Genomic DNA, 144,179 nt, shown 5'->3' with positions numbered 1-144,179 from the left:
GCTGAACAATGCCTCGCATTCAATGGCTGTAATTTATGATCAAAAGGATCACAAAATACCACAAATTCAATCAATAAAGATAATTTTCGAGAGGTCGATTGGCCAATCCAAATTTAACTGCTTAGCACCAGATACACAGTCTTTTTTTTTTTTTTTTTTGCAAATGGGTCACGAAGAGTCGGACACGACTGAACGCCTGAACTGAACTGAACACACTGCGGACGTCTCTTTAGGCCATCTTATACTGCACACGTAAATCGCTTAGTGCTTCTTTGCAATAATATGTTTTACTTGTTTTTTATTTCACGAAAAGCAGAAACGGCATCACAAAGAATACAAAGTTCTCCACATAGTGTTCAAAGCATTAAAATGTTCCTGAATTAGTGCGGTTTGCGAAAGAGTTGTTTGTCCGTCCTGTGTGCGTTTGACTGGTTGGAAATAATCCACGAGTTGAGAAAGCAGTGCGAGACGCAGATAATTCGAGTGTGAAGTGATAATAAATTTTTAAGGAGAGATATTTTCCGCGTTGAGAAAATTTCTCTTGAATGTGGGCCGGGTTTTCCGTCCTGCGATTCTGCGATGACATAAGCATATGTGCAGTAAATAAAAAGCAGGAGATGGTTTCACGTACGTTCCGTGTCATATGCTAGATAACAAGGTTGCTAATCCAAACGACAGAAGTCTTTAATGCTCACCAGTATAGTGATAATAGTTTGTGCTTTAAAAAACTAAATATAAAAGCACCGTATTTCCCAGCGTTATCTAAGAGACACCAATTTTTTTTTTTTTTGTTAGGGAAATGGTACATGAACATACATGCTTGCGCGACAATCGCGGAATGCTCCATGTCTTTGAGGAAGCTTGTTACCGAAATTATTAGAAACAGACAATTTTCTCGCTCAAATATACTGTCGCCCTGACATGAAATTCTAAATCTTTGGACGCGCTATGAACAACGTAATCAAATATCTGGCAGCAACGCGGCTGAAACATCCTCTTCGCCCTCAGATTCACTGCACTGACGTCGTCCTTCTCGGACACTGGAAGCACGCGGCGTAGTACACGCTGGAAATGGAAAACAGTCATGCAGCAGCGGCTAAACAATGTTGCAATTGGCAACTGGAAAACCGAGTAGTCTTGTCGTGACTTGTCTTGGCAGTGTAGATGCGCGAGGAGAGTGGATATCGCAGACCTTTGGGCCTATGTTCAACTAATCCTTAACGCCTGTGAGACGACCATGGTCTTAGTAATCACAGAAGTCGCTACCGCCACCGTTTCACAATAACGGTCACCTTCTAGTGTCGTGCAAAACTAAAAGAAATAATCGGATATCAGAACAACCGTTGTACAGGGCGCACTGGCCAATTTTAAAAACAAAACCGCGCCCTTTACACCGGGAAACAAAGTAATACGATACTTTTTAGTGACGAACCTTTGCTATAACAGCTGCAGAAATAGCTTTGCGAAGCCAGTAAAATTCTACCAATACAACCAGAGTTTCCTTGTGATTTCACTTTCTAACTTTACACACGCCTTTGGTTTGCATTTGCACCCTTGACTTTCGGCATTGAACATGACATTTTAGAGGCACCCGGCTCGGGAATCTTAGCTGCCAGCGCGACTACCTTGATTGCAGTCGCTGCTTGGAAGTGGTTTCCTCGAATAATAAATGCAAGCTGGCCCCTTAACTAGTGCTGAGTACGCGTAGGTTGTAGATAGCGATGAAGCATGCGTTCATTTATAAAGGCGTACTCACGACGCTCTTTAATAACATCTATTCAATGCTACATTTGCAACGTTTCCTGCTGGCATGCAACCCATTTCCTACTCCCCGTCGCCTTTCTGTGTAATGTCTATGTTGTGTGACCACTCTCCGAACATGTATCTAATACCTGCTGCCACGCGCGACTAGTATTCATAAAGAGAACTGTGGACATGAATTTAAACCAGCCTATTGTCTGAGGCAAATTTTAGGTATGTCCGAAATTTGGGGAGATAATACACGACAATAATAATTTGATATTTTAGAGCAGTATAGGTATGCATGGGGGGCTGATAAGGTAGCACACGCAGCACTGCGGGAATGATCTTGCCTAGGCATCGCTATCGGAAATGAAGGGTGGTGCGCACGTGTCTAAAAGAAAGATAATGTCCCACCACGGTACCTGTGACAAGTACCGCCTGTCAGGCTCCAGTGGCGCGCCGACGTAAGAGTTCACGTAGTACGGAACATGCAAATACATGCAAAATCGCTGTAAGGTTCGAAAAGGATTCACATCATAGCACAGCAAATTATGTATTACTTTGTGATTACGAGTTATTATTCTCCCTTTCGTAAGCGGTATTATATCACCGCTGTCTTCTCCACGACTATGGGAAACACGCTTTACAGAGTAGTACCAGCGCCTACATTCTTTCGATTCACATGCATAGCGAAGACGATTCAGGTAAGTTCAATTCGGCGAACTTACGCACTGAATGAAACAAATGGAGCGACTAGTAGCCCTAGCAGCTCCTGTTTGCCTCAGCGTTTATTCCCGTGACCATTAGGCGACAGAGCGGCTGATGGCATATTGTATTTAGAGATGCTTATAAAAAATAGCTCCTTGTCTTCGCGGAACCTCTACTGACATTATAACCGGCAGACCTCAGCAGTAAAATCGAAGACTTAGTGTCTCACATGGTGCTGTCATTAACCACTTCAACAATCGCCAAAGATGGTCAAAGTAAGCACACCCGTAGACCCCGGCTCCTGTTCTTCGCCTATTTTTTGCGCTAAACCTACGGCATCAAAATGGCAAATTGATGTTGGTGTTAGAGAGGCGAATAAGATAATTGAAGGGGCTCGCGCTGACTCGTTATCTCTACGTGACACTGGTTGTTCCGGGACCATAATATCGTCTCATCAGTGGTAAGGTCCCACAACTTCTTTCTCCTCAATGGTTGCCTCTCAGTGAGTTAAACGGCGATTGTTACCGAGAGGTGTCCATGAACGCTACCTAAAGGTAACACACTTTCACAGAAGGCAGGAATTGATTACAGTGAAGGTAATTGAATAGTGTTACCGTTGTCATGCCGTCACTTCGAGATTCTGTTCACGGGTGGTTTTGCGGCTATTAAGAAATAAAAACATCACATAATGCAACCGAAAGGAGACACCCGCCAGGAAAGATCTTGGTAGTCTATTTTAACATTGCGATTAAAAATATATAATAAATATTTTGCACTTACAGGCATTGAACAGATGTATTTGTTCAGTGCTCAAGTAAGTAGTGTCAATCTATTGCGCCACTGAAGCATGGAGTACGGGAGGCTTTTAATGCGCTCTTATTCATTTTTACAATATTTACGCCATTGTTTGCCAGGTGCCGCTGTTCAGAGGACGCTACCGTTTAGAGAAATGAATCACGCGCATCGGGAAAAAGGGGGGGGGGGGGGGGGGAAGGGCACCCAGGTGCAAAGTACTAGGGTCAGAGACAAGGAGGAAAAGTAAAAATAAAAAGATCCCCATCTGCAAGGGTAAGCATTAGTTCTGTAGAACTTGACGCGCTTTAGAGAGAAGAGACCAAGTGTAGGCACAGCGCTGAATAAGTTTCAGCGCCGTAACATCTGTTAAAGACGGTACACTGCCTATGGAGTTCTAACAAACAAAAATTCTTTAATTTCAGCAATTTTATTATTTCATTAGTGCAACAACATTTCAATTTTAACAATCGCATGATGCTATTTGCCTTTAATTTGTTATAGTGAGCACAGGAAAATAAACAGAAAACTAAATGTGAGACATCACTGCTTTTATTTAGTTTTGAGATATCTGCAGACATTTTACAAGCTTATATAGGTGTTTCTCAAGCCTCTAGCATCCACCTCACATTGTACATGCTACAATAACGCTAATAGAACCCTGGCTAAGAGAATATCCGCCGAACGTCACGTCGAGTTTCCTACGGTCCCACTTGGAGAATACTGATGGTACAAACAGTGTTTCTACTGTTTCTTTTTTAAGTAACTGCCAGCTGTCTGAATTCTTTAGCAAAAACGTGGTAGATGTAGTAGCAGCGATGTTCTTCTACACAAACGTTACCTTGATTGAAAGCCCGAGGACACCTATGTCAGGCTGTTTGATACAATAACGACGCAGAAGCAGACAAGACATGACAGGGCGCTGAATTTCAACAGATATATTCGGGTAAAGTACGAATTGCACATGAAAGGACAACAATTAAAGAAAGAAGGGCAGACGTGAGACAACTCTATTTCTTACATACCAAAAACAGCAATATCCTTTTTAATAACTACTAAAGGATAGTAGCACATTCACTCCCACACCACCCGACGCCATAAGATTCAACGAACTTCAGCGCAAGTTTGTCAGATCCGCATAAAATACTTGTGCAATGGAGCCTTGCATTGCGCATTTGTTTTTATTTTTACAATTACTTTATCAGCAATAATATGTGCCGGCAGGTGTAAATTAGTAACGTTCGTCGGAAACACATTGTAATCTCGCAGACGCTGATTAATACAATGGCCTGAATTCACAATATACATCTTCCCAACTAAGAAATGAATTTTATTTACTAGCCTATATCAAGCTTCAGAAAAGATTTCAGATGTTTCATTTGGTTTGGGTTGGGGGAGGTTTAACACCCCGAACCAACTCTACCTAAGAGAGATGCCGATGTTTAATTGTGCAGTCTAAGTTGTTGCCATTATCGCACGAAACCAATAGAATAATATAACTATAGAGTTCCTTTGGGGCTGGAAAGCTAAAGGCGCATTTTTTTTTTTTTTTTTTTTTTTTTTTTGCTGCGGCCTAAACCTTTGTGCAAAATTATGCCCATAGGGGAGGACTACTGGCTTTAATTTTTGTTTAGTTTCTCAGACTACCGTGTCCTACCGTTTTTTTTTTTTTCCTGTTTCCGCTTCCGCTGGTAAAGATTCTGCAACGAAACAAATCGTCAATTTCGAAGAGCGCGTTTTTAGGTCCGTGATCTGCTCACCAAAGCTTTCTTTTATAACTTTATGACAGCAAATTGTTATCTGGGCAGTCTGAAGTCACATAAAAGCAATTGTAAGTTCTACGGTTCGTTTAGTGCTCGAGAGAAGACAGATCTTAAGATGTTGCCCCCCGCACTTATACACGAGCGCTCAAAACAACAGCTGAAGTGATCAGCAAAAACTTGGCATAGATCTTGATGTTTAAAACAGGCACCATCATTTGTCTTTATCAAAGGAGCGCTAACCGTATCATTCCTTTGCTTGCGCACAAAATTCCAAGAAAAGTTTGGTTCCTCCTTAAACTCATGTTCTAGATGTTTTTTCTACTCGGCTTCACTAGAGGCAGCCATCTTTTTAACAGTTTTTCACAATATCTTTGGTACCAGTATTCGCTTTCCGATTTCACGTAGAGTTTGTCATTCTGCTGTTTTTTCTTCAAATATTGTTCCAAATCACCCGAAAACCAGCAAGAAAATCTAGGCTTCTTCGATTTATGGCGTGGTATACAGGTATAAATTTTTTTATTTTCCCCTGTACAGCTGATGTCAGTAACTTAACGCCCATGTTTAAATCCCCGATCTCAAAACTTGTCACCAGTCCTAGGTCTGAAGCTCATTGTACAGCCTAATGCAATCGCCATATGCGTATCTAAATGTTTCTTGCATCCTCTCAGGAGTGATTTTTGTCCAACAGAAAAAGAGGATCGCGCACCGGGCGTACGCCAGAAAGACGCACATTAGATAGAATTAGATGTAAAATGTTTCCAGCGCAGTTCTTCATTGTATTATGTTGACGTAAACCATAAAAATGACTAAAACCAATTAAATAATAGGCTTTTTCCGGAATTGCTGTGGAGTCACTAGTGACCAATCCGCTTGAAGTGAAGATCGAAGTCTCCGTAAATGAAACTTTGTACTTCGAGGAATCGAGTTTTTCCCAATAAGCGAAGAAAGGTCCATAAAAACGTTAGGGTCAGTATTTGGCGGAAATGAGTAACAGACAATGACACAGTGCACTTTTTCACATGTTGTAATCCATACTTCATCGTACGTCTTCAGGTGTGGTCCTCTAAATGTCCTTAGCATAGAACGGCAGGCTACCGAAACCCCACCCCTTGTATTTGATGTTGTCCGAATACACTCTATCGGCTCTAAAGAGAGCATACTCATCCGAGAGAATACCCACTTGAACAAGACGAGTTTATTCGCGTTTCCATCGGGCATATAATGTCACAGTCACATTGGTATGCATTCGCGAAGAGCGCTTTCCTTTTTTTTTTTCGGATCCTTCGTGTTTTGAACTAATTTCCTGCGCCATTTCTGATGTAAACGGCGTAACGTTAAAACACGCCTCGGAAAAACGCTGTATCTCATATGCTCGTTAAAACATTTTTTCATAGTTAGTCTAAGCTTTGGAACGGCTATGGAACGAAAAATGGTCGGGATAACATTAAGAGATAGAAAACGTGCTAAGTGGGTCAGAAAAATAACTCAAGTTACCGACATTCTAGTGGAAATTAGGAAGAAGAAATGGACATGGGCAGGACATGTAGCTCGAAGAGAGGATAACCGATGGTCGCTGAGGGTAACAAACTGGATTCCAAGGGAAGGAAAGCGTAGCAGGGGACGGCAGAAAGTTAGGTGGGCGGATGAGATTAAGAAGTTTGCAGGGGTCAAGTGGATGCAGCTAGCACAGAACCGGGTTAAGTGGAGAAATATGGGAGAGGCCTTCGCCCTGCAGTCGGTATAATCAGACTGCTGCTGCTGCTGCTGCTGCTGCTGCTGCTGCTGCTGCTGCTGCTGCTGCTGCTGCTGCTGCTGCTGCTGCTGCTGCTGCTGCTGCTGCTGCTGCTGCTGCTGCTGCTGCTGCTGCTGCTGCTGCTGCTGCTGCTGCTGCTGCTGCTGCTGCTGCTGCTGCTGCTGCTGCTGCTGCTGCTGCTGCTGCTGCTGCTGCTGCTGCTGCTGCTGCTGCTGCTGCTGCTGCTGCTGCTGCTGCTGCTGCTGCTGCTGCTGCTGCTGCTGCTGCTGCTGCTGCTGCTGCTGCTGCTGCTGCTGCTGCTGCTGCTGCTGCTGCTGCTGCTGCTGCTGCTGCTGCTGCTGCTGCTGCTGCTGCTGCTGCTGCTGCTGCTGCTGCTGCTGCTGCTGCTGCTGCTGCTGCTGCTGCTGCTGCTGCTGCTGCTGCTGCTGCTGCTGCTGCTGCTGCTGCTGCTGCTGCTGCTGCTGCTGCTGCTGCTGCTGCTGCTGCTGCTGCTGCTGCTGCTGCTGCTGCTGCTGCTGCTGCTGCTGCTGCTGCTGCTGCTGCTGCTGCTGCTGCTGCTGCTGCTGCTGCTGCTGCTGCTGCTGCTGCTGCTGCTGCTGCTGCTGCTGCTGCTGCTGCTGCTGCTGCTGCTGCTGCTGCTGCTGCTGCTGCTGCTGCTGCTGCTGCTGCTGCTGCTGCTGCTGCTGCTGCTGCTGCTGCTGCTGCTGCTGCTGCTGCTGCTGCTGCTGCTGCTGCTGCTGCTGCTGCTGCTGCTGCTGCTGCTGCTGCTGCTGCTGCTGCTGCTGCTGCTGCTGCTGCTGCTGCTGCTGCTGCTGCTGCTGCTGCTGCTGCTGCTGCTGCTGCTGCTGCTGCTGCTGCTGCTGCTGCTGCTGCTGCTGCTGCTGCTGCTGCTGCTGCTGCTGCTGCTGCTGCTGCTGCTGCTGCTGCTGCTGCTGCTGCTGCTGCTGCTGCTGCTGCTGCTGCTGCTGCTGCTGCTGCTGCTGCTGCTGCTGCTGCTGCTGCTGCTGCTGCTGCTGCTGCTGCTGCTGCTGCTGCTGCTGCTGCTGCTGCTGCTGCTGCTGCTGCTGCTGCTGCTGCTGCTGCTGCTGCTGCTGCTGCTGCTGCTGCTGCTGCTGCTGCTGCTGCTGCTGCTGCTGCTGCTGCTGCTGCTGCTGCTGCTGCTGCTGCTGCTGCTGCTGCTGCTGCTGCTGCTGCTGCTGCTGCTGCTGCTGCTGCTGCTGCTGCTGCTGCTGCTGCTGCTGCTGCTGCTGCTGCTGCTGCTGCTGCTGCTGCTGCTGCTGCTGCTGCTGCTGCTGCTGCTGCTGCTGCTGCTGCTGCTGCTGCTGCTGCTGCTGCTGCTGCTGCTGCTGCTGCTGCTGCTGCTGCTGCTGCTGCTGCTGCTGCTGCTGCTGCTGCTGCTGCTGCTGCTGCTGCTGCTGCTGCTGCTGCTGCTGCTGCTGCTGCTGCTGCTGCTGCTGCTGCTGCTGCTGCTGCTGCTGCTGCTGCTGCTGCTGCTGCTGCTGCTGCTGCTGCTGCTGCTGCTGCTGCTGCTGCTGCTGCTGCTGCTGCTGCTGCTGCTGCTGCTGCTGCTGCTGCTGCTGCTGCTGCTGCTGCTGCTGCTGCTGCTGCTGCTGCTGCTGCTGCTGCTGCTGCTGCTGCTGCTGCTGCTGCTGCTGCTGCTGCTGCTGCTGCTGCTGCTGCTGCTGCTGCTGCTGCTGCTGCTGCTGCTGCTGCTGCTGCTGCTGCTGCTGCTGCTGCTGCTGCTGCTGCTGCTGCTGCTGCTGCTGCTGCTGCTGCTGCTGCTGCTGCTGCTGCTGCTGCTGCTGCTGCTGCTGCTGCTGCTGCTGCTGCTGCTGCTGCTGCTGCTGCTGCTGCTGCTGCTGCTGCTGCTGCTGCTGCTGCTGCTGCTGCTGCTGCTGCTGCTGCTGCTGCTGCTGCTGCTGCTGCTGCTGCTGCTGCTGCTGCTGATGATGATGATGATGATGATGATGATGATGATGATGATGATGATGATGATGAGTCTAAGCTTTTAATAATAAGGTAAGCTTAAAAATGCATTCTGAATTGAGCGTTAAATGTGTACATATTTTAGGCGTGGTTACCCACCTGCCTACACTGCGAACCGCTAGGCGTGAAACAGGCGTTGATTTTCTAAGACGTAAAGCAGAGCTTCTTTGGCTTAGATAAGATTCCTTTGAGGCCTGACAACAACCGAATGCAAAGTACGCCGTGCGCCCTGTGTTTCAAATGGCGGAAGTAGACAACGGAGCATTAAAAAATGACGGGTGCCGTAGTGAACAGTTGCGCCGTTATTTAAAGTAGAAAAGACTAGTTTTAAAAGTGCGTTGAGATTTGCTGATAAGATAACATCTATTGGAAACGGGCCTCTATCAGGAAACACAAAAAGCAAAATTTTTGGCAGTAAAACGCTCAATATTTCAGCCAATAGGACCGAACAGTAAAAACAAACGGCTGTTACTGCAATTATCGAACGAAAGCCATTTGTTTTAGTTGTTATTTAACACCTAATTTCTTCGGTCTGCTTGGCCTACGAAAGTTTGGTACTTTATTCGTTTCACTCGTATAGTTCCAGGTAATACCAATTTTCAAAACATTTGGTATCTGTAACTTCGATGCAGTTAACTAGGTGTGTCACCGAATCCGTAAATAAACTAATTTTTATTCATTCAAATGAAGTCACCGTTTCTTATTACATGCTCCGTATGTGACCTATTGCAACTGGTGTGCTTAACAAAGTCAGTAAGCCATTTTCCGGTTCTCACGTTAATACTTATGCCGGACTTGCTGAAAATATATGGGAAATTTCTGCACGCACCTGGAACTGGTTCTGGTCGCTGAAGTTTTGAGCGCTTGGTCTTAAGACTATGCGCAGTCGATCCAGGGCTGACTATCAGGTAAGTAACTACAGAATGTCTCACTACGCATTCACATTTGCGAGGGGGCTTGGAAGAGTAAGAAATCTAGACAGCTTTGTAATTGTTTAGAAAACGTTTATACCTCTGTACTCGCAGGTAATAGTGTGTAAGTATTGCCTAGCAACAATGGCGCCATATTTTTGTAGCTGATTGGGAATGCATTCTGGTGATTTAGCGCTGTTCTTTTTAAAGACAATATGAATCAGCGCTATGCTTTGCGTCAAGTGTGCTACGTCGATCACACCGTCGACTCATACACCAGGAATGCAGCCGTTATAGGCTATGAGATCCTTGCAAACAAGGGAAGACCATTCTGCAGCGATTATTTTCGCTGAAGCAACTCATACGGCAAAGGCGGCAGCTGAATGAGGAAGGTATTTCGTCTTTTGGGGCTGTCTAGATTGCAAACTTTAAGCATCAACGCGCACCTTACGAATCAGCTGGCGTTGGTAAAATATAAGGCGAACACCGCTGAACAGCAGCAACCTAATTTTCGGAAGCGTCCTCCAATAATTACCCGGCGGCGTTATCAGCTACATCGACATATTGATGACCATGCACGTGTTCGCTTGGCACGGCACATCTCGTAGCCAGCGATACGCTAAGGTGACGCTTATGCTTCACTATAATCCAGGCATTTTGCCGTCCCTTGCGAGGCTTTTACAAAAGCGCAATAATCTGCGCGTTTGTTTTGGCGATGTTCCGCAGCAAAATCATTCATTCAAATAAGACACCATTTTGTGCTCTCCGTGGTGTAGGCTCCCACAAAGAGCCTAATGTGTATGCGTTTTTACTATGATGTATGAAATTAACAATAGGTCAAAACAAAAAAATGCAAATGTAGGTCTATTATAATGCCGTTTTAAATGTTGTAATACCGGACAACAACTTCGAAACACGTGCTCCACTGGTCTGATGTACACGCACATCACCTTCGATCACCCTCTGAGGCTCGAATTGTCTATCTTGGAACATATCCAGGATATTAAGCGCCCATCGTGTGTGCTATGTATATACATAGGATGATGGCCTTTGCGTAGAATCAATGAACCAAGTTGTCAAAAATATCATCACTGAGCGCGCGGTAGAAGTAGGCGGTAGGATAGTCAGAAATTATATCCGTAAACTAGCTAAGGAGACGAGAGATTTGATTAAGAAAATCCAAGTCTGAAAACTTTCAAGCCAACAGACAAGCTAGAATTATCAAAGAACAAGAACAGAATCGAGATGAAAGCTAATAAATAAGTACAAAGTGACCGGAATAAGGAACTATACCATGGGGAAAATTTAGCATTCTCTAAAGAACGGGGGAAGCCTTTAAGCGGTAACTAGAAAATTGGGTACAGGAAAAAATCAGGTGTATGCCATGAGAGAAGAGGCGGCAGCTTCATGACGAATACGGACAGGGTATTAAAAGTAGCCGAGGAATTCTATACCAGCCAAAGTAGTACAGTAATGAGATAGGCAGTAGTCAAAAGCAGCCAGACGTTCCATCACTGACGAAGAGCTAGGTTAAGATACCATTAGAAACTACGTAAAGGGGGAAAGCAGCTAGGGAAGATCAAGTAACTGCAGATTTATTGAACGATGGTGGGAAGGGGATCGTGCTAGAAAAACTGGCCACCCTGTATACCCAATAGTTGATATCATCGATGATACCGGGTTCTTAGAAGAACGCTAATAATATCTTAATTCATGTGGGGACGCTAAAGACTAGACAAATTACATACCAATAAGCTTGCTATCTTTTACATATAACATGTTTATTAAGAAATTGGATAAAACAGTTAGGGCAATCTTAGACTTCAGTCAATAAAAAAATCAAGCAGATTTCTAGAAAAAGTACTCTACTATCGATCATACCCATACTATAACCAGATGATAGAAAAGTGTTCGGAATATAACCAGCCCTTGTACATAGCATTCATGGATTACGAAAAGTCATTGTACTTAGTATAAACCCCGACAGTCATACAGGCTTTGCGAAATCGGGGTATACACCAGCCGTATCGGAAAGTGCTGAAAGATATATGTAGTAGCTGCACTGCATAGTTCTGCCCAAAAGAGCAAAATTCGCATAAAAACTTCCCATAGAAGTGTTAGGAAGGGAGACACAATATCCCCAGTTTTATTCACTGCTTGCTTAGAGAAAGCATTCAGAGACTAGGAATGGGAGCAGTTAGGGATAAGGGTAGATGGAGAATACCTCAGTAATCTGCGATTCGCTGATGACACTGCGTTGGTAAGTAACTCAGGGGATTAACTGCAAATTATGATTGATAACTTAGACAGTAATAACAGATAGTCTTGATAATTGATATGCAGAAGACTAAGGCAATGTTCAACAGGCTCGGAAGGAACAGCAGTTCACATGAGGTATCGAAGCACTGGAAGTGGTAGGTGAATATGTCTACTTAGCACAGGTACCAACCGCAGATCCAGACCACGAAAAGGAAATAACAAGAATAATAAGATCGGGATAGAGCGGATTTGGTAAGTATTCACATACTATGACTTGCAGCTTACTGGCATAGACCAAGAATAGACCAACACCAATCTGTAACGTAAGCACGATACGGTGGCGCTTCTGTCGCTAGGCTGAGTCGACTTGGGGTGAAAAGCAGGTTTAGCGCTCAGAGGAATATACGGAACCAAGAGATGTTAAAGCGGTTGTCTCATTTCATGGGACACCTATGATGTCGTTATTCAGTACAGAGCAACCATGGGCTTTATACAACGAATCGTTAAAGTATGAGATCTAATTACCGAGGCGAAGCATTTTTAAAACATTGCGCTATCTATGGGGGTGAGAGTTGGAAGGGTGACCCTTAGAAACGTATGTCAACATAACTTACCGCAACATTGTTCTCGCTTCGCAGAGCATCAGCAGAAGTGGTCGGTCATTAAACGTTATCGTGCGTTTTGCAGAAATGTATGCCAAAGTATGCTGCGTCAATGCGGAGGAAATCTACTTTTAAAACCCCTCGTCTAAAATCCGGGTAGAAATGCATTGCGGTAGCGCGGCCTGAACAAAATATACGTTAAGAACGGTTTGCAAAGAAGCTGACACTGCGCTTACGAAAGCAGTTGTATGTTAAGAGCTGTACTCTTTTAAGACCATGAATATACGTAGGTAAAACTATTCGCATCTGACATCTCTGTAAAGCATATTTACAAAAGTATGTGCGGCGCGTTTCCAGACGAACACCATCATCTAAGAGGCGACCCGCCCAAGCGGCATTTCTTTCTTTCTATTTGGTGAACGTCTTGTACAAAGCTCCGGAATCATGTTCCATGGCGAAATTAAAAAAAAAATAAGAAAGAGAGAACTTTATCAGTGCTGGCGACGCGCATGAGCCGCGTAAAGCAGTAATTGATGCCGTCGAGATGGTTCATTGTGCAAATTGAGAGCAATAAAGCACAAAATAGCAGCCGCCACGTCATTCCGCTCTAAAAGCATCGATCGTGGCTAAGTTGAGGCGGTGAGTAATAAAATGCATGCATAAGCAGTTGAGGCGTAATGCATGCATGTGGTGAGCAAGTCTTAAGCATACATTTTAACAGGCTTTATATTCCGACGTTCGTGCACGCGCTGCATGGTCTGCGCTCTAGGGTAAAAAAATAAGGAAGCCGAGGAAACCACACAGAAGGCACAGAGCGATATATCAGAACCTTAGCGATGCCCACGGGGAAAAATAAAGGCACTTAGTCGGAAGGAGGCAGTCATCATAAGGCAAATGCAAACTTGGTCACTCCTCGACCGGGCAGTGCTAAAAGTCCTCCATCCAGACATCTACACGAGTGATATGTGCAGTGTATATCAAGTGGGTCCGGCGGACCAATGGCATATTATGTGGGACTGTGCCAGGTCCCCGACCGAAGCTGTATCCAGGACATATGCGCCAGAACTTGAAAGTGCTATGCAAAATACAGACAAGGACATTCAACTATGGGCTGTCTAGCAGGCCCTGGGTGCGCTCGAAAAGCACAAGCCTCACAACCCACCACAAACAGGCCAAATGAGGTAGTGCAGAGTAGGGCATAACCCCGGATCGACGCTTGGCCAGCGTCACGACGCTTTAACCCGTCGTTTTCCGGCTACTTAATAAAGTTATACATACTTAAGCGACATCGTATTCATATGGATCAAAACTTCCATATGGATCAAAAAAAAAAAAAACTTCCATATGGATCAGCCCATTCAAAGACTATAAAAAGAGGGATAGCTTCCCTTTGTTTGGAGTCGGCCTTGTTATAATCATGTGTACATATGGCAGAGGAAAGCTTTAATAATCCTGTGATGATGGTGATTGTGGCGAGTGTGCGGGTGGCTCGAAAAGAAGTGAAGTGTGGCCGCGTGCGGGGTGTGCCAGTGCGCGTGAGTTTGTTCCGACAAGCGAACGGGTCGGACGTTCCTGGGCGTCGCTGGCGGCGGAGTTCATCGTCCTGGGCCTGGCGTACAAGGCCGGCTCGCCAGCACCTGCCGGGCACCTGGTCCGGGTCTGGTACTGCCCAGTTCCATCGTGCCTGGCCGCCACACTTGTGCTGCCGCACTGGTGCCGCACTTTGCAGTACCCGGGCGTGACGCGGTACCCCGCGGTACACCGCAGTACCCCGGACTGTGAAGCAGACGCCGGACACAGACGCCGGAGCGTGGCCTGTCGCGCTACCGAGTCCTCGGGCGACTGGCGTGAACGGAGCACCGGCGGACTCGCCTGCACCGGCATCTAGTCCACGAGCGGAAAACCAGAAGTAGGACGGTTTTGTGTTGGGACATATCCTATTAGGATAAGCTAGGCTGTATGCATGTCTGTTGCCAGTTACGTTAATTGGTCAAGAAAAGAAAAGCGTCCGTGTGTCTGTGAACCTGCTCTGCTACCTGCCCAGAGCTCCTGAACGGACCTGGGCCCATATATAACATCACAATTTGGCGAGCCTGCCAGGATCCTAGAAATTAGTAGATTCAAGGAACTAATCATTCAGAGAGAGGGCAGAGAGTCGAGGACGGGTTCACACGCATCGCGACGTTTGAGCAAAGATGGAGCTCGAGGCGTTGGTGCTGATGAGTGAGCACCTAGGTATGACGCTTGAAGAATTCCTCGGCTGGTACGAAGAACAGCTTAGCATTGACAAAGAGGAATTAGAAGCAGACTGGGCAGAAACGCGAATGGATGGGCGGCTTACGCCTAATGCCGAACCCAAGCATTTGCATGAGGTTACAGAACTCCGTGAAAGAGAACAGTGGTTGAAGGCGACCGAAAAAACACTATTAGAGCTTCGAAAACGCGTGACAGCGGAGGAGAAAAACGCCTCGTTTCATGGTGTTGGACGTTACATAGATAGAGCTACTGGGTTGGATCAGAGCAGCCCTGACAAAGTGACCCTACTGTTTAATGAAGCACATGGGGCATTACAGGCCGCAGCACCTGCTAGTAGTGTAAGATCACATCTAGAGCATGAGTACAAAGCTGTGAAAGACCTTACGAAGCCTTCAGCGCTACATGTGCTCTGTTTTGACATAGATACAGTTGGACACCGTCCTAATATGTTCACCTCTGTTCTTAACTAAGTTAAGAGCTCCATAAGGACATATGTCTGCATGGAAAGGTGCCTTACTGACTGTCACAGTAATACTGAAAACGTAAGCACCTTGATAAAGGATCACAGGGAAGGACTATGCATCCATGAGAAGGTTGAGAATAAAGTCGTTGTGAGCAGAAATGTGAGCATGCGTGAAGATGAGAAAATGCATAACGAGAGTTTAAGAGTCAAGACTGTGGCTGGCCTAGGTTATATAAGGCTGCTACGAAATGTTGAGCGTGAGAAGCTCGCAAATGGACTGTTGAGCAGCACTGGAAATTCTCCGGAACGTCGAGATGGCTATCTTACTTTAGATACAGCTGCAGCGACTCACACGCCTGGTGAGGATCGCCGCCGGAAAGGTGGGCGACCGAGGCATACCAAGAAAAGTACATATTCTGATGTTTCTAGACTATCTGGAGAACAGGCGGAGGCGAAAGACTGGCCGCAGATCTTCCATGTTCCCAAAGCCGTAAAATCAGTGATGGTTCATCTCAAGAAGAATGTTGGTGGCCGGAAAGAACACCCCCTACGAGAAGCAAGCTGTGCGAGAAAGTGCAGAAGTGCGCGAAGAACCTCGACGTGCAAAGCTCATTTCCGCAAGCACATTCGGTTTAAGCCAAGGACGGAAATGAAACCACATGCCATAAAACAGTGGCATCGTACTCACTGCCGGAAAAAAGCAGCTTGTGAAATAACGGAGGATGTTGCGTCTTAGAATTATCGAGAAGTCGAAATCTCTCTACCATGCGCCAATTGTGTTTGTTAAGATGTCAGACAACGCATACGATTGTACAGTAACTTCCGGGAGTTCAATAACGTCCAGAAGTCTGACTGTGGGTTCATTCCGCGCATTGATGCCGTCTTCATCCTTGCAGGACAGAAAACGTTTTTCTCCAAGTTCAATTTTACGAAGGGTACGTCATTGGAAGGTCACTATGGTTGCTGGAAGCAGGAAAAAAAAAAAACGGATTTTTCCAGTATTTCTGGACTGTACCACTTTCGATATATGCCTTTTGGCATCAAAACACCACCACCACCTAGAAAGGGCTCGCACAAAACAAGACATACTACGGCCGCAAGAGTCGGCCGGGGAAGCTACAGCCTGGAGAGAAAGTGCTCATCTTCCTGCTGGCCTATTCAAACAAACTATTCATGTAATGGCGAGGTCCATTTGAAGTTGTGGGCGTGAGAAACGAGGTTAACTACCTCACTGACTTGGGAGGTGCAAAGGAACAATTCCACATCAACATGCTGAAAAAATATGAGAAACTGCGTACCAGTTTCCCCACCGTGACTGTCGCCGCTGTAGAAGGAAACATGTCAAACACACATCCCATCTGTCGCAAGAAATGTGACTACAGTGACTGTATCCCGCTATTAAGTTTGTGCCACGCAAGGACTACCATTGATGCTTAGGTGTCGCAAACTATGGGAACTCGCTTCCATATGAAGTGCGAAAGAGTATGTCAAGGAAACTGACAATGTGGGCGCTGACTACGTAAGCCGTGTGTGAACTTGAGCCTGCATTCTGCAGCCTTGTATTTCTTGTGTTAGTGTTTAAGTCCTGTGTCTATGTTACATGAGCAGCGTGTGAAAGGTGTGGGAGTGTGTTTCTGGTGTCCGAACAAAAATTTAAAAAAAACGAACTCGTGTGTTGCATTGTGAAGTTTTGTGTGCTTCTGATTTGGGTTTATTATTGTTGTAGTTTGTTCTCTCCCCGCCACGTTTTCCCCCTCCCCGGCGCCAGAACAGTTGCAAGAAACTGTCTTGAAACGGGGGGAGGTTGTGATGATGGTGATTGTGGCGAGTGTGCGGGTGGCTCGAAAGGAAGTGAAGTGTGGCCGCGTGCGGGGCGTGCCAGTGCGCGTGAGTTTGTTCCGACAAGCGAACGGGTCGGACGTTCCTGGGCGTCGCTGGCGGCGGAGTTCATCGTCCTGGGCCTGGCGTACAAGGCCGGCTCGCCAGCACCTGCCGGGCACCTGGTCCGGGTCTGGTACTGCCCAGCTCCATCGTGCCTGGCCGCCACACTTGTGCTGCCGCACTGGTGCCGCACTTTGCAGTACCGGGGCGTGACGCGGTACCCCGCGGTACACCGCAGTACCCCGGACTGTGAAGCAGACGCCGGACACAGACGCCGGAGCGTGGCCTGTCGCGCTACCGAGTCCTCGGGCGACTGGCGTGAACGGAGCACCGGCGGACTCGCCTGCACCGGCATCTAGTCCACGAGCGGAAAACCAGAAGTAGGACGGTTTTGTGTTGGGACATATCCTATTAGGATAAGCTAGGCTGTATGCATGTCTGTTGCCAGTTACGTTAATTGGTCAAGAAAAGAAAAGCGTCCGTGTGTCTGTGAACCTGCTCTGCTACCTGCCCAGAGCTCCTGAACGGACCTGGGCCCATATATAACATCACAAATCCATTACAAAGACTTGATGCGGCTGGTTTCCCGGGTATGATTATATGTGGGGTGGCAGAGTCTTTGCTTCAAAAAATGAAAGGGCAAAAAAGATCGCCAGATATGTTGAGGAATAAACGACCACAAGTGATCCCCTATATACTTAAGTGACAAAATAGTTGACTGGCATATTTGCCCGTTCACGACTTTGCGCTCACCCACCTGATTCAAAATAAGTGTATGCCTCCAGGGACTCGTATGCCTGGACGGTCTCTGCACGGAAGCGACTTGGAGAAAAAAAATCAACGAAACTACAATGCTTGCATTGCAAATGTTGCAAGAGCGCCCGCGCCAGTCCGGAGGACTTTCAAATGTGTTTCAGATTTTGCAAATGGGTCCGGGTGCACAATGCAGTCGATATACAGCATTTCATTGTCGCATTGTTTATCCGATTGCGACGAGATTTTCACTTAGTTCTGCATTGCTGCAGCGCACAGTACACTGTCTTGCAAGTACTGCAAGTCTTACGATTCAAGGGACTATTCACAGCAAATAACGTTGGTTCATAACACGATATACTGACCGCGCTGCAATGCGCCATTTCCTTTCAGTTCATATTGTCGCATGACGTTTGGCAATTTGACAACTGCTTTTTAATTTTATGTTTGTCTAGAATTTATCTCTTCAGCGACAGTATTATCTATCTAATTTATCCCATGCGGCAGCATATCAGAATGTTGGCAAATCTGCGCGATTTGCTACACTAAGTGAGCCTTTTTGGGGTGTCCGGGCCACAACACAGATTATTATTGGAGTTTAAAAAGTAGATTGCCTCCGCAATGAGTCAGCATACTTTGTCATACATTTCTGCAAAGCTGTCTATAACGTTTAGCGACCGACCACTTCTGCTGATGCTCTGCGAAACGAGAAAAATGTTACGGCAAGTTGCGTTTACATGCGTTTCTAAGGGTCGCCCTCCCAACTCTCACCCCCATAGGTTTCGCTGTTTCAAAAATACTTCACCTCGGTAAGGGGATTTCACATTTTCATGATCTGTTCAAGGGAAGGAAAGCGTAGCAATTAAAGGCTGAAGAATGTTAGGTGGGCGGATGAGGTTAAGAAGTTCGCAGGGGTCAAGTGGATGCAGCTAGCCCAGAACCGGGTTAAGTGTAGAAATACGGGAGAGGCTTTCGACCTGCAGAGCGCATAGTCAGGCTGATGATGATGATGCTGATGATCTGTTCTACGATATTCATAGTTGCTTTGTACCGAATAACCACATCATAGGTTTGGCGCAAAATGAGAAAAGTGCTTTTGAATATTTCGGTTCCATGTATTGCTATGAGGCGCTAACAATTCTATTCACCCCAATCGGCTGTGGCACAGCGAGCGCCCTCTTTGTTTGTAAACACGGTGTTGGTCTATACAACAGTCGCATCTTACCTGTACTCGCCTATGGGGCTGAAACGTGGAGTCGAAAGAAAATGGTTCTGCCTAAGTTGAGGACAACGCAGAAGGCTATGAAATGAAAATGGTAGGTGTAACGTTAAGAGGTAGTTCATCGAATACTAGTGGAAATCAGAAAGACGAAGTGGTTTGGTTGGGTTTGTGGATTTTAACCTTCCCAAGCAACTCAGGCTATGACAGATGCCGTAGTGGAGGACTCTGGAAATTTCGACATCCTGGGGTTCTTTAACGTGCACTGACATCGCACAGCACACAGCGCCTTGCATTTCGCCTCCATTGAAAAGCGGCCGCCGAGGCCGGGATTCGATCCCGCGTCCTTGGGAACAGTAGTAGAGCGGGCATGGGCAGAGCATGTAATGTTTAGATAGGGCAACCGATGGTCGCTTAGCGTAACAAATTAGATTTCATGGGAAGGAGAGTGTAGGGTGTGGCGGCAGAAAGTGATATGAACGGATGAGATTAAGAGGTTTTCTGGGGTCAAGTGGATGCAGCTAGCACTAGTCTGGGTTAATTGGAGGAGCATTGGAGAGGCCTTCGCTTCTCAATATATATATATATATATATATGGTTTGGTTTGGTTGGTGGGGTTTAACGTCCCAAAGCGACTCAGGCTATGAGAGACGCCGTAGTGAAGGACTCCGGAAATTTCGACCACCTGGGGTTCTTTAACGTGCACTGACATCGCACAGCACACGGACACCTTGCTTTTCGCCTCCATCGAAAAGCGGCCGCCGGGGCCGGGATTCGATCCCGCGTCCTTAGGAACAGTAGTCGAGCGCCGTAACCACTGCGCCACCCCGGATATATATATATATAAGTTGCGAGAACATAACGTACTAGACTGCTAAATAAGTATATAGCGAAGTATACGCTTCATTAAAGGAAACATTTTTTATTTTTCATTTCACTCGACGTGTCGATCGGAGACCGATCTTTTTCAAGAGATCGGTCTCCGATCGAAACGTCGAGTGAAATGAAAAATAAAAAATGTTTTCTTTAATGAAGCGTATACTTCGCTATATATATATATATATATATATATATATATATATATATATATATATATATATATATATATATATATATATATATATATATATAGGTAATTATTAAGGAACACTACGGATTGTCCTGAATAGAACAGCGTTAAACTTTCTACAGAAGTAAATAAATGCCTACATGTCACTCATTTGAGACAATTTGGCATTAAATTTATATGACAATAAACAAATTTCGTACAGCTTACAATCCAGTTTACTTTTAAGTTGCATGGTACAATGCGTGCTTTTTTTTGCGGTTTACTGCCAGCAAAAGTATATTTTAACATTGCTTAAGAACGCAAACAAGGCATTTTTAAGGAGACAAAATCTGTCACATAGCGTTAAAAACGTATTTAGCTGACAATATTCGGTAGTTTTGCAATGATATTCAATTACGCCATTTTGCATGGTAAGATCATGCTAAGTTTTTTGACATTCCATACCCGGAAAAGTGGTACTAGACTGAGATAAGGAAACATAAGGACAATTAGTAGGAAGGAAGGAAGGCATATGTTAACCAGTAACCTTGTTTTACTGGCTACATGAGATTGGAAGGAAGAATGAGGAGGTGGAAACTGTAAAGAAGAAAGGGCTGATAAGGAAGCGGAGGAGGAAGATGAGGAGGAAATGCAGGGAGTGCAACCGTAAAATTTGCTGCCCCGCTCTGGGGGAAAGGGGTGAGTTGAATACAAGTTGTTGGTAAGAGGATGATCAAGGTATCCCCCGAGCCAATCTGCTTCAGGTAGCTAAACATTGTTTTATGAATCTTGGCGGCAGTCGCTTCTTATAGGTTCGCAGGACAACTCTAAAGACTGTCCAGAGCACAACGCAGGGTATATTTGCCATGTAGCGATTTTAATGATAAAATATATTATGCAGAAAGAAAGGCCAATTTACCGCGCTGTGAGAGTGTAAATATATCAGAGCGTGTCTTTCGGTCTCCGTGTTACGTATTATATTATTTTTATGAAAAAAAAATCTATAGTGATTTTAAACAGTCTGTGCAATGTATGGCTTATTATTGGCATATTAATGGCTACGATTTGAGATAACAGAGGCTATGTAATGGGTCAATGCTTTGCTCGTTTTGTAATACGTATTGACACATTCAATTCTTCTGGACAATGAGCAGAATGGGCCACTGAATATAAATTTAAACCTACACTCGTCCAGCCGCCAATCTCGTACTCGTCCAGCAATTCAGTCGGCATTCGGGCTTCTGTTACATATCTAACCTCACTTTTTTTCACATTGAAGACAAAATTATTCGCAAACCCTACCTTAGACATTTGGTCTACCTTGTCTTCGCCCTTGTTTGCATTCGGCCACCAACTTCCACCTAGAATAACGCCTTACGACAGTGCGGGCTTTTTTAGTAGGTGATTTCTTCTTACCACACATCTTTTGAAAGCTTAATGAACAGGCAACTAATTAAATTTCAAACCTGTTCTCTACCACGTGTGGAGCAGAATAAAAATAGCAGTGTGCACAAAGTTACCTCGATGCACCCAGTGACTTCGCATTATGACTAGATTTGCTTTTTCCGCTCTCAATTTGTAAAAGGGTCGCATTTGGTTCAGGAATAATTGGCCCGCAGGAAAGAAACAGCAGTATCTGTCACACTTGTTCTGTGGACACCTGACCCGCACCGTAATGGAAGGAAGGAAGGTGGGAGTGAAAGCCGAAGAAAAGGGGATGCTGTAGCGGAGGATTCCGGACTAATTTCAACCACCTGGGCGTCATTAACTTGCATTGACATCGCACAGCACAGGGACGCCTCTTCGTTTTGCCTCCATCGAAACATAGCCGCCGGCGGTCGGGATGGGTCGTGTAAAGGACAGACATTACGGGCAGACGGTAGATTTGAACTCGCTGGTTGAGGCTTGACTGGATTTTATGGATGTATAATCTTTTACGGCAGAATAACAGGCTAAGATTATGTTGGCACGATTTACAAGCTTGGAGTGTGCGCTTCCAAATGGCAGTGAATTATTTTTGGTTCTTGGATTACTCGACCAGCAAATTTATTGAGACATTCCGCTTCGCAACGCTTCCGCTCCACAGGTTATCCAAGCCGTATGATTACGGCAGCATTTGAATGCTTGTTGCAGATGCTAAAAGGGTGCAAAAGAATGAGAATAATAATGAAAAACCGTTGCAGGGGATGCCTCACATTCGCCGTGTTTTTCACATATAAAAAAAAGTAGCGAACCGGTTTGGTGCCGGAAATGCCCTCTCGGCAGTGATTAAGTTGAGTAGACTATGCCTTTTGGCGTCTACATAAAAGCGAACCAAGTCTCAGTGTATGAACCAGGAAATAAAGTTCGCCAAATGTGCTCAGGTCTTGTGAAAAGAAATTTCTCCCACATGCGGCAGATTTTACATCCGGCAGACTGGTGGATGTTTCAACGAACGGGCCCGCGAACATAACTTGGCATTAAAGCTCAGCGCTGGAGGACATCAAGCATCCCGTTGTAAGAACTGTGAAGCCAAGGGCAAAGGAAAGAACAAAGTATCTTGCGCTCGAATTTGGCGCAAAACCACTTTTTGTTTAAATCAAGCGAAGACACAAAGGGAGGGGTTCAAGCTCTTCACATTTTAAAAAGAGGATAGATATGAGTCAGGACTCTGTCTATTTTGCTTTCCTCGAATGAAAGCGCATTTTTTGAAGGCAATTTGTGAATTTTCTGCTGTCTTCCATGCCCCAATCTTAGTTGTGAACTCTTTCTCAGGTTTGGAAATGCTGTTTGTTACACGGTTTTATGTTGATTTTTACAACTGTTCCTTGTTATTTCTATCCGTTCGTTGTTTTATATGCGTTTTCGTAATTTTAACTTTCACCTCGATAAATATTACTTGTTTCTCGATGTTTTCCATTGTTGTCTTACATTAAATGTTTCTTGTCTGCTGTTAATGTTCTCAGCTCCGTTAATACCGTCACACCAGGATTGTTTTTTCACACAGCTACACGATGTTTTAAAGCCTTAGCATTGTATTTGACACTTTGTCAAGAAATCGGCGAACATTTTTATCAAGTCGTCGCGGCGCGAGGGCCGTGCGGCGCCGAATGGTTTGTTCCACAAAGTTCGAGAAAAAGCCTCCTCCCCCGCGCGAGAGAGCGCGTAGCTTTGTAGGCGTCGCCGTCGCCCTCTTTCTCATCACCTGGCGATGAAGCTGACTCATCAGTCTGGAATATGCCAGAAAACTCCAGCGCATTCTATGGGAGCTAGCCAATGACGACGCGCGGCTCGACGGGAGGAGAAGGGAGCGCTCTAACCAGGGAAGCTAAGTGTGTGTGCGCGCTAGCCTTAGCGCGCCTTAACAGACACACGGGGCGCGCCCTATTTATTGAGGCCGCGCCGCTTGTGTAGTCAGTCAGTCAGTCAGTCAGTCAGTGTTTGCAACGTTTCCGCTGGTGCTTCGACTGGACTCCCGGGGATCACCCGCTGCTGGCAAGCCCTCGGACCTACGAGGGAGCGGCGCTCGTCTTGCATGGCGGCCACATCGTGACTCTCGAGGCGTCGGGCTGCAACAGTTCCCGGTGAACAATTTGGTGTTTGTTTTTGTGACTCTCTCGTGGTTTGATCTGTTGTAAAAAAAACCAGCGTCTCCAGTGCGAAACCAGTAAGATTTTCGCGCTGGTTTTGCACTGGATCTGCTGGGCACGCTGGAGGTCTGCGATATTCACTGGAACAGTAACGGGAAGACACTGGCTGCACTGGCGCGATGGGAAAAAAACGCTAAAATTAGACTTTTGACGCTGGGTGTGTCGCTGGCATCAGCGGTGCACTGGGAGAAGCGCAGTATGTGCGCTGGGGCCGCACTGGTCCCAGTGCCCCAGTATAGCCGGTGCGGCCTGCGGCGTTAGCCGGAGTAGCATCCCTCAGGGGCCAACAGGGCAACAGCGTACTTTTAATCGACCATCGGGGGGCATATGAAAAATATGGTTCAAGCAAGCGCTTTTTGCTGCGAAGTCGTTGCGCATTTGTAAGAAAACAAAGGAGGTATCTTTTTTCCTAGTGTTTCCATGTTTCGATAGGTCGTTCGAGCGTTTTGAGAGAGACAACGACCGCCGCGCCTCGATCTCATGACACACTGACGATTAACGCACAACTAAAGCTGGAATTGAATAATGTGGGCTACCATGCATAACCAACTTGACAGCTGATCTTAAGGGCACTTTAACACAATGATTACTGCCAAAATGTTCAATGCGGGCTCAATCGCAGGCGAGCGTAGCCTGCACCACGGCCCAGTATAAACAGCACAAAGAAGAACTAAAACCAGGAAGAGAGTAGTTTACCGAGCGATGGGCCCATGAGAGAAAAAGCAACAACATACAGCGCTTGTAATACATAATATTTGGCGTGTTTCTCAAGCTTTCGCGCTCCTTCTTACTCTACGTATCAAGCAGCCGAGCCCTCGGCCATCGCAATGCTTCCCGCAATGTTTACATACAAATAAGGTTTAGATACACGCATTTAGGGTCATCGCTGCGGCGCTTGCCGGTATTGAAGCTCGATTGCACTTTTTTCTTTGAAGGCTTCTACTAAAGCTCCGTGTTCAGCGAAAATTACGCCCACGGTAGCAGAGCACCACCCAAGAGCCGGCGTTGGTAAATTTGCCAGCGATGTTAAACTTCACACGTCAAAATGATTCCAATGCACGAAATAGCGCGCATAGGCACCCAGAACATTAGTTGCAAGTCGTGAGAGCAGACAGCAAGCTAAAATGATCAAGAAGTTGCAATTGTTAGAGCGGTAGTAATGGCCTGGAGACTGCGAAACATGGTCCCAACCTTGTAAATGCGGATCATGACATAAAATGCACAAATATTTCAAGGAAATCCAGTTCTCGGCGTGGCCGCGTGGTTATCGTGCTGAGCTTGAGATTAATATGTGCTAGGGACTTCGCTCGAGGCGCGGTTGGTGCACTCATTTTTTTTGTTTGTTTTTTTTTACTTTTCTTTGGTCTTTTTAAGTACCTAGCTTCTTTCGTTACTTTTTAATTTTCATCCCACGCCTTTTTTTCTCCGTGCGAACAGTGCCGCCAGCGCGGAGCGTCCCGGTATGCCGCATCCCAGTGCGCCGTTTCCAGTGTCATACTGGGACCTTAATCAGGTATGGTGCCGGGGAGCTGGCACCCAGTGGCACTGGTTTTTGCAATAGGGGTTGTGTTATTTATTACCTCTCTTGCTGTATGTTTCGCTATTGCTTTTCTGTGAACATCTCGTCTGTGCAATTTTAGTGTTTTAGTATTCCTCTGTATCGTCTCTTGCTGCCCTATTGCAAAAACCAGTGCCACTGGGAGCCAGCGCCCCAGCGCCATACCTGATTATGGTCCCAGTATGACGCTGGACACTGGGCGCACTGGGACGCGGCATACTGGGACGTTCCGCGCTGGCGGCACTGTTCGCCCGGAAAAAAAAGGCGTGGGATAAAAATTAAACAAGTAAAAAGGAACGAAACAAGTTAGGTACATAAAAAAACCTAAAAAAAAAAGAAAAAAAATTAATGCACCAAGCGTGCCTCGAACTAAGTCCCTAGGTACATACCAATCACTAGCTCAGCACGCTGACCACTCGGCCACGCTGAGAACTGGATTTTCTATAAATATTTTTGCATTTTTTGTCATGACCCGCATTTAAAAGGTTGGGACTTCATGTTTCGCAGTCTACAGACCATTGCTACCGCTCTAACAATTGCAACTTCTTGATCATTTTAGCTTGCTGTCTGCTCTCACGACTTGCAACTAATGTTCTGGGTGCCTATGCGCGCTATTTCGTGCATTGGAATCATTTTGACGTGTGAAGTTTAACATCGCTGGCAAATTTACCAACGCCGCCTCTTGGGTTGTGCTCTGCTACCGTGGGCGTAATTTTCGCTGAACACGGAGCTTTAGTAGAAGCCTTCAAGGAAAAACGTGCGACCAAGCTTCAATACCGGCAAGCGCCGCAGCGATGACCCTAATTGCGTGTAACTAAACCTTATTTGTATGCAAACATTGCGGGAAGCGTTGCGATGACCGAGGGCTCGGCTGCTTGATACGCAGAGTAAGAAGGAGCGCAAAAGCTTGAGAAACACGCCAAATATTATGTATTACAAGCGCTGTATGTTGTTGCTTTTTCTCTCATGGACCCATCGCTCGGTAAACTACTCACTTCCTCGTTTTAGTTTTTCTTTCCGCTGTTTATACTGGGCCGTGGTGCAGGCTACGCTCGCCTGCGATTGAGCCCGCATTGAACATTTTGGCAGTAATCATTGTGTTAGAGTGTCCTTAAGATCAGCTGTGAAGTTGGTTATGCATGGTAGCCCACATTATTCAATTCCAGCTTTAGTAGTGCGTTAATCGTCAGTCTGTCATGAGATCGGGGCGCGGCGATCGTTGTCGCTCTCGAAACGCTCGAAACGACCTATCGAAACATGGAAACTGTAGAAAAAAGATACTGCCTTTGTTTTCTTACAAATGCGCAACGACTAGCAGTAAAAAGCGCTTGCTTGAACCATATTTTTCATATCCCCCTGATAGTCGATTGAAAGTACGCTGTTGCCCTGTCGGCCCCTAAGGGATGCTACTCCGGCTGACGCCGCAGGACGCACCGGCTATACTGGGGCACTGGGACCAGTGCGGCCCCAGCGCACATACAGCGCTTCTCCCAGTGCATCGCGGATGCCAGCGACACACCCAGCGTCAAAAGTCTAATCCCAGCGTTTCTCTCCCATCGCACCAGTGCAGCCAGTGTCTTCCCGTTACTGCTCCAGTGAATATCGCAGACCTCCAGCGTGCCCAGCAGATCCAGTGCAAAATAGCGCGAAAATCTTACTGGTTTCGCACTGGAGACGCTGGTTTTTGCAATAGGGTGTGTATAAAGTTTGTTTTGTTTGTTACTTCTGACTCCGAACCTTACTCTGGCTTGAACCGGCGACAGCTGGGCACCAAACGCGCACCCCTTTCTGTCACTACAAGACAGTTGAATTCCGGCTGTGCTTGCCACGCAGGTCGAGGGCATCTCCTTTGCGACCGGAACAGCTACCCCCCCCCCCCTCACTCTAAGGGTGTCTGGGAGTGTGCGCACCGCTAAGGGTGTATCGTTAACATTACCTTCTAATTATTAATGGGTGACACACTTTCATCTGCATTCTCTCTGATCAATACTCTGTCTGATTGTAGTCATTTTTTATTTCACTTGAAGCTTCTTGGTACTTTATGTTTGAGTGCTCTGCTTTCCTTCTGGCCTTAGGTAAGGTTGAGATGTTCACCCATAAAGTTAAAGAAATTTGCGATAGCATTTTTTTCTATATCGTTTATCACTTTTTGTGTAAATGATAGCAATGGTGGCGCACCTCGTTTCCTCACATATATAGCATATGCTTTCGGTCATGGTTAAACGTTTGGTAGTCTGCGACTGTCTTGTCGTTTTTTCTTCCTACCTCTCTTGTCCTGTTTTATTCTGCAATAAACCAGCTAGCTGGTAAATATATTGTAATATATATTGTAGGCAAGTATGAAAAAACTGATGCTCCAGAAACCGAGCTGCGACGGTGCATTGCGCTGTCCGGCCGCCTTGAGTTGCAGTGAGGGCGAGTGAAATATGTTGCGGCATGGTGGTCTCAATGTGTCATGATGCACGTGTGGTCGGAAATTCGACAGCAGCTACGGTCGGAGAGCCTCATCGAGTTTACAAGATGCGAGGACCGCTACAGCTCATGAAGAAGTGGAAAATAATATTCAGAGTGGCTTGACGCAAAATGGGAGCAGAAGGTGTCATTGCTCCTCATAAGTACCGATGACCTCTCACGTTCACATTAGTGCCAGTTCAATGCAAGGAGTAAAACGCCTATGGACAGTTTTGTAAACAGAAGGAATCGACATATTTACTAAGTGCCTCCAACACTGGCGGCAGCATGGGCTCATGTCCTAGGACAATGCTTGAAGTCTCAATGTATCAACTAATTTTAGCTTCTGGCTGTACTGCCAACCTTTTTCGAATAGCCGCGTTATGACCACCTATCGTTATGACCACGTCAGCTTATGTTTCTACCATTTTGTGCAGGCTTGAGTTGTCTGTAGCGCGAAAAGCAGCGCTGTGTGTGTGTGTGTGTGTGTGTGTGTGTGTGTGTGTGTGTGTGTGTGTGTGTGTGTGTGTGTGTGTGTGTGTGTGTGTGTGTGTGTGTGTGTGTGTGTGTGTGTGTGTGTGTGTGTGTGTGTGTGTGTGTGTGTGTGTGTGTGTGTGTGTGTGTGTGTGTGTGTGTGTGTGTGTCTACGTGCGTGCCGCGTGTATGCTTATGTGTGCTATTATATATGTGACATCTACGCACACACATCTCGGATACCTTTAGCGTTTCTCACGGCATAAACTTAGGTGACGCCGCTTGAGCGTATCCCTTAGTGTTGAAACACTACAATGCTGAGCAATAAAGGGGATCATTTTTGGCCGTAATAAAAGCTGATTAATGCACAGGTGATTCAACGTTATATGATTACAGCGTATCGTCATAACCTGCTCTGGAGTGCTTATATTTGTTTTCTGAAAAAAAAAAAAGCAAATTGAGAGTCTGCATGCTTACCTGAGCAAACGTTTACATGAAACAGATCTCATGTGCTATCCAAATAAGGCATAGTTAACTTCATTTAAAAAGCTGCCACTTATTTTAATTGCTTTTTATATCATAGGAAGGCTCATTTCATTAAATTTGAAGTGAATTCACAGTGCTAGAGAAATACACTGTGTTTAGGGCCGACGTTTAAGGTAGTCAATGGTGAACCTTCGCTGTTGCTCGCACAGCCACTTCATATGCATCGCTCTCCTGAACACCTTCTCTTCGAGCAGATGAGCCTCTTGCGTTATCAGACCGCCACTGCTGCGCTGCGAAACAACGGCATGAGTCGATGATTTTTCTATGAGGGCAGAACTATTGCAACGGGAGGACAGCTCGTTCTCTCGTGCAGCTGTAAATTTGCGTCATGCTTATTAATGCTGTAAAAGGCTACGTAATTAAAAAGTACATTTATAACGTCGTTCTAGATCTTTCTGCAATTAAAACAAGATGTCTCCGCGTACTAGAATACCCAAAGTAATTGGCTACCAAAATGCAGGGATATAACAGCTGACTACACTCCCCATCAAATACGCCATGATTTTATGCGCTCGCCTCAACCTGGTCCCAAACATGGCGCAAAACGTCTTCCATTTACGGAAATAGGCAACACATTCTTAACCGAAAAGCAGCGCATCCTTTACGTCACGAAACATATTTGTGATATCATTGTATTACGTGTATGCATGACGCATCTCATACTATACAACGCCAGCCAATCAGATTTCAGGAAGTGTCTCTTGACGGCCAAAAAAGTACACTCCTTCCTATTGTTAATACCAGCATAAGTGCATTCCTCCCAACCACCAATGCCTTCTTTTTACCGACACAATTAGTTATATCCAGGCGGTAACAATAGCTCTGTTAAACATCCCTTTTCAAGGTCACATCATTTTGACGTCATCTCATAAAGCGACGTCGAGAGCTCAAAAATTCGTGCCACAAATTTGAAATACGGGGTTATTCTGGGAACTAATAGGAGAAACAATGTGGCGCTGAACAGCGGCCATGCGCGTCGAGAATAGGGCCCCAGATCTCAAGTAGCTGACGTCGCGATGATGCCGTCAAAAAAAATTTTCCAAAAGAATATCCTCAAGCTTCGCGTAATAAGTTCTAGCAAACTTTTTAATGCTGTAGCAGAGAAGCTACGAACAACGCAGAGGGGCCAATAACTCAATATCATCAAAACGCGCATGTCCGCGCATGCGTGACCAGAGGTATCGGAAGGGAATTTATGGACAATAATAAGAAGGGTGAAAAGGTTTAAGCCGGCCCCCTAATTTCATAAAAGTCGCCCTGGGCGTTTATACTCGAACTTAGAGATATTTAAAATGTGCTTGAAAACGAATTCAACGCTATATTCGAAACAGGTATGAAACTTACGAAATTGAAAATTTGAACTGTTAGTCCATTTCAGGAAAGCGGAGGGGAAATGATCGCAAATACCGGGCCGACCGCGATATTACCTAAGGTTGCACACATAATGGAGAAGTAAAGCACCTTTGTAATGCAAACATTTTGCATAAAATATTCTTCGAATAACAGGACGTATTACGTGCTCACAAAAAAATGAAGCCAAATTTACTAACATAGTTCTCTGTTTATACAATCAAATAAATAGCAAACATTATTGCAGTCTTAGCTCTATCGTTAGAAATAAAAAAGACATTTGACATGGTATACAATGGGGTTTATTAGTAAAGAACTATACTATGTTTGAGATGCTGTTCTTGCCATTTATTTCTGAATTTTTTTATGACCGACGGCAGTTCGATAAACTATACAATAGGTACAGCGAAATTCAGATAATAAATTATGGCGTACCAGAAGGAAGCCCGCTAGAATAATACCTTAAAACATATGTATTCCTATCTTGGCCTGCTGCAGCTGAAATCTAAAATTGTTCAGTACTCAGACCCCACTGCATCTGCAGTTCTAATTCAGTACTTTCACATGGAAATGCATAAGCTTGCGAGAGAGCGTACCAGTGGTTGTAGATTCGTTCAATCACAATTCAGTTTTCATAAATTTTCAAACAACGATACTAAGTGCTTCAGGAACCCTCATGAGAAGCCTTCGTTAAAAAGGAACTTATATCTTCAGACCTCCAATTGTAAGAACAACGTAACGGACGTTTGCCGAAAGCTGAGGACTGTCGTGGCCATTATCCGAGTAAAACATCCCGTGAACAATCGAAGAGTTTGTTATATAAAAAGCGCTAGTGGAATTGATAAGTTTATAAGCGCTAGCTGCATCCCGTTACACGGTACACGTTCTGACGATAAGAACAAACTATGTTATCCGCGTATTTAAAGAATATTGTAAACAGCTTATAAGCGATGGAACAGAATGTGATCAAGGAGACACATAGGAAAATACGGCATTCTAGAGATACTTCCAGCGCACGAGGTGACCCGTTGTTACTATTCAAGCGTTTTTAATTAATTGGTAAGAAATGCGTCGTTAAAGAAACTGGGAAAGATGCTGAACCGGTAGTCTTTACTAAATATAAAAATGAAGCCAGAAGTTTCTCCGTGTAATGAACTGGCTCTTCAACTGTATGGTTTAAACTCACAAACTAAAATTCTGGAAGATGTAAGGAAATGGCGTTTAACCTTGTTTTTTTTTTTTAGATGAGTTTTTATGTGTGGGGGGCGGGCATTTTTGTTTGTTTGCTAATAGGAAAACTTGATGTGTCTTATGTTTTCCCGCTTTCTGATAACGTATATATGATATATAAATTTTTTGATGATTTAATTCCTCTAAAAGATGTAACACAGGCTACCTGCTCTTCTAACATCCCCTGGGAGCTGAGATCACAATTTTCTGTATTTTTGTCTGGAAGTAAATAGGGGTCGATTCATAGGGCAATTCATTTATGAATCGCGTAGAGGAGCGGGTCAGAAATGGGTACTTTAATATGACCTTTGGTTTTAGATATCCAGTTCATTAATGTATTAGGGTCTTGCAAAAGTTGGTTTCCGTTTTTAAAGCTCCAATTACTTTTAAAGAAATTAAATGGGCACTGCAGCTCTACGTTTAGGCGCATACAAGGTAGGGTTATGGCAGCTGTCAGCTAGCCCCCATGGGAGATCCTTGTTTACCGTCATGAAATTCGCTATGCTCCTTATTCTCTTTATTTATGACTCCGCAACGTACTGCGAAAGAAATTAAGGGGTCACTTAATGTCAGCCTTTAGGGCACTGCAAGGAAGCGTTAATTCCTGCTGTCGGCTGCCTCCCCTTACGATTGCTGCTTTGAATTCACGCCATTTTCTACTCATTTATTTATTAACCTCCTGATTTGTGACTTCATAGCTCCACTTACTGTTAAAGAAACAAGAGTGCACTTAAGGAGGATCTTTAGAGTATTACAACGTAGGGCTAATGAATATTGTCGGCTGCCTCAACATGCGGGTCTTCCTCTTCATTCGCGCAATTCGCTACTCATTTACACAATAATTTCCTTACTTCTGGCTCTGTCAGTCTTTTTGTGGTTAACGAAATTAAGGGGACACTTAACGTCTGGTTTTAAACGTATTGCATGGCAGCGTTATTGGTTGCTAGCTCCTCTTGCGGATGTTTGCCTGGGCGTAACTGATACTGAATAAATCTGCAATATCTTGATTGATGACTGCATTATCGCACACCTACCTATTAGCATGCATTTCTGTAAGTAGACCTCCCATTGTAAGCACCAATCGTCATCGATTTAGAGTTCGGCTTTGGCCAAGACGGGCCAACGTGACTGCCTGGTCCCGGAGTAGCTTGTCCCACTCGTGGGATCCAACGGTGCCCTGGGGGTATGACTGCATTTGCGTGGTGGTAGCGTTCCTTTCTCCCTCATCTTTCTTCCCCTCCCCCTTCTCCAACTATCTGCACCTCGGCAGTGGCGGTGTCGACACCATTGGCAGTCAACCGGCCAGTGCACTCCCCCTTCATCTTCATACCAACCACTACCACCACCATCCAAGGGTGGCGATGTGTTCAATTCCAAACTTAACCTGGCCCCTCCGAAGATAAGCTCGAGTTCGAAAAGAATGCCAGATCGGCAATGGCACGCGGTCTCGCGATGTCAGAAAAGCCGTTGATAAAGCAGTGTCAGAATAACAAAGGGAGTTTGTAGATGAGTGTGCAACATGAAGTGCGGGTTCCGTTTTGCTTACAGTTGCCAGTGTGCGCTGTTATGTGTTTCTCTCTGCGTGTTTGTCCACACTGTGCCTCCGTTCTGGGTAAAGTTGTGTCAGGCCATGTCACCTGTTAACTACCGCCTGCCGGTAGCATGGTCAGGAATTTAACTCACGGCACCGACACCGGATTTTCAGCACGACGAGGCAAGTAATGTTGGTTCGCGAAGGAAATTCAGTCAAGAACAACACCACGTGAACACAACGCAGTACTTTCTCGCCAAGTATAAGTCGCCACTGAGAGAACTGTTCATATTTCCTTTTTATGGCACAAGCTGATGTTAAAATTCTAGACTCTTTATGGGTTGGCCATTTAAAAGGCGAGACGCTGATACGTTTGTAGTCGCGGTCCGACTTCCATCATTTCCTTTGTAAATAAACCCCCCTGTGCGTACTAAGCACGTAATAATGTTACTTGAACTTGACACTAATTTTATACTTAGCTGAAGCTCCTCACATATGCGTCTGAAGCTCATGAAGCCTGGCATCTTAACATGGACGTTCAGTAGACTGCATCGGCGTGTAACAATAGCTGTTTTGTTTCCACCAAGAATAACGAAACGGCTGACTTTTGGATCCGCGTCTGGAATCCCCCAGGGCATCATTCCAACTCTGTTGCGCAGTCGGCATAAAATATTCTGCTCTCGGTAACGTGCCAACTGTATTACATCAAGGTCGAGGACGAAGCGGCTATTATGTGGATGCTATCGAGCAGCGCGTTGCTCCTACGAGCAGAGGCTATCACGCGTCACGACGATCAAGACGACGAGCGAGAGCGCACGCCACCCCTTCCTCGACAGCATTCACGAGGGCGTACCGAGAGGAGGTTGCGTGTCTGGTTCTTTCCCCGACAGCGCCGTATTTGTTGCTTTTACGTTCGTCTTCACGCGCGTACGCTTATTATCTGATGCTGAGCACGTCTGCTTTTTGTTTTATGCGTCAGCAACTGAACTGCTTTCTATCTTCAGGGTCACGCTTGCTCTTTTTTGAACCGGTACAAAGATGTCTGTTTCTATCGCCGATTTTACTTGACTGGCATTTAACGGGTTGAGTTTCTTTTTCCCGCGTCTCACGGTATTAGAACATGATCAACGTTACTTTTCAGAAGACGCTTAGATATTGCGCGGTAGGGGGTATATTTGTTGAAACTTAGCCTCACTTGAGGCTGTACAAATGAGATTTCCATACACAAAGAATAAATTTCCTTACTGAAATAGAGGGTTGCGCATTGTTTACAAAAAGCGTTGATTGTGTCCTCAGTGGAGAATCCGCCAGCTCCTTAAGTGTTTAAACGTGGAAACAACTCTAGGGCATTTGAGGTATTCTTCATATTAGCCCTCAATTCTAACCGCTCCAAAACTAGAACCGTTAAAAGCTTCTATAAGCATGGAATAGCACTGAAAATACCGTGCCTCTTTGTACACTCATACTTTTGGAATTGTTATCGTATGTCTTTATGAATCATATTTTTTCTGACCACCTGTGTAACCACTATAAGTATCTTCCGAGATATTCACATGTGGGTGATTCACGCCCTGATTCTGCAATGCCTTCATGACCGCTGTTGTTTCGACGGTGTAAAATGCTTCCTCGCAATCTGTGATTAAGGATTGGTTATGTAGAAGACCAGTCCGTGCGCTTCTTTTGTATGTACTAAGTAGTCAATAGAAGTTCAGATGTGATATTCATTGTGCGTATGACCTTAATGGAACGCAGAAAGCCGCGCTGTGAGTTCTAATTCACGTGCAGTAATGCTCGTACATATGTTCGCAGAGAAAAGGACACAAATGCAGTTCCGAAAGTAACTGCGGTTACCTCGAGCGATAACTCCAGCGCAGTACTGCCGAAGCAGGCTCGGACTTGTAAAGTACCTTTTCTCTGGTTGTACTTTCGCAAGTTTCTACGAGTGGTTCTTCATCATCCGTCCTATAAAGCGAGTAAACATCGTTAGGATCCCGGCAAAGTCACGAAGCGTTATCTCTCAGGTTATTAAATTATGGTTTGATGGTCATTAGGAACCTGATGAACCAACTAAATATCCAAGCACAACCTAGGTCTGATAGAGCGAGACATTTATCTATGGTATATATATATGCATGGTATATGACCTTTATTGTACCGTAATACAATCGGCTATGAGGGGTGCAAAATAAGAATAGGACGACACACATATGAATTAAACATTCCCAAGTTTATTTAAAAAACAAAGCAGAATACGTAATCTTCGCTGCAAGGGATCGTGGAGAATGTTGCATTTGCGCCCATTCACTTCTCCTATAAAAAAAAAGGCGAATGAAATACGAACATTATCACGGGCCTTCGTGTATATACTAACCTGTGAATGACCTTCACGCGATAAACAGGATACGACGAGTTGCCAGCGCACTGAGCGAATGTTACAAAATACTAAATGATTGAGTTTTTATTAGTTCAAATTGCGTAACTTAAGTTGCCTGTACAGTGAGCTAGAAATATTCCAGTAATATTGCTCTTTATAGTGAAAGTGCTTGGAGCAGAAGAAATCCCACGAAAAGAGTTGTCATATGAAAAACACACTTGCAGTCATTCATATCGTCGTCCTCCTTGCACGCTCTAGCGATAGGCCTGGGAGTTGAACAGCGAGTATTAGATTTTGTTTTACATTACGCTTACTTGCTTTCGCTTAACTTAATCAGTCATTAGAGTCGTCCATCGTAGACGTTCGCTATTAAGTCTACCGAGAAGGAAGCCAATGCAGCTCTTCGCCAGGTAATTCCAGCAGTAATCGGCTGAACAAGTTCTGAACTACTCTCCAAGAATAATACAAATTATTTCTACAAACAAGCGAAGTTTGCGCTTCAGTATATTCGCACCCGTGAACTGGTTTCGAAGGCAGCATCGCGTGGCACAGTGTAGGCACTCTACGTATTTGCCTGCACCCCATGTCTCTTCCAATCGCAGCGCCCCTATTGTTTACAACTATGACGCTTGTGTATAGTATACGTTTTGTGGCGCAATGCCAAAATGTGGCCTTCGCTTCTATTTTGGCGTTGTAGATGGCTGTTTTTCTCAAGTGAAACCTAAGAGGCGGAGCCTCAGGTGTCACCTAAAAGCAAGGAGTGGCGAAATTCTCGTCGTGCTGTGGGCACCATGTCCGCAAAACATTGATATTGAGACAACTTCCAGCAGAAGCCAGAACCCGGCTGGGTGCAGATTCTGCAGAAGGTAGTCCGATGTGTCACATCTTTTTGTTGCGTTGCCATCCACCTGCAGCACGGAGACCAAAAATGAAACCGATGAACATTGTTAACACAAAGAAGCGTTTTAGAGAGTCAAAAGAAAATAGCATGCTCCTTAGTACCCTTGAAGGGGAAAGCATTCTTTCGAAGCAATATGGTAGATGTTCACTGATAATTATACGAAATCTTGCATTTCGGCAAAATAATCATATTTTCTCCCTAATTCACATTTATACTATGCATATTAGCAAACAAAGCCACTTTTAATCACAGATTCACACGTTTTATTGTCAGCAATGAAGCGACATGGAAACCTAGGTTATAATTTTCGTATTTGCTAGACTTTCGCATATTTTTTAACGAAATCCGGCTTCCGTTGCCGACCATAGGTAGTCCGGATTTCTAGCACTGAACCCCCCCCCCCCCCCCCCCATTTCGCCCATCGCTTCACAAAACATGCCCCGACTCCAACAGGGAGTGCTGCAGAGGACGTAATAATCTCTTTTTAATAGGAATATATAGGAATATATGTACACGTATACATATTCGTGTTTAGAGCACGTAACAGCCATCATAAGGTAATGGAAGTGTTTTGAATGCAGTAGCATTGCTACTATTTCATACTACTAGCTACTACCTTCCTATAAAAAGCCGATGTACACTGTAGTGTGAAGCCGAGTGTGACCCTGCCCTTTGGCATAGAAAAAACAAAATTTAAAAATTCTCCCTGCGTTAGAATACTGTACTTTCTTTTATCTAGTGTCTTACCATGTGAAACTGTAAGCATTTACTGCTACCTTTGATATATTGCCGTCGTCTCCACCTTGATCTCTGATGAAGTTACTGGAACGGGTGTATTCTCGTTGAATATGTGGCTACATTTAAACACTAAGTTCCACAAGAAGACGACGACGTCAGTTTCACACATTGGAGTTTACTCTGAGAATGCCCGGTTTTCCAACTCAATGATCCCATTCTTTGACGAACCGGCATTATAGAGCATGCCAACATGTGCCTAAACAGGTTGCGCGTATTGCCTATGGTTAGCAGTCGTCGCGTTAACAGGCCAGAATAAAAAAATAAAAGGGTTGAGGGAAAAGAGAAGACGAAGACAAAGCTAAGGATAATAACTGAATAATAGTAGTTGATTGTCGGGAAAGGGAAGCCACTGCCTCCGTCACATTTTTCTGTGGAGGCCAGAACCGAACCTTAAGGGAAGGTAGGAAAATGGAAACGAAAGCGGAAATGTAGAAAGAGGTGCATTGTAGAAGGCTACCGAGAAGTTTCGGCCACATGAGTATCTTTACCTTGCACTGACGTCGCACACGGGCGCCTCTTCGTTTGGCCATGGTCAAAACGCAGCTGCTGGCGGTAGGATTGAAACCTGGGTACTCTAGCAGTAGTCGGGCACCTTAACCATTGAGCCACCACGGCAAGGCGCGACAAGGCTGCCGTGTTTAAACTGAAAGTTAAAAAAAGAAGAAATATTCGTCGACGTGGCAAGTGGTGTTTGATGGATAAGAGAAGAAGGTGAAGACAAGGACAAGGACTCGAGCTCAGCTGGTGGCGAGGCTGGGCTGAGCTGCCGTTCTAATCTCAGGTCATATCGGCTAAGTATTGGGTTACTGGTCCTGGTTGTGGTTTTCCAAATTGCGTCTCTGCGTCTTTTGTTTTGTGTGGCTAACGCACGCAGTGAAATTGAAAATTCAAGGTAATGTCTGCGCTCTCTCCCGATCAAGGAAGCTCCCCTTTGTCAACTTCCCTTTGTCAACTTCCCTTTGTCTGATTATCTGCCTCTAGGATTTTCAAAGCTCCGGAGCAAGCAGCATGCCTATGCAACTGTTCCTTAGGATGTGGGTACCATAAAAGTGAGCAACCCAGAGTCTGTTGAGCTTCTCTTCAGGACGCCACTTCATTTTACGAAGAAATTAAGGAGGTACGCCCCTTTGATCGCTGCGGAATTCTGTGCCATTCACCTAACCTGGCCTGTGTTACGGAACTACTAAGTTGCTCTTCGTTTGCATCCCATTCCGTAAGAAACTTCATACATTCCCACCTGGCCTGCACAAAATCTCTTGTCCGAAGCGTAGATTTTTTCTTGAATCCAGCAGAAATCATTGACCTTCTGTCCGCTGCAGGCGTTATTGTAGATTGCTGCAGCCGGGATGTAAACAATGTGCGGGTGCCAACAAAATCGGTGATCGCTACTTCTTCAGGTACTGTCTGTCAATCAGAGATAAAAGCATGGCCTTTGGTCTTTAGTGAAGATCCCCTTCCATCTAAGCCACTGCAATGCAACAATTGCTGTCGCTACGGTACTACTGGCTGTTGTCAATCATCATTGCGATGTTGCAAATATGGTAATTGCCATAAATCAAATTTCTGCATAGAACAAAAACTCAAATGCTCTCTTTGCGGCGGCAATTCATTCCGCAAATGTTTTAGATCATCCCTCTAGGGCTCATTGAGTGCAAATTGTAGAAATCATCATCGACCAAAAACGCTGTTCGCGACGTGAGGCAAAACCGGAAAACAAGAAGAAATCCCACGGCTATGCAGGTGTATCACCCGTTCGAAAGCCACAGTAGATTCCTCGTTATCTAAGACTATATTGGCCGGCGTAGAAGCACCTATGGCTAAAATGGTTGACAGGATTATAACCGCCGTCACAGACTGCATATCCAGCCTTCTGGCAGCATAGATCAATCAGGCTGTGTAAACTGCAAACCGCCTCTCCCACAACACCCGTGCCTTCGTTAACACCGCAACATTCATTAGCTCCAATGTCTCGCCCGCAAGAATCTCTTTCCGCTTCTCCTTATAAAAAGACTGACCATTTAGGCGAGGCTCATGATGCAGAGATGGTAGATTCAGACTCATGAATTTTCAAAAGCAGTGCATCCTCCATATATCACCCGTCTTGACCACGTCATCAGCCAAAATAAAAAAGCAACATCTTGGCTCTAAGCCAAGGGAAAATGCTCTGGGGCAGAATGTTGTTACTGTCGCCAGGATTTCACAACCACGGGGGCTTTAAGAGTTCTTCAGTAGAGCTGTAGATCACGTTTTTCAGCTACATCAGATTTAGTTTCGACATCATCACCATCATCATCATCAGCCTGACTATACCCACTGCAGGGCGAAGGCCTCTCCCATATTTCTCCACTTAACCCGGTTCTGTGCTAGCTGCATCCACTTGACCTCTGCGAACTTCTTAATCTCATCCGCCCACCTAACTTTCTGCCGCACCCTGCTATGCTTTCCTTGCCTTGGAATCCAGTTTGTTACCCTCAGCGACCATCGGTTATTCTCTCTTCGCACTACATGTCCTGCCCATGTCCATTTATTCTTCCTAATTTCCGTTAGAATGTCTGTAACTTAAGTTATTTCTCTGACCCACTGTGCACGCTTCCTATCTCTTATTGTTACCCCTACCATTTTTCGTTCCATAGCCCTCTGGGTTGTTCTCAACTTAAGCAGAACTCTCTTGGTTAGCCTCCACGTTTCAGACCCATAGGTGAGTACAGGCAAAATGCAACTGTTGTATACTTTCCTCTTGAGCGATACCGGTAAGCTGCTAGCCATAATCTGCGAGTGCTTGCCAAATGCGCTCCATGCCAATCTTATTCTTCTTGTTATTTCCTTTTCATGGTCCGGATCTGCGGTTACTACCTGTCTTAAGTAGACATATTCGCCTGCTACTTCCAGTACTTCGCTACTTATTGTAAACTGCTGTTCCTTCCCGATTTAGTTTACCTTTATTTAAAACATAATCCTGAAATAATTATTTTGGAAGCAACGGACAACTGAACAACATTTGCATTTGAAACAATATCGGTCATTCCGAGAAGATCAGTAATCGAGATGTGGAAGGGGACTATTAATAGTTGTTTTTTTTTTCTTCAAACTCTTGCCACAGGCCTAAGACTTGGTTTGAATATTCTACTTTATATTCTGAGTTACTGGCTTTTGACTTTAAATTCTAAGGTTCTGTATGTTTACATTAGTCAACACTTCTTTCTCTTGTGGCGTTTAGGACACCAGACCGCTAAATCTCTTGCTAGTTCATTGTCAAAAATTTAGTCCTTTGGCTGGACAGCAATTCTCATCATGTTTCGTGGGGTTACAAGATAGATCTCCGCCACCAGCGCCTGTGCTACTGGATTACAGATAATAACATTTCTTGCATGATTTCTGATTCGCCAAATTTGGTACGCCCCCAAAGTCAATCTGTGATTGATTTAACTTTATCCAGCCATAGGTTTCTCTACTGAATTAGTCGACAGTTGATGGTGGTACCTGAAACGACCATATGCCTATCGCTTTTGACGTTTATCACCGCTTAACTCCGATGACTTCTCAGTTCAGGTCATAGGCTAATTTTAACCAAATCAGTAATTCTTGAGGTTTACTCTTGTGTCATTGGTTAAAACAGTTTAATATCGCGAAAGGAGATGCCAGCCGCAGAAAATTTACCATCGTGTGTTTCGACTCCCCCCCCCCCCCTTTCGAAAGAAGCTATCAAAAAACAGAAACAATTGCGATAGGACTAGAGACGCGCTTTTTATCAGCAGTTTTTTTAACCTCTTTGTTTGTAGCGCAACTAAATTATGTTAAGTATGGATCCCAAATTACACTTTAGGAGCTTTCTCTGATAGAGATGAGGTTGCCAGTGGCTGTTCCTGGCCCTTGATAGAGTAACATAAAAAAATCATATAACTATTCTTTTACGTGCCTCCTAACTCGTAAATAGAGCTCGTAGGTTACTAAAGAATCCTTGGATACCTCGTGAATGGACACAAGTCAAAGCAATACCTTTACTGAAACATAATAGTGGCTGCTATACTTTGACCAATATTTAGAACATTTTTTGGACTAGTATCATTAACATCCAATTTTATATTCACAATTGAAAGGGTTGTACTACTATGTGCTAAAGCGTTCATGGACCAAGAACATATTCTTAGTACCTGTCAAATAGCTTTTTTACTGAATGTTTCTATGACGTGAGCACACCGATCTTGAGAGTCGAGTTCTTTTTGCGCGACGCCAAAAGTTGCATGCTGCTTTGGTGACAATGGATAGATGAAAGGCTTATGACAGTGCAGAGCACAGTATCTTATTGAATCGTCTACAGGCTCTGCGTTACCACATAGTGTAGTTGCGTGGAAATGAACATTTGCCAAAGGAAACAGTTTTATTGTCATTGTGTTCGTTCTGACAGATATCAACAAACCAGAGGTGTTCCTCCAAAGCCAGTTCTCTCATGCGCGCTCTTTAACACTCTTTTGAGCTAGTTTTCGACTCATCAAGTTCGCATGTATGTCTCTGCGGCTGGCATTGAGTTTTCTGTGGCTGCAGCTGACATTCAGTTCATCAATGCGCGCCTGCCATCCTACCTGAGCTCCCTTCAGAATTCGTCGTGTGACTTACAATTCACATGAAATGTAATAGTGATCTCTCTTTGTTTTTCAAATTAAGTATCCTGAAAATATTTCTCTAACATGTCAGCAAGACATTATTCCCCAAATTTAGTCTTTGAATAATCTGGGTGGCATTTGTGATAATAATATGGCATAGAGGAAATACATTGACCATGTTGAAGTGAAAGGGGCTCGTGCTGTGAGTATACCGCGCAGCTGAAACAATCATCGGTCTGGAATGTGGAGAGGTGCGCTTTTAGTTATCTACGTTATAAATGTTCGGCCAGTTTTAGACTTAAGATCTGTGTTGTTTTCTGGTTCGCCTGCTAACAAAATTCCCCCACTCGTTCTTTTGGAACGGAAAGCGCTTGTAGACTGTGCCTAGGACTCAGCGAATAAGCGGTTACCAATGTACTTTACCTAGAAGCCCGGATTGCACTGTTGTTAGATAGATTACAATTTTCGACTGTCCAGACGTATTTAAAGATATAGAAATCACATTTGCATCGCTCTCTGACAAGGTTTTGTTCTCAGCCCTCTTTTTTTTGTGTGTCAACTGGCTACGTTTCACACCCCGCAGATAAAACTAGGAAAAAATTTGCTAGAACCTTTAAATGTACTCTTCTGTAACTACCTGTCCACAACAATCAGCGGATCTTCGGTTCACAGTGTCTACGATGACATTTTCCCCAATAATGCAAAACAAATATTACCTCGCATTTTAAATGGATAAATAAAAGATCCTTTAAAAAGTCTTCTAATTAGCACAAGGATAGTAACTGATGTCTCTCAATGTCATGAAAAGGCAGCGTTGAAATATAGTGTTCGCTTCTTGACTGGTTTCTGTTCGACTTCCAGATTTCACCACGATTTTTCAGGCGCCGTTTCTTCCAGTGGTGCTTGCTCCGTGCGAACTAGACCGGCTGTACTCAGCAGTGACATTAATTACAGACTCTTATTCCTTGTGCTCGTCACTTTCTTAGAATATGAACTCGCTAGTTCTAAACACTTTTCTTTCAATGCTCCCTTCACATTTGATCCTCATACATATGGTGTGGGTACGAGGTCGCAGCAATGCGACAGTAAAGGAGGTTGCTAATAGCCGGGCTGAGGGGTTTTTCATTGGCTCCGAGTTGCATATCTTTCCGTCTACAGTGTTCATAAAAGCAGCGCGGTTTCGTAGGCGCACCTTGTTAAGCTCACAGTGTGGATCTCTTTTACCATCTGACGACTGCAGGCATCTCAGGTATTCGTGGAGCAGAAAACCGTGCCATTCACGGCAGATTGAGGTCTCTCCAATAAGGCTGTGTTGCCGTATCCCGCCCCTAAATTTCTATATGAGCAGGCCTGGTTTGGCACCTGCTCCCGTATGCGCATTTTGAGGGGAATCAGAATCAATAAAAAATTTCTTGCTGGTTTGCCCCGTTTCACCATGAGAAAGATGATATTTGAAGGAGCCGTTGCAACACCTTGGACATAATTTGAGCAGCCAGGTTTCATTGTCGATTGGTTCCCCTATAATTGGGTACAACCGCAGGTTGATTTTTAACGCCATTCAAAACTTCCTATTACAATGTGAACGTCTGCCTATCCAATATGCTTTCAATTTTTTAATTAGCTACAAATCTCACAGTGTTTATCTCCTGCTCGCCTTATAATTTATTTTTATTTGGGAGTTTTAGTTTTTACTTTCTTCTTTCTTCCCAAGCAATCATTTTATTTTGGCGATGTAAATATGCATCTCAAAAACAAATATCTCTTCATCCCAATTCTTGGCTGATCGCCCTGTGGGAGTATGTACCACCAATTTAGAAGAGATTGATAACAAAAAGTGAGCGGGATGACAAAACAGGGAGTGGAATGAGAAGCCGATGCTCCGAGGAAGTGAAGGTTGCCTCGGCTGGGAGAGAGCAACGCCGGCTGCCGCTCCGGTGGTCTCATTTTATACGGCACTGCACCGTAGACTCCCTGCTGTTCCTGAGCCTAGCTTGGTGATCCAGCGAACTACGCGGTTACTACCTGCCATATGCACCGCCCTTGTGTGCCGCCTCAACGCTACCGTCTACTCAACATCGTGGCTGCCAGTGCTCAATCCCGAGGTCAGCTTCTTCAGCGCCAAACACCACCTCCACTTCAACGCCTTGGCCTGGAGCCACGCACCGAGTCATCGGCACTAAACTGTGAGCATCGACTCCGAACGCTTATAGCTGTTATTGCTGCAGTGCCACGTGTACAATTAAGTCTTGCGTTTTAGTGCTACCACTTGAAAATTATATTTTTGGGAGCTAGCGTCTGTGTGGTGCAAGGTGTATTAAATGAGCGTCCGTGTTATACATTTGGCGTCTGGTCCATTCTTCCGCCCCGAACATTATCCTGAGATCAGTGACAGCACGGCATTCTAGCGAGCAATCCGGCCTCACCCTGCATGACGCAGAGTACCGGCTCGCTTGATGACAAGAAGTGCAGCGGGAAAGAAAACAGTGACAGTGGGAGTGAGTAGATCGTAATAGTGTCCATCGCATTAAACAGTGCGAAGAAACACGGGGGCAGAAGAATGGATGGCGCAGGGCAAACGCTGACTGTCAGCTAGCTTTATTCGCCATTGTGTACTATACTTATACGCACGAGTGAAATAAATCCCAGACGAGAAAAGAAAGGTTTATGAACACGCGAAAAAGAAACACCTTTTCTGTGATTTTTCTGGTCCAGCATGGTAAATAGTGCACCATGGTGAATAAAGCTGCTTGACAGTCAGCGTTTGTCTTGTGTTGTCCTTCCTTCTGTCCCCATGTTTTCGCGCGCTGCTCGATGCGATGGATTGTTACCAACTTGCCCAAATCGCTCAACTTTTATTTCAGAGCATGGTTGAGCAGACCAAGGGAATGTAAAAGCTGGACATCTATAGTACTGTACTTTATTCCGAGGTAAGGTATGGAAACCATCTTTTTTGTTAATTAGAAAAAAATACAAACATAAATTCTTCATGGTGTTCCCACATGCCGTGAAGATTCCGCAATGTTCCAAAATAAATTTCCCCTGAAGCGAGTTATGGCCATTAATTGAGTGAGTTACATTCAATCGTGAGATTCTGAAATCGTGGCTGGTTTGGGCGTGTGTGGAGCACATGATTGACAAGCCGTTCTGCAGATTGTGTTGATGTGAATATCAGTACATCAACATCAATTGGAGGGAATTTGACAGTACATCAATTGGAGGGTCAAATTGTAAAGTTAAAGCTCAGCTACTTTAGTCACCTGATGAGAAGAGAGGAGTCGCTGGAGAAAGATTTGATGTTGGGAAAGGTTGAGGGTTGCCGGAGAAGGGGTAGGCAGCGAACGCGATGGATAGATGGCATCCTCGAGGCACTGCAGATGAAGTTATGTGATGTTAGAAAGATAGTGAGAGACCGGAAAGCGTGGCGTGACATGGTCAATAGGGTCACGAAAAGTCGGACACGACTGAACGACTGAACTGAACTGAACTGAATGTCTGTTAAGGTTAGTTAATTTAGTTTAATTTGATCTATACACAGGAGTTATTGTTAGCGAAAGATTTTGTTTCGCCATCTTGTGTGCCTTTTTTTGGACCGGCGACAACTTGCTTGATCTACAAAACTTTCTTAGCGACAGCAACCTTTGCATTAGGGAGGCAAAACGATCCGCTGTACAACAAAAAGCATGAAGTCCACATTAGTGGGGAATATTTTCCACAGAGTGCTACATGAACGATGCCTGTGCCTAAGAGAAGCTTTTGGACTCATTCTAGCTGAATTTTAAATGGGGCTCGGACGAAAAATCTGGACCAAAATTTCTCGAGTACAACCTCCTATCCAAGCAGCTCGTTGATAGAGGTATGGTATTCAAGAGGATGAGAGCTGCGGTAAACTGGAAAAAAGCTCATATATATCTCAATTTATTGGGTAGTGGTAATATGGCAAAAATGCACCACAGAAGGTTGTAATTTTGTTTTCCGATAGAAGCTGCGCGGTCATATTGCTGTATGGTAACGTGACAAGACAAAAGAAAAAACAGCACCTTACCGCGGAATCTCTGCACGGCATATCCATGGTCCGAATTTCGGTCTTTGCAGGGCTTATATTGAGATTTGTTACCATACTTGCTCCTGAGTGGAGTATGAATGTTTTGATCCACTCAGCCTGTTGCCCCATGTGCCCAAACATCGGTTGTAGTCACATTAGTGATATGCAAATCTTGAAAGTTTGTCTGTGGAATCTGGTATTTATCGATGCCTAGGTCCGTTTAAACTGTGTCGTATTTGGCATTGTACTAGCATGCGTGATGTCTTATATCACGTACTGCTGGTTTTGACTTTCTACCATATGTATCTACACAGCTAATAAAGTAAGCTGCAAGAAATGCAGACCTCGTGAAAAAAATATTAGAAGCGAGCAGTTGCAGCTACAAGCGAGGAGAAATTGCAATTTTGTTTTGATAGTCGTATAAGAACTACGTGCGGATAAAATATTAGTAGTACGGACTTCTCGACATTTACCAGGCCGTCCCTATCTTTAAGATAACGCGGTCGACTAAGCGATTCCGCTCATGGGGGTGCGATACTGATTAGTCGATTATAAGAGCGGCCCCTTTTAAACGGGGTGGCGGCAGTTTCCATCATGGTCGGCTTTTTTTTTCTTATATCTTGAATGGTGTCATAAACCCAACAACTTTTTCTCCATTTTCATTATTATTTTTGTTTTTCTACACTTTAGTAATTTTGCTGTTTTCAGCTACTAATCTTCTAATTGTTTTTTGCTAACTTGCACCGGAGATTCACTCACCCGACCACTGGTCTCTGTTAACCCTAAAGCCTTAGGAAGCGTGACTGCGCCTGCATCGAGGTCCAAATGAGTACCTTAGCTTTCAAGAAGATTTTCAGTTGTTTCCGCGAATTTAACAGACACTACATATGTGTCATCGTCTCGGTTAAATTTCTATTTGCAGCTGCGTGTTCTAAGGCACCCATATGCAGCCTCAAAAGGTGGGGCACTGGCTATTGAGTTGTCAAAGTGTCGTGTTTGCGCGTCGTCGATGTAGAAGAGACGTACGCGCTACTGTTAAACTGGTAACTTCGTTTACTCGCTAGATAAGAGGGTGCGACCAGCGTCGGCCGAGGCGTAGGCCGAACTGCCGGGCGAATAACGGAGGGAACCGAGGCCGGAGATGGGGATGGGGCTTGTTTCCCAGAACTAGAGGAGAGTGAGGGAGCCCGCCGTGGGGGGCGTCCCGCTGAGCGCAGGCAGGCGGCGGGTCCTGCCGCACTGCACTGCTCCTGTCACAACAGAACGGACGAGCACAGCACTTGGAACACAACACTTCCTTCCCCCTTAAAAAGTTGCCTGATAGCGTGAAGGGGGTCGGCGAGGACGCATGGAGACGCACTGGCTCTGAACGTGCTGTAGGCACGCTGCATGCTCTTCCGTGGAAGCGCCGCTGATTATGACATCGTCTAGGTAGACACAAACTACTGGGATTCCTTGAAGTACTGTCTCCATGAGCTTCTGAAATATGGCCGGGGCTGCAGCTACGCCAAAGGGCAATCTCTTGAATTGTACAGGCCTTTCAGTGTGTTGATTGTCAGTAATTCTGACATCGGTTCGCTCACCTTCTGTTGTTGATAGGCCTGGGTGAGGTGTAGAGTGCTGAAGACTCTTGCGCCGCGTAGTACACTGAACACTTCTCCAGGTGTCGGCAGAAGGTAAGACGACGCTTTAGTCGCAAGATTTACGGTGCTCCGGTAGCCTCCGCAGAGGCGTATGGTTCCGTTCTTCTTGCGAACTACAACCAGTGGTGTGGCCCATTGCGAATGTTGTGTCGGCTCGATGACACCTTGCTGCTTCAGTTTGTCCAACTCCCTTTCAACGGAAGCTCTGAGAGCAAAGGTACCGGCCTGGCCTTCAAAAACTTCGGTTGCGCGCCGCTTAACAACTCCAGTGTGACTGGTGGCCCTTCATTTCGGGGAATCTCTTCAGAGAATACTCTTTCGCATTTCTGCTGCAATTGCTCAATGACGTTGTGGCTCGGCGTTTGGTGTATTCCGCATATCGTCACCCCTAATGGAGAAAACCAGTTTCTCCCTAGAAGGCTTGATCCTGAGCCCTTCACAACAAGTAGAGGTAGCGTATGGGTCTGGCCGTTGTAACAAATCCGCACCTTGGCAGAGCCCAATAGTGGCAAGTTTTGTCCTGACCACGTTCGCAGGTGCGTGTCGTCTTGTTGCAAGTGTGGTGCGTCTGATGGCCACGAAGTTCGGAATGTGGCCTCACTGATCAGAGTACAGGCTGCGCCTGAGTCCACCTCGAACTTAATCAGTTTGTGGTGTACTGTAACTTCGGTAAAAATCTTCGGACGCGTGCCGAGATCCACGGTGTTCAGGTCGTACAACACTGATGATACTGCTGATGTTGCTCCGTGGGCATCAGATGGCGGCCTATTCTCTCAGGCGTCTACGCTGTGGTTAGGCTGAGAAGGCGACTTTATCTTGGCAAGCTTCCGCTTCGTAATGCATGCTTTCTGAATATGCCCTTGCTTGTGGCAAAAATTTCACGTGGCTGACTGGAATCGGCATCTCTGGGCGTTGTGTTGGCCGTCACACCGCCAGCAGCATTGTACATTTTTGACCAATTTTGCAACAACAGAAGGTTTGCGTACCTGGTTGCTTGTTTGATGTACCGGCTCGGTGTTCCGGCGCATCTCTCTCTGCTGGTGACCGGCGCTCTCCGCTCGCACGGCGATGTCGTAAGCTTTGTTAAACATAAGGTCCCTCTCAGCGAACAGGCGCTGCTGTAGTGACTCGTTACTCAGTCCGCACACAAATCTGTCACTTAGCATGACGTCCAATGGAAGCATGGTGGTGTTAGCAGATGCTGTGTCTTCATGCTGCCCGGTAGCTGTCCTGGCTGTGGTCAGTGTCCCAAAATTGCAGTCAGCTGCAAGCTTCTCGAGCGCTGCTACGTAGGCGCTCACAGTTTCGCCTTCCAGCTGATCTCGTCGCTGGAAACGGGCTCGGCTTTAAACTTCAGATGGCCTCGGGTCGTAGTGCATTTGAAGTGCTGCAACGACTTCTTCGTCAGGCACTTCCGCTGGTGTGCTTGGCTGAATAAGGGCGCTGACAGTGTCGTAAGTCTGCTCCCCGCACAGCGTTAGCAGGTTGGCCCTCTTCAAGGCTGGGTCTGTGATGCTGTTAGCCTCGAAGTAGAACTGGAGGCGTCCAACCCACGATGACCAAGATGAGCCGTTGAATTCTGGTATTAACCCTCGCGTAGCCATGGCTTGTCAATAGCGTTGCGTAGCGCGGGTCAAATCCACTTCCTCGTCGCCACTGTCGTGTTTGCGCGTCGTCGATGTAGAAAAGACGTACGCGCTACTGTTAAACTGTTAACTTCGTTTATTCGCTAGATAAGAGGGCGCGACCAACGTCGGCGGAGGCGTAGGCCGAACTGCCGGGCGAAGAACGGAGGGAACGCAGGCCGGAGATGGGGATGGGGCTTGTTTCCCAGAACTAGAGGAGAGTGAGGGAGCCGGCCATGGGGGGCGTCCCGCTGAGCGCAGGCAGGCGGCGAGTCCTCCCGGCGAGGCGCGGAGAGGGGTGCGGCCTGTTTATTAGCGCGCACTGCTCCTGTCACAAAAGAACGGACGAGCAGAGCAGTTGGAACACAACACAAAGCAAGAATTATTCGTGATTTACCTTCTGCAGTTTTGATTATTTATACCCTCTGCTTCATTATCATAGAATGTATGCAATTTTTCCTGTCTCTTTCATTTACGTTAACGTTTTCTATTTCTTAGCTCTTGTGGCCTGTATGTTTACTGGCTAGTCTCCTGGTTCTTTTCCTCTATTTTGCATTAAACGTTTATAAGTACACGTATTTAAATACCCTAGCTGCCCGCCTGTTGTCCACCTTCCTGCGCCGTTACTCACAGATTATTTTGCTTTGATCTTCCCACGCTTCAAACGATGGCCAGCCCATATCATCTTGCAAACCATCGTTTGTGGTTTTGCCATGGGCACCTAGTGCTAATTTGGCAACAGCTCTCTTATTTATTTGTAATCTCGACTGGTACCTCTGCCTTTAGGACTAAAACCGCATTCGCGAAAGTAAGCCCTGACACTGTAATTCAATTATTATTACCCGTCCGCCCCTCACACCTGTCGTGTCCCTATAATGCCTTATGTTTTATTACTGTAGCATCTCTGCGCTTTTTGTGATAATATAATATCCGTGCGTTTCCGTGTATGTCAGTCCTCAGTTAATTCATATCCCGAGACAATAATATTCTGCCACTGTGGGTAATGAATAGCCTTACATTTTAGCATCTGATCTATCGAATCATTGAAAATCATCGGACCACACTTGACTGTCATAAACCTGAAGCCTAGAATGTCCCCTTTGTCCCCATAAGAATTAACTAGAGCTTTAAAGTTTTCCTGGCCGTCTGCTAATAGTACAAAATCGTCCGCATGCACTAAACCCGGGAGTCGCTTCTCTACGACTTTTGCGCCTTATCTATACTATAGATTGAAACTCAGATTACTCTTGTAACCTTCTCTCCATGTTTATTATGTAAAGCATGAACAGTAATTGTGATCCCTTCCTTTGCATCTCTCATCAGTTCCACTCTTCGCATTCTTTCCAATGTTACTTCTGCTTTATTATCACGGAATATTTCCTGTAGGAAATAGGTTACCGCATTACCCATACCTTCATCGTTTAGTATATTCCGGAGGTGTTCTTTATTTGTGTAGTCCTATGCCCCGTTTATGTCCGGAAAGGCTAATGCAAAGGTCTGTTTTCTTTCGTTAAAAGCTAGCCGGAAAGTGTTGAAGGATTCATTTGTGGAAAAGATAACACGATGGAAAGCTTCTTTCTACTTTTTCACACATGCTCGCAGAAGCGAACATAACGGCGAATGGTAGTTCTCACATCTGAGGCACTGGCGCAGCTTCAAAAACACAATACTTCTCCGTTTGTGTCACAGTTTTGAATCTTTGTCCCTTACAACTTTAAAAATGTCCTCCAGGTTTTTTTTTTTTTTTGTGAATGTTTAATGAGCTACTCAAAAATAGAAGCTCTTGGGAGAAATTTACAATAGAAGTTTTAAAAATTAGCCGAGTTGCTCTTTTCCTGCGACGTCATGCTCTCTTGACAGTTGCAGAAATACGCCACATTTGTCAGCACAGGATGACAATACAACTTTGTCGAAAGCTCATCAATATCTCGCTCACATTTTCTCTGGTGGTTGTCCCCATACTGCTGACAAATTTGCTGGTGCTGCTTGTTATTAGAGTGCAAGTTCTATCATTATGATACAGCCATCTTTGAATTCTACATTTGTCTGAGTCGAACCGCTTTCATCCCGTTTTGAAAGAAAATCTGGTATTCATTGGATAGCCAGTATTTGCAAACAGTAGTTTCGTAAAACAATCAGGCATTATGCTACTTGAAGTTTTAGTAGAGCTGCTCAACGAGACACGACTGACCTGAAATATTGATGCGAATGGCTATTTATATATATATATTACAAGATGGTTGAGCACGCATAGCCTTAAATTCACTCCTAGCACAGCAGCCACCTGAAATGCACTTCTAAATCACGTGCATGTGTCGTTGCATGATTGTCAAACGTCAAGGAATAATTTGCAAAGGAGGCTGAACGAAGTTTAAATCAAGTAGAGCGACGAATTGCTGGCGTGAGCTGGTTACTTGAACCAAGTAATGACATAGCAAAATCAATTAGTTTGATACATGAAGCAGACATTATGTAAAAGCTTTTGGAAAGCGCAAAAGGGGGCTCAAACTTTGCAGACCACAAACTATCAGTTGAGTAGGTCCCTGCCTTAAGGGATAACGGTACGCCAATCTACTGCACCGAGTACAAAGAGGTTCGACGCCTCAACAATAGGTTGGAGATATCTGCGAATGAAATCGTGGTTTCCTTATAAGAATAAACTGAATATCCTTCAAGCAGTTTTGTTAACCACTCCACCATCAAGCAGCTGTGGTAGGCTTTTCTTCCAGAAAAGAATTGTGCCTGAACAAAACGAAAGAGGATAATAAATTTATGAAATGAACTGATAAAAAAAGAAACGAAAACGGGGAAAATGGATTGCAGTGCCTTCTTGTGAAAACAACTTTATTTGCGCACTATAGAACGAAGTTTTCCAGGTGTGCCGAAACAACATATGCTGAGCGGACAATAGCTGAGATTTGCGCGACAGCAAAGCTGTTCACGTTTTTTTAAACTGTTTCACGGCGCTACCCGTGGACAAGGCATTTTAGACAAACAACTGCTGTGTATAACCTAAAGCTGAAATTCCCAGAACCTATAGAGAAGCTTAGATATAAAGTATTTCGCCTATATTGAATATTCGACGTAGAGTACGACTGTGGTAACAAAGGGTTACGGCTAATCTTTGAGCTAGTTCCTGCCCTTGTTAGCTGAATGCCGTTCTTGTGCGAACCGTTGAGAAGAAAACTCTGCTTTGCCCTTTGCGAATGTGGCATCGGAAACGAGAGATAGTATGTCGTGTTCAACCAGGACCACAAATTCTGGACGACGAACAAAAACTACTGCAGCGCGAGGTTTCCAACATCTGTTTTATTTTCAAAATACTCAAACTGAGCGTCTTGAAGGAATCCTTACACGGCTTTTACGTCACGAATTCGGAGCTGAAATGAGTCTTAGGTTTTTGACAAATACTGCAGTTCTCATTGTGTGTAACGCTGAGGTAAACACCATATTACTAAAAACGGATGTCCGAAAAGTCTCGAAGGTTACGGCAGTGGAGGTTTCCGCTGCGGGACTAATTTGTATTAAATACTGGTCCGTGTCAAATACAGCGCAGGTTCTCAATGCGATGGGCGCGGCGTGAGCATTATCCAGATCTCCCTGCTTATCAGGGAAATTGTTTTATTACAAGCGCACAAAAGGCTGTTTATAGGATAGCGCGTGCCGTTGCGCGCCGAAGCGGGTAATTTAGCCCCTTAAAGGATAATTTGTGCGAACGTCTAGTCCAGACTACGCCGCAAGCCGGACCCACAGGGCGCAGCTGATTACACGCGGGGTGGTGTAAACACCTGGACACTGACTCATGACTTCCCAGTCTCGATTTCGCCTGTGTTCGACCTTTTACAATTTCAGGTGTGATTACCATCCGTATATGCTCTGAATATTATTCTATAATATTCTGAAAGGGGGCGCCGTGTCACAAAATTGGCAGCATCTATATATTCATAATATGGCAGTTCCCCATATGTAGTGTTCTAGAAGAGTTTATTGATATATTTCAGCGTATTCTGCCTTGTCGGTAATGTCAAGAGCACGCGTACGTGCGCGTTCTCTTCGCGGGGTAGTTTCCGCGCAGTTAGAGAACCCCCTCGCAGTGTGCGAGCTGGGGTGTCCTTCCAGCTTGTTTTGCAAAGTGACCCCTAGCAGGACCGAAGTTGGCGTACGTGCATCCTCGTTTGGTTATTTTGGTTGTGACTTGCTTTTTCTCACCCGCAACATGGCGGCCATGTAGTGTGGAAGTTTCGGGGCCTACGTGCCGCTTCCTGTGTGTGCACTTGTGCGTGTTTGTTTCTACGGACCCTGACTTGGGGAGGGAACTATTGGGTGGGCGTGTCTTGTGCATTGTCAACCGACGGCTAGAAAAGAAGCCGAGTCGGACCCAAAGGCAGTGCGCCTCTCGCCTCCAAGCAGTCCGGGCTCCCCGAACCGCCGCCGCATCGCACCACGAAGACGTCGCCCTAGGGCTCCGGAAGGACCATTGACTTCGAGAGCTCGCCATCTGCGTCGTCTTTGTGAGTGGAGTGCCGCCGCGCTCGTCGGGCAATATGCCCGTTTTCTGTTTTCTTCTGAACTTTTTCTACACTCGTCTTATCTTGTTTTAAACGTCTGTGTTCAATTTGCATATAGCTTGATAGTGAGAATTTTGACTGATGTATTTGTAATTGGTAGCTTTTTTTATGTACGCTACCTTAACTGTGTTCTTTTAAATGTCTGTAAATGCTTGCGTCGTATAATCCTGTGTATAATACTGAGAATATATAGTTGTTTTTGCATCATTGACTTCGTGGCTCTGTTCACATTCACAACGCTGAACATAACCGGCTAACGCTGGGTGTCAGGGTTGCAACTATCCTTGCCTCGGTTCGAGAAGGTGTCTCGCACCCCTTCCGGAGCCGTGGCAATCTGACTAGGTGTTTGTATATCTCCGTCGGTGGACATCCGGTGGCTCGGATCGCTCGCCGACCTCGCAAGCGCCCCCAACAAGCCCCCCCCCCCCCCCCCCCCCCGCCGTAATCCCAGAGCGTCGCTTCCGGCGCATTTACCAACCCTCGTCGCCCCGCCAATCACATACCGCCTCCGAGATTGACAACTCGGTCATGTGCTATTGCGTTGCACGCGCATGAGCCAAAACGAATGGAAAATAGCACGCGTAATTTGAAACAATAGGAGGAACAGCGAGGGCCCCACGGGCCGCACCTGAAACGCCCGTTTATCATTGTACTGTGGTAAAAATTCAAAGCCGTTTAAAATAAATTTGGCATGCTTGAGTAACTCATACTCTATCCCAATGATACATCGGGTATACGCGCTTTGTACTCCACCGTTGTGTACTGCTAGAAAGCATATTTTTTAACATAACAAGAAATTCTGTGAGGCTGTGCATCCAACTTTTCACGCACGACTCGTCATTAATGTGAAAATTTCTTGCATGAGAATAATGTATGGTGACGAATAACAAGCACCAATTTGTTTCGCGATCAGAAACATCCTCTGTGCTTCACCAGCATTCAGACAATTTCGTGCATAGGACCTTAGTTTTTCAACAATGATATCAAGTTTAGGGGCATGGCCAATCCGCCATTTTCAAACTATTGTGGTGTATGGTGATCCTGCGCAGCATATCAGTAACAAAGATAATGTTGAAGGGGGAATAAAGCAAGTAATTTTTTGCATGTTGTCTAGCTGTCTTTCAAAAAGGCAAATATATAGAGACTTGCATTTCATATGAGGGAAGAGCAGTCCCTGGTCAAATATATATATATATATATATATATATATATATATATATATATATATATATATATATATATACTGAAAGAAGGGTTTTACTGTGTTTTAGCACGGATAATAGCCCTCTCGCAGTTGCACGGCGAACCACGCAAGAGCACAGCCAGTCTATGCCTCCACAAGCGAGCTAGAGAAACGCAGCGGCACTTCGTCCTTCTTAACCTCGTCTTCGTGATATTCTCGCCTAGTTCATCCTCGTCTTCGTAATATCCTCGCATAGTTCACTACAATTTTCCTCGGAGCAAAGAGGAGCCATCCTGGTGACCTATGGTGAGGGCAAAGGGAAGCGGATCGTAGTATGTTTTGAGGCGGCTCACGTGCAGTTTCGCGGCCGCGATGGCGCATGTCCGAAGAGGGACTGAGTGGCTCAACGATGCAATTTACAGTGGAGGTTTGGCGGATAATGCGGTAGGGGTCATGGTACTCGGTTCGAAATTTTTCTAACAATCCCGGTGGGGTGCCAGGAACCCAGAGCCAAACAAGGGATCCTGCAGGAAAAACGTGTGGCGTCTGATCTTTGTCGTGGTGATGCTTTTGGCGGCCTTGAGATTCCGATATAAAACTCCGAGCCAACTGGCGACATTCCTCCGCATATTTGGCAACGTCTGAAAGGAGAGTCCACTCGGAGGAGTCGGGATGATATGTTAAAATAGTATCCAGCGTGGACTACGCCTCACGCCCATAGAGGAGGAAGAAAGGGCTAAATCCAGTGTTTGACTGCGTGGCGGTATTGTATGCGTACGTCACGAAAGGAAGAACAGCGTCCCAGTTAGTCTGATCGGCGGCCCCCAAAGTACATCGTCAGCTTATTTCCGAGCGTATGATTGAAGCGCTCAATCAGCCCGTTTTTTGTTTTTTGTTTTTTTGAGGGTGATAGGCTGTGTGGTTCCATGTATGAGGCGACATTCGGCCAGTACAGCTTCAACGACGTTGGAAAGGAAGACGCGTCCTCGGTCACTCAGCAGCTCTCGCGGCGCGCCGTGGCGAAGAACAAAATGATGTAGTAAGAACAGGGCAACTTCACTGGCAGTAGCGGAAGGTTGGGCGGCGGTCTCCGCATATCGGGTGAGGTGGTCGATGCCGACGATAATCCACCGGTTCCCCGAAATCGTGCAGGGAAGTGGCCCGTAAAGGTCAACGCCAATGCGGTCAAAAGGGCGGGCATGGCCTGGAAGTGGTTGTAAGGGGCCAGAAGCGCGAGGTGTGGATGACTTCAGGCGCTGACAGGCGACGCGGGAGCGGACGTATTTGCAAGTATAACCGTACATGCCGCGCCAGTAGTAGCGTTGGGAAATTTTTTGAAACGTCTTTCGAAACGGTTTGAAACCAGGATGGGCACACTGAGGGTCGACATGGAAAGAGGTGCAAATTTCATGTCGTAAATGACGGGGAATGACGAGAAGCGACCGTCGAACATCAGGCATATAGTTGCGGTGGTAGAGAGGATCGTCTCGTGGGCCAAAGTGTGGTGCTTGACGGCGTAAAGTTCGAGTAGGCGCAGCAGCGTTCGGAGAAGTGGACACGATGTCGATAAGAGATGCGAGCCACGGGTATTTGCGCTGCTCCGTAGGCATGTCAGCGATGGTTAGAGATGAGAGGACGTGGTGAGCCAGCGTGGAGCAAGCAGGTTCGTTGGAGAGGGGAGAACGAGACAGAGCGTCGGCGTCCATGTGTTTACGGCCAGAGGGGTATATAAGGTGGATGTCAAATTTCTGAAGGCGGAGAGCCCATCGTGCGAGGCGGCCGGACGGGTCTTTAATAGAGGACAGCCAACATAACGCGTGGTGATTCGTGACGACGTCAAACTGATGGACCGTAAAGGTACGGTCGGAATTTCGTTAATGCCCACACAATTGCCAAACACTCCTTTTCCGTAACTGAGTAGTTGCATTCAGCTTTAGAGATATATATATATATATCTCAGAGTGATCCAATTGTCTCCGAAATATTAAAGGTTGAGGCCAGCGTTTGAAGGCCATGGCTTGAAGTAAATAATGTTCGTGAAGCATGGTATAAAATGTAGAATTAAAATCATAGAGTATTAAAAACGCACGTTTATTTTGGGTTAACAGAAGAGCTAGTAACTATGAACCAACCAAAGCAGCTGGAACCTAGAAAATCAATGAATGCAACTCTTCGTTTTAATAAAAAGGTAAAACGGCGTACATCGCAATAAACTGCCTTTCGTTAATGAAACGACGGAAGGGAGGGGAGGGTGCTGAAATGACAGGGCTGCCGTAGAAGCAGCCGCTCGCGCAGGGTACGCCATCGGTCTCCGTTTCGACGCTTGCCGCCGACATGCCTTCGCGAACAAGTTGAGCTAGGATGGTGCTTCCTTAAGTGGGGTTTGTGAATAAATCGGGACTTGCAACAGACTGCGGCTAGAACGATAGCCGCTGGCAGCATGACCGCTCGTTCAGCAGTACTCTCCCATACCTCTCCCCAGTAATGAGGCTGCTTGCCGGTCGCTTATCAAACCCATCCGTCGTCATGGCGTGCGCAGTATACGGTCCCCACAGAGAAACAAACAAGACCGGTACGTGAGCTTCTATCCCTGCAGCGGACGCCAAGACAGCGGATGGGCGATAAAGGGTCCGCAAATGAAATGAATTTGGGTGCCTGCGTTTGGAAAATGGAGCGAGGAAATACCATGTGGCTTGATCATATCGGCGCGTGCAGATTTATGTGCTGAAATTTCATCGCCCATTCGCAGTTGTGACGCAGGCTGATCGGTCGCCTGGCCTTGTGAAGACGTCAGCGGCGATGATCCACTGGCGGAGTCGGCGCAGTCACGTCACGCCTGTGTGCAATTGTACTCGCGTGAAGTAGCGCGTGTGTTAGCCCACGAACCGCAGAGAGCCTTGTGCTCTAAGGCGCTAGTGGCCTCGATGCCACAGCTGCATACATTCTCAAGGGATTAATATCTGGCTTCCTCATAAGGCACTTTAATTTCGGCGGTGCGTATACAGGGGCACATTCATGTCCGTTCATTACTGTCTTCCTTTTTAGTGTTACAGAGACTGCTAGATGGAACATGGCCGTTGTAGCAAAAAGTGCTGAGCCTGCTATTAGGAGCTCTTTTCTCCTAGCGTGTTCCATCTAGAAACTGAAGATATGTTTTGGTGGCAGTCTCCGTGTGGTCTCAAAGCTTCTCATAAGCACCGTCAAGAAAGTCAAGGACTTCGAAAGCAATCAAAAGAAATCGTTTTTTCGAATAGGGTGGAATCCCGGCATTGCTTTCAAATACAGAAACGACGTAAGGAATAATTGAGGTCACGTGTCATTGAAAATAATTCCTGAACTACTCACGGTGACCTGATGTTATCGTTGCATTCATTCGTCACTGATATTTTAGTTGTGGCTGAACTTTCATTAAGGTGTTTCATTAGTATTGCACATTTTAATCAGCAGCGTTTAGGCGCCCGTCTGGCAAGGAATGTGGTAATTGTTACAGCGAGCAAGTTAGCGAGTAGAATATATGTCAATTAGTTGTAATCGCCCGACGTCCAACATAGAGTAAGGGAATGCCAAAGTGATAAAACACAACACATCATACATTCGATTACAACGTCGCAATATAACTTAAACAATATTACGACATATAAGCATCAGAAAAATTTTCGTTTCACTACAAACAAACCTGCCGTCAATTAAGTAAATTTCGCCTAGTAGCCATGGAACGTTTGTCGGACACGCTACCCTGAGGGCTCGCTTGCACTTTCGAACACCCTTAAAAACCGGATAATTAAATTACTGTCACGTGGTATTTTATATAGCGTGGTAGCATACGACTGTGTGCTAATTAGTGCATATGAGATTATAAAGCGACAAGTTTAAGGGATTATAGATTCAGCGAACAACACAGTAGATCTGGACAGGAGGTGAGCGTACGCGATAACGCAAGAGGAGCGGCTGATCCATGGCAGCCATTAGCGGTGTCGCGTCATAGCGTTCAAGGCTGAGCTTGAGATTCTCACATTATTTCACTTTAAATTCAACATGCTGCAGCATACGCTAAGTCTCAGAAATTTATCTCTGATATAGCTTCTAATTATCATTCTTATCGAAACATTAGAGGCAGGTGACGACATACTTTTCATAAATGACTACTTGAAGAGGTACGGATCGTTTAGCAGAGTTAGATGTACCCGTGCCGCAATGCGTCCTAACTTAATCCACCTTTGCTCTCGAACACGGTGGTGGCCATGTGCACATTGGCATCGTGAAATATAGGTGGCAGGTACTAATCGCAGATATGTCTCCGAAGTGTTAGATGAGAATATTAAAGTGAAGAAAATGCGCGCCCAAGCTTCAGTCGATTTAACAAACCTAATGAAGACATTTGATCAGCTCTTAATAAATGACATCGAAAGTCTTACGCTATACTTAATGACTCCAAAACGAAACTAACAAATCATAAAGACCCTCACTCGAGTAGATGCAATTATTCCATTATTAGACCCTTAATTTGCTCGCCTGTAACATCACACATACCTTTCAGCTTACAATCTAAGCTACAACATTATGCGAAAGACGACAAAAATAAATGTAAAGCCCTGCTTTAACCACCACGGCAAAACGTCCCAGCGTAGCCTAGAGTAGAGTGGTGGAACTCGACATCCAGGTGCCCCGGGAGTTTGATCCCCGACATGATCTCATCTGATATGAGCAGCCCAAGTTGGCTACTCGTGTCGAGGCGGCCATATCATGTGCTTTTATGACGTCATCAAACCTTCCGACCAGCAGGTCAAGTAATTTCGGGCCCGTTCTAGCTATGAAGCAACTGCGGGGTAGTATAAGATACTGCTGTGCACATGTTCATGGTAATTCTCGCCGCTTGCAATGTGTGCTACATTTCGCTTTTAAGAATGAGGACAAGGGTTAACGTTCGACCTCAGAGTAAACGCGACGGTGCCTTTAAGATCGCCTTTTCATTCCGCCAGGAATAGCAAGGAAGTGGTATACGGAAGTTATCCACGCTGTCCGACAATACACTTCAATTTTTTAAAGAAAGGACAAAGCGCTAACGGCACATTCACAAGAAAGAAGACACGCTCAAGCGCTCACTGACAACTGATCTGTTATTGAAGGGAAACACACATTATATAGGCACACCGTGGCGGCGCTAATCAGAGGCAGCAAAAGTCAAAAGGTGAAAGGACCATAAAAGCGATAAAAGACAACAGGCATAAAAGTGATAAAAAACAGTTATCGATGGTTCGGAAACAACAAACTGATCTATGACACGTGGTGTATAGGGCCCGATGTGACATGAAGACAATAATAAAAATTGATCAAAAAACTGACAATCACAACAAAAAATGTTTTCAGACAAACAACTAAAGGGAAAATACTTCAAGCGCTCTAGCATAATAAAGATATTAGTTATTCAATTCATCAGGCATGCGCATCTTAATGCGACTCTAAAATTCATGCGCGAAAATCAACCACGCCCTTCTAAAAAAGGGAACTCACTCTGATACAGCACTTTTGACGGTCCGCTAACGCAATCTAGACCTTTCCTTATTATGAAGAAGGCTTCTTTCAGCTCACGAGCTACATTGTCTCGACTTATATCCAGTACAGAAGTTTCTTTTAGGATAGGCACGCATCTGCACTTCTTGCAATGAATCGGCAGATTAGACTCAGTGCCTTTCTCAAGCGATCGCTCGTGCTCTCTCAAACGCTCCTTCAAACATCTCCCAGTCTGGCCGATTCATTGCAATGAATCGGCAGATTAAACTCAGTGCCTTTCTCAAGCGATCGGTCGTGCTCTCTCAAACGCTCGTTCAAACATCTCCCAGTCTGGCCGATTCATTGCAAGAAGTGCAAATGCGTGCCTATCCTAAAAGAAACTTCTGTACTGTATAAAAGTCAAGACAATGTAGCTCGTGAGCTGAAAGAAGCCTTCTTCATAATAAGGAAAGGTCTAGATTGCGTTAGCGAACCGGCAAAAGTGCTGTATCAGAGTGGTTCTCTTTTTTAGAAGGGCGTGGTTGATTTTCGCGCGTGAATTTTAGAGTCGCATTAAGATGCGCATGCCTGATGAATTTAATAATTAATATCTTTATTATGCTAGAGCACTTGAAGTATTTTTCTTTTAGTCGCTTGTCTGAAAAGATTTTTTGTTGTGATTGTCAGTTTTTTGATCAATTTTTATGATTGTCTTTATTTGTTACATCGGGCCCTATACACCACGTGTCATAGATCAGTTTGTTGTTTCCGAACCATCGATAACTGTTTTTTATCACTTTTATGCCTGTTGTCTTTTATCACTTTTATGGTCCTTTCACCTTTTGACGTTTTCTGCCTCTGATTAGCGCCGCCACGGTGTGCCTATATAATGCGTGTTTCTCTTCAATAAAAGATTAGTTGTCAGTGAGAGCTTGTCCGTGTCTTCTTTCATGTGAATGTGTTGTTAGCGCTTCGTCCATTTTTGAAAAATCCTGTACCAACTAGCCCAACAAAAAGTCCTTCTTGAATACACTTGAAGGCGGAGCTGAAGACTCAATCCTATTTCAAAACGCGCACTATTTTTCTCGTTGAAGAAGCGTTTAAGCGGGTGGCGGCCACTCGGGTACCTCATTTGTATGCGCTCGAAGTCAGCTGTTAGATCTCGCATTGAAAAAGGGAAAAACGTAATTTTAGGCAACTTTCAAATATTATTGTACATCACGAAATGCTGATGGAAATGATGTAATGAGGGAGTAACTACTGATTGACATCCACCCAAGCGCAGCCGTACGGCTTCGAAGGAAAGTTATACAGCTTCGTAGTTAAATAAAAAATTATTCTGTATCTGCTGATCGGACCCTGGACCACCGCATTTCCGGGGCAGTCGGTCAACCAACTGAGCTAACCAAGTTTTTTTTTTCTTTGTGTGCTTTTTTTGTTGTTGTTTTATTTCTTGTGCTGTTACGTCTTAAATTATTGTGTATTGCTGTTTTAATCCATTTATAGATGTGCGATAAACAAAACTTCGGGAATAAAATTTTGTTTATGTAAGTGTGGTATTAACTTGTACAGTGACCTTATGTTGTCCTTTGATATAATGGGGTCATGCTGCTGGATGGATGGATGGATGGATAGAATATAGGAGCGTCCCCTTTGAAACGGGGTGGTAGCAGTAGCTATCATGCTCATTTTTCTCCATATAACTTAAATATTTATTTAGAATGATTAACTAAACCATCATTCTATTTATTAAATTTTGCTCCTACATTATTAACATTATGTCACTTCTCTGCTTTTAAGCCACCAATCTTCCAGCCGTTTTTTGCTAGTTTCCACCGCCGGTTTATTCACCCGGCCACTGTTATCTCCAAACCCCAGAGCTTCAGGAACAGTGATTGCGCCTGCATCAACTTCCGGATGGATACCATTGCATTCGAGTATAATATGGTCAATTGTTTCACTGGAGTTTCCACATACAGCACATGCGTCATCTCCATTGTTAAACTTCTTTTTGTAGCTGCGTGTTCTAAGGCACCCTGATCTAGCTTCAAAAAGTAGGGCACTGCCTCTTGAGTTATCAAAGAAATCTTCCTTCCTGATCTGCATTTTCCACTTTCGGTATAATTCTACACTCTGTTTTTTTTTTTTTCCATCGAATTTATCCAATTTTTACCTTTTGTGTTTTTCACCTGTTGCTTAATGCTCTTTATTTCTCCGTCCTTGTTACTAGCATACTTAGCTGCTATCGACGTTAACTCCCGCCCTCTACCGGCCAAAAAGTGACTAACAGTATTAATAAGTACATAAATAAAAATAGGAAGAGAGTCCGGGGAAGCTTCGAAAGCTGTTTAGGGTGCGTGGAGTGTCGATGCCTCGTGCTGCAGCGATCTTTTGCGGATCCGGCCTGATACTATCCTTGCTGACGAGGAAGCTAAGAACTAGAGTTTGTCGTTCTCCAAAATAGCACCTCATTGAGTACAAAATAAGTACCGCTTTTCCAATGCACCGAAGAACAATACCGAGCCGCTCATTGTGCTCTTCAAAGGTCCTGCTGAAATTGAAGACATCATCCAAGTACCACATGCATATTTTTCATTCTACACCTCGGAGTATAGTGTCCTTAAATTACTCGAACGTCGTGAAAGCATTGCCAAATCACAACTGCATCACGTTAAATTCGTACGAACTATCTGTTGTTAGGAAAGCATTCCTTTCACGATAGAATGGATGCAGAGAAATTTGCCAATAGCCAGATCGCAAATCAACGGACGGAAAATATGACGTCGATTGAAAACAGTCGACTGCGTCATCAATGTCAGGTAAAAGGTATACGTCTTTCTTTGTTACCAGATTTAAATGGTGGTAGTCTACGTAGAATCGACAAGAATTGTCTTTTTTTTTTCGCACTATGATCTCAGGTGCGGCACATGGACAGGAAGACTCTCATACGATTAATTTCTCTGGCATTTTGTCTAATCGTTCTTGAATTTTTTTGCGCTCCGCCGGGAAGACTCTGTAAGGTTTTTGGAGAATAGGGACGCGTTTCTTGTGTCAATTTTACGCTGCAGTCCAGAGGCTGGAAAATCGCTACTCGATTCATTTTTAAAGACAGATAAAAAAAGCGAACAAGACAAGGCTGGGCTAACAACTGAATATTTATTGATGGAAAGAAGACAACGAAAACTCGCAGTGAGATGCGCCCGCACAAACCCAAACCAGTGAAATGGCAGAAAAATTCAGTCATGGCCTAACTACTGATTTCTCTAACAGAGCGAATTCTTTACTATGAAGGTTAAACGATGCCTTAGCCACACACGTGTCCTTAGTCTTAGCAAAGCAAAATGTCTCAACTATCTCCCGACAGATCGTTTTCATTCCTGTGAATGACACCCCTGTTGCTGATATCAGGCATGCAAAGAGACGGGTCATCCTCCGATTTACACTACCGAGATTTCAGAAACACGGTTTTAGTTTACGGGAATGAAAAACAAAACTGTCGGGAGATAGTTGAGGCAGTTTACATTACTAAGGCTAAGGACACATTTGCGCTAAGGCTTCGGTTAACCTTCATGATAAAGAATTCGCTCTGTTAGACAAATCAATAGTTAGGCAATCGCTGAATTTTTCTACCATTTCACTGGCTTGGGCTTGTGCGCGCGCATCTCAGTGCGAGTTTTTATTGTCTTCTTTTCTTCAATCAATATTCAGTTGTTAGTCGAGCCTTGTCTTGTTCGCTTCTTTTCTCTGTCTGTCTTTTGGCTGGTTCAGAAATTGATCATTACCAACTCGCCCAGTCGTCAACCTTGCTACCCGATCCGTTAGAAGCAAAGTCGAGCACTTCGGCATGAACCATCAATTGTCTTGCAACGTACGGTGGTTACTGGAAAGGAACGATTTGCTGATCGAGGGTGTTTAAGCTCAGCATAACATTCCGACTTCCATTTCGCGGCTCCTCTGCAATCAGAAATTGTTCGAGCGGTTTAAGTCACATCGTTCTCAAATCTCGCGATTGCTAAGGCGAACAGACTATGCGGACATGTTCACATTCTAGATATAAGCGCGACCATCGACTGCGGCCATCCACTGCATCCAAGACCGCGCGTGGCACCAAAATATCGTTTTTTTTTCGCTCTGTTCGGGACGTCTGGCTAGAATGACAATTGATTGTTTGCCCACGAAATGTTCGGATAATTTCACAGGCACACATTTTGCCCTCATCGCAGGCAGCAGTGCATCTTTCTTCAGAGGAGAACCCCTTCATGACACTGGGACATGTTCGCCACTAATATAGGGATAATATTTGGCTTGAAACAAATTTCACCGACACTGAGATCTAAAGTTGCACCACACTCGCGCAAAATGTCAACACACAAGATCAAGTCAAACGTGGCACGTGTCAATACAATGAATTTTGTTCTGTAGCCCTTGTCGCCAAGCACAACTGGAGCCGAGCACAGACCAACCGGAACCAATGTTGCACCCTCAACGCCACAAAACGGCCTATTTTTTTTCCGACACGAACATAGCTTACTGTCGAATTCGGCTCTTAAATGAAAGGCTCATAAGTGAAATAATATGTATAGCCTAATTAAGTTCTGTGTCACAAGAGAGAAAAGAAGGCTACATAGTACGAAAGGGCACTGAACGAGGGTAGAGGGGGAGCCTCACTTCTCAAGCCGAGCCAACGTTTCGACAAGTGGACTTGTCTTCGTTTGAGCAGCGTTATCATCCCCGGCAGGGGTTTATAAGCGGGGAGGGGGGAGGAGGAGGGAAGGGGGAAAAAGAGGTAGGGCAAGGAGTGAAAAAAAGGTTCCTACGATATATATCTCTGATCCGGGAACCGGTGATCCCGTGTACTGAAAAAGAGAACATAAAGAGACACCTGCAAGAAAAACTACAATGCTGGGTGGATGAATAGTCAGCACTAAAGCAGGTTCGATGCTGACACGCCTTTCTTGAAAGGAGACTTGGGTAGAACGAGAGAAAGATGATGGTTTCAATGTTATGAAAACGCACTGAGAATGGGTAGAGGGGGAGCCTATGTTTGCAAGCAGAGCCAACGTTTCGACAAGTAGACTTGTCGAAACATTGTATACATTGTATCGGTTTGCGAACTGAGGCACCCCTCTACCCTTGTTAAGTGCCGTTTCATATTGAAAGGGGACATGCGTTCCAAAGGTTCCTGATAAAGAATACATTTGCAGGGGAACAAATTTCAAAGCTTTCCGCAAGGAAGGGAGAAGTACAAAGAAACAGAATACCAACAGATAAATTGAACCACATCTACCTGGTTTTGAGTAAAAAAGTTCAAGTGTCAATCAAAGTACGAAGTGATCGCTGGACTTCCTACCCTTGTTCAATCCTCTTTCATATTTTAGTTTTATTAGACAATATGTGAAAGAATTACATACAGAAGCTCACTGCGAGAAATTGTCTGATGTTTCTGGTCATGCGAGTGCCTTGACTCGTTGCCTGACATTTAGCACATACCAAAGTATTGCCTCTGATTTTTCGCTCACAACGCGAGCACTGACAAAGCAGACGCAGGAACGTCTACAAGGTTGGACGCTTACCGCTGTAAATTTGATAGCGTAGTGGGTTTACAATGCGTGTGGCTGAACGCGTTAGACCATCAATACGTTTCTGTTGATTATATTTACTGAGGTTGCGACGTATCGAATTGTGTGGTATATGTATGCACTTCAGGTTCTCAAACTGTAATTGAACGACGAAATCACTTTAGTCGCAGTAAATTTGTGGAGAAAAATAATATTTTTTTTTTACTCTGCGCAATTGTTTACTGGCCATCTTGAAAGATCAACTGAATTTGTTGGCGACTTGAGGCTTTTCTTCGCAATAAAGGCCACTTTTAAGCCGAAGCGAATGTGGGTGCTATATCTACAGCAACTGCGAGTTAGTGTGTGGTACGGGCACCTTTCTTTGATAAAAAATGATGTTTATTGAATGTTTAACTGAATATATTGAATATTTTTCTCTAATACAGCACCTCTGGATCTAGGACTATTGGGATTGATCTCGGACTTCTATATCACTTGACTGCAAGGCGCAAAGTTAAACCAACAGTTTTGCCGAATTTACCAAACGTTTTACTAAGTTTTACTAAATCGTTACGAAAGTTGTAACAAAATTACTGCGTCAGTAAAATCGACGCGAGGAGCACGCGTGAACCTGAACGCTTTAGAGCATAATTCCAAAGAATAAAGCGGAAATACGTACAATCGAAAGGGACGCGAGTGCGAGCTGGAAAAGAAAGAATATATTTTGTAAGCTAGAAATGCTCAGAACCAGGCAAAGACAAAAATAGCTCAACATTTTGCTATTTTTGTTTATTAGGACGCACCAAATGGACTTTAGAGCTTGGACAGCCCCAATATAACTCAGTAAACACTGTGCAGCTGATGATAGCCCCATCTCCAACCTAAAATAGCGCTCTAAAAGATACGCTTTGGTAATACTGCCCCCTTATACTTTTGAATGTATTGATCGTGCGGCAGTTTCGAGCACTTTTGAATACGCTCATGTGTCTCCACCGGTATGTGTCTTTTTGAACTCGTGACATCTGCTACGGGGTTGAAGCGGAAAGTAACAGCTGCCAAAGAACTTTTTCATGACTGCTGTTAATCGTTAACATCGGCTGTTAACATCGGCTTCAATGCTTTAGCGTGTCTTAATCAAATCATTCTTTCCGTCAGATAGCTTAACGATATCCTGTCTTGGAACCCAAGCTCTATTTGCTTTTTGCAGTATGTAAAAACATTTTGGATTATTATTCACTGCTTGAACGCTGAAACTGTTGAAATTGAATACTTTTATTGCAAAACAACTACGAAAGGATGTTAACAGAACACATAGACACGAAAACCCGCTACTTTTCAATAAATTTTATTAGCAGAGCAAACAGTCATTTTCAATACCAATTCCAATTAAAGTAACTGCGAATATTCCAAACACTGTGTACATGCGCACAAGCAAAGATGCTGTCATTCACAACCTCTTCAGATAAGCTTATCGAAAACTTGTACTCCTTAGAGTACAGTTTCTCCAAAGAGCTGCTGACACAACAGACCCCGTCTTTCTGATGTGGAACGCCTCCGCCAACACCCGCGGTGACTCGTCATTGTCTTTTCGATTACTCGTGTCTGTTTTAGCAATGACGCGCATGTTCTAAGCCGATGATATGCCTTACAACGAACAATCATATTCTCTCCGGTCTTCTTATCAAGGCATCTTTTGAGAGTAGCGCTCTTTTGTGCCTCTGTTGTGTCCTCGTCATTCCCCAGTTGTTTAGCTCTAACGGTTTTCCATTTCCACTATCAACCAACTCGTCAAGCAGAAATTCTTCCTGAACTAAAATTCTCTGCCTAGATGATATCAAAATCTGCTCTGCAGAAACATCTTGAATACATCTACAGTCAAAACTCGATTTAACGAAACCCGATTTAACGAAAATCTCGATTTAACGAAGGTATCCTAATTCCCCCTCAGACGCCCATAGGGTTCAATGCTTTGACTAACCCGAAATAACGAAACCGATTCCGTGATCTGTCCCGATTTAACGAACCTTTTTTCGAGAAATAAAGGTGAAAAAGTGTTAATTTTTGGTCTATTTTGTAGACAGCACCACAAAATTTACAAAGTTCACCGACTTTGGCAGAAAATAAATTTGTAGTCCCCTCGGGCCTTTCTTGTCGAGTAAGAATTTTTGTTGTTTCTTTTCATACGCGCTAGCGGCGCCGGTCGTGGTGTTGGCGCTACCCACTCGAAAGTAGCGCGGGGGGTTATGACGATGACCATACGGACCCCCAAAGATTGCGCTAGTTGTATGATTACCAACTTTGGCGCCAATTTGTCATTAGCTGTGTGGCTTGCCGTCCCGTCGGCGGTATTTAGGGAAGATTGTTGCGCCGCTAGCCGAACCGTCCTTTGGGTCGGTGCTACCGGCGTGAATTCGTCACGCGCAAGTGCGACGAAAAGTGAAAATGGTACGTGCTAACCGATACGACCGCGATAAGCTGGTACGGTTTATGCGGATGCAAAATGCATTATGTTCAATGGGTGCTCAGTCGCGGACTTGACTTTAACACTTTTAAAACTAAAGTACTGTTTAAGCGGGTACGTTTTAACGAGGTTTTACTGTAATCGAATGTACTGAATTATGTGCCCAAGAAATGCCTCATTCAATTTAACGAAGTTCTCGATTTAACGAAATAATTCACGGCTCCCCTCAACTTCGTTAAATCGAGTTTTAACTGTACTCCCCTTTTCTAGTAAAGGGTTGATAGTCCTCTTTCTTACTGTTTTCCTTGTTCGATGCATCCAGAAGTGGATGCGTAATCTCATTGTTTCTATATACGGCACCGCCTAATATTGGCAGATCGCGCAACTTTATTTTCGTCTCACCAATATCCGATTCCAAATACATTTATTTATTTATTTGAAATACTGCGGACAATGCATGGTCCTAGCAGGAGGGTATATTCAAGAGATGACAAGCATATGCATAGAGAAAAAAATAAGTCAGACAATTAATCAGTATTGAAGATATAGACAGGCATCGCAACACAAACCAAAACAAAACCAAAACTCACGGAATAAGGAGATGACGTTCAAATTCTGTTGCAAAACTGCTGGACAGAAAAATATTAAAAGATAAAGCATTCCATTCAAATGCAGTTCTAGGGAAGTAACTATTTTTAAATGTGTTTTGTGCGGGTGAAAATTGGCGCCAGTGAGTGTTCCTGCTTCTGTCTGGCTCTCCTCGTACGATGAGCTTCGACGCATTTAGGCAACTTCATTTTTATTTTTTCTTGTAGGCAGTGATGAAGCAAGGTGGGGCGACTAACCTTCCTTCGGAAATCTAGGGTGTGTGTGTTGTGTTGTTTCATAAGCGTAGATGGTGAATCATGTCTTCTATACTTGGCAAATCATTCCCCCGTTTGCAATTGATAGTCTTCCTGGTCACCGAAAAACTTAGTTCTGGAAACTCCGCAGTAACTACGCCTACTATTTCTATAGCCCCTGTGCAAGAGTTTGCCATTTTCATTGACTGCCTTAATGGCCTCATTCTTCACATCTTAACATTGAAGCCATCAAGTATTAGTATAGTGCGGTCTTTATTTACTTAAATATTCGTATGGTTTCATGTCCTGGTATAAACGTTCGACTGGTTCGTCACCATGAGTAGATATAGTAGCAGCAGAATGGCGAAATCATGCAGAGTATGGCCGACCGTTTTCTCCGCGTACAAGACGGCAGCGTTTCCAAGTGCATTCCCGGAGGGCTTCCGTACTTCCGGCCAGCTTTTTGCGATAACTTACAGTGCAGATGGATCAAATAGCCGAGAACAGCTAGATTAGAGAAACGCGCTATTTCAAAGAGCGGAATGTCGTAATCATTGTATGCCTCAATATTAAAAATGTGCATACTAATCACAACACGGCCTCAATTCCTAAGCAGGTGCGGGACAACTTACCAAAGCGGTGGTAAAAACTGTCACAGTAGACGCTGTTAAGCATCTCTGGCTCTATATAGATCGGCATTCATACTCAAGGTGGGCACCCCAAAAGCTTCAACGTTGTGGTTTGAGGCGGTCCTAGCTCGATTCTTTGGAGAAATTGCAGATCCCGTTTCTCATTGAAGTTAGGATGACAGAGGGAGCATGTGCATGGTTAGGTGGGCGCGTGCAGTATAAATTGGGCTTAGCGGACAGACGGCAGGCACGGGACTTTTATAAGATTATAGCTGGCAACACAGCGGTGAGTTTAGCAGTTGTTAGAATAAGGCCTAATGGGAGGCATTGGATGAGAGGTATATATCGTAATCCAAGAAAGGATATTTCAATAAGCCACACACTTTCTCTGGTATACGTAGAGCATGCTCACATTATCATGTTGCCATCACTTGCCGTACTCAGGCAGGTGATGCGCACGAATGCTTATTGATGTCGAACGTGAGGCATCTCCCTATAGCATCTTTCATCTGTAATACATTTCGAACAGTCCAATACGAGGCAATATAATGAGAAATATTTTTGTTCTGTAAACAATCTCATTAGGCTCCGCTCTCCAATTGTAACGTCCCAAACGACCCGCATTCGTTGGCATGCAAAAAATATATATATATAAACAGCACGTAACACTATTTGAAAACCATTCACATATGGCTGAAAATGCGCTGTCTTAAAAACACTTCAATTTTTAATATTGACAAGAAAAAATTGATAGCTTGTATTCATTTCAAACAATGAACTCGCTTCCTACCGGGAGGATTCCGCTGCCTAAAAACGAGGATATACGGAGCGTTTTTAGCGCTTGAAGGCTGTGACTTTTGACCGACGGCGCGCACTAGATGGCCGGATAATACGCAGATATTTGACGTGCCGTGTTCCGGCGACCAGTGGAGCCGGAAGCGGCCGCGGAGGCCCGCCAATAAGGCGAATATTTAACTGCATCATCTGCACTTATTTTTGTAAGTATGAGTTTTGACGGTCGCAGTCAACATGACTGCCATGGCCGACGGACTGATGCTATCGTGGGTAGCAGAGTAGACAATTGACCGCAGAAATGAAATTATCGAAAAAAATAAGCGCCTTAGTATGAATAGAACGTCGCGTTTTCATCAGTAAACGACATACCCTCAGACCGAACTGTGTCTGTGTCCTACTTGAAACCAAATGTGTCGACGAAAAACTGCCTCGCTGGTATTCTCGGCCGAGCGGAAATTATGAGGTGCGCGTTTTCATTCATTCAAGCATGCACGCTAATCCTTGCGTGATAATGTGCGCTTACTACAATTTGCACAATGGCGTCGCAATAAGCACTTTCGTGCTTCTAACAGAAACAGCGTCGCTGCTCAAACGGACCTAGCTTTGAGGTTATTGCCACTCGCTGATCATATTTGCTTTCGCACAAAGAGATACGCGGCGTCGCTGACCGCTTCTTCGCTCAATGTATTTCCATCTGGGTGTCGTGCCGGCACGGCGATTTTCGACTCGCGAACATCGCGGAAAAAAAAGAAGAAAAAAGTAGCTTGTGCCCCAGTCTTAAGAGTTTTGAGTTTGCCGCTATATTTGTGTTCCATATGCTGAGTGTTCTGACGTTTACTTGCTCTTAAGGTTTTGGTGCCTGGGACGCATGCAGAACAACAACCGCAGCAGAAGCTGCAGGCAGTCAACAACATTCAGGAGGAAAGCGTTGTGATGTGGTCAGCGCTTTACTTTCTGGTCGGCCGCACAAAGAAGTTGGTTCCTTAAAAGAGCGCAATTCAGGCATGCCGTTAAGGACGCAGGTGTTAAATGTTGAAATATTAGGCGCATATGTATTGCGCTTCAATATGGTCTTCTACTACTACTACTATGGCATTCTTTAACCAGCACATCATTTTGTAGTGGCTTCTAGCAAGAGTAAATCCGCGCTTAGTAATGCCGCCTAGGCCATGCAACATTATTACGCATAAATTTGTAACAGAGAACTTTTGCTAAACAAACTTCCGAATGGTTCCTCCTGCAGACCGCATTGTCGCACTATCTCTGACGTAATCGAAGTGGTAGAGTAGGCAATAGCGCTGAATATTTTTTATCAATCAAACATATGTCCTATGAGAGCATCGACTTAAAATATAACTCGATTTTCACTTCAGCCAGAAAGGAGTCAGCAATAATTTTCACTGACTGTTTGGAAAGCTCATTTTCTATTAAGATGACGTACGGGATCGCTCACATGGCGACAGTAAGTAAGGATAATTAATTGAGCTGCTAAAAAGAGGCTAGCTGATTTCGTGTTAACGTCTTTCTGCATCAGGGCGCAAGGTCTATTGTCCTGAAAGAGAAGCATATTCGTTTCCATGAGAAACAAGGTGCAAGCTTTTTTTTTTTTTTTTTACATAACACAAAAGTTGACGCAAACGGCACGCTGGAGGTATAAATTATTGGTGCAGACAATAGAAAGAAGCCATCCTTTTTACATGCGTTGCACACGCCGCAGAATACGCAAAAACGGCTTCCCTTTGTTCGACACGTGCTAGCAAGAAAACTAAGCGGAATATCACCAAAGCATAGCTTCTTCAGTGTTCTCGTTCCATATTTCGTTTCCACATAAAAATGCAACCTGCTAAACCTATATAGCCGCCGGATTTCACTTTTTTTACTTTTGATGAAAAAGCTTCAGTCAAATTATGGTCAAGTCCTTCCCTTTGTTCATGGACTCACTTGGTGTTTAGTAGCTCTGCAGCGTATAAAAGCCACTGTAGCGGTGGTTTGCTTTCACTCATCAATGTTCCGGTGCTAGTTCTAGAGAACAAGACTTAAGCATACATGGATCGGTATTTTGAATTTTGCCTATTTGTTAGCATTATAAGCTTAGTCATCGGTGCCTACGAGTAAGTTGCTTTTTTAACTTGCAACCTAAAGTAATACTCGAATTAAGGCGGTTTGCTGTTGAAACGTCGTGCTGTCCCTGAGTATCTTAACCATACATGTATAAACACACTTTGATATGAAAGCCACACTCAAAGCGGAATTAGCTGAAAACGCTTCCATCATTACTGTCGATAATGACTTATGCCGGTCGTCGGCCATTTATTGGGGTGTTTTAAAGGCCAGGTTTTTTAGTGCAAGAAAACATGACAAGTTTCTCATGTTTTGACAAACTTGATTCATCTGTACATATTTACTGGTGTTTTATGTTCCTTGCAAAGTTGACAGAAATAGCATAACTGTAATTGTTTAGTTTGTTCACTTGCTCCGGGAAGCGCAGTGTAATTTTGAAATCTTGCATTAAAATATGTACCCTTCTTGTACTTCCCAGCCACAAGGAAGCTCACAGAGAATATGGTCTTCATAGTCATTGCTTAGCCAGGGTAAGTAATTTCCCCATTGTGGCCTGCGATTTCTTCTCTTATTTTCGAAAGCTGCTTGTGCGGAGATTTATATACAGAAGGGACCGGGTACAATGTTTTCTTCCAAACCAAGGACCTACCTATGTAAAGTAGCAATAATATGGATTAATATTCTTAAAATGTTCATAGTTCTTTGCTTAAATTCTATGATGCCCATCTTAGTACCGAGCATGCCCTTCCAATTATCCAGAATATTTATAAAAATGACCCCCCCCCCCCTCGCCACCGACCCATCTCCGTCTGCCTTGTAAGACAGAACTTCGCTGATTTTATGTTTTAAATTGCTTTAAAAAACGATCACTTTTCTGGTTTATTTCTGAAGTTGAGACAAATACAGAGCTGCAAAAATCTCCCCACAATCTCGTAACTCGACATTCATAATATTAGGGCCTGAAGGAAACAGGTTGAAACACGGTACTTCCAAGCGCGTGCTCGGCTAATTGCGTTAAAATTGTTGTAGAAAGCTGGCAAACAGGAATAGGTACTAGCTTAGATTAATTCCGCTAATGTTAATTTTGCACGGAAGCTTCTCCAGGACTACAGGAGAATTGTTACACACCAGGTCAGACAAGCGTCGAGATGCATTAAAACGCCGACGCTCTAGGTAATAAGGCTAGTAAATCTGGCATTCGACTTACATCGTACTGTCCACTGCAGCCCAACGCATCTTCTTGCAAGCTTTCTCTATGCTAAATTTTGTACCTCTGCAATCGTGACCGCATTTTTTATGAGATAACGTACAGCCATCTAGTAGATATCATTGTGCTGAATTGAATGCCTAATACCTCTCTGTGGTTGGGCTGACTTAAAACATTCCACGGGTGACTTTTTTCGTGCATTAGATTCCACTTGAAACAAAGCATCCCTCCGTGGAAGTGGCACGGTTAGGTAGCCGCTCAGCTTCTGTGCCCACGGATGCGGAATAGAATCCCGGCTGCGGAGGTCGATTTTTGAAGGAGTCAGAAAGAAAGGTTTCATAAATAAGGTTTTGGGAAGAATCAGAAAACTATGACGATTGCATGATGTCAAACAATATTGACAACTCCGCTACTAGGTGCTGGAAACTGGGTTAAAATAATAAATTCTAACCGATCTCTGGGTTTATTGTTGGTGTAACGAACCTTCCTAAAGAACATAGCCTGGGTCTTTCAGCACGTATTCTGCTGTGTTTTTGGTATTTTTGTTGTTATTTCCAGATACTGTGAATGTAAAGAGTGAAAGTTTCATCTTTGTTTCTTAAGTCTTGAAGAAACGACAGGACACAGGCTGACCCAGCGAATATTGCACAAAATATTCCAGAATTGCTCCTTTCTGTACCGTATAGTAACGATGGGTCTAATTCCTGCTGAACTACTTGTATATTGAAATAACGTCAAGACTTTTCATCTCGTGTTGTTGCGTTTTCAGTGCCAGTGGATACCGGGTCGAACAACGGGCTGTGGACCAAGCTGTACTTGCACTCCCAATGGAGGCGTGTTCAGTTTTGGCATTTGCACCGATCCTAATCACCCATTTCCTAGCCACATAGCCCATTCACATTACGGTTTCCCCGAACCATAAAAGGCTGCGTTTCACTTCCATTATTTTGTTATATCAATAAAGAACCGAATGTTTGTGCCCGCTACCCGAAGGAAGGAGTGGGCAGTTCTGGCACATGCACCGCCCTTGGTAACTGAGCTCCCAAATATACCGCGTATGCTTACAACTTCGTGCAGCAGGTAAACATTGATGTTACACGCATCTTTTCTGCTATGTGAATAAATGCCACAACGTTCGTGGTCACTTGCATTGGCTATGATATCCAATACCACTATGCTTCATTCGTTCTACTTGCTTTCTCCTACCAATTTTTATTGATTTTATATCGACATCTACTTGACGAGACTATCCCAGGCAGCACAAGAGCCCGGGCCAATATTGTCAATGAGTTGGCAGAGATCAGCCCTATGTAGGCCCAGCGCTGCCATCTTATGGCTGGTATTGGTTGTGCCATTCTATAACACGTCCAACACTGGCCCTGAGAATTCCATTGGTAACCAATATTGTTCGTACCTATTTATATTGATAACAACATTGGCCCGTCATATCTGATGCCCTGACAATATCGGTGGTACCCTTATACGAGGATGGCAATGATGGGCCTGGATATCCGGCGTATCACCGGTGTTGGCGCTGCCACGAGATAAGGATGGCTATAAAGGACAGCATTAGCCATCAGTCCACTGATGTTGGCCAATATTTGACATATGCTGGACAATAATGTCAGCTCCGTTACAATGGCCCGCCAATGTCCGATATACACTGGCATACCTTACATATCAACAGTATTGGCATTGCCCTTTCATAAGGATGGCTATATCGAACAGCGTTAGCCATTACTCCACTGACGTTGGCTAATATATGGCATATGCTGGACAATACTGTCAGTTCTGTTACCATGTCCCGCCAAATGCATTAGCACACACTTCAGTCAACATTTTCTTGTCTATTTCACCTATTGGTCACTACTAGATGCAAATTAGCATGTGGTGGAAATATTCCGTGGAAACCGCATTAGCATGCTTTTGCGGTTGGCAGGCTCGTTTAATACCTGGAGTCGTTAACTGTGCTGTTATAATCGATGTTTTCAAGTTACCTTTGCAATTTTAAATACTTCGGAAATCTTGTGTCTAAATAGTCTTGTGAAGTTCCGCGGTGCTGGTTTCAGTCGCGTTTGCTTTAATCCCACCTAGCTGTTGTTGATGTTGCTCGGGATTACACCATGTTCTTTTACACTAGATCTTCATTGACTTAAGCTGGCACTGTAATCGATCCACATGTATACTGTGACGAATTTGGATGAGACCGACAATCGGTCAACGGCGTCAAATATCAATAAGTTCACCCCCGTTTGCTGGTCCGTCAGGGCGGCGGCGGCGATAAATAGCTCCACGCCGACCGGTAGATTAGAAAGAATCAAAACGACATGTCATATATCGTGCGTGGGCAATGGTTGCTATTTTTTGTATTCTCTTCGGCAATGGTCTAGGTTCTTTCATAGCTGCTCCCGTGGCGATTCCTGCTGCTCTGGGTGAAGAGAATTCCAAAAGTTATAGCAAATTTCTTTGCCCCCGAGTGTATTAGGTTTAACAACAGTGGCTTCAAACAGACGATTACCGCAGGACACGCATGCAGTGCGATGCAAAAAATGTGCGATAAGCATCGGCATATTAAGGCTCGTACGTGACTCAGATCGACTATGGCGAGCGCGCTTCCATCGAAATAAACTTTAAAAATACACTAGTCCGTTTAAGCTATAGGAATACGAAGCATCGCAGCACATACTTTCGCTTAAACGATTTAACAATGGTGTTCTAAATTAAAGCTGGGTTATTGAGCGGTAAATTAAACGTCGGTCCGCACATGCATGGACGTTCCCACATATGGCAAATCGTATCGACGCTTCCTGCTTCGTTGTCGCTCTAAGAAGGGAAGTATTAGAAAAAAAAATGGAGAGAAAACACTGCAGGTACAATCTCAGTATGAATAATATTAAGGTTATGCTGAAACAAATAACTGGGTTACAGTTTCACTTTTCTTCATCGCACTCGTTCGCACATTTGTTTTTTCTCAAGCGTCCGCCCTTGTTGACGACACACCGCGCACTTTTGTTCCAGTCCACTGATGGCACTCACTCGCGCCGAAATATGAACGCTCTGTTCGCTGCTTGCTAGGTGCATTGAAAACATCACAAACAAAGGAAGAAAAATATGGAGGCACTGGTTGCTTGGCGGGCTGGTTGGTTCATATCTAACTTGTATTACAACGCGAACCACAAGAAGGGACGACGACAGACAGACTGAAAAGAAAGGCACGGCGCCAGCAACAGCGGCGCCGACTTGCCCGAGAGGATGCGCTCTGCAGGTGGGGTTGTCGGGTTACACGCTGCGCGATGCAATCCAAGACGCTGGCCCTGACGCTCCACGTGTGGTTCAAGGTGCACACGGCCGCCGCCCGGGCGGGAATTTACGACGCAATGCGTCAGCCGCTATACTTTAAGGCTCTATTTCTTTCATATACCTATTTGACATACGTAGAGCTAGCGTAACTTACGTCTTAAGCTTTGCGAGAGTAGACCATTCCATACGTGTATAATCAAAAATACAACTGCAATGGCCATGGCGCAATAATCAATAATGGAATATCGCACACATACGGTACTGGTAAATGCTCTATGATTATCTTGAAACACTCATTCGGCAAACGAGTACGCCAGTTATTTGCTAAACAAGCCGCGAAAATTCAAATCACTGCAGTGGCAAAAATGATCGCAGAGCCAGCTAGAGTCGCCCGCGGCACGGCGACGGGCCGGCTTCCACATTTCACAAGAACTTGAAACGCGAAATATATCCGCGTGGGGCTTTGTCACACTGAATTTTATAGGAAATCAAAATAGCTTCGTGTAGCAGCCAGTATACAAGAACGGCAGCTCAGCAGAACACCATTTGATTGGACGCCATGCAAGTGCATTGAAAGCATAATTTTTGAATTTCTGGATTATTTTTTTTGCACAAGTGCGAAAAAAAGAAGTCTGTAAGGTTTCTCCGCTTTTATTCACACCCCCAATTTCGCGATACCGTCGTCGTTCACTGCATTACAATGCTTGCGCTACAAATGGCAAGAAGGAATAACTGTAGAGTTCAAAAACTAAATAAAGCAGTCGTTGTTTTACAATTAAGCTTAATTCGGTATCAAAGCTTATTATTCTCTAACTACCTTCGTGGTGGGACAGTTACAGGCGTGCGCGGGGAAGGGAGTTTTTTTTTTTTTTTACAAATATTGTGTATCTAGAGAAGATTACCCACATGTAAACTGACTTGTTCGCATTAGAACGAAAAAAAAAATGTGAAAGAAAAGACTGGAAACACAAATAAAATACGAAAAGGTACAATGGGTATATTAACAACTGGATTAAAATGACACATCTTTGTTTCGCACACGCTCGTTCGCACAGTTTTCCACCGCCTGCTCTCCGTGCTGACGCACCGCTCAATCCCGTCCTCGCGCACTTCGCACTCCTGTCGTTCCCCGGATCGCACTCTCTCACCGCATGCGATGCGAGCAAGGTCCGAGGTTGCATGCGCGCGTCGAAATCCGCGCAGGTGCGCCAAAGCGGTGGACGGGTCGACGCACCACTCAGGGTCCAAGGGGCGGACGGCCGCCGCCCAGGAAAGGGAATTTCGCAGTAATAAAAACACGAACGCTAACAGACTGGAGACTTCTTTCAAACATTTCCGGGCTCTCATAACAGGTTGTATAGAGAAATGTGCTTTTACCGCACTTTCTTGGCCAATAAAATATACGCGAGAAACTAAACTGTGAGAAAGAAACAAGCGCCTAATGAATCGGGCCAACAAACGACTAATCTATGAGATAGAGTGATGCTGACGGTGCGGATATATGAGAAAACATGAGAAAATATGTAAGCATCGTATGCAACTAGCTTATAAAGAGGTGGCGAGTCGTGGTACTGAGAAGCTTAGCTCAATAATTTTCAACAAACTTGCTTCAAATCCTCATTTCAGGGTGACTGAAATATTCCACTCGATTGAGCACTATTGTATGAAAGAATTTTCGTTGGTATGCTAAAAGTGAGCAAACTATTCGTAGTAGAACACAGCATTCACAAAATACAACTTGAACAGGTTTGGGTGTTAGAAACAAAACAGCTAGGCGCCTCTCTAGGGCGACGACGAGCTTCGCTGCTGGCACAGAGCCCTACATAGATGAGCAGCCGCAGAGCGCATTTATGCTGCTGCTGCTGCTGCTGCTGCTGCTGCTGAAAAGGCGATTACTAAAAAGCTCGAAGGATGACGCGACAATCGCTTAGCCGGCATGACGGCGGCAGTCGTATTTTGTTTCAAAGAGGGCGCTCCGTCGTTCGCTCGGCTCGACGTTCGGTGGCACCGCGCACGGAAAATGCTTCTTTCTTCAAGAAATATTCCACGTAAGTTTTCAAATTTTTTCATTCAGATTTCATAAAGCGTTTGTGTATATTGGAGCAAAATATTAGCCTCTTAGATTGAGCATTTTTTAAATTACAAGCATTGTCTTACATTTCATTGTTGCTGCAGGCTGCGTCAGCCATGTGCTAGGGAGATTTGTCTTCTTTTAGTATATTTCTTACGTTGTTAACTTTTCAAAAGTGGTTCTCAAGTGTGCGCGACTTGATGCCGATCATTTTGCAGCTTATTTCAAGTTAAACCGTTACTGTTTTGCAGGGTACTGATTTTCTAAAGTAAACAACTGCGTGGCATCGTAGCCCTAAAAGCCAACTTCTGGTATTCACGGCGTTACAGTGGCTGGAACGGCGTATAGCCGTTGCGTGGCTCGGCCGCTCGGGTTCCCTCGGGTGACCTCGAGCGGAGTCAGCGGAGTCTGGGCAAAAGCATATTTTCTCGTGTCTGGTGCGATAAAACGCTAACCGCATGAGTCGCGCGGCAGCACGATGCGCAGTGCGCTGAGGACCGCTAAAGCATTGCCGCTCGGCGCTGTCGCCCAGATTCTGGGTTTTTAGAAAATCGCTCATGATGCTGGAACCAGCTCGCGAGGCAGCCAATCGCAAAAGGCTTCGGGGTACTCACCTTAGTTGTTTCTTTATTTTTGTTTTTGTTTTTGCATGCAAAGTTTGTTTCCCTAGTCCGGTATGAGCGAAAATCCTGCAGACGCTCATTTCGTCTGATCCGTGCATATATGAGCGCATCGAGACGGTTTAGTAAAAGCTTGGTAGGGTAGTATTGCAAAACAAAAAATGCTAGTGTGGCTAGATATTGCTAATTTGGAAAGTTGCAGAAAAACGCCACTGCTTTAAATCATGTCTGCATCGCAGTTTAGTAGCACGGCGCTGCGCTGGGACCATTTTTTTTTTGTGGGGGGGGGGGGGGGCGGGGTTAGGGGCTTGACGCTTTTCAAGAAATTTCATCAGTGTTGCTGTTTAGTGCAAGAAACTGGATATAGCGTAACTACTCATTTACCAAACGAGGAGGCGGCGCTAACAAAGCAAGACTGAAAACGCGTCTCTGTCGCTGAGGTCTTTCGCTCTGTGCGATGTGCAGCAGCGACAGGCGTTGGCGTCGTCGTCGCGCGATGCATCGCCAGGAATTGTCGCCTATTTTTATCTTTATGTATCGTTGCTTCAGTTGCAATAGATCAGTTGCAAAACCTACACGTCAGCTTCCTGGTGCGGCAGACATTCCTGCACATTGGCGGCATAGACTTTGGGGTAATAGTTGGGCACAGTGCTAGCACATCGCCTGACGGGTAGGGTAATTCCCGTACCTCTTGCCCATTCGTCACAGTATTATTCGCGTGCGCATTGTCGCCCCACTATTACCCTCTCCGGTTAGTGTCCCTTTTCTAAATTTTCTTCACCCCTAGGGTGACAGTGCGCCCCCCCCCCTTTATTCCAGCGTTAAGAATGCCCAAAAACCTTTCTCTGACAATGGCCTGTGCGTGGGGAACTGCATCCAAAGCAGCTTGGACTGTGGTAGATGCATGTACTGCACCTAACTATTATCCCTGAATCAGGTTCTGTCGCCACTGTGCACGAATTCCTGCCTCACAGGGAAGCCGACTTGTAGGTTTTGCAACTGGTCTGTTATAGCATCTCCAGCAGGGCCGGAGCATTAAGGGTGAGCGCTGGGTGGGCTCAGGCAATTTCAGTTCCAGGCCGGGTTCGGGTTTGTAGCATGAGGCCCGGGTCGGGCTCAAAATTTATGCCCGTGCACACCTCTAGTCGCGTCGGTTGTGTAGCACACGTTTGGCGCCCGTGCCTGCTTTTAATTTTGTCCTTCGCACCATGACACTTTGCTCCAGCATCAAGACTGCATGAAACATCAGTATGCATTTTCCGGTCGTTATGCTAACTGATCGCCCCACCGCCCTGGCACAGCTATGTTATACCATGTGTAACATAGAGTTGCAATTATCCATTTTTTGAGACAGCTTTGAATTGAAATTATAGATTAAGTAAACAGAGAAGAGCCGTGGTATGCTGTTATCACGATTTAGAGGCATCGATTTAATGGAGACTTTCTTTCCTTGCATTTAGGGCTCTTTGCTCTATAACGCCCGCAGTCCAGCTGCTCCACTTGTATCATCGCACTGCTTTTGCACAAGCAATCATCTGCCCTCAAAGGGGTGCTGCCTGAATGTGAGGCAGACAGCATCGTCAACATTTTGGTGCTGCAAACCTGTCAACAACTGTGGGAGCCTTGCCATGAAACATGCTGTGTGTAAGGAAACATTGCCTCGGTAGGTATGACACATTGCCTTTGTTTTGCATTATATAAAGGCTTTAAATGCTCTGCTGGCGTTTTGCTATATGATTGCATGCTATATGACTTTTTCTGGCTTTTTAGCTCAAGGCTTACTTGTTTAGAAGTCTTGCCCACCAGTATGCAGAAAATAATATCCTCCATGTCCCTGGCAGTGCTTTAATAGCTGGTGCTATATTTCATTGCTTTATTTCAACAGTATGTGACTATTTCAAGTTGAGGCATGATTGAGTGAACCTGTGGTGTAATAGCACAATAACAGACATAGCTTGTGAACTGAAGTTGTAGTTGTCATTTGCGTAACACGGGAGTGCAGGTGCTTTAAGTGATGGAATATTTAGCATACTTGATTATGCTTGCATTACAAGAATTCGCAGGAAGCCTGTATTGAGGTTGCAGAGAAGAAAGCCATTCAGTATTGCTCAGGTTATTTGCCTTCCACTCTCCCTTCATTACTGCTGCCTGCACTGTATGTATTTGTTCATACAGGCATGCAGTTACTGACTGCTTGTACATTTCTGGTTGCCTAGACTGGCTTCAGCCATGTAGATGTAATATTACTTTGATCTAAACCAGGCTATTTACTTTGCTCAAAGTGACAATTTTAAATAATTTTCTCCCCAAGCCATTGAGATTCGCCATTAGCTCCCAACTCGCTTTATTCGCAGCTGCAATGAATTTATTCTGTAACCCTAGAGCAAGACATTTGCAGAAAGATCATCATGCAATACTCGTTCAAATTTTGTAAATTTTAGAGAACATTGTTTGTTTTTGCATATGCTTCTGTGTTCGAAAAACAGAGCAGACTTGCTTACAGTGCAGGAGGGGTGAGCTGAAAGACAAAAGGAAATTATTAGTGCAGCTGCTCATTCAGCCGTGCATTCCTTGTGCATTTATTGCTCTTATATATGTGCACCTTTGCCTGCATGCTTGCCAGGGCTTTCCCCATAATGGGTGGCAGTGATCGTGCCGCCTACCTCTCAGGGGGGCTGCCCTTTTCTAACTACCTGCTCACAACCAACTCACCTCCTGGGCTTCAAATTTGTCATACTCAAGGACGATTTTCTGTGTTTGATGCTACCAGTGACGCCATTTAAGATACGCAGTGTGCATCATTGGTACATTAGTTTCATTTCGAGATGTTGTCACCCCTTATATTCCTTACTCATATTTCTTTTTCTACATCCCCTTGCAAGTGCCAAACGAAATAAGACGTATAAAACTGCCAAACTCCCGCAGTCTCTGAATGCTATGTCAACAACAAAAAAACTTTTGCATGTCTTAATAAAAGTAGAAATGATCCCCCGATGTTCTTTTTTATTGTCATATCTAGTCAGACGGTTTAGTGAACTGCCACATGACCAAGCAAATTGCAACTGTAAGTGCACTGAGGAGTCATGCGTTAGAGCAAGCATATGGATCTTGTGTTGCTTAGCTGCTTAACTCCAAATATCCTCCTTTGTCAGACAAGATATTTTTTTAGAAAACTGGATGAGCCAGAAGAAAGCAGATTGGATTCTTAGCTGCATTGTTACTTGTTACACGTGTGTTCCACCCCTGTATACATGAACTCGGCAGAATTGCGTCGAGTACGTCTGTCGAGTGAAAAATCAGTTGTGGGGTTCATGTATACACAGTCGGGTCGAGTAAAATAGGCGGCGGAGCGGGTCGCGTTAACTCGATTTCAGGGGGTAGGTTAATTCGCTTGACCCGCTTATCTAAAGGCATGTAGACGCAGTCCAGTCAGGGAGTCTAGTTATGCATGTAGACGCTGTCCAGTCAGGGAGTATAGTTATGGGGAATTCTGGGATAGGAAAAAGCCTCTGGAGCGGCGACGAGCGTCACTCGAAATGAATGCTTTTTAGCACTCATCAACGATAAAAAATAATCGAAGCTCTCGATAGTAAAAGTCAATGGGATCAAATACGAGTAAGAACTTGCACAATAACTTCGAATCTCGATGCTACGCTCTGCTACGATACTTACTCACTAGAAAGCGAGTTCATGTAGACAGCCGTGTCGAGAATGATGACCTTGCTTACTCAACGCTGATTCAACCCGTTCTGTCGAGTCCATGTATACAAGGTTATTGTACTTGTAATTTAGGTGAACTCTCAGTTCGTGTATTTCACATTAAATTTGAGCGATATGTGTGCTTTTTTGCGTCTGTGCTGTTTTGTTCTGCAAACAATACTATTTCTCCAGACACAACCTTATTTTTAATTTGAGTACAAAATATTGTCCATTTTTGAAAAAAAAAAATAATTTGTGAGGCTGTTAAGGAATTTTGATTTTGAAATATATTCACAAAATATCAACATTTTATAGATACTGAAATATAAAATGTGTGCGAAAAAACTTTTCAGCTCAGGATTAAACTGGTTTTTCAAGGAACTTGTCATAGGGTGGAAGTGAAAAATCACTGTCATGCTAGATGTATCGTTTTTTTATGATCCCAAAGTCACATCATGCATTGCATTTTAAGGTGTGCTTAAGCAATGAAATAATATTTGTCCTCAGATATTCAGGTAGATTAGTATTCTCTATACCAACAACTACTATGAATTGGTTTGAAGAAATCAGATGCCCGAGCACCACACCTGGTACCTGTACATAAAATCACCCAGGTATGCCTAACTGAATATAATCTTGAACGTGGAAGGTTGCCGATGGTATGGCCATATGATTAACTGCGATGAGGGAAAATGCATACCTGGTAGGCTGCTAGCTGATAAGGAAGTACGATATCATTGTACTCAGATCTAGCATAAAATTTTCCTGCCTATGCAAAGTAAATTTCTAGTACTTGCTCAATTGCTCATTGCAGGCTGACTGTAATAATTTTAGCTGAACAAGCATGCACTGTATGATTACTAGAACTTCTTGTTGGGCTTGTTCGTGTTTATTATAAACTGAAGGCGCCAAAACAATACACGCACACAAGAAAAGAACGGGACAGAGTTCCACTCACAACTCATTTATTGTGCAGAACAAGTACATATATATCTCACTGCCTGCACATGCGCAAGGAACACATTCAGCTACATCACATTCAGCATCTTGTAGTTTAAGATAAGCTATGTTCAAGAATGGCTTCTCAGAGAAAGAGGCTATGGTATGAGGCATGGGCTTCTTGAACATATCTTAAATTACATGACGCTGAATGGGTTCCTTGCGCATATGCCGGCAGTGAGATATATATGTACTTTATTCTGCACAATAAATCAGTTTTGAATGGCGCTCTGTCCCGTTCTTCTTTTCTTGTTTGTGTGCATGTTGTTCTGGTGTCTTTCATTTATAATGAGCACTGTATGAAAACTATTCCTTGGTACATTACAAGTAAGGCAATTGTTTATAGTAGAATGCAGCAAGCAATAAAGCTGTGAAAACTAAAAAGCTGGAACTTGAAATGGTACTGTTATCTTGAGAATATTGCCACACCGCTGACCATCTTCTGGCGCCACCAAGTGGCCGAATGTCTTGGCACGTGGCTAAGCGTCATCCTCGTCTCTCTCTCGAGTTTTCGCTTAATTAAAAAGGGCCAGCTCGGTTGTTGTGCTGCTTGCTACGTGTGTTGGTGACATTTGGTGGATTGTGCAGGATAAGATCCCATGTACGTTGCCCCCGAAGACGTCAGTGACGCTGCTCATCAACGCGTGGACGCGACTCCTATCCATAAAGCCAGCCGTCGCCTGCGAGGCCTACAACCTGAGTTTGAACCGCTGTCCACCCCGCTACGAACCATGACATCCACGACGAGCAGCCAGACAAGCCAGCCTTCCAGCAACGCCCCACCGTTCGTCCTTCTCGCACCGCGATCACCGCCATCATTTCATGGTGACCGGTTAGAGGATGTGGAAGACTGGTTGACCAGTTTTGACCGTGTGGCTGCATTTAACCAATGGGACGACGAGCGGAAGCTAATGAATGTGTACTTCGCGCTGCAAGACTCGGCCAAGACGTGGTTCGAGAACCACGAGGCGTCCTTTGTCAACTGGGCAGCCTTTCGCCGTGAGTTACTTACAACATTCAGGTCAAGTGCACGCAAAGAAAATGCAGAGATTGCAATCCGTTCAAGGTCTCAACAGTCAAATGAGAGTGTGGCCATGTTTGTCGAGGACATGATGCGGCTTTTCAATCGGGCCGACCCTACCATGCCTGAGGCAACGAAGGTACGGCACCTCATGCGCGGGGTGAAGGAGCAGTTGTTCGCTGGCCTCATTCGCGACCCCCCAAGAACTGTCGCTGATTTCGCGAGAGAAGCTACCAGCATGGAACGTTCCCTGCAGGAACGGAGTACCCAATACGGCCGCCAGGCAAGCGTAGCGGCCACACCCTGCTGCTCGTCCGTGCCAGCAGCCAGCGGCGAGGCATTGCGGGAGCTTGTGAGGAGCATTGTACGCGAAGAGCTGCAAAACCTCCACTTGAATGCTCCTTCTGCAAATAATTATTCTACCGTGGACGTCATCCGTGATGAAATTCGGCGAGCGGTGCAGCCACCACCACCACCAGCACCACAACCGGAGCCATGCATCATGACTTATAGTGATGTCTTACGTAGACCTGCTCCCGAGCCAAATCCATTCCGTCCCGTTGTCGGACCACCGCCTCGCTACATGCGCCCCGTCGAGCAGCAACAAGATCTGCGCCCCGTCGAGCCACAGCAATACCAGCGTCCTGCTATCAGCAAGGCGCACTTGTGGCGCACGCCCAACAGACGGCCGCTCTGTTATCACTGCGGCGAACGTGGTCACATTCTTCGCAATTGCCCATACCGGAGAATAGGCCTGAGAGGATTTCCACCAAACGCGCCTCGACCCCGCTATGGCGAAAGACCACAGGAGATTGAGGAGTACCTGGCTGCTAACGAGATGCAGCCAACGTCACCACAACGGCGGTCGCGATCGACATCTCCGAAGCGTTTTGCTTCGCCCACTCGGTACTCTTCCTCTGGGCAATTCAGAGGCACGTCCCCTCACCGGGAAAACTAAACACGGCGACCTCCGGGGGTGGGGCCGCCGCTACGTTTCAGATTAAACAGCCTCCACCCGACGATTTGACGCGACGGCCCGAGCGGCGACGACCCGATCCGATAAACTTACCGACGTGCTGCGAACGCATTGTTTCCGGGGAAATTTTTGTAACCGCCGACAGTTGTGATGTGACCGCACTTGTGGATACCGGCGCCGATTTCTCCGTCATGAGCAGCCAGCTAGCCACGGCACTCCGTAAGGTTCTGACGCCTTGGTCTGGGCCAATGATGCGTACCGCCGGTGGTCATGTAATGACGCCGATTGGCATGTGCACTTGCCGCATAGAGATCTGCGGTTTTACTTTCACTGGCACATTTGCCGTATTACAAGAGTGCTGCAAAGATCTGATTCTCGGCATGGATTTTCTTCAAGAGTATGGTGCGGTTATAGACCTTCGGGAGCAGCTCATGGTATCGTTTTCAACCAAGCGAGCCGTTGATAGCAACACGGACTTCCGGAAAACGATGTTGCGCGTCTGTGACGACCACATAACGATCCCTCCGCGTGCGAGCAAGTTCGTCACAGTCGAATGTGATCATAGCATCGGCACGAGTGGCATTGCTGAAGCTAACATGTCACTGCTTCTAACTCGACAAGTTTGTGTAGCTCGGGGCCTTGTCGAACTTGTCCGTGGCCAAGCCAACGTGCTAGTGACAAACTTCACATGTGAACCCCAACATTTGACGGCGAACACGGCGGTCGCTTATTTTGAAGAACTTGGAGAATGTACAGGCCAGTACGCTTTAACCAACACGTCAGACCCCGACAATGCGACGCCTACAGCCATTCAGACTGATGTGGACCCGCACCTCTCGCCCAGTGAGAAACGCTGCATAGATAATCTTGTCAATTCGTTCCGAGATTGTTTTGCATCAACCTCCAAGGTCCGACAGACGCCACTAACGAAGCACCGAATTATAGTTGCCGATGACCAACGTCCACTATGTCAGCGTCCTTACCGGGTGTCTTCAAAAGAACGTGATGCCATCCGCCGCCAAGTAACAGAAATGCTCCAGGACTACGTTATCCAACCGTCGACGAGCCCCTGGTCTTCGCCTGTTGTCCTCGTCGCAAAGAAGGATGGAACCTTGAGGTTTTGCGTGGATTACAGACGCCTCAACAACGTCACGAAAAAGGATGTGTACCCCCTGCCACGCATAGACGATTCCCTCGATCGCCTTCGCCATGCCACTTACTTTTCGTCCCTTGACCTCCGCAGTGGATATTGGCAAATAGAAGTTGACGAGCGAGACCGTGAGAAGACCGCTTTTATTACGCCAGACGGTTTGTATGAATTTAAAGTGCTCCCGTTTGGCCTGTGTTCGGCCCCTGCCACATTTCAGCGAATGATGGACACTGTACTCTCTGGTCTGAAGTGGCAGTCATGCCTCGTATATCTCGACGACGTTGTGATTTTCTCGGACACGTTCGACGAGCACCTGAAACGTTTGCGCGCTGTCTTCGAGGCCATCCGATCTGCCGGTCTCTCTCTAAAACCTGAAAAATGCCACTTTGCTTTTAACGAGCTGAAATTTCTCGGCCACATTGTCAGCGCTCGTGGTGTTAGCCCAGACCCAGAGAAGACGGCCGCTGTCTCTTCATTCCCTAAACCAGTGGATAAACGAAGCTTGCGTCGATTTCTCGACCTCTGCGCGTATTATCGTCGCTTTGTTAACAATTTCTCCAAGATCGCTGAGCCTCTGACCCGCCTGACAAAAGACGCCGAGCCGTTCTTTTGGGGCCCCGACCAGGAAAACGCTTTCACGGAACTCAAGTCCCGTCTCCAAAGTACGCCAATACTTGGCCACTTCGACGAAGAGGCCGACACGGAACTGCACACGGATGCCAGTAACGTAGGCCTCGGTGCGGTCCTTGTTCAGTGGCAGGACGGTGCAGAACGTGTCATTGCTTACGCCAGTCGCACTTTGTCCCGTTCCGAAGTTAATTATTCAACTACCGAAAAGGAGTGTCTCGCTGTTGTGTGGGCAGTCATGAAATTTCGTCCGTATTTGTACGGTCGTCCGTTTCGTGTCGTGAGCGACCACCACTCTCTGTGTTGGCTGGCAAACCTGAAAGATCCATCGGGTCGGCTTGCTCGATGGAGCCTTCGGTTGCAAGAATTTGACGTTACAATCGTGCACAAGTCCGGCAAGAAACACAGTGATGCTGACTGTTTGTCCCGCGCCCCTACTCCCTGCCACGCGGACGGCTCCGACGACGATTCCGTTTTCCTTGGCGTTATCGCGACGTCTACCTTATCCCAAAAGCAGCGGGCTGACTCTGAACTTTTGCCCCTCATTGAATACCTCGAAGGAACCGTGTCATCTCCTCCTCAGCTCTTCAGGCGCGGAGTGTCGTCATTTTGCCTGCGTGATGGTGTGCTCTACAAGAAGAACTACGGTCCAACAGAAACTGCTTATCTGCTTGTAGTACCCACAACGCTACATGACGAAGTTCTTCGTGCGTGCCACGATGACCTTTCTTCCGGCCATCTCGGGTTTTCTCGCACATTGGCACGGATACGCCGAAAGTACTACTGGCCCAGGCTAGCTGCCATTGTGCACCGCTACGTCCGTACCTGCCGTGAGTGCCAGCGGCGGAAAACACCACCCATTAAACCAGCTGGGCTCTTACAGCGTATCGATCCCCCGAAATTCCCATTTCAACAGGTCGGCATGGACTTACTGGGCCCATTTCCGAAGTCCTCCATGGGTAACAGGTATATAGCGGTTGCCACTGACTACCTTAGCCGCTACTGTGAGACCAAGGCCATTCCACGTGGTACCGCAGATGAAGTTGCGCATTTCTTCATTCACAGCATTGTACTCCGTCATGGTGCGCCAACAGTCGTCTTAACTGACAGAGGAACCTCGTTTACGTCGGCACTCACTAGTGAGGTACTTCGACTCAGTGGCACCACCCACCGCAAGACAACAGCCTATCATCCTCAAACTAATGGACTGACTGAGCGGCTTAACAAGACAATTGCCGATATGATTTCTATGTATGTAGACGATGATCATGGGAACTGGGACCGAATTCTGCCGTACATCACGTTCGCATACAACACTGCACTCCAGGAAACAACACGCTTCACTCCATTTCATTTGGTTCATGGACGCGAACCCTTGACTATGCTGGATGCCATGCTTCTTCCAGATTCTGCTCCCTCCACTGCCGTGGGGGCTGACCAATTTATTCGTGACGCAGAAGCTGCACGCCAGCTTGCCCGACAGCGAATTCGGCACCAACAAGTACACAATGCCCAGCGCTACAACCTGCGACACCGAGAGGTGACTTACACGCCCGGCGACCAAGTCTGGGTATGGAGCCCAATACGGTTGCGAGGGCGCTCTGAAAAGCTTCTGCGGCGATACTTTGGACCTTACGAGGTGCTCCGCCGCCTCAGCGCGGTGAACTACGAGGTGCTACCACAAGGCACTGTACGCTCCTCTCGGCAGCCGAAATCTGAAATAGTTCACGTTGCCCGAATGAAGCCCTATTACAATCGGTAAACCAATTCAGGATCCAAACCAGCGCCAGAGACTTTCCCGTATAACTTGCCCCGCTTTTCGACTATTCCCCTACGCTTGCGGCATCGGGTCGATGCCCCTTGGAAGGGGGGCAATGCCACACCGCTGACCATCTTCTGGCGCCACCAAGTGGCCGAATGTCTTGGCACGTGGCTAAGCGTCATCCTCGTCTCTCTCTCGAGTTTTCGCTTAATTAAAAAGGGCCAGCTCGGTTGTTGTGCTGCTTGCTACGTGTGTTGGTGACAATATTATATGTGTGCGCAGCCTAGAGAATATCTGCGATGTACACATCTCTCTCAGCTGATTGAAGATAGCTTGATCGATTCTGTCAGGGCAATCATTTCTTCAATCTGGCTGCAGTAATGTATGCGTGCCTGTAACTGGTGTACTCCAGAAAAATATTCTTTAATGTGTTCTTTAATATCCAGTTTGCATGCTTAGTAATTCATATTGTCTATTGCAGGAATGTTTAAGAAGTTTTTAAAAATTGAACGTTCTGGAGCCTGAACCGTCATATTTTCAGGAAATGTAATTCTATATGCACACTAAGCATCCACCTGAAGTTATCGGTTTGCCGGAAGCAGGTTTTTTATTCCAAATATCTTTCTTTTGTATCTGGAATGGATATTATTTTGCATATATGTTTATTATCCCTACGTTGTAAGATGCTGCATGCCCTTGCAGGCCCAGAAACCTGTCGCAAAGTGCTCTAAAAGAAGAATGTGTGGCAATAGGCCTTCAATATATACAGTAGAACCCCTTTATAGTAAAGCCACTGAGGCCAGCGAAAATATTTACTATATTATGGTCTTTACTGTATCAGTGGTCTGTGATGGCATGGTCCTGAAAGTGCTGTCTAGTAGTTAAATAGGCACTTACTGAACACGTCTTGTTGCTTAATGAAAAAAAAAAACCTGAATACCTTCCATCTCGCTTTTATCATCTCTTTGTGTGATTTTTTAATTATAAAATGTCTCTACATCTTGTGGAAGTGCCTCTGAAGCATGAAGACGTGATTACGAATGCAACCAAGTTCGATTTCATGTAAAAACTAAAGCCTTGCATGAACAGTGTGTCTCTTTTTGCTCTTTCTGTCTTTTAAAAGGCAATAAATGGTAATTCGCATGGCACTCAAGTGCTGTAAGACCTTACTCGCTGCACCTCCACTTTCTGCCACCACTGCCTCATGATTTGCATTGCAGATTGCAGTGAATGTGGACCCATTTCTTTCCCTTCCCTATTTCGTGCTGCACGTTTACTCCTTTACTTTCTGAATGGAACACGCCGCCTGCTTGCTATGTTTGTAGACAGCTTTACTTTTTTCTTCTTCGCGCTGCGCGCTTTCCCTCACGGCTCCAAGGCTTCTGTAAAGTAGGCTTCTTCTGACTGCTGCTACGGCTAGTAGTAAAGCCACCTAAACGAACACTCGGGGTTATTGTTCTGTTTTCAAATACAAAAAGTCTTGGCCTCGCGACTCTAGGTAGTGCGCGGGAGTCGTCGCCATGGCCAGAAGCACTTTAACCGTTTTTTACCAAAAACATCTTCACTATAAAGGGGAAAAAGGTACAGTTGCCTATGGAAGATGAACTGGGACTTCAGTTTCACTTTACTATATAAGGCTTTACTATAGCGGGGTTCTGTATTTTGTACTCAATCGTATAGAGCACCCAGACTTCAAATATGTGTTTGAATAAGTGTTGAGAAGGTGAGTTTAAATCTTATAGTGATATATGCTTGTCTTCTGTGCAGATGTCATTTGTAACACCCACGGGCCAATCTCCTCAACAAACTGTTCCTGAATGGTTGTTTCCTGCGGTGTGCCCAGCTTACTACCTGGGCCATGTGCTTCCCCCGCCCCCTCAACCTCATCACTTGATCCATTGACCCTTCACTGCCAACTATCATGCTCAACACAGTCCACTGCCATTTTCCATCCATGGTGGACACTGCCCTGGAGTGCACCCATGCTCAGCCTCCTATTCCTGCAACACCTCTTGCACTACAAGGCTATAGTGCATCAACCCTGCTCAACATGTCCAGCCCCTTCCATCATGAGCAATGCACACTGCACCCCATCACCTCTACCTGAACTACCTGGTCATGTGCTGCTTAGTGCCCTGTTTCCAATTACACCTACTAGCATCTCCCATATTAGCCCTGTACCGAATGCCTCCTGCACTGAATTTTGGCCCTCTGATGTCCTTGTGGCATGTACATGTATATGAGCTCTCAATAAAATGCTTTCGGAAAATATTTTGCTTACCTCATTTAATTGCATGGTTTTTATGGCTCCTTACGAAGATGACATGCAAGGTGGTATTGGGAAATGACTGCATAAGAAAGCCACAATTGTCAGAGTGACAATTAAGCAAATGGCAGCAGTAAGGGCAAGGGTGAAATAACTGCATGGCTAAAGGTGGCCTAACAGTGGCAGCGCCAGTGCCACGTGTGCCGATGAATACTTGTTGCATGCCAATAAATACCAATATGTGATACTAGCGGCACGGCCGGTTTATTGCCAGTGCAAAATGTGCCAATGGATACTAGTGGCATGCCAATACGTGACACAAGGGGCACGGCCAGCTGATAGCCTATGTTGGCAGTGCCAAGACTGGTGCAATGTTGGCATATAAGCCGGACCAATATATAAAAATGTAGTAATTTCTCAAAAAGCCAGTGTTACGCCAATGTTGGTACCAATTTTTGTCGACGTTGGGCCGGGGTTGGTGCGATGTTGGTGTGCTGCCTGAGGTGTCATTCGCGTAAAATAAATGAATATATTAATAAAATAAATCAGTCCATCTATCAGCGGCAATATAATGTGAAGCTCAATGGCAGTACGAAATTCCGTGGCTTAATACCAATTTACACGAGACGGAACTTAGTTCCTCTTCTTTACTGCTAGTTAATATTGGGGCTCTATATCTTAACCAGCCATTGCCAATATCGAACGTGAAAAAAAAATCTTGCAGCGTTCGAATAGACGCTGCAAAGCCCCTTCTTCTGATATGAAACAAAATATATAAGTATGAAGCTGTTAATATTATATCTTTGTCAAGGCCGTAAATCATGTGGAGTTTCTGGGAGCATGCTTCGGCACCTCTAGCCACCCCTAAAGCTACGCGGCACTAAACAGTGATGATATAAAATGCAAAAAATGCCTTAACAATTACGTGAGAAAATAAAATGCCCCAAAAAGGGATATTTTATTTGACAGCACAAAAGTAATAAAGATAAAGTTTAAGAACTTTCTAACAACAAAAGCAATGGAAAAGAAATTACAGAAGCCAAGACCAGCCAAAATACGTTTTTTGCAATCCTGAATTTCGAAATCAGTCGAAATGGCAGCAAACGGAAGAGTCGAGTTAGATATATCGATGTTTTGTATTTCTCTTGTTGGTATAGTAAAGCATTTTTTTTTAAATTGTACTAGCAACCTAAAACAAGATGGAAGCGTTCATCATACATAACATTTTGTACCTTCAAGGTCACTATTGGCGAGGCTATACACTCAGCCGGCAGTACGCTCGTTTACCGGGCTCCAACCGAGTGCGTTTTTCAGCAAATACACTGCATTTACGCCGTTTAACGTTCACAGAGTGCACATATGTCGGGTGGCACTCACAGTAAGCATCCGCGCCTTTTGCACCTGAAAGAAATATTAGCTTTTTCTTCTATGTTTGTTTTCGGAACTAGATTTACCAAAAACGCCTACCAGGCTATAGTTACTAAGAGAAATAACTATTTCGCAGAGCGTTACAGCGCGAAGCACGTGGCAATGAAATCTTCTAGGTCATTTTGAAACATGACTACAGCCGCAATGCTGTTAGTGCTCTTTACAGAAATTGGTTTTGAATGGGCTTTCCACTCCAAGCATTGGCCAGGACCAAATATGCGACTGTTAGAAAGGGAGAAAAATCCCAGGAGCAACTTTTGCCGGCCTACCTGAGATGAGTTCGAATTCTTTAGTACGGTTTTCAAACAATTTTTTTTTAACCCTAGCGACACCACTGGACTCACTTCAGAGGCCATCGGGAAATATGATAATGTTCGTTCAACAACATATTATGTTTGTGCTAGCTCATTTCTTTCTAACTGCCTACTCATAGAAGCCTCTTTTCAGCTTTAAATATAGGATAAAGGTAATTGTACGAGTTTATGCTAGCAACGCATGCTGCGAGTAGGATCAAGAAAAAAGGTTCGCTGCTAGCATTGAGTCAGAACTGCTTCAAGGAGAAATACAATACGAAGGATGGCTGTCATCATGTAATTACTTTGCTTGTCTAAATGATTTTAAAGGTTTTCCAGTAATGGCCTCCATTATGCAGGTAGGCCCACTTGGGTACGCTACTATCCGCATATAGATTGTGGCATTCTTGGGAGGCGAGTAGGTCAGTTAGAATGGCAAACTGCATAGAAGCAGCATCCTCAAAACTCCGTAATAGCCAGATAAAGTGGAGGGGCAAGGATTTGGTAATAATTAGTATTCGTTGTACAAAGTGCAGGCCAGAATACAATAGAGTTCTTCATTTTGCCTCAGTTTATATCAGTTTGTTACAACTAAACAAAAGGACCGTTCTTTTGAACTTAAAATACACTAACTGAAAGTAATCTCCGTTAGTACTCGAAAACGCTTAAACGAAGTTTGGAATGTAACCCCGCAGCGAATACCTCCATGTAAAGAGCTCGTTTTGAGTTCTTTTTTTCTAATCCTATTCGGGGCATTATGAAATTTCCGCCACAGGAAGAGAAAGAAATTACATTCAGCGACATTTATTATGAGTAATTTAAAGACATATGCACCATGTACAAGCCACTGTAATATTCAACGCACACGTGAACAGATGAGCGTTTTGAGAGGGAGATAGATGCGGATCTCGCAAAAGCTTCTCCACAATGCATATCAGTTCCGATTTCACAATTTCACATGTTACCTGTTCTTTGTTCTTTTTATACTAAAGATCCTTTTAAGATGAGTGGAAGAGTGCTTACAAGTCAGGCAGTGGGTGGTCTTCAAGATTGTTTTCTTAATGAGAAGTTTTTAGGTTCTCGACGGGCTCTCTTAACTTATCATATACAGGCATCTCTCATTCTGGCCGAGATATATTTTTCCACAGTTTCGAGAAATTTCGTAGACTACGCCTCCTGTGCACTCGACAAAAGGCCACCCGTGATTCTTGCCGCGGTTATGCTACTGGGGCCAGATCCCGCGACGGTTCCGTTCGGGAACTGGTTCCTTTCGCCGCTCCTAATTGGTTGCTGCGTCACGTCCGGCGTGACCCCCAAAACTTCCGGAGGCGGCTCCACGTTTTTCGCCTACGTCACGGAGCGGCACGGGGCGGGGCCACCGCTCCGAAAGGAACCGTTTTGCCGGCCGGCGCAGGAACCGCGACTAGTTGGTCTGCTTCGAGATGGAACCGCTCTGCGTTCGCTGTGGCGCCTCATGGCCGTAGTCGAGCGACGGCGCGCGCCGCGCAGCTGCTTGAGTACGGCCGTGGTATCCTTTTTTTGTGTGTGTGTGTGTGTTTTTTTGGGGGGGCAGCGCTTTGCGGGTTTAGTAAACTGACGCAGTAAAAAAAAAAGAAAAACGAGACAACGCCTTCTACATGTCTCGGGAGGTTTTGCGGCAACACTAGCTGGCTAAGGCTGCATGCCGATCGCGAAGCGAAGTGGGGACGAAGGGGTATGTCGGGCTGCCGTCAGAAGCAAAGGTGCTCTACGCGCTTCGATCGCTACTTTGCGATCGGGAGCTCTCAGCCAACAGCAGTGCGACCATTTGAATCCGGCAGTCGTAGAGACAAATAATTCGCGTCCGTAAGTGCGGGCTGAGTTTTCCCTCCTTCTACATCAACGGAAGGGGAGCAGACGGTGGCTGACTGGGTCGAGTGAAGTCGGATTCCATGTGTCATCGGCTGCGTCCTACATTGACATTGCGACATTCACGGAAAGGTCGCGCATACTCACGGCGCTTGAGCGGCCGATAAGGCTACGGACGCTGCCCCGCTACATAGGCAGGCGCGGACGCGCCGGCGCGGTGCCGGTATCAAGCAGCTCGTTCGTACTCGCAACGGCGGCAGCAACTCCTCCGTCAAAGAGCTAGCGTGATTCGGACTGCATACTACGGGCGTTGTAGACATCGTTATTAGGATATTTGCCACTCTGTGCGAAAGGCAGAACTTACAAAAACTTCACAGCGAGCGAGAAAGCAGACGACGCCGCCGCGCGCGCAACACCATCTAGCGGCGAAGAAAGGTACTCATGAGCCAAAATAATTGCTTGGCAGTTGTTAAAGGATTCTTCTAAGAATATTTCAGTCTATTATTCACTAGTTTGCATCACTATGTAATTATTAGATTTATTTCGTGCTTAACACCACTTTGGTACAAGTATTTGGTACCAGAAAAAGCCACATGCTCGTGATGGACGTTGGATGGACACGCCTACGATCTGGGGCCATCGCTGATTGGTCGCTGTCTTTCCCGTCTTCGCCGTGAGGTGGCGCCCGCTGCCTTGCTGACGTCAAATTGACGTCATCTTGAAAGAGAACGGTTCCCGAAAGGAACCTCCGCTGGATACGGCCCCTGGTTTGCATTTAGATTGCTTGTTCTCCACAGATTTGACAGCTTTTGAGGAGCTGAAAACACAAAAATCAGGTGGTACAGTTGCGCTACCTGTTCTAAGTTGTGTGACTGCGTGATTGTAAGGTATTATGCTACCTTCTCCGTACGCTGTGCGTGGACTTGACATTTTTGCTCCTCGGTGTGCATCTTTTTCAGGAGACCTTCAGTGATCTAAATAAAATCTGCTGAGGATATCTTGTACTGCACAGTCTAAAGGCTTTATGCTCGAGCGCGTCTGTGATTACATGCGGGCAAGTTTTGCAGAGCACGCTCTTGACGCCCACGGGGCAATGGCTCCCTTAACAGGGTTTGAGGGGGCGGTGTTGGAAGGCAGAAATGTTTTTTTTGGCGGACGGTTCGTAGCCCGAGCAGACACCGCCATCCCTAACACGGAGCCGGATATCTGAAAACCTAAATGCCCCGTTGAATGAAGGTAGTTCGTGGGTTAGCTTTAGAGCCTTCATCACCATTTCAAATGTACTCAATACCTTTTTTGTCGCCTATCCGACTGTCAGCAGGTCCCAATTTAACTCATCTAAAAAATCATTCGCAAAGCGAAATACCTTGTGTGTTTTCTTTTCTGAGAAGGACAACGTATAGAGACTATTGAATTAAGCAAACGCTAGGTCACTAAGGGCTAGAGAAATGTAGCTGCAAATGCATACGCCCTGCTGTTGCAAGTGCGGTGTCTCCTAAAACTTGATGTAAGGTGATTAAAGGAAAGGTTACAAGCTCTATAAAACCTTGAACTGGAACTACAGTTACATTTTGGAAGGCAATGCAGCAAAAGCTGTCAATTGAGCAGATGAACGCATTCAAGGGTTAGCTTTTGGCAAAATTTAAAGAAGATTTTTAATATCGACATGTAAGAGCTTGTCAATGACATTGCTAGAAAATAGAATAGATAGTTACAAGTGTTAATTAGAAACAGATCCTTGATCGTCCACGGGTAAAAGCTTAGACTTTTCGTTGTCCGAAACAAGTTACAGGGCGCTGCCATGTTCCAGATGTAGATACAATTCTGCTTGTTCCTTTTCATTTGCAATCGTTTCTATTCATGAAACGACATATCCAATTTCCCACATTGCTTTCGCAAATACTACCATTGCTGCGTCTATTCTCAGCGCAGTGTCGAATAAGGTCGTCTTGCACGATGAGTTCGTAAAAATATATTTATTTAAATGATCGTGCTGTGATACAATATTTCAAGTGTAAAACGTTCTTCAGGCGCTTTATGAACTTCTTTAGACCGTTTTGAGGTAGCTAATAATGACAAACTACGCAGCAGAGTTCAGTACAAGAACAGAGTTTTATTGGGTTCTACATAACAAATAAACCAACGCATCTCAGCGCACTCACGAAACTGGGCAAAACAAATATCCCTAACCATATTCTCAAAACTCCAACGATGCTTTTGTCAGATCATTGACTAGTTTTATGATTGACGAAAAGGAGAACTGGCTGTGCGCGTCGTTCATTCTATTTTGAAAATTCTTATATTATTGATCTCAGGGAGGTAAACGCTGTCACTAAGGGTCACAAAACCACACATCAAGAGCAAAGCCTACGTTAAGGTACTATAGTTAAGTATGTCGAGGAAGTGAGCGCTTCGCAATGCTTCTCGGAGATTATCACAACTGACATGTTGTGCGAAGGATGCATGCACAGGCTGGCAAGAAGTATGGTTCTAACTGATCTATCGATCCAGAAAGGTGGCGCTCCCTAGATGGTAAGAACTTGAATGTTGGATCCGATAGTGCACAGAAAAATGAAATAAAACTTTCATCATGCCTTGGCTTTAGTTCTTACTTGTATAATTCCTGATATTCACAAAAACCATTACTCGGCATGTATTTTTCGTTATGGGAGAATTCCGGTTCTATTGAAACCTGGGATTCACTAAAAATGCAGATAATGAAGAGTGGATAGCAATACTGTAATAAAATGGATGGAAAGTTTTCAATGCCTGGTTTGTAATTTTTATTTCCACGCTTGTTTGATTGTGCAGCGGCCATTATTGACGACAACAAATATAATTTTGTGGTTGCAGAACATGTTGCCCTTGCCGTGACATTGATTCAGATATAAAATAAATAATAATATTAATAATTGGTCCACAGGAAGGGAAAGGCGCAGTATTTGTCACACTTGCTCTGTGGACACCTGAACCGCACCGTAAGGGAAGGGAGGAAGGATGGAGTAAAAGTGGACAGAGAGAAAGGGGAGCCGTAGTGGAGGGCTTCAGAGTGATATCGACCACGACCACCTGGGGATTTTTAACGTGCCTCGACACGGTGGTGTATGATATAAAAGGCATCAAAGTTAGGCTAGAAGCTTTGGATGGCCAGAAGTATTCCTGATATTCACAAAAATCATTAATCGGCATGTATCGCAGCGCCTCTGAGGCGCTGCGATAAGAGTGCGCACGAAAAAATGGCTCGGTGGCGAGACGCCAACAAAACGCGCCCTCGCTGATGAAAAGCGATATGCGCACGCGAACGAGATAACGGTTATTGAATACAAGGGGCAGAGGCATGATGAGCAAGACGGAATTAAGCGCCTTCGTGGAACATTACCGTGAGCTGTTTTCGAGCAAAGCACCAAGTGAAGAAGGGTTTAGAGATAACTTTTTGCCTCTGATGCCAATATTAGGCAAATAAGTTACTGAAGAGTTAGAGAACGAAATAAGTGTGGAGGAAATAGAAAAGACCGTTGATGAATTGAATGTCGGAAAGTCCCCGGGTCCAGACGGTTTGAGTGCGGCCTTTTACAAGAGCCTTAAAAGTGAGTAATCTATCATGCTCTATAGGGTTTTCAAGGAGTGCTTTGATGTGGGTATCTGCCACCGTCGTTTAGCAACGCGCATACGGTCTTGGTTCCCAAGACTGATGAGCAAGCCATGCTTTTAAAAGTTACAAGCTATAGACCGATGACGTTAACAAATGTTGATTATAAAATTCTGATGAAGGTGTTAGCTAAGAGATTGCAATACATTATAAAAATAATTTTGGACCTCATCAAACATGTGGAATAAAAACCAGAACCATATTTAATAATATTCATGAAGCGCGTAGTGTGTTCGAGTGCTGCGATGCTCTAAACAGGAGAGTGGCCATTGTTCAAGTTGATTTCGAAAAAGCATTTGATCGTGTGTCTCATGAAATATTGTACTCTTTGTTGGAACATATTGGTGTCGGTGCCGTTGTATTGAAAGGAGTTAAAATGGCTTATGCATGTTGTTCTACACGCCTTATGATTAACAAAGTGTTATCTGAAAGAATTGATGTTAAAGCATCTGTGCGGCAGGGATGTCCACTGTCTCCTCTCCTCTTTGCTATATATTTGGAACCATTGTGTAGAATGGTAATTGCTAACGAATACATCCGTGGTTTTAAGCTGGGAGTACGTGAAGTGAAAATATTGGCATACGCTGATGATGTGGCGGTTTTTTGTGAAGATCGCGAAAGCGTTTCGGAAGCTTTGAAAGTAACACAAAGGTATTGGAGGCAGACTAGTAGTGCTGTTAATTTAAAGAAAAGTCTCGGAGTCTGGCACGGGGAATGGGAAGAGGAACCGGAAATTTTTGTGTAGTAAGATGGGCTACAAAGCCCGGAGTTTATTTGGGAGTCCCATTGGACAAATACGGGGAAAATACGAATTACTGAAATGTAAAAGCGGAAGAATTACGGGAAAGGACGAAAGGATGGATGAGACGTAACCTCTCTATTTCCGCCCGTGCGACCGTATACAATACCTTTTTGGTGGCAAGAATAATGTATTTACTTCAAGTATTGTATTGTGCTCGAAGCAATGTACAAAAGGTTCCATCGTGTATTTGCGGTCTTCATTTGGTCGTCCAACTGGGAACGAATTAGCAGAGATAATCTCTTTCGGCGAGTTAAAGACGGAGGGTTGTGTCTAATGCATATATATGTGCGGCAGATGGTTTTAAGGTTTTCTTTCCTACGTGACCAAAAAGATGCATTCCCGAGAACCTTTATGCGAATCATGCTATCCAGTGCAATTCCAGAGTTTATATAGTCTCTTCATGCTCTGCTCGGGGATACACTGTGTCACGCTTCCTGCGACAAGTGGTGTGGTCGTTCAAGTTTTTGCGCGTAGGTACTCTGTAGAGCATTTAGCGACGGTAATACTTAAGCGACTGTACAAGGATGTTATTTCACAATTGTTCCCAGCTCCATTGTACAGAACCTTGTACTGTGAAGGCCCAGGGAAAGATGTGCTCAAACGTGTTAAAAACATGACTGTTGCACAGGGCGTAAAAACGTTCTTTTTTAAATTGTGTACAGGAACCCTCCCAGTCAAAACATGGATGGAAGAAAAGGGCCTTTTTGTACCTTGGGGCTCAAACTGTCTGCTATGTAGGAAACCTGAAACAGTTGAGCACGTGTTCCTGGATTGTTGGGATGCGGTGTTTTACTGGGATATGTGTTACAAAGGACACTTAAAAAAGACCTGCCATTGACGCCACGTGGAATTTGGTACTTGACAACTGTTAATGATGATTTTCAGTATGACCTCATCATGCTATTTGGCCTTCACAGTATTTGGAGGAGTAGGATGGCTTATAGACACTGTGATGTCGATGCACGATCTGTATGTGATTATTTTGTTGAACAAGTGTATAAACTAAAAGAAATTTTGAAGCAGCAAGACGCTGCGGAGGAGGTCTTGAGTCTGATGGGCGCACTTGTGGTAATGAAAGTCCATTAGACACGGTTGTCAGCCAAGGTGTATGGCAACCGCGATCTTTTACTAATGTATTTGTACCAATTCATACAATAAAGAAAAAAAAAACACGGTGGTGCAGTGGTAAGACGCCCGACTACTGCCCGGAGTTCCCGGGTTCGATCCCGACCGCGGCGGCTGCATTTCGATGGAGGCGAAACGAAGAGGCGTCGTGTGCTGTGCGATGTTAGAGCACGTTAATGATATATAAGTGCATTTTTAGTTTCTTATACACCGCGGCACATGGGTCTTGCTTCAACTCTAGCGGCACAAGGATTTCAGACAATCGGTTTATATGCGGGCTTCTACGCCCTCAGTCAAGGAGACTGAGCGGTCGCCATCTGCAGAAAATTCCCGGTCTTCGGGCTCAGCCGCAGTACGGTAAAGTCTTATGGCTGAAATATCTTATGAAGAGAAATGGAAAAGTTTTAAACACCCATTGCTAAACATCATCATAATCATAATTTAAACGTCTTAAAATAACAACAGCCGGCTATCCCTACGCCTATGTCGGAGTATTTCACAACCTGATTTCTTGTCTTACTGCAGTAGCGTGGGCAATTAAAATAGAATAAAGATAGCGTTGACTAGCCCGCATCACCAAAAACACAACGGCCTGAAATTAAGCCAAACTAAAAAACTGCTGCTCGTCTGTTTTGGCATTTGTAATACGGCTTCATGGCGACGAACTCTTTCCTGATTTTAGAATCGTCGCAGTCATAGTACTAGCAGTCTACGTAATCCAATGGTGGTAACCATGCACGATTAATGTTAGAAGAAAGCGGCTCACCACTAAAGAAGGCGTCTAAGAGCAACGGAGTTTTTGGCTGGAGGCTGGCTGTCACAGAAAATGCGGCAGTCGTCAACAAATTTCCCGTCCCAGATACATTTCCTGCTAGTGTGTTTTTACTTTGCACTTTGCAAATTGTTTGCCACTTTAGTAGGTCCTGTCTTCTGCAAGGATACACAGCCTTCTACCTGTAGATGCCCTGCTAAAATCAAAAGTAGACAAAAAAGAAAAAAAAATGAAATTAAATAGAAAAAGTAAATATCAAAAAATAAACAAAATTAGTGCGGCTTCCTAAAGGTGTAGAACCAATTGGAGAACTTGGCGGGATGACCGCATTTCACAGTAGGGAAGGAATGCAGAATACTTTGATAGGCTTGGTGCATATGTCTAGAGTGCAACCAATTGGAGTGTTTGTCGACAGTCGACTTCAGACCTTCATGCTAAAGGTGAACAGCAAAGTTTAGGAGAACATTCGAGACAACTTAACGATATGTTGCAGATTTCCACTCACCTAAAACAAGGAAGGCGCAGAGAGTGACGATGACCGTTACAGCTTTTCCTTTCGTCTTGTCTCCTTCACACGAAAGGGGATCTTAAGAAAACAGGATGTCTGAAAATTTGATTTGCTGTTGAGTTCTCACGAGGAAAGAACAAGCAAGAGTTGCTAGTGCTACCAGAAGATTTATTCTTTTGAATCGGGTAATTCATTGAGGACATGGAATAAACGATAAATTGACGTGATTGGAGTGAGCTTTAGGCAAAGTAGTTGTAGGTGTTCTAGTGTGCATTAATTGCTATAATAAAGAAGTATTCACAACATACCTGTGTTCTGAAGGCATCAGCCTTAACTAAGTAAAAAGGGAGGGCACGCAAGCCGCAACTAGCAGTGGCAAGCCAACAGGACCGGTAGTGGGAACTTCCTTTACTCCAAAATCACAAAAAATATTGGCAACCAGGCTTCCCGTTTAAACGTCAAAAAAAAAAAAACGAAAACGCAGCAGGCAACAGCGATGAGGGGAAGCGAATAATTACACTAGAAAAAGAGATCAAGGAAAAATATGCGAACCGAACTCTCACGCCCAGTCTAAGATCAGCGCCGGAACTAACTCGAAGGTAAAACGCTTGAAGCGTGAACGCTTGAAACACTTGAAAACATTTCTACAGCATCCTTCTATCGGGTTCCGTACGGCTACAGGTTGTTGGCGCGCTTCAAACGCTTGCGCTTCAGCGGCAGAGGGCCCCGAGGCCGGATACTCCCTAAGTACATGACGCAGCACCCACGAGTGTTGCGGAAAAGAAAGCAAACGGGGCAGCACATAAAGGCAAATGCTTTAAAGATGTGGAAAAATTTCCTGGTCCCTTATGTCTACAAGTCAACTTTGTCTTCCCGTTGAAGGCGGGAGGGGATACATGGCTGTCCTGAAGGAAAGCGGGGACGGAGAAGTTTCCAAGGATGCGGCGCTGAGCATCATTAGGCGCACTGGGTGCTAGCACAACGACTCCGGTGCTGCTCCTGATGACCGGCGACCACGGCTTCCGCTGCTTGCAATGCGTGTCACAATATACGCTCCACCCAAATTTAGCCTCCTCAGCGAGGAGCCGATGAGGGCGATCGTGGTGCAGGACGTCGGCACTACGGCCAGGGAACGGGTTTCAATATTATACTGCATTTATTAAATGGTTTTGATGTTAGTCATGTACAAATCCACGCTGTTTGCGGGAAAATGTATAAGAATTAGTTCAGTTTCAGTTCAGTCGTCCAGTCGTGTCCGACTCTTCGTGACCCTATGGACCATGTCACGCCACGCTTTCCGGTCTCTCACTATCTTCCTAACATCACACAACTTCATCTGCAGTGCCTCGAGGATGCCATCTAACCATCGCGTTCGCTGCCTACCCCTTCTGCGGCGACCCTCAGCCTTTCCCAACATCAAATCTTTCTCCAGGGACTCCTCTCTTCTAATCAGATGACCAAAGTAGCGGAGCTTTAACTTTAGAATTTGACCCTCCAATGAGCAGTCAGGGTTTATGGTCGACAATATTGACTGATTTGATCTTCTGGCAGTCCAAGGAACTCTCAAGAGTCTTCGCCAGCACCACAATTCAAACGCGTCAATTCTTCGGCGGTCAGCCTTTTTCACAGTCCAACTCTCGCATCCATACATCACAACTGGAAAGACCATAGCACGAGTTATACGGATCTTGGTTAGCAGACTAATGTCTTTGCTCTTTACTAGGCGGTCAAGGCTAACCATTGCTCTCTTTCCCAGAAGCAGGCGTCTCCTAATTTCATGGTTGCAGTCTCCTTCCGAGGTAATCTTGGAGCCCAAGAAGAGAAAATCTGTCACAGCTTCCACTTCTTGTCCATTGATGCTCCAGGACTTGATAGGGCAAGACGCCATAATCTTTGACTTTTTAATGTTCAGTTTAAGCCCAAACTTCTCACTCTCGTCTTGTACGCACATCAGAAGTCTCTTGAGTTCCGCTTTATTTTCTGCCATAAAGTGGTATCATCCGCATATCTAAGGTTGCTGATATGTTTTCCGGCAATCTTCACTCCAGCTGAAGACTCGTCCAGACCGGCCTTCCTCATGATGCACTCTGCATATAGGATAAATAGGCAGGGCGACAGTATGCAGCCTTGCCTCACTCCATTTTCAATTGGAAACCAATCAGTAACACCATGCCCAGTAGTGACTGTGGCCTCTTGTCCTTCATACAGGTTCCCGAGGAGACAGATGAGGTGAATTGGAACTCCCATCTCTTGGAGAGCTTGCCATAATCTGCTGTGATATACGCAGTCAAACGCTTTCGCATAATCAATAAAGCAGAAGTAGATGGGTTTATGGAACTCTCTTGCTTTTTCCATGATCCAGCGGAGGTTGGCAATTTGGTCTCTAGTTCCTCTGCCCTTGCGAAACCCAGCTTGCACGTCCGGAAGCTCCCGATCCACATACTGCTGCAGCCTTCCTTGGAGGATTTTCGACATCACCTTGCTAGCATGCGAAATAAGCGTGATCGTGCGGTAGTTGGAACAATCTTTGGCACTGCCTTTCTTTGGAATGGGGATATAAACTGACCTCCTCTAATCCTGTGGCCACTGCAGGGTTGTCCAAATCTTCTGACATAATGTATGCAGAATGTTAACAGCGTCATGGTTGAGGTTTTGAAGCAATTCAGCTGGAATGCCATCAATTCCGCTTGCTTTGTTCTTAGCAAGGCTGGCTAAGGCCCATTCAACTTCACTCTTCAGGATGCCCGGCTCGAGATCAGTAATCACAACCGTCTTATGTTGGGTTTGCACATTCGGGTCCTTCTTGTACAGTTCTTCAGTGTATTGCTGCCACCTCTTCTTTATATCTGAGGCTTCAGTGAGGGCCTTGCCTCGTTTGTCCTTTATCACGCCCAGCTGAACACAGAGGCTTCCTTTGATATCTTTGATTGTCTTACACAGAGCTCTTGTGTTCCTTAATTGGCTGTTGTCCTCAACTGCTTGGCACTGTATGTTCAGGAAGGCATTCTTATCTCTCCTTGCTATTTTCTGAAAATCCGCATTGAGAACCTTGTATCTTTCTCTTTCCCCCATAACGTTTGCCATCCTCCTTTCCTCAGCTATTTGCCAAGCCTCTTCAGATAACCAGTTTTCTTTCTTGCATTTCTTTTGCTTTGGAACTACCTCAGTAGCAACTTCTTGTATTATATCACGAACATCAGTCCACAACTCTTCGGGCTCTTTGTCTTCTAGATCTAATTCTTGAAATCGATTCCTCACTTCCTCAGCATATTCTAATGGAATTTGATCCAGATCATACCTGAAAGGCCTTCTAGTTTTCTGCGTTTTCCTCAATCGAAGCTTAATCTTGGCAACAAGAAGCTGATGATCGGTGCCACAATCGGCCCCAGGCCTTGTCTTTACTGCTTGTATAGCGCTTCTCCATCTCTGCCGGCAAATAATATAATCGATCTGATTCCTGTACAGACCGTCCGGTGAAGTCCATGTGTACAGCGCCTCTTGTGCTGTTGAAAATGAGTATTTGGTATGGTGAGGTTGTTTTCTTGACAAAACTTTACTAGTCTCTGCCCAGCTTCATTTGGCTCACCAAGACCGAAGTTCCCTATAATTCCGGACATTTCTTCACTCCCTACCTTAGCATTTCAGTCTCCTATGAGAAAAACGACGTCTGATGAGGGGGTGCGGTCTAAAAGGCATTGTAGGTCCGCATAAAATCTTTCAACGTCAGCTTCTTCAGCAGTAGTGGTCGGTGCATAGACTTGGATAACTGTTATGTTGAAAGGGTGGCCTTGGATCCGAAGTGAAATCATTCGGTCGTTTTTGGGGTTGTACCCTAGCACTGCTTTGCCCATTCTTCAGTTTACTATGAGAGCGACCCCATTCCTTCTCTTGGATTCGTGCCCACAATAAGACATAATGGTCGCCGGAGTTAAATTCTCCCATTCCGGTCCACTTAAGCTCGCTGATACCCATGATATCAATGTTCAATCTGTCCATTTCTCGCTTGACGACATCCAGCTTACCCTGCGTCATAGATCTTACATTCCATGGTGCTATGTGATACATCTCCTTGCAACATCGGACTTTCCGGTCGCTTCCCGACACATCCACAACTGAGCGTCCTTTTGGCTTTAGTCCAGCCGCTTCATTCGTCCTGGAGCTACTAGCAATCGCCCTTTGTTCATCCCCAGTAACATGTGGGACGCCTTCCAACCTGGCGGGCTCATCTTCCGGCGCCATATCTTTAATGGTGTTGTGACTGGCCATAGGGTTTTCTTGGCAGGAAGTACTGGAGTGGGTTGCCATTACCTTCTCCAGTGAATCACATTTTGTCAGAACTCTCTGCCGTGACCTGTCTATCTTGGGTGGCCCTACACAGCAGAGCTCACGACTTCATCGAGTTTCGCAAGCCCCTCCGCCGCGACAAGGCAGTGATCCATGAAGGGGTAATGTTTAAGGTCATGTTTATTTGGCACCAACTGATTTCTAATTGAAACGGTTGAACAGATTCAGAATGCAGACTTTTCTTTGGCTAGTGTAATGAATCAAACAAAAGTAGGTAATAGCTGTAATTTATCAGTATTCTCTTGAGGGGACGAAACGTGAATGCTAACGAAATGCGCATAACAAAGGGACAGCGAAGCGATCTATGCAAAGAAAAAAAAAATGGATGTACCGTTACAAAATTTTAAATAAGCAAAGCCGGTAAACGACATTCTGATTGAAAGCATGCAATAAAGAGTGGCAAGACATATATTGCGGAATCAAGCTAGCTGCTGGAGGTCGCATAGAAAACTGAATTTTATTAGAAGGGCAGCATTAGAAGGAAAATAAAGATAACGAAGTAAATAACTCTACGCAAATTTATTATCAGGAAATAGCACTTCACATTCACTGTCTGTCTGCTTAAGAAAGCGTGCTTGTATGACGACAGTCAATTCGACACAGAGTATATACAGCGCTGATCTCCACTTTATAAAATAATTCAAGGCACTGTACGCAGCGGAAAAACTAGAGCAAAAACTCTCTGACAATGACAAAGATTAAAAAGAATATACAACCTACTGTAGACGTACTGATGAAGAAGCATAGATTCATTGCTCAAAAACGCAACACAACACCTACCGCATGCAAGCCACCATACGTGATCACTGTTGAGAAGATGCTGTACATAGTTTCCAATATTATCTCGGCCTTCATATAAACATAAACCGCTATCTGTGGTTCAAAATGTTTAATTTCACACCATTCTTATACTATGTGAAAGTATATGAAAATGTGGAACATTTTGCTTTTCTTACTTTTTTCTCAATAGTACAATAAAACACTTTGATGCACAGCAAGCGCTTAAATGCTATCTAGTGTAAGTACTGAGGCACCCAAGTGGCCATAAAATGTTCGCTCTGATAGCTATCATTAAGCCGGCAGTTATGGACACTAACACTGAAAAGCAGGAACACGAGCGAGATAACTTTTAGACTATTATATGTTGCATCAGCAATTTAACATCAACGCGTAAATAGGAACGTATTGTAAAACATACCAATAACGTAAATGAAGCTACAACACTCAGTGTTGGAAGGCGTCTGATATCTGGTGCTATGCCGTTCTAAAATGCACATTTAAAAAAAGAAAACAGAAGTGTTCATAAGTGCTTAGCATGACTGACAATCAAACTTTGAGCTAAAGAGTTTGATCTGATTGACTTAGATTAAATACCGGGATCTGGCCTTATGGGTAAAGGTGCATTTTCCCTTTCCCTTTTCTGGGCTGAGAATGACATTTCCTCTTCCAGAGAATAGCAAAAATTGCGATAAACTGCACAAACACAGGAAGTCAAGTGAGTGGAGATTAGCAACGTGGTTGCTATGTTAGAGTCGCAGTAATACTCTACACGTGTTCATAACATGATGCCTCTTTTCCAAACCATGCATTTCCGCATATAAGACACAAACGTGAGTTTCACATACCCCTTTAGGTGTCCATTATGCTGTTCAAGTGTCGGTAATTTGTGATAGTAAGATATAAAATTGCCGAAGTGCATCTAGGCCGAAGTGGTCCTAAACAAAAAACTGAATGACAATTCGGGCGAATCAGAGACGCAGTTATCGAAAATTGTGAGAAACGCAATCACACCAACAGTGTTGCATAGGGCGTAAATTAAAAAAAAAATGAATGCATGATTCAACCCGTAGAGCGTGCGTTATCAAGTAAAAAAGAAATAGAAAAAAAGGCAGATGTGCATCATGCGGGGACAGAGTTTACAGGGCAGATCAGACAGTTTCTGATACAGTAATTGGAGAGAAATTGGACAACGTAGATGCCCGTCACAGCTAGAGCGCTAAGCTCGGCCTTCTATTTAACAATGAAAGTGGCGCTATTGTCAGCTATAGCAAACAATTTCACATCGTAGCCATACATGAGGTGAAGCTTTGTACAAGTATCCAGAGTAGACCGAAAAGCAGGAGGTGAACGCGTATAGGCGCAAATTACTCAGCAGAGAAGTAAACTACTCAGCAGGATGATTTTAATTTGTGTCTAACTTGCGCAGAAAATATGCACTCTACTTACTACGACCAGCTAGCCAATCGTTCTACGTAAACATGAAGGAGATGACTACATAAAGAGAAGGAAAAAATTATGTGGGAAGGGGGGGGGGGCATTTAAAAGCCATTTGTATGAGTACGACGCGACAGCGTTATGGCTACTGCCAGCGGCTGCTGGCCCCGCCGGGGCGACGCAGTGGTAAGACGCCCGACTACTTTGCCGGAGTTCCCGGGTTCGAACCCGACCTCGGCGGCTGCGTTTCGATGGAGGCGAAACGAAGTGGCGTCCGTGTGCTGTGCGATGTCAGCACACGTTAAAGACCCCCAGGTGGCCGAAATTACTCCGTAGCCCTCCACTACGGCTCCCCTTTTTCTCTTTCCACTTTCACTCCCACCTTCCTCCCTTCCCTTACGGCGCGGTTCAGGTGTCCACAGAGCAAGTGTGACATATACTGCGTCTTTCCCTTCCTGTGAACCAACCAACCAACCAACCAGCGGCTGCTGTTGCTGTTTTGGAAAATGGGCATAAAGTCTAACTTTAACTAATTTATCCAATCATTACGAACAGGATTGCTTGGCCAAGAACTTCGAGCGTGATTCGGGAATCCGGAGGCCTGTAAAATTCATTCTAGGCCTACCCTCAATCCTCATATGTGCCACCTCCTTTGGAATCTCCTCCCAGATTTGTGAAATCATGTCTTAATACGTCACCCTACCTGTCGACGAACGATTACTCGATCGTGCCTACTGCCAAACTTTCTTTGTAAAGCCATGCCCGTGACGTTTTCTTAACACCAGACGTGAACAAATTGGGATGTTCCTCGAACGAGGACGTTATACGGTAACCAGAGCCTTCATTGTATTTTACCATGCATACTAAATCATTATAGTATATACAATCCGAACATCTTACCGCCCCCATTATAGACTTTAAGCAATATTTCATCAAAGCCGCACTGTCTCCCTCCCGTCCCTATTTTGCCTAGGGGAACATTGTCATGAGTATTGTCACTTTCATTTTTATTACGTTGTGCCATGGTGTACGAATACTATTACACAACATCTGGCCGTTAACTAGTGTCCTAGTGTTTAGTTTGCGCGTTTCATTTATATATTTGTGTTCTTTCCATACTACATAATTATCATATTCTATATGTATATGTTCGCCTTGTACATGTCCTTGGACATGTACACATGTCCTGTTGCTCTGCCTTTATTGGGCGTCAGGCATCTCACAAGCTATTTTTGTAGCCGTTCGCCCCAGGAACCTTTCCTGTATATTACTGAAAATAAATTTTCAATATTCACATTCCATGTCCAACTTACCTAGAGCTTGAGCTGTACCTAGAGTTGTCCAACTTACCTAGAGCTAGGAGCCAACAGTCTCCCTTTAAAGCGCCTTTCTACCTCGTTGTGCATGCATGTTAAACGGTTTGCTTTGTAAGCAGTGTTGCCGAGTTTTAATAAGGGTTTGTGTTTAATTTTAATGCGTACCGCGAGACCAACGTGCGCGGCTCCAGAGCAGGCATACGTGCAACAGGCAGCAATCATTCTGGCTGTTGCATCTGTGTGGCAAATACATTATTCATTTCGCAATGAAACTGAAAGCAAAACTGCATACTGAAACTGCATTCCTGATGTCATGAGGCCACCGGTAATCTGATGGCTTCCTGACTCATTCCGTCATTTTTTTTCTTCAGCGCGCAGAATGGCATCTTGTGCGCAATTGCCCCAGTGTTCTCGCCAACGGCTTTTTTGCCTTTATTGTCAAGAATCGAAGACATCAGTAGTGTTTTCGTGTGCGTACTTAAATGCAAATGTTTCCCAATTTCGTTCACTGTTGCCAATGTGCCGCCTGTCACGCACTCGGAGCATAAATAGCCTTCGAAGGTTATACCCGTGTTTTGCGTCGTTTGTTCTGTGCACGATTATGCTCGACCTCCCTCGAAAGGTAAGCTATTTTATATACTGACACAAGTTGGGTGGCGAATTTCAGAACGAATGTTTTGGAGAAAAAGTGCCTGTCAGACTGCTGAGACTGACGTTCAGGTAATTAGATGCGTTAAAGACTGCTGTTCGGGGCTCGCCGCCTAGAGCGGTTGAGATATGAACCTAGGGGTGAGCGGGGCAAACTTGAACAAAAATACGCGAAAATGATTCAATTCATGGTGTTATTGGTATGACGAAACAAAATAATGCTGCAGATTCCTTGTGCATATTGTTTGAGACGTCAATGTTGTTCTATCAAATTTAATATTTGTTAGGCTAGATGTGTATAAAAATGCGTTTTGGTAAACTTCTGTCTCGTCGAGAGGGTTTTTCGCACAAGGCAATGTATTTTAGCTGTGTGTGAAATACATTGCATAAGCACAACGTTTGAAACCAGCGGTGACCGTTTGTCTGTGCACCTGGACGCTTTGCTTTGTTTATGCTGTCTTCAGTTTTAAGGCCTCGCCTTCTAAAAAACGGGTCCGCGAGCCATGGTCTCGACCGACGAGTGACAAATTCAGGCTATCTTTAAAACACCAATTTATTCCGGATAAACGGAAAGTGTTCAATAAACGGAAAACAATCGGGCGCCACTGCGCTGGAAACATGCTGTCGAGAAGCGCGACAATGGATTGCCAAGAATAAGACATAACGAGGATGAGGGCTTTAACGCGGTAAGACAAAACACACTGCGGCGGGACAGGGCGAGCGATAGGGTCAAAATGCTAACGGCGGTACAAGATGCATTGCTCCTTGTGTAGCAGCCCCTCACGCAAATACGCCTAAGCCATTCCTGCAGGCACTGCTTTCGTCTTCGTTGCATCTTCAGTGCACATCCCCCTGACCCGAGACTTTCGCTTGCCTTGCTTCCGAGTCCCGAGGCGCTTATCTGCCCTCGCTTCCGTGCCAATAGCATGCCGCCTCCATGAACGGCAGCTCGCTCGTACACACTAGCGCTGCCCGGGTAAGCACAAATTGGGAAAAGTGCGTGCTGCTTGAAATAATACAACTGGCTGTGGGGCCCCACAAGTTTTAAGCGGGAGCTTATACAGTATGCTCCTTCAGTCGAAAAGTTGTCGGCATAACGATTGGCACCGCGTATATAAATTATTCTGTGGCTGCGTTAAAAATTCCTATCATGGTAATTCGTCTATCTGGGGATTGATGGGTGATTGGTGTACGATAGGTGATGAGTGATTGAAATAATTGCAACTGATAGATTATTCGATGAGTTGAATAATTGAACAATTAGGAAAAGGTTTTGTTTGTATTTGTTTGTAGGGTTTACGTCCCAAAGCGACTCAGGCTATGAGACGCCGTAGTGGAGGACTCCGGAAATTTCGACTACCTGGGGTTATTTAACGTGCGCTGACATTGCGCACCACACGGGCGCCTTACTTTTCGCCTCCATCGAAAAGTGGCCGCCGAGACCAGGATTCGATCCCGCAACTTTAGGAACAGTAGTCGAGCGCCGTACCCACTGCGCCACCCCGGCGGGGCAATTAGGAAAGGAGGTTTCAAATGTTTAAATTGTTCACAATGAAACTTCAATGGTTGATGATAAGAAATTATGCAGCATGTAACTGAACAATCAGTTAATTGGAATTATTTAAAAAGAAAAAGATGTAAAGGAGTTAAACACCTCAGAATGAAAGAGCAATGTTTCCTAAACTTATGTATACTTATGTATGAAAAGGGAAAATAAATAAATATGCAAATTAAAAAGTGAAAATATTTTCTGCGTATGTGAAACGCTAACGTGTCACACCCTTAATGGCAGAGGTCAAGTGTACCTCTAAGGTTTTATTATTAGTTCGGCTTCATAATGGACTATAAGCAGTTTTATTCACTTCGTAGCTGGACTCGGGCTGTTCAGGTTTGAAAGTATTTACCCTGCTTTCTCAAGTATTTAGGCTTTCATATTGGGCAACTTTCACATTTGTATTTATGATGGCAATATATGCTCATCTGCAAGACAAACAACCACATGGGACCTCGCAGCACTAGCATTGTAGCAAGTGTAAAATATTCGGGAGGTGTATGGAATCAAAGGTGCATGTTCTGGCTGCAGTTGTTAATGTTGAATTCTGTCTTTTTCCCGCCTGCATAAATCAGTGCAATACATATGAAAACTTTGCCTAAATAATTTATTTATTCATTCTTGCTAGTTGGCTGTCAGTCTAAATCAATTGCAAACCACTTTTAGTATAATGTTACGCATCGATGTTCTTCAAAACCTTGATTTAAATGAATGAACGATCATTAAATGTCTGAAAATTACAATCATATGATGTGAATGGACGTTGGAAAAAATGAAGCTTCTCAGTTCTTTGCTATTCATGTCATTGAATTGGAAATTCTTCAGCGTTATCGTGATCAAGTGTTGCGAATTGCAAACTAGGCCTTTTGTATAAAGTGATGGGTAGTAAAAGCGTGTGCCAAAACAGAAATGTCTAACACACTGTAAGTTTATTTTAGGGTTTGTATTTGAAACCAGATATAATTGTAGATATGCAAGGACCACATTAGGGCAAAAATGCTTAAGGTCATTTATTAACATAAGCCATTGGAAAAGGCTAAAAGCTGACGCAAGTATGAATCCTTAATTCACCAGAGCTGAGAGCTGGAAGAAATAAAAATTAGAGGGTCTCTAAGATGTCTCTGAAGAGGAGAATGACGAAAGCATACCCTTCCTCTTTTATCTTTTGTTTTTCATCGTTTGCCTCTGATCGGCGTTCGTTTGCAGTGCTACATATTATTCGTTGTATACAGGAAATGAAAGGCGCAGTATCTGTCACACTTTCAGTAGAAAGTGTGAATTTGAACGGCACACCATCGATCCTGTCGCGTGGCGTTCCTTGGCGCGCGTTTAAATCTTAGATTGCAGATGGCAGGAACGCTAGACAAGAAATCTCGCCGGATCTCGCTGAGCATGCGCCTGTGTTCCATGAGCCTGGGTAAGGTTTTCATCTTAAATATATGATGCTTGCTCAAGCATCAGCTTTACTGTAAGCCACAGCTGGACTGAAAAGCTTTGTGAAGCTGGTGTAAAATTCCTATCGGACTAGTTGGTGTGGCACCTGGCACCAACAACTTGCATACACATATGACCTGTGTATTAGCCACCTCTAGGTAAAATAAGGTCGAATGAGATGAAAATAAGCTGCACAAAGTCAAAAGGGAACCTAATAAGGGTTAGGGTAGAGCCTCAGCCTACTAACTAATGTTTCGAGAAGTCAGCTTATCATCGACTGGGCAGTGCGGTCATCACTGGAGCAGTTTGTATATGCTTGTGCTTCCCAAGGATAAAGGTGAAGAGGGAAAGAACAAGAGAATAAAGCCTTGAGGGTGGGTTTGTCTTACCTTGGAACCTGCGATACTGCCCTTAAGGAAGTAAAAAGTTGCACCAGCAAGCAATTAAAGATCAGTGCATGGTACATGACCTATAGGCACAAGAAGGTTGAATGTTTTCACGTGTTTGCTAAAGAGGATTGGCGATTTAAAAGGAGTATGTTGAAAAATACAGCTGTAGCAGAATATGTTAGGAGCGTGCACCGAAAATTGTTACATACCAAGGCATGCTGACAAACAATGCTAATGCGAAAAAGAAAGGATAAGGAATAGATGCTAAGCTGGCGACTTGGTAAGAAATACACATGCTGTGTATAGAGGAGAGTGAGTACCAAGTGGTCAATCGCCATGCCGACTAAGTTGAAAATACAAGGAGGTGTTGTGAGAAAGATATCAAGGAACATGGATGGAAAAGAAATGACAGGTTCTAGGAAGGCATTGCTGACGACTGTTGTAGGGTGACGTTAAGAAAGGAATTAATAAAGAAACAAGAGAGGCTTGAAAAGAGCGAAATAAATTATGCCGCACATGCAAAGGAATAGAACACCAAAAGGAAAGAAACAAATATAATAAAAGGTACAAAACAGAAAATATTTTAACAAGAATGAGGCGCATACCGTAAATGACGAAACAAATACTGTAAAAGCTGCAATTCGTGCTGTATATGGTTGCCGTCTAGAATACCAATGGGAGGGTGGAGTAAATTTTAGATATTCAAATTTTACTTTCGAGGCCATTATTCCTCTTTGTTGCACAGTTTTTCAGTTTATAGAATAAAAATGCCGCCCTGTGTTTTTTAGCCCTTGAAGATCTAAAGCCTGAGGTGAAGTCCTTCAATACTCCTAATGGTCATGAAGCTGCTTTCGAAGATTGGTTTGGGAGCAAAAGAGGTTGCGAGCGATGCCACCGCTTAATGGGGGGGGGGGGGGGGGGGAACAAGCGTCCGGCCACCATATAGTGGTGTATGGTACTGTCACACCGACACTTTTGCTTTCATGATTTGCTGCTATTTTCAGCTTTTTTTTTTAATTTACGATAAATTGATGCTGAGATACTGTGTCTGCTGTAGCTGTGTAATTGTAGTTCGCTTGATGCTCATATGAACAAGGCACTGCCAGCAAAGCCCAACATGGCTCCTTACCAGCGATTACCGCCTACTGGTAGGTTATTTGTTTTGCTTATATTGGGGCATTACATCATCGCTAAAAGCTGTCTAATCCTCATTAATCTATATCATATTAACTACAACAGAGCAGTGTACGTCAAGGCAAAGGCTGTGTTAAGAGATAGCACTCACTACGTTCCCCGGTTGTTTGAGTTGTCACTCGACGTGAAAACGGCTATAACAGTTCACCGCTCAACTAGAGAAAACTGAGGACTAATCAATATAAAATTTTACTGGAGGATATAATGCGTGACTAAGTGTTTGAGAGTGTACTGTACGAATACAAAGGCATGTGTTACATAAACTTTATATCGGTCCCAATTAAATTCTGGGAAACGGTGTGTTTCTTGTCATTTCAATTAGTATATTGTAGAATATTTACAAGGGGGGAAAGGTATTTCAAATACATGTATTTAAAATATTGCAACTAGCATGATTGTCTTGAATGACAAATAAAATCTAAAATATATCATTTTTGCCCCAGAGTACCCTTAGTGGCAAATAATCAACAAAGCTTCATTTATAGAGATTTTCAGCATTTATTCCACCCCCCGCCCCCTTATCTGTATATGACTGCCATGCGTTTTTCTAGAATGCATCTGTTAGATTTATTTTTGCGTCTTAAGCTTCATATCTGTAACCCTTCTCTTTTGCTATTTTTTGCACGTGATGCTTACCCTCTGTTTTCTTTTCAGCCTCTCATTTTCCTTTTATTTATTCTTTTCTGAATGTCTCCTTATCAAGACTCCTCACAAATTCCTTCATTAGACCTTTTGTTTATATCTAGTCCCTATCTTTATTGACAATTGTTTTGATAGCACCTACTGGTATTTTCACTAATGTTGGTATGTTGATTCGCTGTGGGGTACACTCTAGTGTAACCCACTGCATATGATTTTCTTACTAGGTATCCAGCAATCTTCTAATCTTTATCTTTTATATTTCACGTTAACACTCTTGAACAATGTATGCTGATGTTTCACTGTTTCCAGACCACTCCCAAATGTTCTGCTGCAGTTTTAGTTTTATCACTTTACTTTGAAATCACTATACAGTTCAACAAGAATATGGCAACATCCAGCATGCTTCTTGTGGTGGTTCATCAAATTCCTCACGCTGTTTATTTCTTTCTAACTGCCAATCTTTATTTTTTTTTCTGTTCAGGGGATAACAATGGTCCCACTCCAGACAAAACCATCTCCGATTCAACATTGTTTCATTCCTTCGCTACTCGCCTCCTCTGTCTTCACCTGTTTTTCTTGTTTGAAAGCCAGAGTTTCCATATACCTAGCCAGTCATAATCGCCCAGCCCAGATAGAGCCAAGTCCACTTCTAAAAACGTTGGCTAACAGGCTGAGGCGCCCCCTGAAACCTTTAGTTTGCGTTGACTTCTGAATTCAATACATGGTCCACTTACTGTGCATTAGAATGGCCTCTTATGCCTGTCGAGACTATTAATGTAGAGACCACACTCTGTGATGATAGTCCTACTATATTTTTTTGTTCAATGTAAAAATTTGTTGGTCTAGCATTGAAACGGTTTGAAGTAGCCGTTTCAATGCTAGGCGTAGCCGCATTGTAATCATAAAGTGCCGCTACTAGCCAAGCATGACTCTTGCTTACAAGCAGAGCATTTTTATATTCCACTGATGATTTGTTGCACTGCATTAAAAACTGGGAGCAGAACACAACTGCGTCAACATATGTGCTTTTCCAACATGTTTGTTCCCCACCACACAGATGTACAAGCGTTTGCCTCAATATTGTCACGTAGTGGTGACGAGGTCGACGACACAAATGAAGGGGGTCGATGATTGCACCAAAAGAAACTCTTTATTTGGGCTGACTTGCGCCCGCAAAAGAACTAAGCAACTCGACGGCGGCGATAGAAACAAACGTGCTCGTCGGTCGTCGGACAAAGAATGCCCGTCACACTCGGCAACGCTCAATTTAAAGGCTGCACAGAACAATCTAGATAACGTCGCAAACAGCTACCAGCACTGGCTGGAACATTGTGGAAAGACACCCAAGTGGCCGGAACCTTCGAGACAGATCTCGGTGCATCTTGCGCTACAACAAAACTGATAAAGGTGTGACTCGCGACATCGAGCATTAACAAACAAAGATTACGGAACTGATACGCGGTCCAGGATCAGAGTGATAAGCCTGTATGCCGGCGGCTGTTAAAAAACAACAAATACTGTTTTGAAGGTTTCGCGGCATTACTCCCCCCTTAAAAAACATCGCCTCGATGTTCCAAAACAAAGAAACTTAAACATAAACACTGCAAAGTTTAAACACCACAGATTATTTAACGCGCGTAATATGGCTTCAGTCGTACAACATGTACAATTTCTGGGCGTGCGCGTCGCCGTTGTGATGCTGACGTTCCGTCGGGAATGACTTCATAGTCCAGTGGTCCGACGCGGCGAAGGATTTTGTATGGCCCAAAGTATCGACGCAACAACTTTTCACTTAATCCGCGACGGCGAATTGGTGTCCAAACCCACACTTGGTCTCCTGGATTGTACTCTGCGTGGCGTCGTCGTAAATTGTATCGTCGGCTGTCGGTGTGCTGATGGTCTTTAATACACAGTCGTGCGAGTCGTCGGGCTTCCTCTGCACGCTGCAGGTAGGCGGCGACGTCAAGGTTGTCCTCGTTGGTTACGTGCGGTAGCATTGCGTCGAGCGTCGTCATGGGCTCCCTACCGTACACAAGCTTGAACGGGGTTGCTCTGGTCGTCTCCTGGATTGCCGTGTTATACGCGAAGATCACGTACGGCAAGATGGCGTCCCAGGTCTTGTGTTCAGCGTCGACGTACATAGCGATCATGTCCGCGATCGTTTTGTTCAGGCGCTCCGTAAGGCCATTGGTCTGGGGATGGTACGCAGTTGTTCGTCGATGGCTTGTGTGACTGTATTCCAGGATGGCTTGCGTCAACTCTGCCGTAAACGCCGTTCCCCGGTCCGTGATGAGCACTTCTGGGGCGCCGTGTCGCAAGAAAATTTGTTCGACAAAAAATTTGGCGACTTCTGCCGCGGTACCATTGAGCAGTGCTTTTGCTTCGGCGTAACGGGTAAGGTAGTCAGTGGCCACGATGATCCACTTGTTACCCATAGACGAAGATGGAAAGGGGCCAAGGAGATCCATCCCAATTTGTTGAAAGGGCATGATTGCGGGTGGGATCGGGTTTAGTGGTCCTGCTGGTCTGATCGGTGGCGTCTTGCGTCGTTGGCACTCACGACACGTCTTCACGTAGTGGGCAACTTCGGCAGGCAGTCGCGGCCAGTAGTACTTCTCCTGGATTCGATGCGACGTGCGTGCAAATCCCAGGTGGCCTGTTGTGGGCTCATCGTGTAACGCCTGCAGAATCTCTTGCCGGAGGGATTTAGGCACTACGAGAAGCTGCGCGGTCTTGTTGGCTGCGAAGTTCTTCTTCACGAGGAGGCCATTGCTTAACGTGAAGGATGATAAATGTCGCCTGAACACACCAGGAGGGGAAGCGGTCTTCCCTTCCAAGTAATCGGCTAGCGCTTTCAGCTCAGGGTCTGATCGCTATTGTTCTGCGAAACTGCTGGCGCTTACCGGTCCCAAAAAGGCGTCGTCGTCATCATCCTTCGGGGGAGCATCGACGGGAGCGCGGGATAAGCAGTCTGCGTCGGAATGCTTTCGGCCCGACTTATAGACTACAGTCATGTCAAATTCTTGAAGTCGTAGGCTCCATCTGGCAACGCGGCCGGAGGGATCTTTCAAATTAGCCAGCCAGCAGAGCGCGTGATGGTCGCTTACCACCTTGAATGGTCGGCCGTATAGGTATGGACGAAACTTAGAAGTGGCCCAGATGATTGCAAGGCACTCCTTCTCGGTCGTCGAGTAATTGGCTTCGGCTTTTGTGAGTGACCTGCTAGCGTAGGCGATTACTTTCTCCTGTCCGGCACTCTTCTGGACGAGAACGGCTCCTAGGCCCACACTGCTCGCGTCGGTGTGAATTTCGGTCTCGGCGTTTTCATCAAAGTGGCTAAGTATAGGAGGGCATTGCAGGCGGCGCTTGAGTTCGTCGAATGCTTCTCCTTGCGGCGCTTCTCATTTAAAAGGTACGTCAGCCTTTGTAAGCTGCGTCAACGGTTCGGCGATCCGCAAAAAGTTTCTGACAAATCGTCGATAATAAGCGCACAGCCCAGGAAATCGGCGCACAGCTTTCTTGTCGGCAGGCGGTGGAAATTGTGCGATTGCAGGTGTTTTCTCCGGGTCTGGGCGAATACCGTCCTTGCTAACTATGTGACCTAGGAACCGGAGTTCTTCGTAGGCGAAGTGACACTTCTCTGCTTTTAGCGTTAGTCCCGATGACTTGATGGCTTCCAACACTGTCTGTAGTCGTTTGAGGTGGTCTTCAAAGGTTGACGAGAAGACAACAACGTCGTCCAAATATACCAAACAAATTTGCCACTTCAAGCCTGCCAAGACAGTGTCCATTACTCGTTGAAACGTGGCTGGTGCGGAGCAGAGGCCAAATGTCATCACCTTGAACTCATAAAGGCCGTCCGGTGTGATGAATGCGGTCTTCTCGCGATCTCTTTCGTCGACCTCAATTTGCCAATATCCGCTCTTCAGGTCCATCGATGAGAAGTACCTTGCACTGCAGAGCCGGTCGAGAGTGTCGTCGATGCGGGGAAGCGGGTAGACATCCTTCTTCGTTATGCTATTCAAGCGGCGGTAATCAACGCAGAAGCGAAGTGTGCTGTCTTTCTTCTTGACCAAAACGACTGGTGCCCCCCAGGGGCTGTTCGATGGCTGGATTACGTCATCACGCAGCATTTCCTCAACTTGATTGCGAATGGCCTGCAGTTCTCGCGGCGATACACGATAAGGGCTTTGGCGCAGAGGTCGGTCGTGTTCGTCCTTTATAATGCGGTGCTTGGCCAGTGGTGTTTGTAGTACCTTTGATGATGACGAGAAGCACTCCCTGTAGTTTCGAAGAAGACTGCGAATCTGGTTTTTCCTGCTGTGGGTCAACACTGGGTTGATGTAAATTTAGGCTGACGGAATTGGTCCGGTGCGTCTTCCAGTGGTTGGTCGTGGAGGGCGAATACGTCTTTGAGGTCCGCTAATTCGTCGAGAAAAGCGATGGTCGTGCCCTTGTTGAGATGCCGGTATTCTTCAGTGAAGTTTGTTACCAGCACCTGAGCTTGTCCTCTCCGGAATTTCGCGATGCCTCTTGCGATGCCGATACCTCGTTCCAAGAGCAATTGGATATTTCCTTCGACGATGCCTTCAGCGGTTTCGATGTCTGTGCTACCTACATTGACGGCCACGCTTGATCGGGGCGGCACGGTCAATTCTCCGTCCAGGACGTTTAGAGCGACGTGTTGCGATCCAAGCTTGATGAGCTTGGATCGGAGGTCGATGATAGCCCTATTTTCATTTAGGAAGTCCATGCCTAAAATCACGTCGCGGGAGCACTGCTGCAAGACCACAAAATTGGTGGGGTAAGTGCGCCCATTTACAGTTATTCTTGCAGTACACCGTCCCGATGGAGTAATCAGGTTGCCACCTGCGGTGCGAATCAGCGGGCCATCCCAAGCGGTGGTAACTTTTCTTAGCTGAGAGGCTAACGGTCCACTAATGACTGAATAGTCAGCTCCGGTGTCTACAAGGGCAATGACTCTGCGACCGTCGAGATCAACTTCAAGGTCACTTATTCGCGTCCTCGCATTGCACGTGGGCCTTAGTGTCCGATCTCGGCTCCGTCGTTTCTTCAGGTCATGGCCGGGGCATACAGTTATTATTTCACTGGGCGGCGGTGTAGGCTTGCACTCTGGTCGTGTTGTCGTCGATGTCGTCGTGTGGGGCGGCAATGAAATAGCTGCGTCGTCATTAGTGGTCGTCGGCGGCGGAGGATGTTCGTCTTTTCGCCGTTGAGCAACCTCACCTCCAAAGGTTGCCGCCTTTAGTTTCCCCTACGGGGACTAGGAGACCGTCCTTGCACGTAACCGCGGCCCGGCGACGCAAATTGGGCATTGTACGGTGATGGGGATCGTGATAGACGCCTTGGCGATGAGTGCTCTCCGCTGCGCAGGAAGTCGTTGATTTCCTGTGGTCGCTCGCCAGGACGGGGTCGTGGGGCGTCGACAGCGAAACCACGGAGGCCGATCCGCCGGTACGGGCAGTGACGGAGGATGTGTCCTACCTCACCACAATGGAAGCAGAGCGGTCGGTTGTTTGCTGTCCTCCAGGCGTCGCACTTTCTGGGGCTTGGGGGTCGTTGGTAGGCTTGGCGGGCGGGGACCAAGGGGCGGCTTTCGGAAGCAGGATGGTAGCGACGAGGGCTTGGGAGGTCGCGTCGGCTTGGGAGGTCTCGCCGGGGTGCAGGACGAGATAATGCAGCTGCTTAGTCCATCGCTGCTGATTCATGCTCTGGAGCCGTCGGCGTCGTCAATTTAGGAACGCCCAGCGCCTGCTGAACTTCTTCACGGACGACGTCCGCGAGCGTCGCCACCTGGGGTTACTGCGATGATGGTAGAATTCGGCGGAGCTCCTCTCGCAGGATCTCCTGGATGAGGTCCCGAAGGTTCTCTCCGCTTGCAGATGCGCTGGGGTAGTGGGTTGAGTAGTCTGGTTGAAGTGGTCGCTCGAAGTGGCGCATCCGGGTGTCCAACCTCTTCTCGATGGTCGATGCTTCACTTTCAAATTCGTCCACAGTTTTCGGCGGGTTCCGGACAAGCCCCGCAAAAAGCGACTCTTTAACTCCTCGCATTAGGAATTTCACTCTCTCACCTTCGGTCATGTTAGTGTCGGCGCGGCGAAACAGGCGTTTCCTCTCCTCTACGTAGACCAGGACGGGCTCGTCAGTAAGTTGAAGTCTTGACTGAAGGAGGGCCTTGGCTCTTTCCTTTCGGACGACGCTTGAAAAGGCAGTAAGAAACGCTTCCTTGAAAGTCTCCCAATCATTCATAGTTGCCTCATGATTTTCGAACCAAACTCGGGCAGGTCCTTGCAGAACAAAGTAAACTTGCCTAAGTTTCGCGGCGTCGTTCCAGCCGTTGAATTCTGCCACACGGTCGAAAAGGTCCATCCAATCTCCCGCATCTTCATCCGGTAGTCTATGGAAGAAAGGAACACGGCTTGCGTCTTCGCTCGAAGGATCAAAGGCAGCACCTCCACCAGATATCACGTAGTGGTGACGAGGTCGACGACACAAATGAAGGGGGTCGATGATTGCACTAAAGAAACTCTTTATTTGGGCTGACTTGCGCCCGCAAAAGAACTAAGCAACTCGGCGGCGGCGATAGAAACAAACGTGCTCGTCGGTCGTCGGACAAAGAATGCCCGTCACACTCGGTAACGCTCAATTTAAAGGCTGCACAGAACAATCTAGATAACGTCGCAAACAGCTACCAGCACGGGCTGGAACATTGTGGAAAGACACCCATGTGGCCGGAACCTTCGAGACAGATCTCGGGGCATCTTGCGCTACAACAAAACTGATAAAGGTGTGACTCGCGACATCGAGCATTAACAAACAAAGATTACGGAACTGATACGCGGTCCAGGATCAGAGTGATAAGCCTGTATGCCGGCGGCTGTTAAAAAACAACAAATACTGTTTTGAAGGTTTCGCGGCATTATCATGTGCTTGGTTCCTCTCACTAATGTTACAACAGCATAGAGCCATTTGAAAGATTTATGGACACAGTACGTCGTAGCCTGGTGTGGGAAAGGTGCATGGGCTATTTAGAAGATGTTTTTATTTTTGTCCGGACTTCTACTGAATATAACACTCGACTCGCTTTTGGAAGAAAGCAGCAGAGCATTTAACAACACAAACCATAAGAAGCACACACAAACACAAAAACCACGCTGCACTAACAACTATATTGACAAGAACCCGCCCATCTCCCTTCACTTCACGCCTGCAGCCAACTTCTTCCTTGTCTTTACCATCCTGCCGGCTTGCGCAGAGATTCTAATTCCTTCTTCAACAAAACCACTGAAGACATACTGACACGTTGGTCTCCCGAGTCACAGATTGCATATGCTACATAAATTTCCCTTGATAGCTTATCCTCCATCTTTTTCATAACCTTAACAGTATGAAGGTCCAACGGACATTATGGTCTCTACAATGGACGCAGTGTTTGCAGTGCACCGCGAGATTAGTGCCCGAATTGTCCGATATTGCCAAGGCGTGCTCTCTAATCCTGTCATTGAAACATCTTCTTGTCTGTTCTTGTCAGTATAGTTGTCAGTGCAGCGTTGTCCTTGTGTTTGTATTTGCTTCTTGTTTTTGTGTTGTTACCTGCTACGCTGCTTCTTCCAAGAGATGTATGACCAACTATACTCAACGTTCAACTCTTATTGTTACTCGACTCGCTGTTGTTTTAGAATACCTGTAGAAGGCTGGCATTGTCCTGAATTCTAAAAAGTACCGTTTTTGCGAACGTCAAGCGCTGATACTCGGACATGTCGCCGACCGCGCTGGAGTTCGAAGCGATCCACAGAAGACTACAGCAGTTGCTACATTACAGCGACCATAGACTGAAAAGGAGCTCTGCAGTTGTTTGGAGCTGTGTTCTTATATTTGACGATTCCTACCGCGACTTGCCGACTTCGCCTGCCTTCTTTACCCCTTCTCCGAAAGGACATTCCATTCAAGTGGACCTCAATTGTGACGCGTCTTTAAACCAGCTGAAGTTTCTACTTAGGTCACATCCCATACTACCGCACTTCAACCCCTCCGCCCCGACGGAAGTCCGCACTGATCAAGTGGGATTGGTGTCGATGCTGCGCTTGTACAACGTTCGGAAACCGGCTGAGGGAAACTAGTCATTCCTTCAGCAAACCTGAGCGTAACCACACTATTAAGGAGTAGGAGTGCATCGCTGTAGTTTTCGCCGTTCAGGTATTTCGATGCTACCTCTATGGGCTCCATTTCACCGTTGTGACGGACCATCATGCCTTGTGTTGGCTCGTTAACCTTCGTGATCCATCTGGTCGTCTGGTATGTTGGGCCGGCCCTTAGTCTCAAGGAGTACGACGTCTTTTTTTCGTACAAGAGGGGCCACAAACACGCCGATGCAGCCTGTTTTTCACGTCCCCCCCTTCCTACTACCAAATGTGACTGCCAAATTAATCGCTACATCACCTAAATCGTGCCCCGAGTTGTCTGACACCTCTACTCTGCGGTCTGCGCAAGTGACCGAAAAATTCCTCGTTCCACTTATATCGACAGAGCTAAATCCTAATGCATTCATTCATTTTTGTCTCCGTGATGGCTTTCTGTACGAAAAGGCTCACTCAAACACCGGTACAAATTTTTTACTCCTAGTTCCCGAGGGTCACCGCTAATGCTCTACTGCGTGCCATGCACGACGACCCCAGTTCTAGTCACCTGGGCTCTGCACGAACATTCCACCGTGCCTGCGATCAGTTTTATTGGCCGAAGATGCGCCAGATGACTGAGCGACACGCGTTGCACTAAAAACTAGCGGCAAAAATGCCGTAGGTCCACGCCACATGGCCTTCTGCATCCTGTGACTCTACCACGGGGTGCATTCGAGAAAGTCGGAATCGACCTTATGGGTCTCTTCCCGAAGTGTTCCTACTGAAATCGTTACATCGTAGTTTGTGGAGTCTACCTCACCCGACACTTCCACACAGCCGCTCTTCCTTCAGCCGCCGCTCACCATGTGTTCTTATTCTTGCTCCTATCTGTCATCCTGTGCCACAGACATACCTCAGTGATCGAGGTCGCCAGTTTAAGGCAGAGTCTGTGGAAGAGTTGCGTTTGTGCGCGTCGCATTTTCGACACTCAAGATGATATCACTCTCAATAAAACAAAAGGTTTGACGGAGCGCACAAACCGCACGCTTGTGCATGCTCTCTAAGCACATCGCATCTGACCACAAGAACTGGGTTACCATACTGCCGTTTATAACGTTTGCCGTCAACACTGCAACACATGAGACAACCGCCTACAGCGCTTTCTTTCCAATATATGCTCGTTCTCCTCGGTGTATTATAGACACCATTCTTCCTTAATCAGTCCATGATGAACCGTGCATTACCAAAACCTCTAGAGCCTCTAGAGACTTGTGTGGCTTGACGACCTCTTCGAAAGCGTGGTCTAGAACAGAAATTGTGCATTCATTGCACTGGTTCTTGCATTGTCCTCGACCTCGTACGTGACTAGAACTACCAAATAGCACGCATGAGAGTAGGCGGTAATAACTCAGGCACTCCAGAAGTCTCCCATTTCCGGATGACGCCGTGTCACTACTATAGAGATGAGGAACTAACGAATAATGAATAAAATAAAGAGGAAATGGTGAAAGTCTCGAAGAAGATGAAGATTACAGCAGAAGACAGGGAGAAAGACGTTGAGGAAAGGCTTTCGTGCCAGACGCGCAGCCGTTCACCAGCTGAGTTCCCTCCCTCCTCGACCTGTTCAGCTCTTCAACGTCACACCCCCTGTCGCAATTATGTTTCGACGTTATTACGGGAATATTTGGGCTCTGGCTCAATCTCACAGGATCCAATTTGCATGGGAATGCACTGACACGGAAGACTAAACGTGCTTGTTTGGTATTCGTGGTGTCTCATAGCGTACCAAATATCTGCTTTATAACTCCTGTGAGGGGCCACACCTAAATCACAGCTAGTTCTGCGATCATACAGCTCGTAGTCGACAGACGCGGCAATCCGGGAGCACAGGATGTCGTTTAATGAACAATGCGAGCTAAGTTCCTCAGATATAGTGCCTAATCAAAAAGTTACAGCGTACGCTTGGTTTTATGAAGAACTTTTTGAGCTCACGCGTGAGCTTTACAACCCGCCGAAATCGACACGCTTGTGTCATCCGGACCGCGAGTGGAGAGTTTTTTGCCGTCTTTGGCCGCCCATAACTTCGGGTCGTTGCATTCACAAGCAATTTTATTCCCGCTGACCTCGCGCGTTGCAGCGACATGATGCCGCACGCAATGAACCAGGGAGCAACGCAACCGACCTATTATTGGGGGAGAGCATTTCGAGGTGTCTCTCCCGTATCGCGCCTTGCCGCCTTGGTTGTATCGTCGTCCAGCAGGAACGTAGTCTGGCGGGCTCCTATGGTAGCCAGCCCATGTGACAACGAAGCCGCTTTTTGCCACAAGTTGACTTTCTGGCAGCCAGCGAGCTACCTGAGGTTGCATAATTGAAGAAGCCCAATCTTTTCCTATAGAGGTATGACGGACTGTCCGGACCTGAAAGGTACGGAGGGACTCTTATAAATCCAGTACCCTACACCCAGACATAAACATACATCTGCTTTTTTATGATAATCCAAAATTTTTACCTACTCCTACTGCGTAGGTACACACGAGCAGCTTATGCAAACTTCACGAACTTCCAGGCATATTGCATCAATGAATCAGTCCAGCAACAATCTTTGTGTCCAATTGAGTAGCGACCAGCTTAATCTCAGAGCCGATTTTTATGACGTCGGTGCTTCTAGAAAGAAAAAGGGGGTCATGTCTGAAGTGTGGCGGTTGTGCAATTTCTCACTTTATATCATAGTGCATGCGTAAATTTTGTCTCATCCTGATTGTGTCGCACATAGTTCAGAGCAAGTCCAATTAAACAATTTCGATGACATTTCAGTCTTATGTGGCTCATGATGAGCACGTGTTATTGATATCGAAGTTGAAAAAACAACTCTGTGGGCTACTCAGCACAGAGCTGAAAAGTAACGGAGCAATTTCGGCTGCTAAAAGGAAGTAACTAAAATTTATTTCTCATATCAGCCGAATTCTAGATTCAACTTCTGTTAAAATACAGCATTCGCATGCTGCTTAGAGAGAGCCCATTATTTCAGGTTTTATTGCAACTAATGCACATAAAGGAAAGTAAATTTAGCACTTACCCAACCGAACACAAATTTACGCAGTAGGACACTACAAGTAATGTAGCCAATAATGTCTCTAAGAGCAGTACGCTTTTTAGGTATGTCCCCGCGGGGGGCATCTGCTAAGCAGATGTTTGCGTGTTTTGTGCGACACCATGGACCCCAAGTACCCACGCTTAGCCGTGCGGGGCATGGCCGTGTCTGGGGAAAAAGGGATCCTGGTGGTTGAGCTGATGCCGAGTGTACGGATCTTTAAGGCCCCTCGGCGGAGGCAACAGACCACTTTGGCCCATGCTTCCCATAGACAGCACCTCCGGGCTGACCCCCCCCGGGGAAACCGGCAGTCGCTTTTTCCTGTCCTCCCCCCTCTTTCACTTTCCTATCTTATACCCTACAACTCTCCTGTCCTCTACTCTCTTCTTGGTTTATGTAGCGGACTGCCCTGAGTTACGCCATATAAGGTTACAGTTACGGTGTACAGCTGCCGTGGACAGGACTTGCCTGCCAATTCCTGCCCCGTCCCCTCTTTAGGCTAGTGGCTGGCGCCGCGGCCGAACATCATACATTATTTATGGCTTCTTCCTCCAAACAAGCTGATCGCCTATCCAAGAAAAGGCGGACCGATGTATCAGCCCAGTTCTTTTCAATGAAGCATGAAACCTTCCCTATATATCATGCGATCCACAGTGAAAGCCCTGCCAAACAAGCTTGGCTAACATCCCCTTTTGCAGTATTTAGGTCTCTCAAAACCATACAAGGCCCCGGAAACAAAGTTAGTAAACTGGCTAGCGGGGATCTCCTGCTTGAGCTTCAAAGCAAACACCAGTACAGCAACCTTTAGCAACTTGCCACATTTGGGGACACCCCAATAACAGTCAGTGTTCACAGATCTTTGAACACAGGCCAAGGCGTGATCTCAGGGAATGACTTTCTGTCACTCACCGAAGAACTTCTAAAAGGTCTTCCAAGGAAAATGTAAGGGATGTGCACAGGATCAAAACCCGAAACAAACACCAAGAAATACCAACAAAGCGCATAGTTCTGACTTCCAACTTTAGCAAATTCCCTGAATCCATTGAAGTCGGCTACATCAAAGTAGGCATCCGTCCCTACATCCCAAACCCTAGACATTTTTTCAATTTCCAAAGATTCGGTCATAGCTCCCAGATCTGCCATGGCCAACAAACATGCGCAAAACGTGCTTCAAATGAACATAAATCTGAAGAGTGTGAAGCTGTGCAACACTGCGCAAACTGTGCAGGTGAACACACCGCATACTCACGGTCGTGTCCTTCTTGGGAGAAGGAAAAGGAGATATTACCATAAAAGTCAAGGAAAACATAACGTTTAAAGAGGCACGACAGCGATATCTTATTGGAAAGAGCACTTTTGTTTTCACACCCAAACCAAACTATTCCAAAGTGGTGGAGCGTGGGGGCAGCACACCACAGCAGGGTTTGGTCTCCGCCGAGGGTAAGCCTCAGGCAGGGCCATCCCCGCCCCAGGCAGAAGCAGCGAAAGCTGCCCCGCCATTGCAGATACAGGGCACACTGGCCCCACAGCCAGCAGCCCAAAGGGCTTCTCCCTCAGAAGAGAAGCCTGCAACCAACAATCCCGATTCTCCCCAAACGTCCAAAGCCCCGAGGAAATTGGCCAAACCCCTTCTTCGTCCCCGCTACAGCGGCGGCATAACGCAGCACAAGAGCCCGGGCCTATATTGTCAGTGAGTTGGCAGAGATCAGCCCAATGTAGGCCCAGCGCTGCCATCTTATGGCTGGTATTGGTTGTTCCATTCTATAACACGTCAAACACAGGCCCTGAGGATTCCATTGGTAACCAATATTGTTCGTACCTATTTATATTGATAACAACATTGGCCCGTCATATCTGATGCACTGACAATATCGGTGGTACCTTTATACGAGGATGGCAATGATGGGCCTGGATGTCCGGCGTATCACCAGTGTTGGCGCTGCCATGAGATAAGGATGGCTATAACGGACAGCATTAGCCATCAGCCCACTGATGTTGGCCAATATTCGACATATGCTGGACAATAATGCGAGCTCTGTTACAATGGCCCGCCAATGTCAGATATACACTGGCATACCTTACATATCAACAGTATTGACATTGCTCTTTCATAAGGATGGCTATATCGAACAGCGTTAGCCATTACTCCACTCACGTTGGCTAATATATGCCATATGCTGGACAATACTGTCAGTTCTGTTACCATGTCCCGCCAAATGCATTAGCACACACTTCAGTCAACATTGTCTTGTCTATTTCACCTACTGGTCAATATTAGATGCAAATTAGCATGTGGTGGAAATATTCCGTGGTAAACCGCATTAGCGTGCTTTTGCGGTTGGCAGGCTCGTTTAATACTTGGAGTCGTTAACTGTGCTGCTATAATAGATGTTTTCAAGATACCTTTGCAATTTTAAATACTTCGGAAATCTTGTGTCTAAATAGTCTTGTGAAGTTCCGCGGTGCTGGTTTAAGTCGCGTTTGCTTTAATCCCACCTAGCTGTTGTTGATGTTGCTTGGGATTACACCATGTTCTTTTACACCAGATCTTCATTGACTTAAGCTTGCACTGTAATCGATCCACATGTATACTGTGACGAATTTGGATGAGACAGAGAACCTGTCAACGGCGTCAAATATCAATAAGTTTGCCACCGTTTGCCGGTCCGTCAGGGCGGCGGCGGCGATAAATAGCTCCACGCCGACCGGTAGATTCGAAAGAATGACAACGACATGTCATGTATCGTGCGTAGGCAATGGTTGCTATTTTTTGTATTCTCTTCGGCAATAGTCTAGGTTCTTTCATAGCTGCTCCCGTGGCGATCCCTGCTGCTCTGGGTGAAGAGAATTCCAAAAGTTGTAGCAAATTTCTTTGCCCCCGAATGTATTAGGTTTAACAACAGTGGCTTCAAACCGACGATTACCGCAGGATACGCATGCAGTGCGATGCAAAAAATGAGCGATAAGCATCGGCATATTAAGGCTCGTACGTGACTCAGATCGACTATGGCGAGCGCGCTTCCATCGAAATAAACTTTAAAAATACACTAGGCCGTTTAAGCTATACGAATACGAAGCATCGCAGCACATACTTTCGCTTAAACGATTTAACAATGGTGATCTAAATTAAAGTTGGGTTATTGAGCGGTAAATTAAACGTTGGTCCGCACATGAATGGACGTTCCCACATATGGTAAATCGTATCGACGCTTCCTGCTTCGTTGTCGCTCTAAGAAGGGAAGTATTAGAAAAAAAATGGAGAGAAAACACTTAACGTACAATCTCAGTAATAATAATATTAAGGTTATGCTGAAACAAATAACTGGGTTACAGTTTCACTTTTCTTCATCGCACTCGTTCGCATATTTGTCTTTTCTCAAGCGTCCGCCCTTGTTGACGACACACCGCGCACTTCTGTTCCAGTCCAGTGATGACACTCACTCGCGCCGAAATATGGACGCTCTGTTCGCTGCTTGCTAGGTGCATTGAAAACATCACCAACAAAGGAAGAAAAACATGGAGGCACGGCGCCAGCAACAGCGGCGCCGACTTGCCCGAGTGGATGCGCTCTGCAGGTGGGGTTGTCGGGTTACACGCTGCGCGATGCAATCCAAGACGCAGGCCCTGACGCTCCACGTGTGGTTCAAGGTGCACACGGCCGCCGCCCGGGCGGGAATTTACGACGGAATGCGTCAGCCGCTATACTTTAAGGCTCTATTTCTTTCATATACCTATTTGACATACGTAGAGCTAGCGTAACTTACGTCTTAGGCTTTACAAGAGTAGACTCATTCCATACGTGTATAATCAAAAGTACGACTGCAATGACCATGGCGCATTAATCACTGATGGAATATCGCACGCATGCGGTACTGGTAAATGCTCTATGATTATCTTGAAACATTCATTCGGCAAACGAGTATGCCAGTTATTTGCTAAACAAGCCGCGAATATTCAAATCACTGCAGTGGCAAAAATGATCGCAGAGCCAGCTAGAGTCACCCGTGGTACGGCGACGGGCCGGCTTCCACATTTCACAAGAACTTGAAACGCGAAATATATCCGCGTGGGGCTTTGTCACACTGAACTTCATAGGAAATCATAATAGCTTCATGTAGCAGCCAGTATACAAGAACGGCAGCTCAGCAGAACAACATTTGATTGGTCGCCATGCAAGTGCAATAATTGCATAATTTTTGAATTTCTGGATTATTTTTTTTTTTTTTGCACAAGTGCGAAGAAAAGAAGTCTGTAACGTTTCTCCGCTTTTATTCACACCCCCAATTTCGCGATTCCGTTGTCGTTCACTGCATTACAATGCTTGCGCTAAAAATGGCAAAAAGGAATAACTGTGAGTTCAAAAACTAAATAAAGCAGTCGTTGTTTTACAATTAGGCTTAATTCGGTATCAAAGCTTATTATTCTCTAACTACCTTCGTGGTGGAACAGTTACAGGAGTGCGCGGGAAGGGAGTTTTTTTTTACAAATATTGTGTATGGAGAGAAGATTACCCACATGTACACTGATTGTTAGCATTAGAACGAAAACAAAAATGTGAAAGAAAAGACTAGAAACACAAATAAAATACGAAAAGGTACAATGGGTATATTAACAACTGGATTACAATGACACATCTGTGTTTCGCAGACGCTCGTTCCCACAGTTTTCCACCGCCTGCTCTCCGTGCTGACGCACCGCTCAATCCCGTCCTCGCGCACTTCCCACTCCTGTCGTTCCCAGGATCGCACTCTCTCACCGCATGCGTGCGAGCAAGGTCCTAGGTTGCATGCGCGCGTCGAAATCCACGCAGGTGCGCCATAGCGGTGGACGGGTCGACGCGCCACTCGGGGTCCAAGGGGCGGACGGCCGCCGCCCAGGGGAAGGAATTGCGCAGTAATAAAAACATGAACGCTAACAGACTGGAGACTTCTTTCAAACATTTCCGGGCTCTCATAACAGGTTGCATAGAGAAATGTGCTTTTACCGCATTATTTTGGCCAATAAAATATACGCAAGAAACTAAACTGTGAGAAAGAAACAAGCGCCTAATGAATCGGGCGAACAAACGACTAGTCTATGAGATAGAATGATGCTGACGGTACGGATATATGAGAAAAAATGTAAGCATCGTATGCAACTAGCTTATAAATAGGTGGCATGTCGTTGTACTGAGCTCAATAATTTTCAACAAACTTGCTTCAAATCCTCATTTCAGGGTGATTGAAATGTTCCACTCGATTGAGCACTATTGTATGAAAGAAGTTTCGTTGGTATGCTAAAAGTGAGCAAAGTATTCGTAGTAGAACACAGCATTCACAAAATACAACTTGAACAGGTTTGGGTGTTAGAAACAAAACAGCTAGGCGCCTCTCCAGGGCGACGACGCGCTTCGCTGCTGTCACAGAGCTGAGCAGCCGCAGAGCGCATCTATGCTGCTGCTGCTGAAAAGGCGATTACTAAAAAGCTCGAAGGATGACGCGACAATCGCTTAGCCGGCATGACGGCGACAGTTGTATTTTGTTTCAAAGAGGGCGCTCCGTTCTGAAGGAGCCAGACATGCTATCTATGCAGATGACATCACGATCTGGGTGACCAGGGGATCCTTAGGAGAAAAGCAAGACTGTCTGCAGAGAGCAGCAGACGCTGTTAACGCATACGCTCGACATTGCGGCCTTGAATGTTCTCCGGAGAAATCTGAGGTGCTCATAGTCCACAGAAGAGGGTACGATCTGCACAACTCCATAGACATCTACATAGGGGAAAAGAAGATCCCGGAAGTATCGCAAATAAAAATCCTAGGCATGCGGATACAATGCAATTGCCGTTTAGATCAAACAATCAGGCAGCCAGCAAGTACCACCGCGCAGATCACGCGAATGATAGCAAGAATCTCCAACAGAAGACGAGGCATGTCTGAGGAGGACACATGTAGGCTAGTACAGGCCCTCGTTGTAAGCCGAATTATATATGGCGTCCCCTAACAAATTCCGCTCGAACAGGAAAAAGAACAACCGGAGGCAGTCCTGAGGAAAGCCTACAAATGCGCTCTTGGACTACCGGTCAACACCTCGACCGAAAAATTCAATAAACTGGGCATAAACAACACAGTGCAAGAGCACATCGAGGCCCACCTTTTCGCGCAGAAAATAAGACTCATGCAGACACAAACGGGAAGGAACACGCTAAATATACTGGGCGTGAGATATGCTTGCAAAGAAATAAACAGCACGGGCAGCATACCGAAAGAAATAAGAGAGATCATTAAGGTCAACCCGATTCCGAAAAACATGCATCCGAAAATACACAAGGCCAGAAGAGAGGCAAGATCCGAGGCACACGAAAGAAGCATCGCAGGAAAAAAAAAACATGTTGTACGTCGACGCGACCACATACAAAGAACAACGCGGAGCGGTAGCCAGTGTGGTTGATCACCAGCTTAAAGAAGTCAACAGCGCCTCGATCAAGAGCAACAACATTCTCGAGGCTGAGGAAGCGGCAATCGCTCTCGCTATCACCCACCAGGGTGAGGAGGCTACCACAAAAATAATTACGGATTCGCAAGAAGCATGCAGAAGGTATAGCAGCGGACGCATATCCACTGTGGCCATCCGCACACTCAAGGCAAGAAAAATCAGCTTTTCGAGATGCTTCATAACGTGGACACCAGGCCATGAGACTGTCAAAGGTAACCAACGTGCTGACGCCAATGCCCGAGCATACGCCAACCGGGGGGCGCACAACGGCGGGGAACTGGACGCAGTCACTAGACGCTATGGAGCCATCTTGAACATCAAAGAGCCTTAAGGAGGATCTATCCACCTCCCCACGAAGACCTCAATAGAGAGCAGTCGGTTGCCTGGAGACAGCTACAGACTAACACATACCCCAATCTGAGTCTACTCAGTAAAATCCATCCCACTACTTATGAAAATAAATGCCCACTATGCGGAGAACCCCCTACACTCTACCATGTTACATGGGCCTGTCAAAAAACACAGGTAGCACCAGTAAACACCACACCAACACCGGAGCAGTGGGAGGCTGCGCTGTCCTGCTCGACGCCTGACGACCAGCTCAAGCTGATTGACAGAGCGCGCAAGACGGCAAAGGCCACTGGGGCCCTGTACTGAGGGCCCCACCAACGCCGGGAGAATTCCCTTTGTGTAAATAAAGTTTTTCATTCATTCATTCTTTCGTCCATCCAACGGCCACTCGTTCGCTCGGCTCGACGTTCGGTGGCACCGCGCACGGAAAATGCTTCTTTCTTCAAGAAATATTCCATGTAAGTTTTCAAATTTTTTCATTCAGATTTCATAAAGCATTTGTGTATATTGGAGCAAAATATTAGCCTCTTAGATTGAGCATTTTTTAAATTACAAGCGTTGTCTTACGTTTCATTGTTGCTGTAGGCTGCGTAAGCCATGTGCTAGGGCGATTTGTCTTCTTTTAGCATATTTCTTACGTTGTTAACTTTTCAAAACTAGTTCTCAAGTGTGCGCGACTTGATGCCGATCATTTTGCAGCTTATTTCAAGTTAAACCGTTACTGTTTTGCAGAATACTGATTTTCTAAAGTAAACAACTGCGTGGCATCGTAGCCCTAAAAGCCAACTTCGGATATTCACGGCGTTACAGTGGCTGGAACGGCGTATAGCCGTTGCGTGGCTCGGCCGCTCGGGTTCCCTCGGGTGACCTCGGGCGGAGTCAGCGGAGTCCGGGCAAAAGCATATTTTCTCGTGCCTGGTGCGATAAAACGCTAACCGCATGAGTCGCGCGGCAGCACGATGCGCAGTGCGCTGAGGACCGCTAAAGCATTGTCGCTCGGCGCTGTCGCCCAGGTTCTGGGTTTTTAGAAAATCGCGCATGATGCTGGAACCAGCTCGCGAGGCAGCCAATCTCAAAAGGCTTCGGTGTACTCACCTTAGTTGTTTCTTTTTTTGTTTTTTTTTTTTTGCATGCAAAGTTTGTTTTCCTAGTCCGGTATGAGCAAAAATCCTGCAGACGCTCATTTCGTCTGATCCGTGCATATATGAGCGCATCGAGACGGTTTAGTTAAAGCTTGGTAGGGTGGTATTGCAAAACAAAAAATGCTAGTGTGGCTAGATATTGCTAATTTTCGAAAGTTGCAGAAAAACGCCACTGCTTTAAATCATGTCTGCATCGCAGTATAGTAGCGCGCCGCTGCGCTGGGACCATTGTTTTTTTTTTTGTGGGGGGGGGGGGGGAGTTGACGCTTTTCAAAAAATTTCATCAGTGTTGCTGTTTAGTGCAAGAAACTGCATATAGCGTAACTGTACTCATTTACCAAACGAGGAGGCGGCGCTAACAAAGCAAGGCTGAAAACGCGTCTCTGTCGCTGAGGTCCTTCGCTCTGTGCGATGTGCACCAGCGGCAGCGACAGGCGTTGGCGTCGTTGTCGCGCGATGCATCGCCATGAATTGTCGCCTATTTTTTTTTTTTTCTGTATCGTTGCTTCAGCTGCAATAGATCAGTTGCAAAAACCTACACGTCAGCTCCCGGTGCGGCAGACATTCCTGCACAATGGCGGCATAACTTTGGGGTAATAGTTGGGTACAGTGCTAGTACATCGCCTGACGGGTAGGGTAATTCCCGCATCTCTTGCCCATTCGTCACAGTATTATTCGCGTGCGCATTGTCGCCCCACTATTACCCTCTCCGGTTAGTGTCCCTTTTCTAAATCTTCTTTCTTCACCCCTAGGGTGACAGTGCGCCCCCCTTTATTCCAGCGTTAAGAATGCCCAAAAACCTTTCTCTGACAATGGCCTGTGCGTGGGGAACTGCATCCCAAGCAGCGTGGACTGTGGTAGATGCATGTACTGCACCTAACTATTATACCTGAATCAGGTTCTGTCGCCACTGTGCACGAATTCCTGCCTCACAGGGAAGCCGACTTGTAGGCTTTGCAACTGGTCTGTTATAGCATCTCCAGCAGGGCCGGAGCCTTAAGTGTGAGCGCTGGGTGGGCTCATGCAATTTCAGTTCCAGGCCGGGTTCGGGTTTGTAGCATGAGGCCCGGGTCGGGTTCAAAATTTATGCCCGTGCACACCTCTAGTCGTGTCCGTTGTGTAGCACACGTTTGGCGCCCGTGCCTGCTTTTAATTTAGTTCTTCGCACCATGAAACTTTGCTCCAGCATCAAGACTGTATGAAACATCAGTATGCATTTTCCGCTCGTTATGCAAACTGATCGCCCCACCGCCCTGGAACAGCCATGTTATACCATGTGTAACATAGTGTTGCAATAAGCCCATTTTTTGAGACAGCTTTCAATTGAAATTATAGATTAACTAAACAGAAAAGAGCTGTGGTATGCTGTTATCATGATTTAGAGGCATCGATTTAATGGAGAGTTTCTTTCCTTGCATTTAGGGCTCTTTGCTCTATAACGCCCGTAGTCCAGCTGCTCCACTTGTATCATCGCACTGCTTTTGCACAAGCAATCATCTGCCATCAAAGATGTGCTGCCTGAATGCGAGGAAGACAACATCGTCAACATTTTGGTGCTGCAAACCTGTCAACAACTGTGGGAGCCTTGCCATGAAACATGCTGTGTGTATGGAAATATTGCCTCGGTAGGTATGACACATTGCCTTTGTTTTGCATTATATAAAGGCTTTAAATGCTCTGCTGGCGTTTTGCTATATGATTTCATGCTATATGACTTTTTCTGGCTTGTAAGCTCAAGACTTATTTGTTCAGAAGTCTTGCCCACCAGTATGCATAAAATAATATCCTTCATGTCCCTGGCAATGCTTTAATAGCTGCTGCTATATTTCGTTACTTTATTTCAACAGTGACTATTTCAATGTGAGGCATGATTGAGTGAACCTGTGGTGTAATAGCACAATAACAGACATAGCTTGCGAGCTTACGAAATAGTTGTCATTTGCGTAACACGGGAGTGCAGGTGCTTTAAGTGATGGAATATTTAGCATACTTGATTATGCTTGCATTACAAGAATTCGGAGGAAGCCTGTATTGAGGTTGCAGAGAAGTATTGCTCTGCAGAGAAGTATTGAGAAGTATTGCCATTCAGTACTGCTCAGGTTATTTGCTTTCCACTCTCCCTTCATTACTGCTGCCTTCACTGTATGTATTTGTTCATACAGACATGCAGTTACTGACTGCTTGTACATTCCTGGTTGCCTACACGGGCTTCAGCCATGTAGATGTAATATTACTTTGATGAAACCAGGCTATTTACTTCGCTCAAAGTGACAATGTTAAATAATTTTCTCCCCAAGCCATTGAGATTCGCCATTAGCTCCCAACTCGTTTTATTCGCAGCTGCAATGAATTTATTCTGTAACCCCAGAGCAAGACATTTGCAGAAAGATCATCATGCAATACTCGTTCAAATTTTGTAAATTTTTGAGAACATTGTTTGTTTTTGCATATGCTTCTGTGTTCGGAAAACAGAGCAGACTTGCTTAGAGTGCAGGAGGGGTGAGCTGAAAGACAAAAGGAAATTATTAGTGCAGCTGCTCATTCAGGCGTGCATTCCTTGAGCATTTATTGCTCTTATATATGTGCATCTTTGCCTGCATGCTTGCCAGGGCTTTCCCCATAATGGGTGACAGTGATATTGCCTCCTACCTCTCAGGGGGACTGCCCTTTTCTAACTACCTGCTCACAACCAACTCACCTCCTGGGCTTCAAATTTGTCATACTCAAGGACGATTTTCTGTGTTTGATGTTACCAGTGACGCCATTTAAGATACGCAGTGTGCATCATTGGTCCATTAGTGTCATTTCGGGATGTTGTCACCCCTTATATTCCTTACTCATATTTCTTTTTCTACATCCCCTTGCAACTGCTAAACGAAATAAGACGTATAAAACTGCCGAACTCCCGGCAGTCTCTGAATGCTATGTCAACAACAAAAAAGCTTTTGCATGTCTTAATAAAGGTAGAAATGATCCCCCGATGTTTTTTTTTATTGTCATATCTAGTCATACGGTTTAGTGAACTGCCACATGACCAAGCAAATTGCACTGTAAGTGCGCTGAGGAGTCATGCGTTAGAGCAAGCATATGGAACATGTGTTGCTTAGCTGCTTAACTCCAAATATCCTCCTTTGTCAGACAAGATATTTTTTTTAGAAAACTGGGTGAGCCAGAAGAAGGCAGATTGGATTATTAGCAGCATTGTTACTTGTTACACGTGCGTTCCATCCCTGTATACATGAAATCGGCAGAATTGCGTCGAGTACGTCTGTCGAGTGAAAAATCAGTTTTCTGGTTCATGTATACACAGTCGGGTCGAGTAAAATAGGCGGCGGAGCGGGTTGCGTTGACTCGATTTCAGGGGGTAGGTTAATTCGCTTGACCCGCTTATCTAAAGGCAGGTAGACGCAGTCCAGTCAGGGAGTCTAGTTATGCATGTAGACGCTGTCCCGTCAGGGAGTATATTTATGGGGAATTCTGGGATAGGAAAAAGCCTCTGGAGCGGCGACGAGCGTCACTCGAAATGAATGCTTTTTAGCGCTCATCAACGATAAAAAATAATCGAAGCTCTCGATAGTAAAAGTCAATGGGATCAAATACGAGTAAGAACTTGCACAATAATTTCGAATCTCGATGCTACGCTCTGCTACGATACTTACTCACTGGAAAGCGAGTTCATGTAGACATCAGCCGTGTCGAGAATGATGACCTTGCTTACTCAACGCTAATTCAACCCGGTGCTGTCGAGTCCAAGCACACAAGGCTATTGTACCTGTAATTTTAGGTGAACTCTCAGTTTATGTATTGCACATTAAATTTGAGCGATATGTGTGCTTTTTTGCGTCTGTGCTGTTTTGTTCTGCAAACAATACTATTTCTCCAGACACAATCTTATTTTTAATTTGAGTACAAAATATTGTCCATTTTTGAAAAAAAAATAATTTGTGAGGCTGTTAAGTAATTTTTATTTTGAAATATATTCACAAAATATAAACATTTTATAGATACTGAAATATAAAATGTGTGCGAAACAACTTTTTAGCTCAGGATTAAACTGGTTTTTCAAGGAACTTGTGATAGGGTGAAAGTGAAAAATCACTGTCATGCTAGATGTATCGTTTTTTATGATCCCAAAGTCACATCATGCATTGTATTTTAAGGTGTGCTTAAGAAATGAAATAATATTTGACCTAAGATATTCAGGCAGATTACTATTCTCTATGCCAACAACTACTATGAATTGGTTTGAAGAAACCAGATGCCCGAGCACCACACCTGGTACCTGGACATAAAATCACACAGGTATGCCTAACTGAATATAATCTTGCACGTGGAAGGTTGCCGATGGTATGGCCATATGATTAGCTGTGATGAGGGAAAATGCATACCTGGTAGGCTGCTAGCTGATAAGGAAGTACGATATCATTGTACTCAGATCTAGCATAACATTTTCCTGGCTATGCAAAGTAAATTTCTAGTACTTGCTCAATTGCTCATTGCAGGCTGACTGTAATAATTTTAGCTGAACAAGCATGCACTGTATGATTACTAGAACTTATTTTTGGGCTTGCTCGTGTTTATTTATTATAAACTGAAGGCGCCAAAACAATGCACGCACACAAGAAAAGAACGGGACAAAGTTCCACTCGCAACTGATTTATTGTGCAGAACAAAGTACATATATATCTCACTGCCGGCACATGCGCAAGGAACACATCAACACAGTGCATCAACCCTGCTCAACATGTCCAGCCCCTTCCACCATGAGCAATGCACACTGCACCCCATCACCTCTACCTGCACTACCTGGTCATGTGCTGCTTAGTGCCCTGTTTCCAATTACACCTACTAGCCTCTCCCATATTATCCCTGTACCGAATGCCTCCTGCACTGCATTTTGGCCCTCTGATGTCCTTGTGGCATGTACATGTATATGAGCTCTCAATAAAATGTTTTCGGAAAATATTTTGCTTGCCTCATTTAATTGCATGGTTTTTATGGCTCCTTAGGGAGATGACATGCAAGGTGGTATTGGGAAATGACTGCATAAGAAAGCCACAATTGTCAGAGTGACAGTTAAGCAAATGGCAGCAGTAAGGGCAAGGGTGAACTAACTGCATGGCTAGAGGTGGCTTAACAGTGGCAGTGCCAGTGCCACGTGTGCCAATGAATACTTGTTGCATGCCAATAAATACCAATATGTGATACTAGCGGCACGGCTGGTTTATTGCCAATGCAAAATGTGCCAATGAATACTAGTGGCATGCCAATACGTGACACTAGGGGCACGGCCAGCTGATAGCCTATGTTGGCAGTGCCAAGACAGGTGCAATGTTCGCATATAAGCGGGACCAATATATAAAAATGTAGTAATTTCTCAAAAACCAGTGTTACGCCAATGTTGGTACCAATTTTTGTCGCGTTGGGCCGGGGTTGGTGCGATGTTGGTGTGCTGCCTGGGTCTCTGGAAAGAAAACGGAGAGAAGAAACTCATATAACAGGACCAGACAAACCTGAAACCTAAATTCAGGCACATTCCTTAAAAAAATGGCGTTCCTCATACACTGGATCTGCCGTGGTGCCAAACAACTACAACGATATAAAATACTTTTTACATTCATTTTCTTCTGTAGTCCTTTGCCTGCAGGAAACTAACTTAGGACCACTTCAAGATATTTTAAAAGGACACGCCTTTCGCTGCGACCAAAAAGAAGCAAATAGGCTATCTGGAGGGGTCGCTATTGTAGTGCAGAATGGAGTTGCAACACGTGAGATTAGCCTCAAAACCAAGTTCGAAGCTGGTGCCGTCTCTATCACTTATTATAAAACAATAACTATATGCTCACTGTATCTCCAACCGCACCTAATTGTAACGCTTCATGATCTGGAAGAGCTTTTAGAACAACTGCAAGAACCGTATCTGGTTGTTGGAGATTTTAATGCGCATTCCACTTTTTTGGAAAAGTGATAAAACAGACACTAGAGGCCGTATCTTAGAGGATTTCATATTATGCAATGATGTCTGCCTGCTAAATACAGGAAACACACATACTTCTCCCCAAGCACGGGGAAAATGGGCGTTTTAGATTTAGCATTTAGCTCATCAATTTTCACTAATTTAAATGGGATGTCCTTGACAATCCTCTAGGAAGTGATGATTTGCCTGTCATTGTCAGCCTAACACCCTCACCCTTCATAAATCTAAACAAACCCAAGCGGTAGAAGCTGCACCTTGAGAACTGGGCTCTATTCCAGTCTGAAGCCAGCCTGGAAAAGGTCTTTTCCGAAAACCTCAGTGTTGGCGAGTTAAATGAAAAATTTACAGCCTGCATCATTGACGCAGCACTTGTAGCTATACCGCAGTCTTCAGGAGTGGTACTGAAAAATTGCAGTCTGGTATTCTCAGGAGTGCAGAGAAGCAAAAAAGAAACAAAACATAGCTTGGGGAACCTTTCGCACGTATTCAACAAACGAAAACCATGTGAAGTTCAATCAAGCGAAAGCTAGGTCCCGGTATGTCGGCCGTAACGATGGGAAGGCTTCTTGGTAAAAGTACATATCATCAATAAATAGCTCAATCACATCGAAACAAATGTGGAAGCTTGTTCACAAACTGGATGGTAACGTCTCCCCATACACAATCCCCTTTCTAACACCTCCTGGCACTCAAACAAACTTACAGGAACAGGCAGATATTCTAGGCGAGCATTGTCCTGCAATTTACACCTCTCTACACTACCCAAAATCTTTCATAATGTACAAAAACAAGGCCGAAAAGAAAAGATGCCAACAAGTTGAAGTACAAATGAAGCATATAGCAAGATAGTAACACTACAAGAAATAAACACGGTTCTATCTGCCGGCAAGAAGACTGCACCTGGCCCAGATCAAATTCACTATCAGGTGCTTGCACATCTTTCTACACCTGCTTTAGAAGCACTTCTGAAAATTTTCAACAAAATATGGGTATCCGGGAGTATATTGTGCCTTTCCTGGAACCAGCAAAGCCATCAACGGCCCCCGGCTGTTGTAGACAAATAGCTCTCACAGTTTGCCTTGCAATGTCTTTTGAAAGTGTTCTTAATACCAGATTAGCCTTTGTCCTTCATTCCCGAGAACTTCTAGACATTCACCAATGTGGGTTCAAAACAGCATGTTCTACCACGGACCATCTAGTCCGCCTTGAAAACACTGTTTAGTGAAGCATTTATTCACAAACAGCACTGCCTTGCCGTCTTCTTCGATATGGAAAAGGCATATGATGCTACCTGGAGGTTTGGCATCCTCCGTGACCCATCAGATTTAGGCATACGTGGTAGGATGTTAAACTGTCTGAAGGACTTCTTGTCGAATCGCTCATTACGTGTGCGCTTGGGCTAAATCATTTGAAAGAACTTTGTACAGGAGAATGGCGTACCACAGGGATGCGTCTTAAGCACTACTCTCTTTATATTAAAAATGACTTCCATAAGAACAGTTATCCCCAAATCCATAATGTATTCAGTTAAAGTTCATGATCTACAGATTGCATCTCTACTGAAAACGTCCTATGAGTCACAATAACCTCTTACTGATTTCTCATATTAAACTCATACAAATCTCATATCTTTTTTATATGCTGAATGATATTTGTATGAGATTATATGGGATTTATACGAGTTTAGTATGAGTTTAGTATGCGAAATCTGTATGAAGTTATTGTGACTCAGGGTGTTTTCGCTAGGGATGCACATCCTATAACGTATCTACATGTAAGAGACAGGTGCAGTTGGCCATAAATAAACTAGCAGCATAGGCAGACACAAACCTATTTCAGTATTCTCCTCAAAAAACAGTGGCGGTTCTATTCTCTCTCAAAAGAGGATTGCAGACAGACCCTACGCTACACCTGAACAAAACGAAATTACCGGTAAAAAACCAACACAAATTTTTTGGCGTAACGTTTGACAAAAAAACTCACCTTTCTTCCTCATATAAATGTCCAGAAGAAAAAGGCTTCCAAATCTCTTAACATACTAAAAGTTCTTTCTCGTAAACACTGGGGCGCAAACAGGACATGCCTTAAACACATTACAGATTTCTCGTACGCTCTTCCTTAGACTATGGCTGCATACTGTATAGGTCAGCTAGACCATCATACTTAAAAAAGTTAGGCCCGGTACATAACTCAGGACATCGACTCTCATGTGGAACCTACCCAATTTCTTTTTTATCCAGTCTGCTTGTGGAAACAAATGAACTTAGCTCCTCTTGAAATCAGAACTTCACTTACATTTGCCTATATAATTATAATCAGATATCTGTCAAAGCAAATCTGCTATTCTCTAGTAACTAAATGCCCTTCTAGAACACTGCTCACCAAAACACTCAATGCTGTGAGACCACTGCTCCTAAGATTTGAGCTAATGTGTAAGGAGGTTGAGTTACCGGATTGTTTACCTAGTATTGCCAAAAGACCTAACCCTCTGCCTCCTTGGTATCTGGTACCTTCAGTCTGCGACCTCTCTCTCACACAGTTCTAAAAAGCAATAACCCCTCAAGAGCACATCATACAAGAATTCCTTCAGCTGAAAGAAAACTACAGTAGCTTTACAGACATTTACATGGATGGCTCGAAAACAGATCATTATGTCGGAAGCGCAGTTGTTCAA

The 144,179-nt window shown here is 45.3% G+C and overlaps 2 long non-coding RNA genes across 2 annotated transcripts; both read left to right on the top strand.

Moving 5' to 3' along the window:
- The first annotated feature begins 72,375 nt into the window (after positions 1 to 72,375).
- On the top strand, positions 72,376 to 74,828 carry LOC146194828 (uncharacterized). The gene is made up of 3 exons (XR_014705921.1): positions 72,376 to 72,527; positions 72,956 to 73,007; positions 74,454 to 74,828. It is a non-coding gene; the product is annotated as an uncharacterized LOC146194828 (long non-coding RNA).
- A 4,146-nt stretch (positions 74,829 to 78,974) lies between these two features.
- LOC146194827 (uncharacterized) lies at positions 78,975 to 92,167 on the top strand. The gene is made up of 3 exons (XR_014705484.1): positions 78,975 to 79,032; positions 81,136 to 81,338; positions 91,677 to 92,167. It is a non-coding gene; the product is annotated as an uncharacterized LOC146194827 (long non-coding RNA).
- The last annotated feature ends 52,012 nt before the right edge of the window (positions 92,168 to 144,179 follow it).

The sequence above is a fragment of the Amblyomma maculatum genome, chromosome 3 (assembly GCF_055883805.1).
Source record: "Amblyomma maculatum isolate TAMU_Amacu chromosome 3, ASM5588380v1, whole genome shotgun sequence".
NCBI classification, from domain to species: domain Eukaryota; kingdom Metazoa; phylum Arthropoda; class Arachnida; order Ixodida; family Ixodidae; genus Amblyomma; species Amblyomma maculatum.
This window is presented reverse-complemented; position numbering and strand designations above follow the sequence as displayed.